The sequence below is a fragment of the Pelecanus crispus genome, chromosome 1 (assembly GCF_030463565.1).
Source record: "Pelecanus crispus isolate bPelCri1 chromosome 1, bPelCri1.pri, whole genome shotgun sequence".
Lineage (NCBI taxonomy): Eukaryota > Metazoa > Chordata > Aves > Pelecaniformes > Pelecanidae > Pelecanus > Pelecanus crispus.
Genome location: NC_134643.1, coordinates 214,497,252 through 214,641,430, shown reverse-complemented (window position 1 = coordinate 214,641,430; position 144,179 = coordinate 214,497,252). Strand labels below are relative to the sequence as shown.

The 144,179-nt window shown below is 43.2% G+C and overlaps 3 protein-coding genes across 3 annotated transcripts; 1 reads left to right on the top strand and 2 right to left on the bottom strand.

The window, feature by feature from the left end:
* Positions 1-68,263: 68,263 nt before the first annotated feature.
* Positions 68,264-79,183, bottom strand: FAM76B (family with sequence similarity 76 member B). The gene is made up of 10 exons (XM_075727988.1): positions 79,079-79,183; positions 78,725-78,789; positions 78,329-78,383; positions 76,663-76,818; positions 75,493-75,689; positions 73,448-73,495; positions 73,170-73,250; positions 72,350-72,485; positions 69,708-69,809; positions 68,264-69,055 (listed from the first exon to the last, which is right to left on the bottom strand). Exons 1-10 carry the CDS (start codon positions 79,181-79,183, stop codon positions 68,966-68,968), a joined length of 1,035 nt encoding a protein of 344 aa, XP_075584103.1. The 3' UTR covers positions 68,264-68,965.
* Positions 79,184-79,983: 800 nt separating this feature from the next.
* CEP57 (centrosomal protein 57) lies at positions 79,984-101,694 on the top strand. The gene is made up of 11 exons (XM_075727916.1): positions 79,984-80,059; positions 86,496-86,652; positions 89,755-89,934; positions 90,244-90,365; positions 91,249-91,365; positions 93,708-93,785; positions 94,898-95,002; positions 95,162-95,242; positions 95,602-95,846; positions 96,531-96,675; positions 98,705-101,694. The coding sequence occupies exons 1-11, from the start codon at positions 80,030-80,032 to the stop codon at positions 98,939-98,941; spliced, it is 1,497 nt and encodes a 498-aa protein (XP_075584031.1). The 5' UTR covers positions 79,984-80,029; the 3' UTR covers positions 98,942-101,694.
* Positions 101,695-102,495: 801 nt separating this feature from the next.
* On the bottom strand, positions 102,496-142,939 carry MTMR2 (myotubularin related protein 2). Its single transcript, XM_075727917.1, has 14 exons — positions 142,902-142,939; positions 126,501-126,576; positions 123,086-123,180; positions 122,798-122,908; positions 120,625-120,726; positions 119,834-119,917; positions 112,040-112,189; positions 111,053-111,241; positions 109,902-110,087; positions 108,822-109,028; positions 107,154-107,246; positions 105,451-105,564; positions 103,781-103,957; positions 102,496-102,745 (listed from the first exon to the last, which is right to left on the bottom strand). Exons 2-14 carry the CDS (start codon positions 126,544-126,546, stop codon positions 102,584-102,586), a joined length of 1,716 nt encoding a protein of 571 aa, XP_075584032.1. The 5' UTR covers positions 126,547-126,576; positions 142,902-142,939; the 3' UTR covers positions 102,496-102,583.
* Between the last annotated feature and the right edge of the window lie 1,240 nt (positions 142,940-144,179).

The window sequence follows — 144,179 nt, the reverse complement described above, 5'->3', positions numbered from 1 at the left end:
CAGGTTAGGCAATTGGGATGAATCTTGCCTATTCCCAGTAAAAGGAAATAAAAATAAAAATGTACTCTGTTTAGTGCCAGTGTGCATGAAATGCTTTTGGTGGTAAAACCAAACCCTGCCTGCCTGACCTGGGCATCCTCGCACTGGCAGTGGGAGAATTTTTATGGAGCAGCTCCCAATTTCACATACGAGCTGTAGGGTGAGAGGAGGGAAGTATTTGGCCCTCCATCCTTATACAGAGCCCAAGATGATTCAAGGTCCCCTGGGTTCGCAGTGCTGGTGTGCCATGTCTGCGATGATACCCACTCTGACTGCAGCAGCTGGTACCTTCCTAATGCAGCGCCAGATTTCCGCCTGCTTAAAGAAAATGGTCTTCTTTCTGTGCTGCACCTCAGCACTTCTGCCCTTATTATTTCCAGATTGCTTTTATTTTAGGTACTTCTCCTATTCTGTCCCTACTTCCCCAGTGTGTCACACTTCTTTCTTTATGTTTACTCCACTTTGTATTTTTAGCCTGGTTTCCTAAGGAAGTGATGCACAAGCCATCATGCCACCTGTGGCTCCATCTATGTCCTATTCCTCACCAGCACCAAAAAAACCCAGAATATTGGTCCACCCTAACTGCATCTGATGGAGGAGGAAAGATTTCCAAGATATTTCAGCAGACAGGGTCCCTGAGCCGCTGGAGGAGAGTGTGGTGCCCTTCGCCGTCTCTCCCCTCTTCCCTGTCAAAGCACCGCTCAGCTGTGGCTGCAGGTGGAGAAAGCGGGGAGAAGACCTTGCTCCTGGACCTGGATCTACCCCTTTCTCCAGCCAGCATCAACCACACAAGATCCATGTCAAGGGCCAGATTTAGTTGCCTCCCGGTTTCTCGGGGGTGACTCGAATGGGCTGGGGTTGTGGCAGCTCAGGATTCCCATCCTGCCAGCCTCGGAGACACAGGCAGAAACCAAAAGGCTTGTGTCCTTGTAGACAGCCCCTAGGCATGGAGAAAGGAAAGAGAGCGTTTAGGAAGAAGCGCTTGTGGGGCCGGAGTGGCGGCAGCCGCTGTTTTCCTGGGGGTGGCCGGTGGGTGGAGGAGCAGAAAGGAACAAACAAGGCTTCCAGATGAGTTCATCCCCTCTCAAATCGTGCTCATTGAAACACATCTGTGTTTGCAGGGCTGTGTGCAGCAAAAACCGCCTTAGTCAGCTCTTGTTTTCGTTTTTGTGCGTTGGCTATTTGTATGGTTCCTTTTTTTCTCCCTTCAGATCAGATCCTCTGGTGTATAAGGGCTCAGTTCAGCCAGAGCTTTATCCAGAAAGCTGCTCCCAACACTTCCTAATCTCATAAACAAGATTGAAATGACTTAATACTCCAGAACAGAAACTGCTTTGTTCTTCAAAGAGACACCTCACCCGCGCGGGTGCCTATCGAGGGGGGCTGCTGACGACTGACAGCAGAATGGTGTTTTCTAATCCAGGTAAATTATATTTTATTGCAAAATGGTGCACAGCAGTAATTACTGTATTTGTGTAGTACCACAGGACGCCAAGCCAGCATTTGGCAGGGAGCTGATTAAATCACCGAGGTGTAATTGAATGGTTTGATCGCATTCCACCTACAGCCATCAGCATCTGCGCATTTGTGTTGTCAGCTGCTTTAAAAGCTGGCACATCCCTGCAGTCCAAGCAGCCCAGGGTGATGCTGCCCACAGGTCATTGCACGAGGCAGGCCTGGCTGTAGCAGCCTCCATCTTGTCAGCCTGGAGGTGCCCAGGCTGAGGAACACCTCATTGCCTACATACCACGGCTACAGGTTTCATGGCAAGACTCACGATAGCAGATGCTGATCTCAAGGGTAGGGCTACAAGAGCCAAGTCCATGTATGAGGACGTCAGGTTTTGCTTACCAAACCCTGTAGTTTCCAACTTGTCAAGGAAAGATCCAAAATGTCCTGCACTGTAAAAGCTCACAGTCCCAAGAACAAATACAGGAATGACATTTTCCACATTAAGTTCATGTATTTTTATCTCCAGAGCTTTCAGCTGATCATATAAATTTTTGAAATATTTCACTCACAGTAAGAATGCTAATGCTTTTCCAGGGACTGCCAATGCAATGCTTCAAAATTAAGAGCACCAGCCCAGTGCTGCCTTCGCTAAACTGATCAACTTCACCCAGGCTGGTCCCCGAAGCTATTTAGGTACCAGATTCCTACAGCAATCAATTTTCCCTGTGATTTCTCTATGCTGTCAGGGAAGTTCAGTGCCCTTGGTGGTGGCCCTCAGGGCAAGCTGGCATCCTGGAGGTGCTGCTCATGATAGCAACCAGGGAAAGGAGAACTCCTTCAGCAGAGCAGGACCTGCAGAGCACAAAGCAGTAGCATTGCCCCACAGACGTTCATTAACATTCAAAAAACAAATGTTGACTCAGTTGTGTTTGTGAGCTTCTCTTTTTACCGTCTCCAAACATCCCAGCTGTACAGCAGAGTGTGTGTGAATACTTGAGGAAAATTATCTCTAACCGCAACTACCCCCCCTAAATAAGATGTATTCTGGTGTTACTCAATGTTGGAAAGCTTGCATCCCCATCCAGCAAAGGAACTGAAGCAACAGCATGCATGTGGGGCAGAAACAGCTGCCTACAGTGAGCACGGGCATCTGGACTCCCCACCCTCCCACCGGACTGCCCGCGGACTGTCCTTTCAGGTGTAGCCATCTGTGATGAGAAACAGTCCTGGTCCACATACATTTAGCACCATGTTGGTTGCATCCAGAGAACAGCAAATATGGTGACCGTGAGCAATCTGCAGAACATCACTTCAGCTACATGGAAAAACAAAAAAGTGAAGAAATAATAGAAAATTCTCCAGTATCACCTGATTTTGAGAGTTCCATGCTGTACCCAGTCACTGGGAGTGAATTCAACAAATACAAAGCAGTTATAAATGATTTACCCCAGTCACCAGTGTTTTTGCAGTGCCGGGCAACTTTCTGTTGTGCTACCAGTCTATTACCTAATTCTAGAAATAACAGTTCATCTCATTGGGGATTTCAGATTTTAAAAATTTGTACCCTGGGAGTCTGATCTACATACTCAACTAATTTAAAAATGCATATTAAAAAATACACCACTCAGCACACTGCTGGAGAGACCTGCCCCAAAAGAGAAAGCCTTTCAGCATCCACAGACCTTCCAGCATGCCCTGAGAGCTCTCCAGTCGGGCTGTACAATAAAATAATAAAAAGCAGGGCTGGAACAGACCTTGGGAATTTGGCTACTGCATTGCCTTGCCCGTGGGTGGGATCCTCTCCCAAGCCATCCCTGATAGGGGTTTGCCCAACCTGTTCACAAAGCCTCTAAGGATGGAAATTCCTCAGCCTCCCCAGGCAATCTATTACCAGACTTATCTTCACTGTTAGAAAGTTTTTTTTCCCTTAATGCCTAAACTAAAACTTCTCTGTAATTTCATACGATCACTGTGTGTCTTGTCCACTGTGAATATGGTAAAGACTTCGGTACAACCCCCGCTGCAGTGTGAGGCTGCGATCCCTCCTGTGATCCCTCCAGATTTCTCTTTTATAGACTAAACAAACTCAGAGGTAGCATTTTTGGGGTGATCTTGAGGGACGCTCTTATGGAGAGATGCAGCTCAGCCTGAGGATAAGGAAGCCCAGGGTACATCTCCAACAAGGTCTTCTAGAAGACAAAAAATAATTCTCCTGTAGAGGAAGGAAAAAAAAACCAAAATATTCTTTTGCCACTCAGAAAAAATGCTGCATCCAGGAACAAGTTAACAAACATTCCTCTGCTTGTTAACTGCACATATATATTCTGAACAAATATGAATGAATGTGATGGGAGCTTCAAAAAAAAAAAGTAGTTATTTGTTACCTTTTTTAAGGTATTTGCAAAGCTAAGGTACAATCAAATCCAACAGGGCTATCCTACCAGGAGACTGAAAAATCCCTCGAGGACAACACTGAAATCATGTAATTATAGAATCACAAAATGGTTTAGGTTGGAAGAGACCTTTTAAGGATCATATAGTCCAACGCCCCTGCCATGGGCAGGGACACCTTCCACTAGATCAGGTTGCTCAAAACATTGTCCAACCTGGCCTTGAACACTCCCAATAATCAGGCATCCACAAATGACATACTGAATATTATCAGCAATGGAGTGTCCTGATGGTCAGCCTGGGCATATACTCGGCGTGGCAGGAACTAAAGGAAAAACAGTAAACATAATGTTGTTGAGAGAAAGGGGAAGGTCTTTGCAACATGTGTTTTAGTATTAGCAGCAATAAAAGTTGTCTGGTGGGATGCTTTTGAGATAGAATTTAGGAGCTCAATAAGAAGAAAATAAAGAAAGAGCAATCGAAAGAAAGCAAAGCAGATAATTTTTTTTTTTTCCTATAGTACAAAGGATTATACAGCTCAGAGATACACAGTGCATTAGCTTGGTTCATAATAAGAGGGGCTTCCCTGGAAAGAGATGGAGGGAAACTTCACTGAGCCCCTGTCTAAAAATGAAATGGACATCGTATAAAGAAGAAAATCAAGATAACTTGACTATGGGTCCACAGACCTGGGTCTCAGTTACAGTAGTGGCCTGGCAGCAGCTCCACTCACTGGGTCAGTGAACTTCCCTTGACTCTGGTGGGTGTTTTCCATGACTAAGGACAGTTGGCATTGACCCAGGCTGTCAAGCCCCTGGGAGGTGGTCCTGCCAGCCCTGTCCCAAGTGCACCTTATGGCTCACGCGTTTCTGTTCCCAGCACCAATGCTCTGACCCCAGGAGGGGAAGGACCCCAGGAGGGGAAGGACCCATTGCACTTACCGCATCCCAGGGAACCCCTCCCAGCTCTGCTCCTCTGGCAGCCTGGGAGCTCCAGGCTCGCTCTGCCAAATGCACTGGCCTTGGGAGGAGGAGGAGTTGGGATGCTGTGCTGGTCTGCATATTTGGAGAAGGGTGGGAGTCCCCGGCAGGATCAGACGATGGGTTGGCTGCTGTCCCACACACACTGGGAACGAAACAATGGCAGAGTCTGCCACAGCACCCGCATCAGCCTCGTCAGAGACACAGTTTGGGCCAGAAGTCCCCATCGCAGCCTGCGAACCCTGCCTGGAGCGGACGAAACTGCGAGCAGACTGTTTGTGGATCAGCGCCCTCCTTCCCACACAGACATATGCTGGAGGAGAAAAACAAGTTGTCTCTCTCCAAGTCCACATACAGCCTCCGACTCTCTTGCCATTGAACTGTCATATGAAAGCCAAGATCTTAAAGGTGATCTGTGCTGTCCCTCTGCAGGATGGCTTTACTCCAAGTGCAGAAGAGACCATATTTTGCAAAAGGGTGTTGGGGGGGCGGTGCTACTGAGCTGAGGAATGAGGTGAGTGGAAAAGGCAAAAGAGGTGTGGAAGGTGAATGATAGAGGCAGAAGGAACTTCTAGGAGAGAAAACATGCAGAAAAGAGGGAAAAGGCTCAAAGAGAACTCACAGCAGCTAACAGAGCTCTGCAGTGGGGACTCCTTTGCATTGGGCAGGGTGAGGGCATCTCCTCCACAGGGTCATTACGTCCTCACCCACTTCTTCAGGGATTCACAGTCCCATGCCTTGGCAGTAGCAAAATACATTGATTGAATTTTTTTCTGTCTTGTGTAACAGCTGGGTGTGCTACCTGTTAGGTAATGGGATTTTCACTGTCCTCCTGTAGTTCCTTCCAGGCAAGACTTCCGATTCCCCAAAAGAAATAACAATAATAAGAAAATCTCTCTGACAAGTTGTGTTTGAGCCTGACTTCATCCCTACACCTACCACTATAAAACTGGAGTGGAGTGTGAACACAAGGCAGGGGGAAGGCCTGGAAGGAGTGCAGAGGCAAAAAGAAATGGGCCCATTGCTACCCCTTCCCTAGGTCAGCAGGAATCTTGCAACTGGAGTCAGCAGGAGACTTGTGTTTGACAGACCTCTCCAACATGAAACAGACCATAGCTTTGCCCAATGCCAGACTGTCTCTGGGGACTTACGCAGCCCTTGTGCCAAGTTGAGCACCATTTTTAATTCCTAGCAGTAGAATTATCCCTGGAGAAGAGCAACAAATGAAACACAGAGGGGCTAAATGGTGCTAGAAGGGACTGAAATTAGCTCTCCCAAAGCCAAAGTTAGCACTTGCCCCATCAAACTACCCTTCTTCTCTTGGTTATCCTGCAGAGGTGCTTTAAATTCTCTCCAAGTTCTCCCCCAGTCCCACGACTGGAGAAAACACTGGAGAAATGGTAACTGAGCAGGTCTTCCAGCCAGCCTGACCTCAGTCCTTCTCCAGGCCAGCTCATCTGCTTCTGGAGGGGCTGCCAGCTGGCGAGCACGAGGCTCCCTCACACGAGCTGGCGCAACCCAAGGGGTGAATCAGCCTGCTGAGGAGCTCACAGCAAGGATAAACAGCTCTGGGGCTGGAGAAAATGAAATAGTTGGAAATTAATGGGAAAGGAATTGCAGGAGAAAAGTCTTGCAGCTCTACTGTACATCTGTTAAGCCTCAGACATGTACTGCAGTGATCGCTGCAAACACTCTGGCTGATAATAATGTTATTGCAGACGATAAAGGCCAGATAAGATAGAAGAGGATAGAGGAGAAATGTTTGAAAACAGTATTTTAACAGAGCTAAGGGACTGTCAGAGGAGGATGGGCTAAAGACCGAGTCCTTCTCCATCACTGGTTTATATCTGAGTAGCTCGCTGGGCAAGATAAAATGGTGTAAGACCACTGAAACATACACAAGCAACAAAGCAGTTCCTTGTTCTCAGGCAGTTGGAGGTCAGGGGCTTAAATCAAACCAATTTTTAGTTTTCAGTGTTTTTTATTGTCTTTCCCTCTGGGAATGGTAAGATCAAAGAAGGTATCCTGGGCTTGTATGGGACAAACATTTATTTGTGCATGACCAAGGAAAAAAAAAAGAATGCAAACCAAATCAACTGAAAAAAAGAAAGGATGGTGGGGAGAAGGGAGCTGGTCTCAGCTGCCACTCAATCCTACCTTCTGGTCTCATTTCCAATGTGTTGCACATCTGCCACAGCCACCAGCACCAGCAGGCACTGGGAGACCAGACCTGTGCATTTTCACCAGCCACATGTGAGGAGCTAAAAGAGCAAGGACAGTGTCAACAGCTACAGCTCAGCCTGGACACCATTCTCCAGTGTGTGCTGCAAACCTGCTTCCCTTCTGCAGCTCACTGTCTGGATGGTGGGAGAGATCGTTGAAGGACATCTCTCATGCAAGCCACCAAGCCCAGCCCCAGCTGGACTTGGACTGGGTGCTGTGCACCAGATACCCAAAATGGGGACAACTCAGCACAGCCACAGCAGTCCCTGAAGAAGCCTCTACTGCTGGGTTTATGCTCCTCAGAGAGCACATACAAAGCAAATGCAAGAAAAGCAAGCCCCATTTCCCTCACTTCCCGAACACATCAGCAGCTGTGCTTCCTCTTTGCTCCACAGTTTTATACAGCTCCCCCCAAGAAGAGCAAACCAAAACACCAGCAGACCGAAATGAAAGGGAAGCCTGAGAGGAGATGCAAACAGCTGATGGTTGGGTATCTCCCCTCAGGGACACTCCTCACGCTTCCGTGGCAGGGACGGGTCTCATGGCACCTCACAAGCTGTCTTGCTGAGAGCACCGGCTCACGGAGGGATGGACAGGGCTGCCCCCGGCGCCCTCCACCTCTGCAGGAGGTGGGAAACAGGCACCCAGACAAAGACCACTTGCAGGCAGAAGCACGGGGCACATGGGCGGGAGCAGAGTGGGGTCGATGGTGTGTCCCAGGGCTCTGACACAAGCAACCCATTTGTGCAATGCTTCCACCATCTTCTTGGTGGCTTTGCTTGACATCTGTGAGGCTGCAGACTTGGCAAATGTTAAGGTCTTTTCTAACCTGAGAAGCTTCAAGAAATCAATGGGGGCTTTTTTCCTCCTCTTAAATGCAGCAAGCTCAGCATTTCGCTCTGTGACAGTGCGAATGAGTTGGGGGACAAGGAGATGCGGCTTTAACCAGGAGTATTGCACCACTGAATCATCTTTGTTTTTCAAACGTGTAAGTGCATCTACTCCAGTATTCAGCAAGTCCAGTCGAGAATCAGATATAAGGGAGGGAAGGAGAGAAAAGGGGCTGAATTTACAGTCTCAGAAACAGATTTGTCTGGGCCATGCAGTGGCATCCTAACATAACGTGTTTCTACATCCTCCCCCTTGCTATAATTAATTTTTAATCATTCATGCAAGTTCCCACATATCCTGTAAATCTCTTTTCACAAATTTTGCTTTTAATGAAACCCTCTCTTGCTTTCAAAAGAAAGTTGGTTTAGGGTGTGTCGGAGTTTGTTCATAATGCATTTTGTTCACAGTAAACAGCATTTCCTTTTATTCCCATCCAGGCATGGTATTCAGACATCTGCACTCCACAGAAAATAGTGACTCTGGATTTACTGCTGAGTTGCAATGAAGTCACTGACTAAGTTTGCTTTTATCCCAGTGGTGCAGGTTTCAGCCCTTTAAAAGCATTAACTCCTTCTCATTCTGAATTTTATCCTCCCTCCAGTCTCCATCTTAGTGAAAGTAAACTGAGAACTGCATCCAATAAGTGATTTTATTTAAATAGATATATTGCAAAAGCATTGCGTCGGTACCAGCACCTTTCTACCTCTTTCTGGATGGCATCTGCTGTAAGGTAATGAGGGCAATGCTCGCTCCCCTGTCCGTCCTTGCTGTGCCCTGTGCTGGTCCTGCACCCTGGAGACTCATCACCTGCCTCAAATCAATCTGGCTATCCGCATCTCAACTTTGTGGCAGAAACCCACAAAAATATTTTTCTTGTTGTTACTTCTTGGCACAAACTTTTGTGTTTTTTTCAGGCCAGGACAGTGAAGTGAAGCACTGCAAAATCCGAGTCCCATATTCTCCTTTCCAGAAATTAACCACATCAAAAGCTCTGGAGGCAGAGACAGTCTCATAGCTGATACTTTTTCTCGTACAACAGCAAAAGATTTAATTAGTATTAAAGGCAAACTTGAACTTTGCTGCAAAGCTAAAACAGAACTCCCCAGTCCCATATTTTGCTGGAGCTCTGGCCTTGTTTTTATTTTAATTTAGAAAAAAAAAATAAACCCACATTTCCCAGCTGTGATCACATTTCATGGCCATAGATCATGCCTGCGAAATATTAACTTCTCCCTGTCTTCCCTTCTGTGCTCGGTTCGTACTGACTTCTGCTGGTAACTTGGACTTTTCTTTGAAAACCTCGCTGGAGGGCTTGAATCGCCTGAATAAGGTTTTTTAGTGGCACCTCCACAGCTTAGGGAGACTGCAATGACTGCGACTCTTCCCTGCGTAGGTAGTTAAATTGGTGCAAAGTTGACTCTCAGCAACCTGAGCCTGATGGGGTTCAGCAAAGGGATGATGAGGATGACGCCGGTGTTAGTCACGTACCCAGTGCTTCTCTTCTGCAAATCTTAACGCGTTTGGCAAAGGCAGATAAGCATGGTTATCTCCAGCACGCAGAGAGGGGAAATTAAGAGAGAAAGGCCAAAGGTCATATTTTCCCAAGGGCTTCAGACACTCAGGTGGTTTTATCTCTGTCAAGGTGAACTCCCCTAATTTAACACCCACCATGAATGTGTGATGAAGTCCCTACAAAGAGTATGAGCCTGTTTCAGGAGGAGCACGTCCACCCTCCCCCCCCGCCTCCACCCCCCACCCCCCCCCCCCGCCCCCCCGAAGACGACCTGAGCAAGTCCCTCTCATTGTAACTGCCGTGCTGGCAGGAGCTGCCTGGAGATGATTTGCTGCAGATTTACGTACAAGACTTTTTCTCTCTGTTCCGGTCCGAGCTGCTCAACGCCAAAGGAAGCGCTTGGTGCAGAGCTCCCTCCGCAGTACCCTGGGCCAGCTGACAGCACCCCTCTCACCCCAGGAGAGTGGTCCCAGACTGCAGATCCAAAGCTGGTGGTTGCATCTCCCCCAGAATTGCCCTGTGCAACAGATCTGACCCCCACACCAGCAGCCGAACTACCCCAGGCTCTGAGAATGAAGGATGGAGGCTGTCTGGGATCATGTCACACTACCACAACAGAAACCTCTTCTGAAGGTGAATGCAAAATCCTACTTCTCTGTAGTGATTTTCAAAATTTCACCCCAGAATGACTTACCCTGTTTTTTCTGCCAATTCAACCCATCCGTATGAGGCTTCAGTGGAAGGGAGAGGGTTTCTCAGAGGGGTAATGGCCATCTGGTTACAACCCAACAGCAAAGCCAAGAGTAAAACCTGCCACCTCTTCACCCCTGCTCCGAATGATGCTATCCCCAAGTCACAGGCCAAATTTCTTTTCCTTGTACACAAATCTGTGCCAGTGAAGCCTCATGGCAGCTGACTGGGATCACCGGTTGAGCCTAGAGTTATGATGGGAACAAGAACTACTGTCTTGTCTGTCTGGGGCAACCAAGCAGGAGCAAGAACACAGCAGGTCCAGATCAAACTGCTTTATAGGCACAGGAGATGCTTCATCCCTTGCCTGGGCCGTGGGAATAAGGGAGATTGGTCACTGCATTTCTCATTGGTATTTCTCATATCCAAATTTACATACAACCCAGCACTCAGAGAGACTCATATAGGTCTGAGCATGCCGCAGGAATTGACTGGATTTCAGACAAATTTTTTCTCCATGTCCTTCTTCTCTTTCATTGCCATTTCTCATCTCCAGAGTGACTCGAAGAGAGTCCCACTACTACCATCTATCCTTCTCTATCACCTCTTTCTCCCCACATCCCCTGCCTCAGAGAATGGCGTGGAGCCCAAGGTGCTAGAAATAAAGCATATTTCCCCCCACCTACAGCCAGCAGAAGGAATTTCTGCATTTGGAAATGCGGAGACTGGTTCTGGGGTAGAAGAAAAGACACAAATATATGAAAGACCAGCAGAGACTGTTCCTGCAAGCAGAAGTGTGGGTTGTTTGAATTTTTGTGTACCATTGCTCACATGCTAATCTTCTCCAGGAGTTTGCAATATCCCTTTTTGCTCCTGCAGTCCTTCCTATTTTCTCTTCAATATCATGTTTCTATGCATTTTTTGTTCCCTGATCCCTGCTCTGCTTGCCTGTCCTGCCTACACTGGTGTTTATTTTATTACCTTCTTCTGCCATATGACTTCCAGCATGGTCTTTCCACTGCTAGTAGGGGCACGCAGAAGGGAGGAGAGCAGCTAGGAGCAACATGAGCCGCACACCAGGGTTTAGAGGCAGGACTAAAACTATCCTGAGCTGTTGTCCTTTCCCGTGGGGCTGCTCACATTTTGCTCAGTATCTCATACCCTGTGCTCCAAAATGAGTTTTTTCTGCATCTTTCTCTAGAAGAGGGTCTGGAGTGGGTCCTGCATGGCCCTCTATCTGTTGGAGGCACAGCCTCAGGACTCACCTGCAGATGAGTTGCTCACATCCACTTGCTCTGGGGAAAGTGCCTGTCTCAGGGCTGTTATCCCCAGTATGATGAACTGAAGTAGAATTAAGTTATCTATCTCACATGTGTGTGTGAGCTGTAGATGGGAGGTAACCTGCCGGCATGTCAGAGGTGCTGAGCTCCTTGCTCAAGGGGTAAGATCCTTGACTCATCCTTTCTCTTCTCTCTCAGCCCTATTCTGGAAATGGTCCAGCACTTTGGCCCTCCATAATCTGTCCACACTTTACCACTTTTCCACCTCACATCTCAGACTCTGGACTCAGAAACAGGGCATATCTGTTTCCCCCAGCCCTTCTCTATTCCAGGACCTCCCACATCCTCTTCCTCTAATACAGACCATAGCAAGAATTGCAATATGGTCACAGCTCTGTGCTCCTTGCCAGAAATTTTTGCCAAAAATGAAAAAAAAAAAAAACAAACCACCCAACCAAACCACTAAGTTTGATAAGTCTAATTTATTTAAAACCCTGAGAAGCTTGACTGAAATATTTCCACCATCTCTTCCAGACTCCTTCTGGAAGCCTCTTCCTCTTCTGTCTGTTGGACCATAAGCAAGGAAAAGAGATGCTATTGCTGCTCCGTGGTGCAGGCAGTCCAGCACAGACACCCGGGTGCATGGTCCTGTCCTCCTTAAGCTGGGAGGACACCATGATCCTGAGCCCCATGTTTCCTCCACTGGAGCTTGCCTGGGAATTTTAAAGCCACTAACGGATGACTTGCAGGCTCTGATCTGATATCCATGAAGCTGGAAGGGAACTGGGAAGAGATCCCCCGAGGTGACCTCTGACGCAGCTCAGCTCCAGCATGGTGGCCAAGTCACTGCCGCTGGAGCACAGCCAGGGCTTTGCATCTCAGGCAGCAGCAGGTTGCATTTGCAATCAGTTTCAAATGCAGCTCTGTCGCTTTAGTCTGCCTTGTACCAGAGACGGTCCAGCTCCCTGGCAGCTCCTGTGGGCTGCTTTCAGGCCCCTGCTGTCGGTGCATACTCTGTAAGATCAGTCTCTCGACAGGTCCTGCAGGTAAGTGGGTTTTAAGGTCCTGGGAGGGAACAGGGCTTGGTTGCTCCTCTCCTGCTCAGCCTTGTAAAGTCTGCAGGACCTGTTGTGCCTTTACTGTACCATACTGATGCTGACATTTGGGCCTTTTAAAAGTGATCAGCCCTAAGGAAGCTCTGGCTAAACCTCTAAACACCAAACATTAGGAGGACTTTTGGGACACCAGTGGCTGGTCCGTGTGGCTGCATGCTCACTAGTGAACTGAAACAGTCCCAGAGGTCTGTCCCAGTGCTACCACAGCATGGGCAGAGACTACCAGGTGACTGGTTTGGTTGATCACATTTATTGTTTTTTAAACATTGAGAACTGTATATGAATCCCACTGGACTGTCCCACCCAGCTGCTCCATCACCATCCACTGCAGCAGCTCACCACCGCGGTGAAGCCTGGCTCTCTGGCCACAGCAGCAAAGGTGTGGGGACATTCCTCTAGGACCCCTACGAGAAAGTGGCATCGAGCTGCCACTTTGGGAGTGGGGGCTTTCTCCTGAGGTCCGTGGGGACCTGTGTCCAAGCAGCAGAAGGTCCCACCAAGGTGCAGATCAGGAGTACTGGCTTTAGCAGACTGCCCTGTTAATGTGAGTCTTTAAAACCTGGTCTCTTGTGCTCGGTGTGAATCAAATTTGCAACAGCTTCTTAAATACGTCACCGACGGGAGGCCTTTAGAGTAAGCATATTGCAGTTTCCTGACATTTTCGTTCCTCTATCTTGACATTTCTGAAGGGCATAAGAGGCCGAAAAAAAGAAACAGCCACTCCCAGGGCACCATATGTTTTCAATTCCATCCTGCACTGGTGTAATAGATGGTCTTATTATAAATATGCAGCGGTTCTCCAGCTGAGCCTCCCCCTCCCCCTTAAAATGACCTGGTACAACTGCGTGGAGCAGAGATGGCTGGGAGAAGGGAGAAGGAAGAAGAAAGAGCACAGGCAGGAAGAGCCCTGGGAGCTTTCAGGCACCCATTTAGAAGGTGCTGATGTACTACATTAATATTCAAATTACCAACCCAGGCCCTGATGCTGCAAATATTTAACGAAAAACCACTTGACTCAGGCAAGCAGTTGCACAGCAATGCTTGGCAGAAGTTTCCAGCCTCCGTACACCATTTCCCCCACTCTTCCATCCCTCCTGCTGCTTTTTCTGAGGCACTCTCCTGATTTCTTAAAATCTTTCTGTGGATGATCATTTCTGTCAAGGCAGCACGTGGGTTGAGCAATTGCTCTCAGCAACTGTTATTTATCAGGAGATTTTCATATGGCGTTCTCTGCAAGGGACCAAAGCTCTTGTGAGACTTTGTTCTTCTTTTAAACAACCAAATGATCCCTAATAGAATTAATATAATATAATAAAATATAATGTAATATAATAAAATGCCCTCATTGGTTAGAATAACTGCAGTCTATAAACCAGTGCAGCTGTAGCAAGCTGCAGAGTTGTTCTAGCATTTCAGAGGTTACTGGGCTCCTGCCTATCATCTGGCTGTTCTGGGCATTGTTATTATAACGATTACCTTACATGTCCCTGGTTTTAGTTATTTATACAATGGTCCAAGTTTAACTGTTTGGACTTTCTGTTCCGCATGTTGGCCAAATTGTGCCTTTTGAATTGCAGCTTGCACGTACACAGGAGAGATGTGCTGGAGCACAGCTGAAATCCCCATGGGCTTTCTCTGTGTTGGCCAAGCTGCCACCTCCTGCAGCAGTTACAGCAACCGGCTGGGCCAGCCCTGGACTCCAGAGCTGGGAGAGGCAGGACCAGTTTCACTCCAACACAGAGGGCAAGGAGTCAGATGAAGCAATGGAGAGGTTGAAGACAGGCAGAAAAGCAGCTTTTAATTTGATGGACCTTCACCCTGAGTACAGCTACAAAAATCACAGCAGGTTTCCTCTTTCCAGCAGAAGTTTTTCGGAGGGTAATTTTTTGGTCAGTTATGTCACCATGTGCAGTTCCTTGAGGGTGGCAATCTGCACCTGAGTGTGTATGGCGTGGAGTTGAAAACCTCATCCACACACACAAAAAAAAGAATCTACATCTTTGCCAGCTCTCAGTTCTGACTTGTGCAGCAGAATTCACATTATAGTACCTGCAAGGAGACTAGCTGTGAGATGGGTGGAATAAAACATGGAAAAAAAAGAAATCCCATGAAGAGGGCCATGGAGCCATAACTGGCTCAGCAAGGCAGCAGTCCCTAACGAACAAGGAGATCCGTGGAGAGATTTGCACGTTTTGCACTTGCATACCAAGGGCTGAAAATGCCTGTTGGTATTTGGTAGAATGAAGCACAGAGAGATTATAACAGTCTCCCACAGTGCCCTGAGTGTGTCAGTGACAGCACTAGGGAAAGGCCCCAAAACTCCTTCCAGCCCACCATTCAGACAAACTCTTTAGGTTGTCTTACACATGAGGACCCAGCCACAACCAGCAAGCATCCAGAGGGTGCACCAGCTGGCTGAGCGCAATGCTCCGCAGGTGTATGTCGGTGCATCACATTGTTGGGACTGGTCACTGGTCCCTCCAGGAGCTGCTGAGACTCAGCACTGATAAATGGGTACTTCTGGTGTGTAAGTCATCTCACCCTTGTGTCTGACATAGGGCAGATGTGTCTCACCCTGAAAGCGTGCATTTCTCTTAAAAAATTGTATCAGTAACAGATTTGTTCTCTTAGCAATTCCGGCACCTGTTAACATGGCAATCTTTACCATGGCCAAAGATCTAACATGTTAGGATTATACATGTCAAATGCTTCTGGTGCTTGACCAAAAGTTATGATGGAGAAAAGGGAAGAACAAGGGCAAGGGCAAGGGCACAGGCAAGGAAATTTTCTGCAGGTGAAACATCTGGTATGAAATTATTTAGGGGGAGGAGGTGGAGGAGCAGGATGCAGATGAACCACATACACCAGTATGGTGGTGAGTGCATCTCTGCAGTACAGAACTTCAACATGTAATGGTCATCACATTATGAGATCAGAAGAGACTACTTCCATGGCTTAGATCACTTGCTTAGCACTTGCTTCTCAGAGAGCATCTGCTCCAGGTCCAGAATCTGTGCTTAACCTAGAGGATATCCCATTTTGAAATATTAGTGTTGATTTTAAAGACTAGTAGCTAGTGGATTTTCCATCAGAAGCCTCAGTAAGCAATTTCAGTGGCTAATATCTCTCAGCATTGACATATCATGACTTATTTCAAATACAGATTTCCTTACCTGCAACTTCCATGCTTTAGATCTGGTTATACCTACATCTATGAGGGCATAAAACCTCTCTGTTGTCAAATTATAGTTCCTTATGAAAACTCTTATGAAGAGTGACAAAAGTCTCTCCTTGAACTCAAGGTAAATAGACCAACAACTTTGAATCCCACTGTAAGGCATGCTTTCCAGACCTTTGATCATGCTTGTGGTTCTTTGAGTTCTCTCCAACTTTTAATGTTACAAGATGAAAGAAGGACCCCAGACCTGACACACTATTCCAGGAATAGTCAGATGTCTGCAGATACAGAAGGAGCATAACCTCCCTAATCTTAGCTGAGACACCTTCATTTCTTCAGCCAAGCACTAATGAGGGCTGGCTAGCCATCTCATGGAAGCAGGATATCAGCTGTTTGCACACATCTTGGTTTCTCAGAAAGGCAACCACATATTCTAAGTATGACTGAACTGCTGGCCACCTAAAGACATGACCTTACCTTCAGATGTCTTGGATGTACCATTTGTTTATGCCCAGTGTGGTGGGCTGACCCTGGCTGGATGCCAAGTGCCCACCAAAGCCACTCTGTCATTCCCCTTCTCAACTGGACAGGGGAGAGAATATATAACGGAAGGCTCATGGGTTGAGATAAGGACAGGGAAAGATCACTCAGCACTTGCCGTCATGGGCAAAATAGACTTCACTTGGGGAAAATCAGTTTAATTTATTACCAATTACCAATCAAAACTGAGTAGGAGAGAGGAGTGAGAACATGTGTAGGGTAATGAGAAATAAAACCAAATCTTAAAACACCTTCCCCCCACCCTTCCCTTCTTCCCAGGCTCAACTTCACTCCCAATTTTCTCTACCTCCTCCCCCCTGAGCAGCACAAGGGGACAGGGGATGGGGGTTGCGGTCATTTCATCACTTGTCGTCTCTGCCGCTCCTTCCTCCTCAGGGAAGGACTCCTCACGCTCTTCCCCTGCTCCAGTGTGGGGTCCCTCCCATGGGAGACAGTCCTCCATGAACTTCTCCAACGTGGGTCCTTCCCACGGCTGCAGTTCTTCACAAACTGCTCCAGCGTGGGTCCCTTCCATGGGGTGCAGCCCTTCAGGAGCAGACTGCTCCAGCGTGGGTCCCCACAGGGTCACAAGTCCTGCCAGCAAACCTGCTCCAGCGTGGGCTCCTCTCTCCCCACGGGGCCACAGCTCCTGCCAGGAGCCTGCTCCAGCGTGGGCTTCCCACGGGGTCCCAGCCTCCTTGGGGCACATCCCCCTGCTCCGGCGTGGGCTCCTCCCCGGGTGCAGGTGGATCTCTGCTCCCCCGTGGGCCCCCATGGGTGCAGGGGCACAGCTGCCTCCCCATGGGCTGCACCAGGGGCTGCAGGGGAATCTCTGCTCCGGTGCCTGGAGCACCTCCTGCCCTCCTTCTTCACTGACCTTGGTGTCTGCAGAGTCGCTCCTCTCACATATTCTCACTCCTCTCTCCGGCTGCAGTCATTGTCCTGTTGTTTCTTCCCCACTTCTTAAATATGTTATCCCAGAGGCACTACCACTGTTGCTGATGGGCTTGGCCTTGGCCAGCAGTGGGTCCATCTTGGAGCCAGCTGGCATTGGCTCTATCGGTCATAGGGGAAGCTTCCAGCAGCTTCTCACAGAAGCCACCCCTGTAGCCCCCCCGCTACCAAAACCTTGCCACACAAACCCAAGACACACAGCTTACATATGGTTTGGGTTACTATCGATCATCTTTATCCAGATTGTCCCACCTCATTTCTCACCTCTCCCATCGTTTTTGTGTCACCTGGAAATGTTATCAGCAGTCATCTGATTTATTCTAGACCAGTGACAAAAATGTCCCTGAGGACTGGACAAGAGCAAGACTTCTTCAGAAAAGCACCCATTCAACAATGAGTCTCTATTTATCTTCCATTATATTTTGAGATGTAACACTTCACTGGTTTTTATCCTTTCAATGTGTATCTGAAGAGTTTTCTATCCCTGTAGCTACTTGGTTAAGAAGTGTATGGTAAATCAAGTATTTTACGGAAGTGGAAGTATATGCTATATTTATGCAGCTATCCTTGTCAAACACCTTTGTAAATTCCTAAAAATATCACACTGGGTACTCCAGGCCTATTTTTCATAAATAATTGATTGACATAATTTGTATTAAACTTCTTTAATTCTTCATCGTAAAGTCCTATAGCAGTAGTCCTCTATTTCCCTTCAGTCAAAGTCAGGGCAGCTGACTCAGTCTTCACCAGGTCATTCCATTTATCCCTTTCAGAGTTAAATAAATATAAATTGAGTATTTCAGGAACTTTATCACTCCAAAGATCTCAAAAGAGTTAAAACTGCATATGCTATAACAGAAAATAAAGCAGCAGAATATTATTTGTCCAGCTTAATTCTGGGTGAATTAATTTTGTGCATAAGTTATTATCTAAACAAACACATTTCTAGAAGGGTGCTAAAAGAATGTGCATTAGCTTTTCAGCTTAGCCACAGTGTTTCCAGTTTTGTCAGTGTATTATCTTTTCACCTATTTAATTATGTTTTGTGACAGTTTGTGTGTGTAGTCATTCAGTCCAGTTGAAAACTAAGTAGCCTTAGAGAAATTTAAGAAATAGCAGCATGGATCATTGAAAGGACAAAGAGCAAGTACCTGCGATGGACAGACAGGAATGGCGCAACCAAATAGCAATCCATGAAAGCAAATAAGGGGAACATCTTTCAAAAAGGGGAGCGTGCCAGTTAAAACAAACCTCCATCAAGGTCTATCTTATACAACTGGAACTTCTGCAACCAGTAACTCCAGCTTTCCTTGGTCTTGGCACTAGAAGGAGGAAATACCTTCACAAGGATGGACTTTTCCTGGACAATGAATCCAGTATGTTGGACTGCCATATGCTTGCTTTCCAACACCAGCCGTTGCATAGTGGTCTCCCCCACTTGCACTTTCTCCCTTTCAAGACTTGTTTACAACTCTCTACATGGTTTCTTCTGCTTTTTTGGTGCTCATCTTCCAATGTAACTCAACACTGTAAGAATATTTTTTCAAATGAGTCCAACCAAGAAAACCTTTGACTTGTCTAGTCCATGTGTAAGAATTCACTGTGTGAATACAAAGCAGACTGTATCTTACCCCATTGTGTAACCTGCAGATTTAGCTGGTTTTCTCCATCATCACAGGCAAGCAAACTTTTTGCTGATGTAGCCTATGATGTCTTTACGAAAATGGATCTTGCAATATCAGTGTCAACTTCCCTTTAGGAGAGGGACTTCTCACTTGGCACTGAACAGTAGGCTTCACTTATTTATCTCCTAGAAGTTCACAGATGAATCTTGTGCTAGATGTAAAGTCCAAAGAGCTTATATTTTGAACAAGAAAAATGTGGGAAAGGGAAAAAAAACACACACCCAGATAAAGCAGATTTCTCCAGGCCACCCAGCAAGTGAGGGATGAAGCTGTCAAAAATGCATGTCATCGATCCTCACTTGCAAGCTAAGAGGGGATCCTTTGAGGACCAGCCCTTCCTGACTGCACAACAAGGCCTGTAGACCTAGTCTACCGAATTTAACTGGTCCTGAACTGTGTGATAGCTATTAAGCATCATTGTTTCAGGAACAATGCATACCTCTCGACTGGGAGGGAGTTGCCAAGCATGTCCCATGTGTCAAGTGGCAAGACATTTCTTACTTTCTCCAGTGGCAAAGAGAAGTTGGTCGCAGTCACCACTAATAAATTACACTGTATTTCTCTTGTCACCAGACATGCTCACAAACACACACATTTCTAATATCTAAGCCTGGGTAGCATTTATTAGCAAGTGCTGATGTGTTAAGTACCACGCCTCCTTCTTGGGTGTATGTGTAATTTTTTCCTTCTCTTATCCTGTGAAGAACCAGGACATAACCAATCTTGACTCCCTTTTCTCTACTAATGCCTTCAGGCAGAAGCTTTTATGCCTGCAAAACTAGAAGCATCAGCACAAAACTGCCTGGGATTAGACCCTTTGCCTTTTATGGCAAAACAAACAGGTCTTCTTGAGGTCATATTCAAAATGACTGTGAAAAATGTGATGGGGGAAAGTTCTGGCCACTTGCCAGTAGCTGTTCACATGTCTTTGTTCCTGTTGATGAAAACCATACTGATTGCGAGGCTGACATCCTTGTGGACTAGCCGCATATGCACACAGAAACCGTGCAGATATAAGCTGTTTGGGGCAGCAGAGCTGAGCAGATTTTGCATGCAGCTTCTCACCAGCGCTTTCCTGGGTGAGGAAAGGTGGCACCGGTAGCTCAGTCCCTTGCTTGGATCATTTTGCCACCACATCTGGGACACCTACGGAGTCCCCCTTGCACAGCTGCTCTGTTTTCCCTCACCTAATTTATCACAGATCCCCAAAATTTGAAGGTGCAGCTCTGATTTCTAATGCATTAACAAGACATGCTGAGGCAATATTAGTTCAGTGGGAAGTAATTAACAGATGTGTGGGGCTTAGAAATGTGTTATTAAGGTACTCTGCTGGCTCGCAATTCATTCCTCTGGACTGAAAGAGCCTGCCCCTCTGCTTTGTGTAGCTCTTTTTGATCTTCTCTCCGTGACTCTGATAATGGTCCCTCCTCCCCTCAGGAAGAAAAATCCTTTTAATCCTCTTTTTTCCCTCTGGGTGTTTGGCTCTGTTCTCTGCTTCAGAGGGGTGAAGGGGAATAAAGCTAAAAGATTCCTCCAAAAATAGTTCTGATGATTAGGACTCTTCCTGCCCTTGGAGGGCCTGGGTGTATTATCTTCTGCCTAGCTCTGGCTTCACTCCTGCTTCATGAAAGGATGGGCAGAGCCCAGGGAGGCTGGCACTGAGGTCCAGCTTAACCAGAGTGAAAGACCCCTCTTCCCTCTGCCAAAGATGGATGCTGCTGCGAAGTCAACAGGAAATTGTACCAGTGGCAAGGAAAGAGCCACATTCAAAGGTCCCTGCGACATGGGCAGTGTCCAAATGTGGCCCCTCCCTGTCTTTGCTGCCAGATGCAGAGGGATGGGGTGGTTGTCGTTTGTCTAGGAAGGGGGTTGTCTGTACCCTCCCGTAAGACCCAGGCACTTGCTCCCTTCCAGCATTGCTCTCCTCACAGGGAGCAGAGACTGGAGCAGCTGCCTGCCTGCCTCCTTTCCTAAGTAAGGGAGTGGGGACGGATGCCAGATGCCCCACTCTTTGGGGTGGTGCCTGGATCTCACGTGCTCAGAGCTGACCCCTGCATCCTCGCCATCCTTACCTCCTAAAGGCAGTTTCCAAAACTGTGCCAAAGGAGGGCGGTTCTCAGAACAACTTCAGCCTGATGGAGACACGAGGACAAACCATGTCCTGCCGTCAAGCTCCTCTGCGAAGACATAGGCAGGGTGAAGACAGCCCTTACCTTGCACCCTTGGAGTCCTCCAGAGGTTTTACGCTCCGTGGAGCTGCAAGGCCAACGAGCACTGCAGGTTGCTCAGCAGGGCCATCAGGGTTGGGATAAGTCCCCCAGAAGAGAAACCTGATATGTTCACGGGTGTTACACAGAACTGAATTATTCATTGGAAATGTGTAAGCAAAACTTAGGGTTTTTTTCTCAGCAGAAGCTTGGTAGCTGGGAGGTCCAGGGAAAAGTGCTTTCTACTGTGCACACACTTTTAAGCAAGTCTGCAGTGATGATGGTGTAGAAGCTGAGAGCTGCCGCAGTGCTTCAGGACCTGGGTCTGCAGGCAAAGAAATGAGCACTTGGGGGGGGGGTTTGTTTGTTTGTTTGGTTTTTTGTTGTGGTTTTTTTTGTTTCAGCTTCTAGCTCCAAAGTGTGAGGAGCAGAGCTCACATCTGTGAGAGTCATGGGAAAAAAAGCTTCATGCTGTGTAAGTAGTGTGCTAGCTAGAAGAAAAAAAAGCAGTGAACTGAAAGTTTGATGTGATCAAATAAAAACATATCATTGTGCCACTCAGACTGTGAATGAGGTAAAATAATTAAAAGTTCGAACAAAGTGGTTTCCAGCTCCCTTTGGCTCTTTTCCCTTAGGCATTTGATACACTGCCTCATCTTAACAAGGAAAACCATACTTAATTTGAGCCTGGATTCAAATCACCTGAGCCCTGATCGAAAAGTAAATGCAAAGTCAAATCAATTTCATGTAAAGCTGAGTACAGACAGCTACTGGGAATTACAGCCACTGCCAGCAATTATCACAGTTGTGATGGTTATTTCCAGAGACACTTTATATTTTGGTTTTGCAGGCTGCACTTCCTAACACACAAACTTGCAAATTACCTTTTATGCTTCACCACTGAAATGTTTTTAATTCACTCAAAATTAAAGAATCAATCAATATCTCAGAAGCTTAGAACTTGCCAAATATCCTTCATTTACATTAAAAATATTTCTACGTGAAAGGTGCCTCCAATTTAATTGAATTTTCAGAAATGTCTTAGAGGCCTCTTCTCGTTGTCTCCAGACAACACAAGTCAGTAGTTCTCTCTTTCACTTCTGTAGCCACTGCCTCTCTTTTAGAGGACAAGGTCTGGGGCAGAAACTCTTCCCGCACTGATGATACGACTTTGCTGAGTGGCTCATGACTCACTGGGAAGGTTTTGCATAAACCGCCTGTGAAATCCATCCCAGTTTGCCCAACCTCCTCTTTAACATTCTGAGGCCCCTATCCAGCAAACATCTGCCCTTCAGAGAAGTATTTATAGCTGAAGAGACTCATCAAAAAGTCCACAACCCGGTGCTGGTGGAGAAAAGGCAAATCTTGTTTTTAGTGGGCTCACAGCTGCTCGCTTGCCTGCAGAAGGGATGGCCAGCCCAGCCACGCTGACACCTCTTCAGATGGAGCTGCATCTCCATCCGTGTTAGAGGGCTGGTTCCATCTCTGCGGGCTGACTCTGTGCCAAGGGTATGAGGCTGTGAGAGGGATTCGGGTTTGATCTCCCCTGAGCAAAGCGAGCAGGAAACACTTCACCCATTCCTAGTCCATAAAAATGAGCATCTCTGAGAAGAAGCCAACTACCTGCCTTGCATCAAATTTCTATTTGCATATTAATGAAGATACTTTGCACAGAAACCAGAATATTTAATATAACATTTCAGACTTATGAAACGTGTGAGGCTGAGAATCAGGGAAGAGAAGCAACAACTTGTGAGCGGGGTGACCTGTCATATGCTGGGAGAAGCAAACAGCTGAGCTGAAATGTCTGCAAACAACCTTGTGGCTCAGTTTGTGCATAGTTCAGCAAAAAAAAAAAAAAAAAAAAAAAAAAGACTATTCAATGCTAAATATGAGCCTTTTGCAATAATCAAGATCAGGTTGAAGAATCTGTGGTCCAAGAAACAGCTTGATGTATCAGATCATGTATTCATGCTGAATATTTCAAGCAGCTCTAACTGCAACTGTACATTTGCCATTCTAAATATAATTTTTCTAGTGAGTGGCAATGAAGAAATGCTAACAGCTTGCTTGGAAAGAGGCTGTGCTTTGGTTTACAGTGGAGTTGTAGCTACAGACAACTGTTTACATCTAGCTACATTATGCAGGTACGTTTCTGAGATAGGCGACTTTGTAATAAATGGCACCCTGAGTTTTCTTAACTGGGGATACTGTCTTGAAAATAACAGCTTCTGATTTTATTCAAATTACTTACTGCAGCAGCACAAAATTTGGCCCAAGCTGTTTATGGATTGGGGCAGATCCAGGACTACAGAGGTCAGGAAGAGTTCAAGTTCATACATAATGTATGGTGTGCTTTAATAAGGCTCCTTTCATACTTCAGTTTGTCTGCCTGCCTTTGCATGAAGCTGTAAAGCCACAGGCAGCACTGTTTAAAGTTAAAAAGGCACAACTAAAACCCTCACCCTCTGCACTTTTAAAGTCAGGTCTATTTTCCAGGTCACTCCATCGATCCCCATCACAGCTGTGCGAGGCATTACCCTGCGCAGCGCGGGAACGCCTTCCCTCCAAGCTAATTATCCAGCTCTTTGTTTCAGCTCCTCTGTTTGCTCAGGGCATGTCAACCGTGGGAAATTCCTGCCTTTGCTGAGAAGTTGCTGATGGTGGAGTGAAAACATTTTTACATAGATTAGGCCTTTAAAAGTGGTTACTAATACCCACTAATATGGATGGACACTTTCTGCTATACATTGCTTTGCTCTCTTTCCCAGCTATTAAGGAATGCAGCATCATGAGAGCCAGTTCTGCAAGATGCTGAGCCTTTGGCTGTCATCCAGCAAAAACTTAAATATAGGGATAGACCCACTGACTTCAGCTGGTTGGAATGAGCCCTTAGGCCCATATCCTCAAAGGCATCTGGGCAACTGTCTCCCGAGGTCTGGACTTAGGGTCTGTTTGCACATGTGATATATTTGGTGCTTACGACAGGGGTTGTTTAATCAAACAGCTCTTCCCTTTGGTTGTACTGTGTTTTTGCAAGATATGGATTCACAGTTTTCATAGTCAGGATTGGGGACTACAGGACTGGATGTGCTGATCTGAGTTTCTTGCTCATACAAAAGTGTCCTAAAATCCTATTTATGAATGTATCGAGCAATATACCGAGCATGAGCCTGTGTTTCAGCAGAAGATCCAGCTTCACAGCCCTCTCCCCATGTACCAGTTAGCTATTGTCATCCTATTTTTTGAAGTGAGAGAATGAGTGCTGGAGCACCTATATAGGTCACCAAAGGTTACACAGTGGGTCAGGAGTTATGCCAGAAAGGGAAAAATCAGGTTTCCTGAGCCATTAGACAGCAGAGCTCCTCCTGCAGGTGAAAAGAGGGGGATGAGTACTGGCCCATTTTGCATCCAGTCTCAAAAATTTTGTGCAGGTGCACTTTTCTGGAGAAACTGAAACTAAAGTTGAAGATGGGAATGCTCTTAAACTCCTGAATCTGGGTCCCTGCCCTGGTTTTGTTCTGAAATCATACAAAGGTGTGAATCTGCCTTCTCTCCCCACTTATTTTCACCAAAGAAAACCTGATTTTTCAGGCTGTCGTAGAGAAACGTGCTGTGGTCAGGCTCAGACCCTGCAGTCCAGGACTCCAGCACGTGTCACAGTTCATGTTGCAGAGCAGCTTAAACACGGCCTTCCTCTGCCATCCACTCGGAAAGGAAATATTGCAGAAGAATGAGTGTCTGGCTGCACTGTCGGATTCAGTGCTGGGTAAACACAGAGGCTGCGGTAGACAGGCATGTATTTGTTTCACTTCCTTAAGATGCAACTGCACGCCAAATATATGTAGTTACATCAATATACCAGAAGTATGCCAAATTCAAACACTTTGAATTTCTTCTGCGCTAATTACGCAATTTCTTTTACACCAGAGAATATTCCAATCTTGTTTGGCAGAAGGCGCTTCCAGCATGCAGCAGTAGGTGTCTGTACAAATATCAGAGGCAGGTTATGGATAAGGTCCTAAACACGTTTATGACATTTAGGCTGGGATTCAGCTTACCTTCAGGCACTTCAAGCCTCTACCGTATAGCTGTTTATTTGCAATCTGGATATCGAGGCTCCCATTCTAGTTGCTGGAGATCAGGGACTCCTTTGCCTAAACATAGGCTTCTAAACCTATTTGAGATGCCCTAGGGCATCCCCGCCTCACCTTTAGCTGCTGCTCCAAAAGGACACGGGTGTCCCTTAGCTCCTGTGCTATATCTGCCGGCCTTTTGGGGTTGTCCCAGACAGCCCTACTTGCCCGCATGTGGATAATCTTGTATCTTCATTCAGGCTCATTTTATGTTTGCTCTCCTTACAGATCCTGTCATTGCACATCCCTCATGAACCTGCTGTTTTCACACTGCACAGCTTCTTCCACGCCTGCTTGGCCAGCAAATGCACTTTAGGGCCAGATTCAACATAGCTGGGCATTACACACAAAGATGCGAGAGAGATAAAAAATGGAAATTATACTCCATCTTTTCAGTTTTGACAGCAAAGCCAGGAAACAAAAATGTTAAGTCTTCACAAGGGAGATCCGTAGGCAATTCATTGCATACCAAGAGCCTTCCTGAAACACTTTTCCATCTGGAGGATCTTACCAATGCTGGACTGCCAGCTCCTTGGGAGGTCGCAGATGAAGAGCACAAAGCCAGAGACAGCCTACTTGCCCCAGCAAGTGACCGCAGGGAGGCTCAGGGCGCGCTGCAGCCGGGAGGGCAGGGGGAGCAGGGGCACAGCCCCTCTCTCACCACCCTTGCTGGAGCCCGCTGGTGCGTTCCCCTGCCTCCGGAGTCAGGCGCCTCCCCACACCACCCCGCCGGAGGAGCTGCTCGGCAATGCTCTCAGAGGCAGCACCTCTCTGTCTGTCTGCCCTCAGCAGGCAGCTGCAAGGCTTCAGTGAAGCCTGGGGTACCAGTGGCCTGGCCACCAACCACTCAGAGGGGAGCAAAAGGGGTGCAAGGCTTCGCTTCCCACCACGTGCACGGGGCAGGGAGCCATGCTGACATGTCCCCGGTGCAAGCCCACAGTGACATTTTCAGCCTGGTCCCAGGAACATGCAACAGCCCTGGCCAGGAGGTGCTTGTGCCGAGGTGCTCCTGAGGCATGAAAAGAGCTGGAGATGTTTGACCCAGTAAATGAAGCCTGGTGGATAGGCTTGCTGTGTACGAGGTCACCAGGACAAAAACCTGGGAAGGAGAAAAACTGTTTAAGCTGGAGATAATATTAGCCCAACAACAAGTGGATATAAACCAGCAGTGAGTTTGGACTGTTTACCAATACAGGAGGAGTCTCTCAGCAGGAGCAGGACAATGTAGCTGCTTAAAACCTGATGCTCATCAGGGTAGGCAGCGTTTGACGTTTTGGCTGTAGTAAGGATCCAGGCTCCCTGAACCAGCAGGTCCCTCACAGCCTTCATGTCTGGAGCTTTAACGTCAGGGAGGCAGCTCAAGACACACAACATACATCTTTAAAGTAAACTCCTCAGATTGCATTAGATAGCGGCTCCCCACACGATGTGACCAGAGCGAGACCTCACACTGCCAGTCTTCGTAGCCAGAGATATTGAACACTAAATTTCCTGGAGCCCAAAGCTCAGTCAACTCTCTCTACCAGACCATATGATTTAATGACACTTTTCCATTTCTGTTTTCTAATGCCAAAAAATCAGCATAGCACAGACACTGGCTTGCTTAATGTATTGTAAAGAATATGCCTTTAGTCCCTAGTGATGATTCAACAAATACCGACACCGAATCTTCCTTGCTTAGAAGAGCTGAGCCCTTCCAGCTGAGCATCATGTTTGTTAAAAGCTATGGATGTTTTAACTACTTCCCTAAGCAAAAATCAGCTTCATTTAGGCTTCCAATTAAAGAGAAAAGAAAAAAAAATGAAATGCTACACAACAGTGTTTTCATACCTTTATTTAGTTACTGCTTCACCACCGCCCATCCCTGTGTTGGCTTGTTCCTGACAGCCTGGTGGAGAAGAGGGTGTGGGACCAGGAAAGGGAGAAGCCAGAGGCAGGTTATTGGTGACTTTCTGAAATCTGTGCTGATTTGAGAGAGGTGAGACTACAACCTGAGATGGCTGTTAAGTGTCAGTGTGAGTGTGACAGGGAGTTGCAGACACCTCAGGCAACACTGGGCTGATGCTTCATGGCTTTCCTTTACTGAACCAGCCCCAAATGAACACAATCAGCAGGCGGGGAGGAGCAGAACAGCATAAGGAAGATTTCCTCTTGCAGCTTCTGAGTGCTTGAAAGCACTCAGACTCTGAATCCTGTTTATTCACATGATAAGTTTTAACTCATCCCCTTTAATTTCCTTGCATGTGTCTGCAAAATCTCCTCTGCAGGACACTGGATGCATGGCAAATTGTGCTAATTGCAAATCCAAAATTTGCAGCAGGTGCCTGATTTTGGCTCTAGGTTTCCCCTTTAGATAGTCCTGAAATGAAAACCTGACTGTGACCTTTGTGTAACCCTCCTTGGAGGAATGAAGCACCAGCACAGATGAAGGAAGTACTGAAATTTTGAGGAAAGTATGTTATGAGCTTCCCTTTGTGCCAATGCTTGAATAGCTGGGCACCCTCTGAAATCCCTTCTCACAAACTCATGCTTCTTGAAACGGGTCAGTGCTCGGTACTGAAAACCAGCCTGTTTGTTCCTGCCACACTGATGAAATTCTACAAGACAACTTGAGGACAGAGGGTTCATCTGTGTGAGGGTGCACTTCCTTTCAAACTGTAAGCATCAGCAAGTGAAAACAGCCAGTTCTGGTTCTGGTCATACACATTGCAGTTCATTGGGGGCCGCTTCTATGTTAAAGAATGAATTTCCCCTCTTGCTGGGAAAGGCTTGTCCCTGTGCAGAGCTGGTCCTGATTATCCCCATATGCAGATCCTCTTATTCCAGGAGAAGTACTACCTTAGCTGGCTTACAAAGGAGCAAGGCTCTCCTCTCTGGAGCCTGAGTGTATCTCCATATACCGCTATATTCATTAAGCAGGCCAGGAAAGCATCAGGATACTCAGGCCAGCTGGCAGGGGACAGTCTGTATCTGAGCTACCAGAGTGGACTAGCAACCTCCAAAACAAGGCAACTGCTTCTAGGGAATGGTGGGAAGAAGGATGAAATGCTGAAATTGCCTGTGCATGGAGGGGCCGTGCATTAGCACAGGGTTCTGGATGCACGCTGGGACCACTCTGTAGGAACGGTCTCATCCTTGCCTCTGCAGCTCTCAGTGCTGATGGAGGATGTGGGTTGTTTGCCTGGGTCCATCCCAGCAGGGTCCCAGCTGCTTTCCTGACTTACTGTCTTTCCAGCTTGGGCATATGACACCTTCCCACGTGCCTGTCACCCAACCGAGAGCCAGGTGGCGAACCATGCAAAAACACCATGCTTTCACTGCAGCCCCATTCCATGAGCAAGTGGTGCTTGGGGAAGGGCTATTTATCAGGTGAGGGGAAGGGTGGGGACCATGGTGAAGAAGCCCTGCTCCCACATCAACCCTGACAAGATGCCAGCAAGTGATGCGACACAGCTCCCCAGCAAGATCTAATTGCAGAGTTACATCCCTCCCGTACCATTTTCCAGCATGATCCTCGCCATAAAACATTCCTATGGAGCAGACTTCCACCAGGGCTTCTTCAATGTTTTGAAAACACAAGGCACTTCTTTGGCACAGCTGTCTTGGTGTGAGCCCCTAGATGGCCTAAGGACTTGGGAGAATTTTGTAAGCTCGACATGCTTATGGTCTTTCTAATGTTCTGCAAACCTCTACAGGCTTTCTGGCGACCTTCAAGACAGCTGTGACTGACACTGTGTGGGCAAGACTTGTCTAGATTATAATGCATAAGGCCCTGAATGGGAATGGGGAGAGCAAGGAAAGGCTAAACCCAACCCCTCATGTAACATATGCATCTCTGTAAAAGCCCCCTAGTGCAGAATTCTCAAAAACACTTGTGTGACCCAAGGACATGTGTCCCAGTGAAACAGGGGAACCTCTGCTGCTATAACTTTTAAGTGCATTTGCAAATCCCACTCTTCATCTCCTTGAGTGTCTGCCTTGTAGATTATAAACTATAGGGTAACTGTATGCACTTCTGCTCAATGCCTAGACGAGGCCCCTAGAACCATTGGACACTGCTGTTATAAATAATGTTAAAAAAATAATAATCCCAGTCTTATCTCTGCTATGTTGTTTTGTTTTGAATTTTTCTCTGTTTCATCTGAAAAGAGCATGTTTCAGAGGTGTTTCTACCTGCAGTGTGTCATATTGATCAATTCCTGCAATTAGATAATTTGCCCAGTGATCTTCCCCATTCTCTCTTCCCACCACCCTCCACCCTCACAGTGGGTGTCCTTGGTCAGGGTGGATTGGAGTCTCTCAAGAAACACCTGGTTGCTCCTGAAAGCAGTGAAGTCATGCAGTAGGATGTAATCTCCTTTCTGAGTCAGCTTTCATCTCGTGTCCAAGCCAGCGAGCATTATAAATTTGTTGAAGCTGCAGTCTAAGAGGGTTGTTTTTTTCTCCACACATTGAATGAGATTTTTCAAGGTCACTTTGTGACAGTTGAGCATCCACATTTCCTCAAAGCTTGGTGTAAATTGGGAACCAGACTGCCATGGACACCTTCAAATACCCAACTCATAACTGACATGTAAGATAGGTGTAAATCATAAGGAAGATTTGACACTGCTGTTACCTGCTGAGTAGAGAAAAGGCAAGCAGCACCCTCCCTCTCCAAAGACATCCTGCTCCCACTTTCCCCCTATTTATTTTTATTATTCCCCCTGAATGTTTACTTGGTTGAGTCTGCCCTTTCTTGTGCTCCAAACAGTCATGTCACATCCAGATCCTGCTTGCTTTCATAGCACATGCAGATTCTGCATTGCCTTCAGCCAGCACAGCCAAAACCCAGCCAGGCTCTCTCCAGCTCATGCTTTCACTGCTACTGGCTCTTCCTTGCTGGCTTGCCTGATGACCCCTTTGGTTTTTCTCAGATGTCTTTCAAAATTCAACTGTTGGCGCCACTTTCTGGCACCCACTCATTCTGAGCAAAATAACTCCCACACCCCATTTGCGAAAACATCTTTAAAGCAAACAGAGAAATATGTGCAGTTGGGTTTTTTTCCCCCCCCCTCCCACATTGCTGAGGATTTGAGTGCTAAAACTTGAACAGCAGCATTGTAACATTATACCTGGAAATGTCACATTGACGACCGAGGATTCTGAGTGATGATGCCCTAAGCAAAACCAGTCCGGTTCTGCAGAGCCTTGAAAGATGATCTGCTGGGCATGGGAGCAGAGGGAGCAGCAGGACGATATAACCATCCTCTTCTGAAAGAGGGAAAGAAAAATACAGAAACACTCGGGGGACATACAGAAACAGTGTGAATGTCCATCCTCCAGCCACCTGGTGCCATCTGAGGCTGCTCTTTTTTCTCTCTTCTTTGCCAAGGGACTCGGAGAAAAAGCACGGAATGGCTCATGGAAGAGGGTGTCACTTCTGGTTTGAGGAACAGCATCATGACAGGCAAAGCTTGGGATGTGGGGAGGAACGGCCTGATAGAGGAATGTAGAAATACGAGGACGAGGAAAATCAAAACATACCCTGTAAAGGCACAGCCCTATCAGTCCTAATATACAATCCAGGTACCATTTTCCTGCACTTCTGAGGCTTTCTGTGCTTAGTACCCAAAGACTTACACTTACATGGGGGTGGGAGCTGAGCCAGCTTCTACTTCCCCTTCCTGATGCTGAGGTGGCACTCCTGGGCCTTTAGTAAACCTACCTCCCTATGAGAAGGGGATCATCATGATGGAGGTACAGTGAGGCAATGAGCAGTCACGTCTTCACAGCCTGATGATCAGAGCACTCTGAAGTTCAATAAACACTTTTAATTTTAAGTGTTTTGCTTTGCATTCTGCTTTTGGCTCAGCTATTGTGCTGGTAAAGCAATTACTGTATTACCTCACTCTTAGCTCCCAGCCTTGTGTTATCATGCTGAGCAAGTCTTTGGGAACGTCTTTAGCAGGCTAACTGTTTATAGCTTTGCTAGAGTCACCAGCTGGAGCAGTCTATGAAAGCTCATTTCTCTACTCTGAGACCATCTCTTACTCTATGCTTGTTGCTGTAGAGCCAGAAAGCTCTTATGGAGACTTCTTTGGAGGCAGGGGGAAGAAGGTGCACACTGGCTAGAAACTGAAGAGAAAGAAGTATGAGAAGAATGGATGCAAAGTAGCACCCGGTTGCACATAGGAACATGGGAGCCGTGCAGTTACAGTCTGACCAGAAGGAAAGTAGCATGTACATATATGAAAATCATTAAATCATTTTAATGATGTTTACTGCTTTTTAGGACACACTGTACTGGTTTGCAAAACTTGGCTTTCCTGTTTCAGATCTCTCACTATCTCTTTGTACAAAAACAACTCTACAGCCCGCCTCCTTGCACTCATTCAAGGAACGCTGCCAGGCTGCCCATTTGCTTTGCCCACTGCTGCCTGTAGGGACCACAGTACTGGCTCATTGCTCAGTGCAATGTTGGAAGTGCACCTCTGGTAGATGGTAGGGTCCCACGAGCTTGGCAGAGAGGATTTTGCAATGGAGAATAACTCCTGGCTCTCAATCGCTTCATATTCTATCATAGTTTTCCTGCTTACCAGCAGTATAACATAACAGTCATCTTTCACTTAAACAGCAATGAGATCATGCTGTCAAAAACAGACAGGCATCTGTAATCAGTACAAAACGCAGCACTTGCTCGTAAATCAGAGTTGCATACTGACCACACATGAAAGCATGCTCCAGGCTCTTGACTGGCTGCCCGGCTCACGAGAGGATGGTATTTCAAGGTGTGGTTGTTAATCTATAAATCTTGAAATGGCTGGAGAGATGGCATCTCCCCATGCTGTCCTGCTGCAACTTTGACAAAGGTACATGAGCAAGAGCTACCTTACTACATACACGTGCGAGTTCCTGGCAGATGTTTCCCAGGGAGGAGCCAGGGTGAGTTAAGTTTGGTGCTGACTCTATCCCTTCTCTGACACAGCCCACAGCTGGGATGTATAGGGCACTTTGCAAAACATGTTTCTTTTTCAAGCTTTTGCGTGTGCTGCAGATTCCCTAACCGTTGTGATGGCTATTTTTTTTTCTGCAGGATTTGATTACAAATAGCTAAAAAATAAAGAAAAGAAAATGGTGGGGTTTTTATTGTATGTCAGATAGCCAGAAAACCCAGTTGATTCTTTCCAAATATACTCGCATATCCAGAATAACTCCATGGCAATTAATACTTGAGTGGAATTTGGGCATTTCCTTATCAGTTGTGCCTTTGTAACTTTATTATCAGTGATAATACTGATATCCTCCTACATAGCAGGATTTGTCTGACAGTGCTCTCAGGGGTTTTGTAACAATAAGGTATTACGTGCAACTTAAAAAAAGTTGGATCCTAATCTCAGAAGCACAGATGAACTTTTCTCTGGGCTTTGCTGTGACATTACAGTGCAGGTCACAGTCTGTCCCCCGCATCATTTCTGCAAATATACACAGCCCTGCAGACTAGCTCGGCATGGTGTCTCTGAAACATGGTAGACCGTATGTAGATAGTGGGGGTATTTTCAGGACATTAGAGTAAATAAAGCCAAGTGAAACTTACCCTACCAATGAAAACCAAGTAGGTAAGCAGAAAAGGTTTATGTGAGCGCTAATAGGACAACGGTTGGGCAAGTGATGAAACATGCTGACAGATATAGAGAATTTATCTGAAACATCTGTGACGAGAGCATCCCCATCCTAGGGCAAGCTGGGTCACCCTTCATGTTATACTTACTTTTAATGAGCTGTTACAGGGCTTTTTTACAAAGACTAACAGATCAATAGGTTACCTACAGTAATGGCTTGCATCTATCTATAATACTATCTATAATATGTATAAGACAATTAACATATTTATAAGAGACATTAATCATCAGATAAGTCTCTATAAACTACCTGTGCACAGAGCCTTAATATAAAGCATGACGGCAAACTGTTCAAGCACAGCCTAACTTGGAATGCCGTGATCAATTTAAGTCATGTTCACACTTCTCACATGTTTCATCCATATTAGGGATCAGGTCTTCAGGGCTGCAGTCCTCATGAGGCAAAAGAAGTGTCTAATTTTTTTGAGGTTTTAAGATTATATAAAGAGTCACCTTGGCTTCTCTGCAGAGACTGTATCCCATTATTCCTGAGTCTGTTTTGAAATACCTTTTTTGTACTGTAGGGAGGATCTCACACAAAGAAAAACAGATTTTTATAAAATGGCTATGCAGTGCAGTACAGGCGCATTTATTGATAATGTTGTTGTAGCCTTGACAGTTTAAGGACATAGACAAGACATGTTTTATAGGTAGAATCAATATTTTTTATTGGGTCAGCTTCTTGGTCTTTACAACATTTTCTGTAGTTGGAAAAGTGGATTAGTTCACAGGCACACGGGCCTTTCTCCAGGTCCCTGTTTGCATTGTTCCTCTGGGGCAGGGCATGTGCTGCCAGGTGCCTGGCCATACGCTGCAGTTGTGTCTGAGTGTGCTGCGGTGCAGCATTGCTTTTCATCCACACCTGCTCAGCAATCCCGCAAGGAACTCTCCTTGCTTTTTCAAAAAGGATATGGTAGAGTGTGCCCACCAAACTGCACCTCGACAGGTGAGGGCAGGTGAGTTGGGGGCCACGGGGAACAGCAAAGGACAAGGCAGTGCCTTCCCCGACATGGAGCCATCCTGCAGCACCCAGCCAGAAGAGCAGAGCAGGGATGGGGATGGTGACCAGCATCTGGCACAGCCCCACAATGTGTGTCCCCAGTTGCCTGACTCCTGTTCCTGGTACCTCAGCAGCCCTGAGAGCATTGGCCCATGCTGGACTGGACCCGCAGCAGCTCTGCAGGCTCAGCACAACCTGGCAGGATCCAGCACTGCCCAGAGCCCAGGAGAAGGGCCTTGTGTTAATGTTACTCTGCAACACAGTAGCAGTAAGTGGTTCATCTATATATGTGAGTTACCACACACTAATAGCAGCATTTCACTTAGGTGTATGAAAAGACATGGTCTGCACTGAACCTTGCAAATGCTGTTCCACTTCTGGGCTTTACCACCCTGGAGAGAATGGGCAAGTCAAAAATACGTGTCAAGTGGTGCTTGAAGCACCACCACTGTGCATGTGGTGTGGTCAGAGTGGCCTCAGCCCAGACCGGGTGTTTTTGCAGCAGAGACCTGAGCACCCTCCCCGACATCCCACACAGCAGCCCCAGCCAGCATCTCCCCGCCGGGGCGGAGGGGCTGTGCTGGGCACATCTTGTCCCTGTAGGCCACAGTTTCCACATAGCCCAGATCATGGTTGTCATTGTGCAGAGATCAAAGCTGAAAAGGCTCCAGAAGCGCTTCTGATGTTTACAGATAAGCCATTCTCAGACAGGACTCAGGGAGACAATTGTGACTTGTATTATACAAGCCAGGAGCTGACTTGGTTTGAAAAAGTTTGTCAGTGGATAACTTCCCACCATAGACTGCTGTCAGCTCGTGTAATGCTGAGTCTTATCATGCAGAGGTGCCTTGACAGGTCTGTGCAATGTTATTTTTCAACTCATTACTCAACGCTGCAGCTGAATCCATCAAACCAAAGGTGATTTTACTGCCTTTTGGATAAGCAAGTCAGTGTTTATTCAAAAGGCAGGCTTTTCAGTATGGCTGCTATCAACCTTTTCACTGAGTCAGACTCAAAAATGAAATGTTTCTTCTCAGCAAATTGAAAAGAGCAGAGTCAGTATTTCCCCTGAGGGCCTAGAGATCAGCTCCAGGAGGTTGCTTCATTATGGTATTGCAAGCAACTTCCAAGGTACGCGTGTCCGTGTGTGTGTGCATGCATGCCTGTATGCCCCCACACACAGAGCAAATTTTGCTTTTATCCTTCCAACGTGCTTGATAAACAAAATGACTACTTAGGGAACAATTCTTCTATACTTTTTGAAAATTTCAGCCTGGATATACAAAGCAACCAGCAAGTCAAAATACCTACCTGTTCTCACCTTTTCATTATATTAAGTGTTAAGGGTTCTCTTTGCCAGGTTGTCAGAAGTAGCACTAATAATAATCTGCTGCCTTGTGGTCTGAGCTGAGCACAGGCTTTTGTTATATTAGTTTGTAAGAAAATGCCTTGAACAGTTGATGATCTAAAGAGACAACAGAGGAATGAAAGGTCTCCTATTTTCCAGATGATCAGCTGTGGTTTAGGTACATAGAAAGTGAAATCCTACCTGTGCTGAAGTCAATGACGAAGCCTCAATAGGACTGCAGGTTTTATCCCAGTTGCATTACAAATGAAACATTAGAAAATCTTAAGGACCTTTAAACTTATCTCCTGCAAAAAGCTTGAAGAAAGTCTGCACAGGGGCAGACACTGAACATGTTTCTCAGGTCCCACATTTGTATCTTAAACCCCTGAGTACCTTTTAGTTGTTAACTCCAAATGCTAAGAAATAAGGGGAACAAAAAGACTGGCTGTGATAATGGGCTGAGCAGTAAAATGAAAAAAGCTCAGTTGCTGGTTCTTTGATAAACTCTTCTAAGCAAGTGACAAATGCATGGTCTTTATGAAGGAGAGTAGTACCTCATGCTGTGCTCTGATGAAATGTTTGCAAGCCCTGTGCTGTTCCACTGCTTTAAATACTCCTTTCTATGAATCCATTGCTTTCAGAGTGATGAGGCTGGTGCCATCTCCCTCCTGTCTCCAGATGGCTGCAGGATAGATGTTTGCATAGGAGTCAGTTGTTTCAGCTCCCTTGAGAGTTGCTGCAGAATGATAGGCACTTCTGAGGCACAGCACGTCTCATCCTAAGGTTGACAGCTAAAGTGAAGTGATTGTATGACAGCAAGCAGGAAGAACACAGGGCTGACAGCTTGAAATGAAATAGAAGTAAAGGAGGGACAGGATGAGGATAAAGGGGAAGGACTCAACTGAGCCATGACAAGGCGCACAAGGCACCAACTGGACCTCTTCCAGCTCCTGTTCTCTACTCATGAAGAGAGCTATATAAACTACCTCACACATGCTTAATGAATGCTCCTTCATGTAAGCCAGCTGCAAATTTCTTGCTTGCGTTTGGATTATTTTTTTGAGGGCTGTTTTAAAGGAAGGCTGTATGTGAAAGAGGATGATTGGAAATGGTTTGACCACTCACCAGAGTTCAGCCCCAACACAGTCTGAAAGGGCTGCCATTTGATGGCTGTCTAATTGTTTTCAGGAGATACAATGAGACAAAACATGTCAGCAGTAAAAAAAGACAAAAGCAGAGGTGAAGGTGCTTGCCAGCTGGACTAGGGAGAGGCAGCTGTTGATCATAAAATGGCTGCTTTTGGTCTGGAAATGTTTCGTCCTGCCAAACTTACAGAGAAATCGAAGGGCATGCAGGAAAATAGTCTCATACTTTGCACAATGAAGTAGAAAGTACTCACAGGTTATGATCTCCTTTAAAGTGTGTTTTCTGAAATTTTACAGCCCAGGTATGCTACTTAGAAGTGGAAAGGTGTGGTGAGTTGACCCTAGCTGGATGCCCAGGGTCATGGGTGGGCTGGATGCTCACCAAAGCCGCTCTGTCACTCCCCTTCTCAACTGGACAGGGGAGAGAATATATAACGGAAGGCTCATGGGTTGAGATAAGGACAGGGAGAGATCACTCAGCAATTACCGTCATGGGCAAAATAGACTTCACTTGGGGAAAATCAGTTTAATTTATTACCAATCAAATCAGAGTAGAGTAATGAGAAACAAAACAAAATCTTAAAACACCTTCCCCCCACCCCTCCCTTCTTCCTGGGCTCAATTTCTCTCCCAATTTCTCTACCTCCTTCCCCTGAGTGGCACAGGGGGACATAGAATGGGGGCTGCGGTCAGTTCATCACACGTTGTCTCTGCCGCTCCTTCCTCCTCAGGGGAGGACTCCTCACGCTCTTCCCCTGCTCCAGTGTGGGGTCCCTCCCATGGGAGACAGTCCTCCATCAACTTCTCCAACGTGGGTCCTTCCCATGGCTGCAGTTCTTCACAAACTGCTCCAGCGTGGGTCCCTTCCATGGGGTGCAGCCCTTCAGGAGCAGACTGCTCCAGCGTGGGTCCCCCACAGGGTCACAAGTCCTGCCAGCAAACCTGCTCCAGCGTGGGCTCCTCTCTCTCCATGGAGCCACAGCTCCTGCCAGGAGCCTGCTCCAGCGTGGGCTTCCCACGGGGTCACAGCCTCCTTGGGGCACATCCCCCTGCTCCGGCGTGGGCTCCTCCCCGGGTGCAGGTGGATCTCTGCTCCCCCGTGGGCCCCCATGGGTGCAGGGGCACAGCTGCCTCCCCATGGGCTGCACCAGGGGCTGCAGGGGAATCTCTGCTCCGGTGCCTGGAGCACCTCCTGCCCTCCTTCACCGACCTTGGTGTCAGCAGGGTTGTTCCTCTTACATGTTCTCACTCCTCACTCCAGCTGCAGTTGGTGTCCCTGTGGGTTTGTTTTTTGGTTTTTTTTTCCCTTCTTATATATGTTATCGCAGAGGTGCTATCACCATTGCTGATTGGCTTGGCCTCGGCCAGCGGTGGGTCCCTCTTGGAGCCGGCTGGCCTTGGCTCTATCAGCCATCAGGGAAGCTTCCAGCAGCTTCTCACAGAAGCCACCCCTGTATCTCCCCCACTACAAAAACCTTGCCACGCAAACCCAATATAAAAGGTAAATTAAAGCTTTCTCCAAAATGATTCATGGTTGCTGATTTTTTGGTTGCATTAGCTTCAACACTGATGCTACATGGTGGGTTGATACAGATAAATCTATCACAGTCCATCAGGAAGATTATTCTTTACCTCAGATAGGCCTACTCTCAATCAATCTCTTCAGTTTCCCAAACATGAGACTGGACTCCCAGTTTTAACATCCGTTACAGACTGATACCCTACCTCCTGCAAGTTTCTAGTTTAATAAAGTTCCAGATGACTCCAGCAGATACAGCAACATTCTCCATTCAAACTTCAAGATAAATCCAAAAGTCCCACTAAAAACCCAACCTGCAAAAAAAATCTCAAAAATCCAGTTCAATTCCTACTGTAGAACTCATCAAAGCCCCAAATAATATCCTGTTCCCAAAATTCAAACAACAAAAAAATGATCAAGCAGGACAATTTCATTTTTTCATGCGATGCTCACTGCTGGAAAAGATTTTTATCAGCAAATCTGTAGTATCCTAAATTCATTTTCACCACTCATGTCCATAGTTTTTTATTGCATATGACATGCTGACTCGAGACATCTCACTGTTCAACATAAAGCTTGCTCTGTCTTATTAGCTACCCAGCCCATAGGGAAAGCATTCAGCATGATGGACACCATGTGGCACAGAAATGTCTCGAATGAACAAAAACATCAGGAGGTGCATTCTTCGGCTCAGAATGAGTCTTAACAACAGCTGTTCACAGTTTCATTATAAACTTCTTCCAGTTTTGGGCAGTTATAGCACCCCTTCCATCCATGCACACACACTGTTGTTGTCCTGTTATCCATTGCTGTCTACTCAGAAGCTGAGAGTAGTGATCTTAACACAGTTCATCTTTAGAATATATATTTGGTGGGATCATGTATCGAATTAAAAACAATGTGACCTAGTTATTGATTTTGGGGGGAAAAAGAAAAGAAAAAAGAAGCACTCAGCTTAAATATGTCTTCTTATCAGCAGTTCAACAATGGTCAACCAAATGAAAATTTGACAGAAGTCAGAATGCATTCACATCAGGGTTATAAAAGAAAACAGTACCAGAAACATGGGTAATTTCTTTTGATCTTGGACAGAAAAAAAGTTTAAAGTTTCTGTGCCATGAAATCTGCATTAGAGCTTTTGAATGCCCTGTATTTCAGGAGGAAAGAGTACTTTGCAACAAAGTCTTAGTGAAAGACAACTCAGCCTCTGCCACCATCAGCTCTTGGACTCTCTATTAACACATTCAGATAAGGTAGCAGTGGTGAAGGCACTTTTGCTCTGGGGGCTGCTACCTATTACCTCATTATAAACAGGCCAAAGTACACTTGTTGACTCTGTCAGTGTAGACTTTAGCGAGAAATGCACTGTTCATTTTTGTGACTCTCTACGATGTTATTAATTCTTCTGTCCTTGCATCAGTTCAGTAATACGCATATGGATTTAAGATATGTGCATTGAATGTGAAAGCAATATTATTTTCACATGAAGTACAGTAGTGGGGATATTTAAACAAGAACAGGCTGCTCTAAACAGAAAACATACTGAAAGAATCAGCTCTAAAACCAATATGAGACAGCAAACTGTATCTTAATGTAAAGCGACATTGTTTATAATTTGTATGGCTAAGAAGAGAATGCAGAGCAACATCTGTGTCTTCTTTGCTAATTTTCTTTTACAAATGCACTCCAGCAGCACACACCACAAAAGGGTCTTATGGAATAAGAACTGGTGCAGATTAAATAAAGAATAAACAAACACCGTTCTATAATTGCAAGGTATAAGGAAGGCGAATGGGTAAATTCTTCCCTATAATTATCCCCAAAGCTTTCTGTCATTTCAACAATGCTATTTGTTGTTGATGTACAATATCCTGCTATTTACACAGAAAAAAACCATCCTATGACATCAGATATATTTTACAAGAGACAGTAAAGGCTGACTTGGATCTTACTAACACTGCTTCAGAGCAGCAGTACCTCCATTTAAATGTGTGGACCTGCATGGCAGGGTTCAGGAGCTGTCCCTAGGATGGGCAAGGATCAGGATGATGGCATGGGGCCACCCTGCTAGGGAAGATCAGGTAGCCTGATGGTAGGGACCTAAGCTGCTCAGTGTTAGTTGGCATCAGACTGTGCTTACGTCATGGTTTAACAACAGCCAGCAACTAAGCACCACACAGCCGCTCGCTCACTCCCCCTGCCCCGGTAGGATGGGGGAGAGAATCGAAAGAGGAAAAGGAAGAAAACTCATGGGTTGAGATAACAGTTTAATAATTGAAATGAAGTAAAATAGTAGTAGTAGTAGTAATAATAATAATAGTAATAATAATAATAATAATATACAAAGCAAGTGATGCATGATGCAATTTCTCACCACCTACTGACTGATACCCAGCCAGTTCCCAAGCAGTGATCGCTGCCTCCTGGCCAACCCCCCCCCCCCAGTTTATGTACTGAGCATGACATCATATGGTATGGAATAGCCCTTTGGTCAGTTTGGGTCAACTACGCTGGCTGTGCCCCCTCCCAGCTTCTTTCTGGCAGGGTGTGTCAGTACTATTTAGCAACAACTAAACCATCAGTGTGTTATCAACATTATTCTCATCCTAAATCCAAAACACAGCACTATACCAGCTACTAGGAAGAAAATTAACTCTATCCCAGCTGAAACCAGGACAGCTTAATATACTAATAAATACATATTCCTGAAGAGTACTGGTGGAGTAGATGGGAGGCTTGTCTAGTGGAGCTTCCTGCCCTTGAGAGTGCTCAGCAGCAAACAGTAAGGGATGAATGTAAGACACTGAAAGAGTAAAGGTGGCCACTGCCTCGACCAGGACCTCCCCACTCCCAGCACTCAAACCAGGTATGGCCATGGCAAGAAGGGCTCAGGATTATCTTACTTTCCCGAATGGGAAAGCATCACAAAACAAGCAAGGTGTAAGCTTCAGGTGAGGGTGCACTGCTGGAAACTAGAAAATCTCCCATGGCCCATTTTTTGGTGCTGAGCAGCCCCCACAGAGCCACTCACATGGGCAGCCAGTGGCAGAGCCAGTATTATACTGGGGACTTCAGTTCCCTGTTGGGGTTACCCTGGCTGATCACCCTCCTTCATGATGATGGCTTGGCATGTCAGCAAGGGATAGAGAGAAAGGGAAAATTCAGATGAAATGGGGTGACGGCAGAGTCAAGCTGCCCAGCCCTGAGATCCAATCACCTAATCCTAAACAGACACGCCTACCCCACAATTAAACAAAAGATGATTCAATGTCTGACACCAGCCTTCAATTCAGTGCTGTGATGTTGCATGGTTCAACAATAAAGCTAAACATGGAGCCCCACATTGTCCCCGATCCTATCCTTTTCTCCCTGTGTTAACTCCAGTCTTCCTTACAGTCAGTCTTAATGATCTTCCAAACCTGGAATGATTACCTGCCAGCCTCTACTTTTTCCTTGTGGATCTTGTAAAAGTAGATAGTAAACATACTTTTTTGCCCCTTTGTCCCAAACCTTCACCTTAACCCAGTACAGAGGACCAGATCTCAACCACAACAGCCAGAAGCAGGTTTTATTTACCAGCACAAGCTCCACCTTAGCCCTTTGAGCCTTGGGGAATCCCACTATACAGGTGGATCTCCACCCTTCCTCTCCCAAACCCTAGTCCTTCTCCCCACCTCAGCCACAACACCACCGCACCTCAGCAGGACCCTGCAGCCATCGTGGACCCCAATAAACCCACCTCTTAGCTCTGCCGGTGCCATACCTTTACCCTCCCCTGCTGACATACTCCAGAAACAAACATCTCCAACCACCCTAGTCCAGCAACTCATCTAACCTTCAAGCTGCAGCCACCAGCCAGAGACCTAGCCCAGCACAAAGCCTGAGCCAACAACTCTGCTGCTGACTCTGCTCGGTGACCTCGGCTGTGCTGTCCTCCTGAGCCAGGTGATGGACGGGTGTTGCAGTCTGCAGAGAGAAATCTCCTATGCTCTGCATTGTAGGGAAGTTGAGTGCCATGTCTGCATGTGTGTGCAAGCTCCGTGAGCACAGAATGGAGATTTGAATACCATGACCCCTTGATTGACTTCTCTTTATACTTAAGACATGTTAGTAACGCGCTTAACTAGAAGGCAAAGAACTTCTCCCTCCCTTCTCCCCAATATCAACAAAAAGCTCATGGCATTGAAGTTAAACAAAAGCTTTGCATTTGCTTTCTCTATTATTGCAGTAAATCATGCTGTCATGTTGCCATAGAAACAGCAGCTATCACAAACATCACTACATCATGGCATTGGACCAGCTCCAACAGCCAGGTCTTCTGTTTTCATTCTGGGGCCAGTCGTCCTTTCCCTCACCCAGCCCCATGTTTCCAACTCTTCTACAACACACTGCAATTTTGATGAAAAAATAGAAATTAAAGTTGTATTCTTGTGAGTGGAAAGTTTTATCAAAGATGATTAATTGTAAAAACAACACTTTTGTTAGCTCTGAAATACTCAGACACAGTTGGACAACTTACTATGGAGAGTCAATACTTCAGTGATATAAATTGTTAAGTTTACTCACATTTGAAAAAGACAGTGAAGAGCAAACAAGTTAATCACAGGCTGGTTTGAAATAATCTGTAAACAGTTTTGGCAGAGAGGATAGAGTTTTTTTCCTCAAATATTTATGAACCTAAAGATACAGATGGGTAGTGGGTGAGATTTTTAAGAGCCATGCTATGCTAATTTACATTCAACAAGGACTTTGTTTGGAATTTTCTATAGCAGAACTGGAAAGCATTAAAACCTTCCCCTCCAATTCTACAGCTCTCCCTTGGACAAATATCCATTAATTTCATTGAAAACCTGATAAAACATCAGTATTGTCCAAATAAAGGGCATAGGATCAGTGGTTTAACTAAAATGAGCAGACTGCTCTGCTTTAATGTAATGATGAATATCTGATGGGATGGGCTTGAAATCTTACCAGTTTTCACTTACAAGAAAGCTTTGCAGCCACATCAGCATACGTTTCATGCAGTGAGTAGGAAAGATAATTTTAATTTTTTTTTCAGGGGCCAGTAACATGAGTTTTCAAAGACACTGAGTTTTTTTATTGTTAAAGTGCCTGTCTTTTTTTTTTTCATTTATTCTGCTTTTGCTAGCCACATGGTTAAAGTTAGGAAAACAAACAGCAGATACTTTCCAGTGAGTGTTTACATTAGGTCTAGCTTATCTGTGTAAAGAATAATCCATGAACTCTCTCTGGCCTTTTGGATAAGCAAACGTAAACCTCATTTCCCTTTATTGTCCACTCCATGTAATAACTAGCCTTTGCAAAGGTCTTCATAGAGGTTATTCAGTCCAGGATGGCTCCTGGGAATTTTCTTTAATGACAAAGGGATCACTGTACGCATTATTGAGTAGTAATATTGGAGCTGTGATGGTCTAAGGACAAAGCAAGCAAGTTTGTAGGGAGAGGTATCAGCTTGTATCGGACTAATCGATATAGCTGGAAAAAGAGAAGCCTTCAAGCACGAGTCCTTTCTCACATCTCTGAAGGTAAACTGATATGCTCCATAAGTTCATGCATGCAACCACACAGTCCCATCTCTTTCTCGTGAGCATTTGTACAAACCCTCTGTGAGCTAATCCAGCTCAGTAAACTAGTACAGGACTAATCCAGAAAAAAACAGTGGATTTTTTTAGGGTGGGTCAACAAACTGATTTGGTGCCTTGCAGAGTCATACTCAGTGCCACAGATGGCAGGAGCAAGAGAGAAGAAGAAGAAGAGAGCCAGCTGCTCTTTTTGGTGACTGTAAAATGTAATCTTGGTGCAGTTGTCTCATCTCATGGTGGTTAGGCTCTGGTTTGGAGATTTCAAAGGGCTGCTTTAACTCTGCTCACATGAAATGCTGCAAGAAAACAGCAATTAGCCTAACTATCATAAGAGTACACTTCAGTTTTCAACAGCAATCAAGAGGTGGATGATGCTGTTAACAAGGGCTTTCATTAGAGGGCTTTGCAGCACTTCCTGGAGACAGGCACTGAGACTGCAACTTTCTCAAGCCACTCATGTAGCTGGTGCCACTACTAGGTTGAGTAAGATTCCTTGTTACTGATCATGCCCTTATCTCTATAAAGACACAGAAGATGAAATAGCCTGAGCAACATATGCTTCCCTAGCACGTTGAAGTTATTGAAATTGGACAAGCTGATTTCAGTGAGATTTGGATCTAATCTCACACAGCTTGACAATTCAAAGCAGGCTGAGGAATCTTGTCCTGCTGTAGAGAATACAGCATTTAAAAGGCAAGGTAAAGCTACCAAGTCTGAGCTGCAGGCTAACACACAGCAAAGGGCTTTATCTATATAGGTTGTCATATAAATCTTCATTGGAGTAATTAGGTAATTTCTTTTAAGGAGATATGCAATTCTGACGCAAAAATACAAGGATGAAGAATCTGCCACACTTCTTCATATTCAGTTAGTGACCCAAACTGCAAAAAATGCAATACATTTTTTGCTTATATTTGTGCAGACTAGTAATACATGCTTTGACAAAGCCAGTTAATAACTGTATGCTTTTAAGAAGAAATATCTTTGAAGAAAAGATTAAATGATGAGCTGAGAGACTTAGAGACCATGTGTAGTTCTAAAGGCTCCTGTTTTTTTCAGTCCATAAAACCCCACCATATTTTACGGTCTCCCACGTGAACGCAATATGTGCATGAGCTGACTGGACTGAAGTTGCTGACTGGGTTATGAACATGAAATGCCTCACCCTTATCTCATTTTTTGGCTGCTTTCACCTGCTGCAAACTTCATGGTGATTCCTTTGAAATCAACTCTTCCAGTGACTCACTTGGAAATTATGGGTTTTCGTGCCTAAGTGTTCTGTTACGAAAGAGAAAAAAATAAAGATGCTTCACTGTTGTCTCATTCAAGTAGATTTACACAGTTACTATCAGCAGTCAAGATTGTTTTTCAGTAAAGGCATGACTCCAGGGCTTTACCTTCATCTTTCTCCTTCAGAAATCTTCCAGAGAAATCTCTTCCCTAGGAAATCTTTTTTTTTGTTCACTCAGGTTTTCCATGTAAGCATTGTACTGCAGAGATTGTGCAAGGCATGCAAGGCTACTGTCTTTCTGGGCAAGCAGAAGCTATTGAGGAGTTTAGGAATAAGTGGCAGCAGCCTGAGTTTCTCTCATAGCCTGTGAATGGATAAGCCACGCAAACAGTTACTAATCTCAGCCCTGTGTGACAGCTCTTGCATCAGTGTAATCACACTGAGACCCGACAGACCCATCAATCATGTATGCTGCGTGCTCCCATGCTGCAAACCATAGGACACTTCTAACAAACTTCAGTCCTAGTGGAAGATCAAAAGCTGCCACTACAATGGCCATAGAGAGGCAGCAGGAGAAATGAATGGCATGATCAATATGCTATGTCCCTCCAAAACCAGGGGTTTGTTACATAAAAATCAGGCCAGCCCTACAAAGTGAACCATGCCCCATATTATAGAGGAGGGCAACTCTTCTCCACCAAGCCATTGCCAATCTGAGGCGAGAGAAAATTCCTGATTCCAAATCATAATATTGGGCAATTAGCTAAATGAGCAGAACCAGTCATCTGGGATACAGCAAAAAAACTGCATTGAAACACTGCATCAAACTGTCACCAATCTTCAAGGGAGGAAAACCCTGCTCCCTACTCCTCCTGCAGTATTTTTTGTAGTAGAAAAGTGAAAATATTCTCCTTGATCCTGCAAATGATAAAGCAGAGGGTGTATATGAATTGTTGGGACTTGAGAACACATCGCTGATCAAATCAAAGGATGGAAAAAGAGTAGTCCTGCCTGTGAAGACAACACTTGAAGCATCTTCTTCACTTGGTGCTAATGGGCACTTAACGTCAATAAAGTTTTTCTCAAGGTTTGAGCAACTGGGCCATGAAAGTCAGATTTCGATTGTCTTCAGTGGGCTTGTTTTATCTCTTGACCTTATTCTTCCTGCTACCACATAGTTATGCTCATGAGCACAGACGTTTTCTCTCCCAAGACAATTTTTCTTTGGAAGAAAGCTCATGTGTTTCTCATGATAATGCTTCCACCTTGGGGAACCACAGCAGAATCATAGAATGGTTTGGGTTGGAAGGGACCTTTAAAGGTCATCTAGTCTGACCCCGCCACCATGAGCAGGGGCATCTTCAACTAGATCAGGTTGCTCAGAGCCCTGTCCAACCTGACCTTGAATGTTGCCAGGGATGGGGCCTCCACTGCCTCTCTGGGCAACCTGTTCCAGTGTATTACCACCCTCATTGTAAAAAATTTCTTCCTTATATCTAGTCTGAATCTGCCCTCTTTTAGTTTAAAACCATCACCCCTTGTCCTGTCACAACAGGCGTTGCTAAAAATTCTGTCCCCATCTTTCTTATAAGCCCCTTTGAAGTATTGAAAGGCTGCAATAAGGTCTCCCTGGAGCCTTCTCTTCTCCAGGATGAACAACCCCAACTCTCTCAGCCTTTCCTCTCAAGAGAGGTATTCCATCCCTCTGATCATTTTTGTGGCCCTCCTCTGGACCCGCTCTAACAGGTCCATGTCTTTCCTGTGCTGAGGGCTCCAGAGCTGGACGCAGCACTGCAGGTGAGGTCTCATCAGAGCAGCGTAGAAGGGCAGAATCACCTCCCTCCACCTGCTGGCCACGCTGCTTTTGATGCAGGCCAGTCTTGTTTCTGCCAGCATTCATCCTGCCACTCAGATTTCTATCTCATTTATTGAGCAAACTGCTGAGAAACCTAGGTTAGCTTCCAGGGCTCATATCTCAGATTCAAGACTTGTAGGCCACCTGCAGGAAACCTGATATCCCAAAAAGCCTGGCTTATGCCAGATCCTTGCAGTGCAGCAAAGTTGCTCAGTCTTGAACACCTCACTTAGAAGAGGGCTTTCATGCTTTCCACTCTTCAATGAGAAACAGCTTCTAGTATTCCCTGGGTCTTCTACTATTGCCCTCCACATTAGCAGGTGCCTTGAACAGGCCCTTCAGAAAAAGGTCAGAGGCACATTGATCACTAGCAAGAGAAAAGATGTTCTCTGGAGGCCTTGCTCTACATGAAGGCCAATCTTCACCATAAACGGCAACAACTGAGATGAAGCCTTGCAGAAGCCCAGAGTCAAACCAAGTTAATCAGGGATGCAAACTGGTTAGCTTGCCTTGGCTCCAACTCATTATCATACTCAGCTTTTCAGACCTCTCAGATTTCTTCTGATCCAACCTGGCAGACTGAACCATGTCATGTCTTGGGGAAGGTCTGTGTTGGGTCAATGTTTTGGAGAGAGATCATAGCACTAGGGTGCTGTGTGCCTTCTAATGAAAAGCGTGCACTTTTCTAACTTCAGTGAATCACCACACCAATCTTTGATCTAGGCCTCCACAACACGCCTAAGTCTGAACAACATGGAGGAGGTCAAATCTCACCTCAGAAGACCTCACAGAATTAGTGCTTTTGTCTTAGAAAATTAAAAAATCTAATTTTCCTAGATTTAATGCTAAATCCTGTACCTTTGCTGAATTTTACCATTTAACCTTCCTTTGTGGAAGTGGAAGTCAACTCATCTTTTTCACCATTTCTGAGACTGTAAGATGCTTAGTTACCTCTGTTGCAAGACCTTTTGCATCTGATTTCCTCAAATTTTCTAAAAAAAAGTAATTTAAAGAACTTCAGGGGTCAGCGATGATTTCTAGGTAATAGGATATAGAAATCCAGTGGTTTATTTTTTGCCCACAGATTCCTGTTAGGATCTGCAGGCATTCATAATATGAAGAGACTTATCGCATTGTCTTTCATAAATCTGTTACCAAGTACTGCTACCACTCCTATCACACCACTACATATTGCTCTAGGTAACCACCACCATGGAAAATTCTCCCTGGAAAAGTATCTGCTGGGATTTGGAGACTGTTTCATGATGACATAGTTTCTTCTTTTTTTTCTCCTGCATTTAAGGTTTGCTTTTGCTTGCCTTAGTTTGTATGCCCAGGAGATTCCTACTTCAATCTGTTATTCTGGGGGAAATGAATATTCTCAGTGACACTGCACTACTTTTCTTCTACTGATTTCTTGCCCATACACTGGGGAGAACATAATCTTCGGATGAGCATTTTGCATATGCTATTCATTTAGAGCACTGGTTGTTGGAGCAAAGATCAGTGGTGGACAAAAATAACTGTGTTCCTCTGCAGGGCACTGAAACCTGTAGTCTGAGCTACAAGGAATGGTCCTGGGAACAGCTGTGGCACGAGGCTCTTTACAGGGCCACAATTAATTCTTGCTACTCCCCTGTCCCACGACGGCAGCAAGTAGCAGCCAGTCCAGACTGAAAGCAATTAGAGACTCATTCATTATCATAGCTTTGTTCTGTGGGCTGATTCACAGGAGCAAGGAAGGAAGCATTGCCAAGGTTGCTCACACAGAGGTGAATTTAGCAGGAGCAGGGCCTAAGCTGGGATCCAGCTTCTCATCGAGAGCATGATACTCCCATCAGCTTAGCCCCATAGGTAACCCATGCAAAGGAAAAAAGGAAAATCTTATCACACTTTCTTCCCCTCTGTAAGCAAGCAGATAAATTTCATTTCTCTTTCCCTGCAGTCTCACAGGCTCTCTTCTGATTGAAATACTGGCATTCTAAAAATCTTTGCTGGAACAAAATCTTTACCTTCATTCAGCTTGGACTGCAAACTTCTAAATAATTTTAGTTGGATTTTCCTCAGTTACACTGGTTTGGCACTAGCTATACTGGAGTGATGTCCATCAAAGAGGAAAAGTCTTCTCACTTACTACATTATTGCTCCATACTTGATTCTTTTTCTCTCCAGTTTATCCATTTGCAATAGAAATCTTTCACATGATTACTAGCTAGCATAACTAAGCTGCATAGCTATTCATCACTTAAATGTCCCTGCTATGAAATTCCATGCACAAAAGAGAAGGCATAGCAAAAGCTTATTTGGAAAAGCAAATATTCCATGTCAGTGTATTCATCAATGACTGTCTCATAGTCAAATTCTTGGCATATTATCGTTGTATTTTTTCCCAGCAAGACACAGAAATTGCTTGGCAAAGCATTCATCAAAGCACATAAGCATATGTCTTAAATAGATGCTCTAAGTTAGTCATATGGTCAAGTACTTTGCTAAACTGGGACCTGTACGTTACACAGTGGCTGCTTCCAGAGACCTGGCCCACTAAAAAGTGCAGACAGACAGACAAGGAAGTGTAGGGTTGACAAAAGGAAAAGCAAACTTGAAATTATATGACGACTACCTCTGTTCCATAAAATACACAGTCTTAGTGACATAATGAAGTGTGAATTTAAATAAAAAATAAAATTGTTTTACCAGTCATGACTTACCCACAGCCTTGTCATCATCAGCCCATAAGCATGGAAGGACATCCATGAAAAATAGGCAGAGGACATGTGGATAGGAGTGGTGGAGGGAAAGGCAAAGGTGATTTTTGGGAGATGAGGACAAATGACGTATCAAAGCTGATGCCACTGGCAAACCATAAAGGACAGTTGCAGTAAGAAGATGAGAGGCATAGTTGAAGTAGAAGAACAATCCTGGAAGAAGGAGAAGCTTTAAGTGACACAGAATGAAATAGTAAAGACCTAAGAATTAACCACATGCAACACTTCTGAGTTGACCTGCCATAAGCATGGCTTGACATAAATATGCTGTCATACTAGCAGTGAATGAGAGAAATCTGTCTCCAGCCCATTTCACAGGCCATCACCTCAACATAATTATGTCTACATTGTTTCTGAGTATCTATGGATAGGCATTTTGCTCCATTTCCATACACATATATATTTTTAAATTCTGTTCTTCCATCCACTGTTCAAAATTGATTCTTTAGACTACCAGCCTAGCCTGAAATGCTATTATCACAACAGTTTTTGAAGTGTTTTCCAAATAAAAGATAGCCACGGGCATCTAAAACCACTTTAAGAACTGTAGTTCCATGAAACCTGAAGTGTCAGGATAACAGAGAGATAAGGAACTGATGGGAAGATTCTTCTGCACCCTCTGATAGGGAGTTACAGAAAGAAAGTAATTAACTGTAAATTAGCTTTTAATGTCAATGTACTTTTCCAAGGAAACAAACATTGTCTTCCACACAAAGTTCAGGGTGTGCAGGTTTGTAGTGGAAGTCAACATGCAAACAAAGTGCTCAGTAAATATCAGCATCTAATCATGCTATTTTACAGTAACAAAGTTCCTGCTATTATGGCTTCCCTGACAGAGATGTGTTATGAGAAAGAAATAAATTTGAGACAAATTATCGCCTTTAAAAAACATAATAGCAAGAGCAAGGACTGCTTTTGTTCAAATGTGTTTTCTGTTTTGGGATGCATGAGTTATTAATCATCACTGTACAGGGAAGTGACTTCTTCCACTCCAAGAAATGAAGATTAAAGTCAAAACAAGGTGGGCCCAGATTCTTATCCTAAACACATGAACTTAACAGGAGGGTGTATCCTCTGCCTTCAGCATAGTCTTTCTGGATTTAAATAGGTAAAAATGAGATCAGCATATGATAACCTTTCAGATACCTACAAGGAAAATACTCAAATAGCAAAACATAATTTCCAGACAGTTCCAGTAAGTGCATTATGTTAGTAATTTAATGACTAATTACAAAATCTATTATCTTGGAGATGAAAAGATTTTGGAAGATTTAAGATCAGATTTCAAGTTCAAGAAAAGCAGGAAACAAAAAAGAACAATAAACTAAATACTGGAAAACACATGCATGACTCAAAGTCCTGCAGTAGAAACTGCTGTAAGCTTTCATACACAGTAATATGATTAAAAACAATTACAAGATATGTGGGAAAAGTTGAGCTCTGTATCGAATGCAAATTAGAAACTTTCAGAGAACCACTGAAAATGAAGAGGAAAGGACAAAGAAGCATGAACGTTGCTTTGCCAAAACTGAACAGCAAATGACTGAGAGGCCAAAGCAGTAACACTTACCAGGCAAGACAGCAACATCTGGATAAGGCTTAGGAGGCCACCATCTTCAAAGGCCAACCATTATGACTGCCAGTTGTACGAAGTGTCTGAGGCACTGAAATGTCTAAGGCAGTTTATTCAGCAGCATACAGCTAATGGAGCAGGGGGAACAACAACCCAGGAGAACTTGAAGAGCAAACTATTATGTTAGATGTGAAAGAGCTTATAAATATTGTTACAGAGACCTGGCTGTGTGAGAGAGACCGATGGTTACACAGTCACACAAAACACTAGCTCTCACTGGGTAAAATTCACCCCTGTAGAAAAGGCTAGTTTTGAAGACTCAAGTGGGACATAAATAATGCAAAAGCCTTACAATGGTTCCTCTCAATGGACTGAATTTAGCCTACTGTGCTTACCCTAATGACTAGAAGGAGGAAGAGAATATTGGGTGCAAGAAAAACAGGGCTGAGATAATCAAGGGTTGCTATGATTTTTCAAATAAGCTCCTGGGCCAGAGGTTTCATGCACATTTTGGTAGGTTTCGGATTATTTTCCCTATGTTTTATCACAGTCTCTGAAGTGAAAATAATCTTCAATTTTCCAGACTGTACATAAGAGTTTCAAGTGCCCAGGAGGCACAGAAATATGCAAATCCTTGGCTTATCTGGGAAAAAGAGAGTCCTGAGACTAGTCACTGAAATGCTGGAAACTATGGTGTTGGAGTAGATACAGATAATGTAAACTGATAGCACACACTCAAAATATTAATACACAAGAAAAATGAACTCTGCATACTTGTACGTGCAATGAAATGTCAAGTAACTGCTTTGCAAAGAATGGTAAAAATGGTGCAAAGGAGAAAAGCAAATGATAAACCCTTTAAATGAAAGAAAAGTTGTGAGATGAACCTGTGGTGCCTCCATTTTCTTCTGACCTTGTTAACAGGCTTCTAGCGACTTACGATTGTAAGACAAAAAAACACAGCTTATCCCCTGCACTATATAGCTGTGTTAGCTTAAATAATGCCAGTGCTCTGGAATCAGGAAAACAAGGATGATACCACTATCATCAGTTATGCAATAATGATAGGCAAATGAAGGTTACATACCAGCTAATTCAAGAAGATCACAGAGGACTGGCACAAAGAAAGTACATCTGATTTGAAATGAAGTTAGAATACTCTTCTCCACCTGGACATGAACAAGATTCCCGAACTACTCTTATTTACATCACCACTAGAGGGTGACAAATTTCAAGTAATACCAAGATTGACACATACACAGATAATTAGAACAGGAAGGACCTTCTGCACATGCAAATCTTAACTTGATATAATAGACTCCACGGTATGATGTTACCCATCCCTGTAGTAAACTCTAATCACCCAGGGCTCTAGACAAGCAGACAAAGGTGGGCCAACTATGCCTTTTAAGAAAATCAAACTGGGAAAAAGAACCGTGGACCCAATCTCTCAACCATTCAGGTCAACTGCAGCCAGCGTGGGAGGCAGTGTGAAGGCCAGGAGTGAGGCTGTAGGACAGAGGTGCACTGAGAAATCTGTGTGCAGAAAGAGAGAATGGGGGAACCTTCAATACCCCTCACTCCTATGAAGTTACTGACACATGCTGAAAAGCACAAGATTTCTTCTGCTTCATCTCTTCTACCCCAGATGTTTCATAACCATGTGATGCCTCCCTCAGCCATGATCCCACCTCCATAGGACCCTTCAACCTACACCCATTACCCTGCTCACAGAAACTTCTTGGAAACGCCTCCTGCCACATCCAGCCTGGGCAAGGAGGGGACAGACATCCTCCTGTTACTCTCCACAATGAATAGAAGAACAGAAGGAAAAGGAGAACATGAAAAAAGTGCAAGCATCTCTAGTCTAAATAGGCAAGGAAGACAAAGGGAGCACAGGAGAAGGTAATCTGAATTCCATCTGTAGAAGGGAAACTAAAAGGAGAGGTGAAGTCCAGAGAAGGTTGGCAGAGGAACCAGAAAAGCAATCCAGCTCTCCTACAACTATTGCAGTATCAGCTTAAATCGTCCTTCCATTACTTTAGATTTAATACAACAGAAAATAAGTATGTCTAGTATCTAGCATTCAGCAGGTAGTTCAGCTAAGTTATAAGGTAACAAAAATGTCTAAAAGCCCCTCTAATTTCCTACCTTTATCAGCAACAATTAAGACTAATCAGTACACTCATCTGATTTAATCTGAGCTTTGAAAATCCTTTTTTTATCCAAATACATGCAGGTGTTAAATGTCAAAGTTGTAGGTTTTCCTCCTGCTTTGTTGAATGGTTTTCCCTGACTGTAAAGAAAAGAGAGTAATGTCAGATATTTACTGAGATCTTTTTCTTCCCCTTTCTATGCTTCTCAGTCCATGTATCTATCAAGTCTAAAGACTTGTATTTTACTAAAATAGCTGTATTTAGTCATTTTTCCCCAATATCTTGTGTTCTCTCTACCTTATCAATGTACTTTTCTAGTCTCACTATGTGACAGTAAAAACAAAATTAGTGTCCACAGAAAAATTGTGGTGCAATTCATGAATACAAACCTAGAGAAGGGTAACCAGAAACTCCCTCTGGTGTTGTCTTGCATGGCATTCATTCCTCCGTCAATGCCTCTTATTCCCTTATGATTGCTTTGTCCATTGATAATTTCTCCAAACAGCTCATTATTTTAGCCAGCTGATTATATTGTTGCTTTATAAAAAGTATTTATTCTTCATCATCTTAAGAATTATTTCCACAGCCTCAGTGTAGAGACAAGACGTTTTGCTCTTGTTCTTTCTGAAAGGCTTATATTTTAATCAAGTCACAACATAATTAGTGTTTTACATAAATATCAATGTAAAACCTGGATCTTGACTACAACATTCTCTATTTAGCCATTTAAGTACTTCTGTGTTCCCCATTATATTTGTGTTTGACCATCTCACGTTACTTAATGTATTTTCATAGGGCAGAGCTATTTGCCTGGATAGAGAACAGAAGCAAGGACAAAGAGTTTGGAATACGGCTTCATCAAAAGAATAAACGGATCCAGATTTGCACTACTCATGGAGAGGCTGAGCTCGTCTCCCCACATGCCCAGCCGTGCATGCTCTCAGGTTCCCTTGTGCAGGCACCAGCTCTGACACAGCGGTGCAGTCAGCTGGGCTCACCAGCCACAGAATTACACAGCTGTGCTGTCTCTGGGCATCAGGACCACGTACTTCTGCCTGATAAAACCTTTTGTTGCATAAAATGCCTTCTAAAATACCTCTTATGAAGTGGTTGTAATTTGATAGGGAGTCATTTTTTCCATAGAATTTAATTCAACCTCAGGATGTAGCACGCAGTAATATTCCTCCTCTAGAAGTCTGCAGGGTGCTCCTGAGGAAGCCTGCCAACTCTTTTTGGGTATTGGCAACAAGCTGAACCCTTCTCACAAAGCCAGGACGTGGATCAAACAGGAGCAGCAAGCAGCAACAGACTTCCTCTTTGTCATGAACGGGTACTATAAATCCTTAATCAAGCTACTAAACCTTTTTGCACTATTTGACATAACCGATTGTGGACTTTCTTTTTCTTTTGCCAGAAGGGGGAAAGAAGAGTAAGATTACACAGCAGTGATTTCATGGAGTTCTCTCAGGATACCCCAGGACAGCAGTTCTGCCTGTGTAGCTGGCACGTCAGTCCTCTGCAAGCTCAACCCTACAGGAACATGCTGGAAGAGTTTATGAGCAGCATAGACTGAAATGCCAATAGTAGTTTGACTACACATAATTCCAAAGGCTTTTCTTAGACCACTATTAAATGGCATAGATTGGAATAATATGGAAGTGATAAAGAAGTAATATAGGGGGAAAGGAAGTTCTTTTAAAAAGCTTCATGCTATCAAACTGTGAGGGAGAAAAGATCCTTAAATCCTCAAGATGGTCTGCAGCCTGATATTCTTAACTACTCTGAGATTTCCAAATGGCTGTCTTCATGGAAAGGATACCATGGCTATCAGTATCTGGTTCCTCTTCTGGGATTCTATCTTGGCTAGAAGTGAGCCAAGTTTCCCAAACATGTTCTCCCTCCCCAAATACAACTAATTTTTGTTAGAAGTCTAACACCATCCCCATTTCATCCCCGTTTCAGGATGAAACTGCATTCCAAAGCACATCAACCTGGCATTTAGCTCCATCCCACCATGTCCTGAAGGCTGGTATTTGGAGAAGTAGACCAGGGGGAGTGTGTTTCCTCAGCTTCAAGGCCCTGGAGATCACTGACCCAAACAACTTCTCCCTAAGTTAACAGTGACTGCCAAAGAGAGCTATGTTCTGGCTAAATGACCGAATGTTGGGGTAGGTAGAGGCAGACTTCTTTGGACAGTAGGCTTGCCAATAAACCTGAAACACCACCACCAGCAGAAATCTGGGTAGTCATGAGCCTCATGCCTTCAAAGGCCAGCAAACCCTCCCCCCAAACATCCAATTTGGAAGAAACGGACTCATAGACAAGATAACAACAGACAACCAATTTGGGCTGCAGCTGGTGACTGGAGGGGAAAGGTAAGTACACCTTTGAGTACTCCATCATTTTGAGAAGTATTAACCTAGAAATAGCATGAAGGACCATATAAGACCTATATTAAAAATACAGGGGAAGTAAAAGAGTTATTAAATTGTGTTGTTTTAGAGTATTCCTGTGATGTTATTTTGGCTCTACCAACAATAAATTTGTTATTTTTTTTCATACTAGCATGTTTTCATTTACTTGGCAACACTGATAACAACAACAAAACTTATATCAAAATGTCACTGGATCACATGAGAAAGAAAGTACTTATAATAATTGTTTGGTTAAATTATCTCCTCTGGCCTCTGTGGAGGTAAATCTGAATTACTGGGCCCTAATGTTGTCAAAAGAGGCTTTTAGAATACCATATGGCTAAAAACATAATGAGCTTTACTAGAGGGGAGCACAATTCTAAAGTTCAGCAGAAGGTGTACGTTTGTATGCAGTGACTAAGCATATGCAAGTAGGAGGCAATTACAGATGGCTGCAAATATGCTACTACTGCAAAACACATATGATGTTTTGTATCCCAGAGCAGAAAGCAGAAATGCTCTAAAGTACACAAGCTCGGCTACTAACTGATACAGTGATGCTGAATTTGTGTTATGTAGAACCACAGCATCACACTCAGCAGCTGCAGATCAACAACAAAAGGTTGCTCACTTCTTTTTTTTAAATTGAAAAACGTTAATACGATCATGGAGAATTTGCAGAGATAAGAGGAATGTACCAAGTGGAAAACAGTTCACCAAGTCACATCCAGTAACAGCTACATTAAACACAAAGGTATGAGTTAACTATGAGACAGCAGGCTTGGAGCACATAGAAAATGAAATCTCTTAACTACATTTGCCAGCGTGGCTAGCCTGCCTTCTCTGCTCCACAGTTGTGAGATTGGTTTGGGCTTAATAAATACTGCTGCTGGTTGTAAAATATTAATTTGAGGTGTATTGATTCTCTTAGATATACTTTACACTTGTATTTTTCACTTTTCTCTAGGCAGTTGCTGGTGCCATGAGAGATCAGCCCTCACGGCACTTACCAATCTGCATCTTAACTGGGGAGGTGTCCTGGGGAGGCTTATCAAGGAGATTGTTTTGGAAGTGTTGAGTGGCAACTGTCATCAATGTGAGGTTTGTTGGAGAGGACAGGGAAATAAACAGGTCCCAGTCCCTCCCCACCTATGGGGAGGAACAGAGACCTTGCACTGGATGGCAGGTTTGTATTTGGAAAAGAGGTATTTACAAAAAAGCCCAACCTCAAAACCAAACCACTCTCTACTCCCTGTTCCCCCCATTTAGGTTTCAAACCAAAGAACAATCCTACTGGTATCCACAGACTGATGAGAGGTGAGATGAATGGAAAGAGCCACCCTGATTTTAAGAGAAAACAAGTCTATAACGGAGAGAATATAGGACTAGGACCCACACTACTGTGGATGAGAGGAAAGACAGGTAACCCAACATTTTATATAGATACTAAAAGAATGTATTATATATTACAAAGAATATATAATTCTATATTATATAATATTATAGTATATTATATATAATTATATATGGATATGATTTTATATAAATTTTATATATAAATTTTATATAATTTTTAATATAGAATTTATATAAATTAGAGCTACTCAATTACTTTTTTTTTTTTTTTTTTTTTTTTTGCTAAGGTCTGTTCAACAGCCTTATTGTAGGGTCAGCAGGACACAGAATTCTGCCTTTAAGCCTGGAGATTGCATCAAAGAGTGCAATTGCATCTTGAAAGACTGGAAAAATGAAAAGAAATGAGGATTTCCTGCAGGAATACAGGAGGTAATATACATTAGCATACTTTGGCCAGAATTTCATGTGCAGCAAAACTCTAAGAAATAAGTCAAACTGATGCTGCTTTTGGAAAAGATACTCTAAGAGCATTCACACTTCCTCTGTTAGGAAATTAAGACCCATATACAATGATGCAAAATAGGCTCACCCAGAGGACAAATGTGAAAATTCATTTTTTTACTCTAAAGATTGCTCGCTAGAATCTGGTAACTTGATAGGAAGCCTAGACTGACTGTCCTCCTAATCTGGGCAGTATGAATGGCCTTAAGAATGTGCTAGAGATGTTTAGTCTGTTTTGGTAGAACTGGTCATTGAAAACATCTCAACTTGATCTTAAACAAGCTAATGAAGACATAATTTGAACAAAGTCTGCTCTCCCCCTCAGGGGTCTACCATCTGCACTGCCAGCCTCTTCTCCAGTGAGCCTCATATATTTACTCTGTCAAAGCTTCCATCTTCTGGAAGAAGATGGAGAAGTGGGCCTGTGTGAACCTCATGAGGTTCAACAAGGCCAAGTACAAGGTCCTGCACCTGGGACAGGGCAACCCCCGATATCAATACAGGCTGGGGGATGAAGGGATTGAGAGCAGCCCTGCAGAGAAGGACTTGGGGGTACCGGTGGATGAAAAGCTGGACATGAGCCGGCAATGTGCGCTTGCAGCCCAGAAAGCCAACCAGATCCTGGGCTGCATCCAAAGCAGCGTGGCCAGCAGGTCAAGGGAGGGGATCCTGCCCCTCTGCTCTGCTCTGGTGAGACCTCACCTGCAGTGCTGCGTCCAGCTCTGGGGCCCTCAGCACAGGAAGGACATGGACCTGCTGGAGCGGGTCCAGAGGAGGGCCACCAAAATGATCTGAGGGCTGGAGCACCTCTCCTACGAGGACAGGCTGAGAGAGTTGGGGTTGTTCAGCCTGGAGAAGAGAAGGCTGCGAGGAGACCTTATTGCAGCCTTTCGGTACTTAAAGGGGGCCTACAGGAAGGATGGGGAGCATCTTTTTAGCAAGGCCTGTTGTGACAGGACAAAGAGTAATGGTTTTGAACTAAAGGAGGGTAGATTTAGACTGGATATAAGGAAGAAATTTTTTACAATGAGGGTGGTGAAGCACTGGCACAGGTTGCCCAGAGAGGTGGTGGAGGCCCCATCCCTGGCAACATTCAAGGTCAGGTTGGACGGGGCTCTGAGCAACCTGATCTGGTTAAAGCTGTCCCTGCTCACGGCAGGGGTGTTGGGCTAGATGACCTCTAAAGGTCCCTTCCAACCCAAAGCATTCTATGATTCTGACTGTCCATCAGTATAGTGGTTGTTGTTAGGTTGACAGCACACCTTTTAACACCCTTTCAAGGGACAAAGGGACCAAGAGAGAAGATCCTCACCAGGATGAGTGCCCAGCAGTTCCAACTCCCTATCCCATGCTTAAGAAAACAGAGCTCTTTCTGAAGCAGTACTTCCAAATTTTCTGTATTTTGCAGTGCTGTCAATCATTAAGACTTTGTACACTCCACTACATGCACTCACTAACAAATGCATAACCAGAAACATGGCAAAGGCACTATACTTTCACAGATTAGCTCCAAACTACTTATGACCATGGAGCTCTAGACCTTACGTCAAGAACAACTGCTGTACAGTGTCTTCTCACCACCAAGTAAGCATGGGGACACCGATCTGTTCACCCCTCCTTCATTACAGCAGGATCCCTATTCACCCTCTTTCTCTCATGCTCCACCATGAAGTAACATGTGGTGGCTTGACGTGTACAACCTCTGCCGGTCTCTTGGAGAATGACTGGGGGTGGACATGGGCTGGACCTCAGCCAGCCCAGTGAGTGGGATGAAGAACTGGAGTCACTCCACAGCGGCCCAGAACACCTCTTTCACTAGCTCCAGCACCCAAAACTGGGCATTTTTACTGTTGGTAAAAAATAGCACCAGAACAAGAGTCAAGAAGATGGAAGTGTATTTTACATTAAGGAGCTGATGGTCCTTTTTTTGTCATATGCATGGTGACTAACCTATTGACTCCTGGAAGAAAAGAGGAAAAGTCAATGGTGCTAATTAGCAACAAAGTAGTTTAACTGAACAAAAATGCTAGGAGAATCTCTGAATATGCTGATCCTGGAAGGCAGAGTTACAGCCTTTCAATTCTAAGCCAATAAACGTATTAACTAAGAAATAACCATCACAGAAACTGTGATAAAATTAATTTACGGAACTTTTTGCTACAAAATGCAACTGAGATTACAATGTTAATAAGATTTAAGAAACAGAAATTAGGCTACAGAAAATCTTCAAATGGGGTTAAGAAGAAAACTTATCTGTCAAGAGGTTGTTTTGTATCAACTACCAAAAATATCTTTCATGTTCTACTGAAGTAGCAAAGATATTTTTGGACTAGATAAATTACTGTTTTTATAAGCTCCGATACTATTCTGGTAAACAATGTATCAATATCTGTGTTCCTAACTACAATCCAAGAATGAAAAACATGTTGTTTTGCTGTTTTGTAGAACAGTTTTTTGATTTTACGAGATAAAACGTGTTTATCAACCTGATAGCAATCTTGACAGTAGAACGAAGTTTATGAGTGCACTCTGAATCACCATAAAATTTCTATTTACTGCTTTTCAAAATGATCTTAATTCTCTTTTTTTTCCACTACCACCTAGTTTACTCAACTTAAAATGTTAAGTATGACAGCATTATAAATGGATTAAGATGCTATCTGATTTTTGCTATGATTTCTGTTTGCCTGTATTTTCACTCAGGAGTAATGTTCTGTGAGTTGTTGCAAAGATCTTTTCAGGAAAAAAAATGCATCTGTTCATGTCACAGCAATAAAATACAGGGAAAATTATATTCCTCATTCAACTGCAGGACTCCATTCTCCCAACACAAGTAAAGAAGTGAGGAACTACTCCATACTTTTGAGTTTGTTTTTTTAACTGCATGCATAGACTAAAAATACATAATAATATAAATATTGTGTATAAATACATAATAAACCCCAACAGTGCCAAAATACTGTTTTTCTGACTCACATGACTTATGATTTTGATGCACATGCAAAGTAAGTTTAAATTAATATGCAATAATTATGTGGCCTGATCCAAAACCTTTTTTAAGAAAAAAGAAGTTGTTTTAAAAGTGCAGTGCTTGGGGCTTTGCTGAAAACAGGGGATACATACTGAATGTGATATACAACTGTACTTCAACCACACACATTTAATACAAGGTAGGACATATGCCTAGGGATAAAGGCAAAACACCACAAAAATATACATATTCTTGATGTCCCACACACTTCATACCAAACTTATTTAGAATGCTGTTACTAAACATAAAAAATTAATGCAAAAGGGCTTTAAAGATTTGGACAGCAAGATAAGCATTCTTGGGAACTTTACTATTTTCAAACAGACTTCTTCTGATTGTGCATAGTATAAGAATTATACCACGCTGGCAACACATTAACAGGAAAGAAATAGATGGGAAGTTACTGCTCCCTGCTCTGTTTACTTGAAATTTGCTACCAAAAATAGCTTATAGAAATGCTTCTTCATGCAAAAGTATTTATTTTACAAGCTCAGCAAACTATCTTGATAATGTAACAATCATCCACTTAATTTAAAACGTTTCACTACTGCAGCACTCTGCCCAACAGGTGAACTGCTGTTACAAAGACTGGTGGGGTTTCTTCTGTTCTATGCAAATGAACTGAACACGGTGAGGGAAAACCTGAAAATATCGAAACATTGCTTACCTTTTTTTTTATAACAAAATAGTGTATTTTAATAGATGAAGGAAAAGTCTAGTCTAGTCTACCCTTGATTGGCTTAGAGTAGACTTGGTAGTGTAGGTTAATGGTTGGACTGGATGATCTTAAAGGTCTTTTCCAACCTAAACGATTCTATGATTCTATGTTTGTTCTGTTTAGGTTTCAGAGTCACGGGACAGTTGAGGTTGGAAGGGGCCTCTGGAGGTTGTCTGGTCCAACCCCCATGCTACAGCAGGGCCACCTAGAGCCAGTTGCCCAGGCCCACGTCCAGAGAGCTTTTGAGCTCCAAGGATGGAGACTCCACAACCTCCCCGGGGCAACCTGTGCCGGTGCTCGGTCACCCTCACAGTGAAAAAGTGTCTCCTGATGTTCAGAGGGAACCTCCTGTGTTTCAGGTTGTGCCCGTTGCTTCTGGTCCTGTCCCTGGCCACCACTGAGGAGAGCCTGGCTCCGTCCTTTTTCCACCCTTCCTTCAGGTATTTATAGACATTGATGACATCTCCTGAGCCTTCTCTTCAGGCTGAACAGTCCCAGCTCTCTCAGCCTTTCCTTACAGGAGAGGTGCTCCAGTCCCTTTCATCATCCTTGTGGCCCTTCGCTGGACTCTGTCCAGTACGTCCATGTATCTCTTGTACTGAGGAGCTGACCAGTCTGTAGTTCCCTGGGTCTTCCTCCTTAAGATTGCTCACAGAATACATAAATACAATACAAAAAGTGGCTATAGAGTATACAAATGAAAACATTTTTCCTACAGCTACATCTCTGTGAATTCAAGCATTGTTAAAAACAGCCTGATTTTTTTAAATGGTGATGAGAACTCTTTCAGTAGAAAGTCACAAGATTTCAAATACATCTACTAACATAATCAGACTGAGAAAAATCTTTATCAGAAGTGCATCAAACTCAAAGAAAGAGGAAAACAGTAAGTCTTAAACCATATTGTTCCAAGTCAAAAGTACATTCTTCTCACCTTTGTATTGCTACCCATACTATGAATAAATCAGTTACATTTAATAATGGTTTCTAAGGTTCAGATGCTAAGTCAGCTAATGCTACAGATTTATTACACATCTATGGTTGACTAAATCAGACTTTAACTTATCTGTAGGAGCTCCTTTGAAGGAAAAAGATACTCAATCTCCACATTACTTGGGGAGTCCTGGAGTCTGTTTTCAATTCTAACAATGCCTTTTGTGTGACAGCAGTCAAGCTGCATTATTCCATAGATCAGCCTCCTGACCTAGAAAATGGGGATTTTTCTTTCTTAAGGTAAAGCAATCAGAGAAAACTCAATATAGTTCCAAATATTTTTTTTTAATATTTAGCGATACTAAACATGCTTAATTTTCCAAAATATATTTCAAATTTTCTAAAATATATTCCAAAGTACAACTATTTCAGCACCTAGGATATTCTCATTTTAGCATCAGTATTGTATCTGAAGAGGTACAGCTATCCACTGTGGATGCCGGATGGTGCGCAGAAAGCTCTTACAACCATATGCTTCTGAGAAACTCTGTGGTTTAAGCAGCATCTAGTGGCTAAACTTATGTAGACAGCCACTCCTATTTAGCTCTATTTTCTTTTACTAAATATAGCATTTAGGAAGTAAGAGAGGAGTTTTATTCCATCAGTTTTGGTAAACAAGATCCAAAGGTGTGTTTGCTTTAAAAAAAATCCTTACGAATCATTACCTTTAATGCAAAACAAGAGGAAAAAGCACTATGGACTACTAATCACACCCTAAAAACTGGAACAGATTTATTACAGGAGAAAGACTGAAGTATCTTCAACTAAGGAATGCAGGAATTAAGTTTCAACTGCATCTTGCAAGGCAATTTGGGATTTTTACGCAAGATCATCTCATGCCGTTCCAGTAAGAGGAAGAATTGAGTGCTCACTCTACTTCTGTGGATGTTATTGTTTTAAGATACAAAGGTATCTTGCATCTACGATAACTTTAATGAATGCTGCACCCCGAGTCAGGTTAAGTGACCAGCAAGCAACTTCTTGTAGATCCTGAAGGAATGATTGAAATTACTGCTCCCGGCTGCATTTGGTAACATGCTGTGCAACTACGGCACTGCAACACGTTGTATGAGCGGTACTAGACCGCTTCAGTGCAGCCAGCTAGACTAACGTATTAGCCTTTCAGCAGTGATTTAAGTTACTCCAGCGAAGACGGCCTTACAACTCTTCCCCTTTTTGGAAGGCTTTTTATGTTCTAATACATCATACCTGTAAACACACTAATTTAAGTGGTAAAGTTCCCCTCCTTAAATGAAGGAAAATGCCTCACTTTACATTCACATCCAACAAAAGGAATAATCTCTATCTGAAAAAGACACTTTTCTGTTAGTAAATTGGTTCAATACATTTTTATTAATTAATAATGCATTTTTGTAAGTGGAATTATCATCAATATAGGCACAAAATATTTTCAAGAGCAGACCACAGCTGGACAAAAACATTCCAGGAAACAATTCTATCATTTATGCTGCAGTGGAATTTTGAGCATACAAATCTAAGGGGAAATTAACATGTGTGATTCTGCAAAAAGTAAACCACTATGCAAAGAGTTGTCTCAGAAAGTTTAAAAAGGTTCCCAAGGAACATCTATAAATACAACTGACCTTCAAGATTTCCATAAAACAAAAAGACATGAGTTGATGTACCTGAGGAAGGATAAATTGTGAATGCGCTACATCTTTTATTGAAACAAAGCAAAACACATTTATCTGTTGATTCAAATAAGGGCAAACAAGTTCTAAGCATTCATTTCAAAATAAATTGCTGTAAGTAACTAAAAAAGGAAGGGGTTACAACTGGAGGTAAAAATCAACTTAGGCTGTAAATTCTAAAACCTGCAGAAGCCATAGTAGGAATATATCATGTTCCTGTAACCCAGCCTGTAGTAAGATCACTGTGGTCCAAAGCAACGCTGACCTATTTGTCCAACTTATTTTTGTTTGTCCACAAGCCTTCTAAAATCAAAACAAGTCACTATAAAAGCAGTCTTCTGCTTGTGCCTCTAAGACTGAACTTTTGTATGCAAAGATGATGCAGGTTTAGCTGCAACTTCAGCCTCTAGTATTCTTCAGAAATAAGCTGGAATGCTTATTTTCCAACTGACAATTAAAAATAAATTAACTTATCCAAGTACTCCAAGAGTCAGAAAGTCTTAGCAGAAGGAAAATCTACACTCTTCAAATAAATCTCTACTTTCACCTGGCTTGTTTAGCACATCATCATCTGTGGTACTTAAACCCCCTCCAGTCAAAATGCAAAATTGCCTTTACCCACCAGAAGGAGAGATACTGAAGAGAAATTGCCAGGAGCGAGGTCAGTTAGAAAACTGCCAGCGGACTGTAATGAACATTTTTAAAGGTAAATGGGCAAATGCAGACTTGTTTTCTGTTTGGATTAAAGCAAGGGAAGATATCAATGATTCATGTACTGGTGAGTGACATATCTTCAAGGACAATTTCTGTAGAATGTGTAAGAACAGACAGACAGAAAGTTCAAGTCATATGTTGAAACTTGCACCATTACCCAGCTGTGGCAATGGTATACAGTACTCTCTTATAGTTTTACCTATTTTTTCTGGGCCTAAACAGCATGACTAACTGCTTATAAGATGGATTTTACATTGTACGTCTTTATATTTCAATTTAACCAAGCTGTTTATTCTGTTCATTTCTCAAACTTGGACTCTAATATCATTAAAAGAAAAACAAACAAAAAACTCCTTAAGCAATGCAGCATCTTACCTTAAAGAGTTGCCATTTTTGAACATACACAGATAATATGTGTCTTGAAAAAAAACCAACCGTGTGATTCAGTACATCACTTAAATGAGTAACATGGTATCTCAGAGCTTCCTCTTCCCCAATAGCCCTTACACCTCCATTACCCTCCTTCTTTCCCCAGGAGCACCTCAAACATCTCCTCTTTCCACCCCAATAATCCTCTTGACTGATTCCCTCTACTTCTTCTGTGGTATTCAACAGAAGTCATTTTATATATCAATGCCTTTTCCATGAGGAAAGCTAGAGGAATTGCACATATGAGAAAATGTATCTTCTATTGCAGTATTTTCAAGTGAACCAACGTTCTAGTAACTCGTTTGAAGGAACAGAAATGACACGAACAGCTTTTACTCCATTTTAAAAAGTTAGTTAAGATTATAGCTTGCAATCATAAACTTCGGTGTTTTAAAAAAAATCAGTGTGGATTCAGAGCTTTTGAAGCTACTGAAGACCATTAAGAACTGCCTAAGTGCCTACACACAGGTTGTATCAATCTAAATATTCCTTAAGGAAATTTCCTTCAAATGATGCAAATCACTTTTAGGGACTCCATCTGTTACATGGCCAGTTAGACAACTTCTGCATGTGTCACATGGAAGCCATATATCTAAACTAGGTACCGCACATGGTTTTGACTTGCTCTCAGCTTTAAAAATAAATGGCTTCAACAAAGCAAATTTGCACTAAAATGAGGCTAAGAACAATTCAATATTAGAATAGCATAATATTAATTACTACACCTAATATAAAATACACACTGTTCTAAGAGCAGGGCTCTGAAACTCAAAGATTCCCCCCCTTCTAGATAATTGCCTTGACCAGAAAGCTACAGAACCTTACTCTCTTGTTGTTTTGGGGGTTTTTTTGGTTGGTTGTTTTGTTGTTTTGGGTTGGTTTTTTTTGGTTTTTTTTTTTTTACCACTCTGAACTTTAATTCTTAAATGAGAAGTATTCTGCTGGACTGTGGAAGATGAAGATTGATTGCTGAGAAAAATATAAAATGAGATCTACAAATGGCAGCAGAAGTGCTCTAAACACTAGGAGCCACTGTGCCCAACAGCATGTTGGTGTGGGCACCTAACTCCTCCTGACACAAGAAAGGGAACGGACGTAGAAATTATCAATGTCACTTTGAATCTCACAATCACCTAACTTGTACACAATGTATGTAAAGGAAGAACAACCTTATGGTTAACAGACTAAGACTGAAATTCAGGTACTTTTAAAACACGAGTGCTGATGTTAATCAGAAAATTAAAAAGTCTGTTGAAGGCTTTATTAAATGTCACTAGATTTCAGTTAAACCTTAAGTTTTTTTTTCTTCTCTACAAGAAAATATTTCTATGTTATAATCCTGTTGTAGAAACCCAAAATATTTTCTTGAAGGAAATTAATCTGAAGCTCTAATTTGTAGACAGCCTAAGGTGTCTGATCTTCCCAGAAATCTAAATACTAAATGCAAATATTAAATTCTGCCTTTTTTCAGCCACAGTGACATAGTGTGAAGGATTAACATGAAATACGAATTTCTGAATAATTTTAGAAGGACAGATTGATGTTTTGACAAGATTTTATTGTGAAACATTGGATTTAGAAAAGGTACAAAATGTCAACGGTCAGATGTGTGCCAGTACAGTATTTCAATAGTCTATACATGTGGACAGCTGAATAGCTTCACTGCAGAACGCGTATTTAGACATACTATCTAAAAGGGGGCCGCAATATTCACAGGCTTAAAATACATAAATAACTTGAGCCAAAATGGCCATTACTGATCAATGCTAATCAACATCTGGAAACAGGCTAAAAAGCACAATACGGTACAACAATCTCCTCGCAGATCCACGTTTAAAGAACATCAGTTTATTATGTCAATAATCTACAGCTCCAGGACACTATTTTCAGGACTGGGATTCAGTTGGCTAGTTTACAACTTTAAAAAGTTCATGTTAAAAATGAGATTATGGAAGAAAACCCGCAGACATTTAATTAGAACTAAACACTGTGAAGCCCCTAAAAAATTTTTCAGATTGGGATTTATAAAGTCAAATACTTCTAATACAGAACTTCAGTTTGTTCCTTTAAAATGTCCTTACTGCAGCTTCAACAGATACCATTAAGTGATCTTAATTCAAACATTTCAATTTGCTATGCATTTCTGTATTTTGAAACCAATTTCACCAAACACGGGTCGCCATTCAACTGGAAAACAAACATTATCAAAATACTAACTCTGAATTAATGAAAGTCATAAATTTGTATATTAAAAAAAATAGTAACATCCCCAAAGGAGAGCAGCATTCTCTACCCTAGTTTAACAAGTTTAAAGATGCCCATTTATAAACATACAAAGTTGATTTTAGGGTATAAAAATACACGTATACCATATGAAACAAGATAACTCGATTTTTTCAAATTATTCCGTAGTCTGTCACTGCTGGAACTTGTTTCAACTACTGAAAAGGTGTTCATAGTTCAGTACATGGGTGGACAGCCAAGGAACTTTAGATTCTAGTTCTTCAATTAAAAGGTGTGTAGCTTATTCTACACTATTACGTTTACCGAAATACAGGCAGTTACCCTGTTACCAATCAGTACCCAGAGCTGAACTAAACCTTTACTTACATAAGTCTACTTCACTTCATGCTGATTCGTAACTCACCTTCCTGAACAGAGCCCTTGGGTTATACTAAATAACGTTTAATAGAAATTTCTGAATATGACTAATGTCCATTAGGAGCAGAGTTAAACTTAAACTGATGTAATTTAGAATCAAAATCTACCCAAAACATTAAAACAACCCACCCTTTGACACCACATACACTCCCTTAATTAATTTCAAGACCATTAGTTTTGACTACTCTTTTCTCATTGTGTATATTTACTGGGGGATGAGAATCTTGCAATTCATTAAGAAGAATCGCCGTAAGTTATAACTAAGTACATTAAATCAGACAATGGGGAATAATCTTTTTTAAAACTTTGAGCGTGTATCACTAATTAAGGATGTAACATTAGGAGTACAATGTCTGCTACGGAATTAAAATTAGCACTGTGCCAAATGAGGAAAAATATATAAACAAATCACTAAACTCCAGTGTGGCAAAAAACATTTTGTTTTTTGTTCAGGAAGTGTTTGGCATGAGCAGCACTAACAAAATTCTACACCTCACAGACACAAGCTACAAAGGTTATCTAAAGCCAGTACTCACTGTCCATCAATTAGCTAGCTCTTAATGCTGCTTCAAGCACTGCACTAGCCACTTTGATCTTTGTTTCAGATTCCTCTGTACACACATTTATATTTACATAAAACATTTATTAAACATGATTTTAAAACATAAAAACCTTATGTACAAAATACCAACATTCCTATAAATAAACAGTTGGAGAAAGGCACTTGCAAGAAAAATCTACAGTAAATCTTACAAAAACCACACTGCCTCTGTTACTGTACAATAGATAATCTTTCAGTAAATCCCTATCACAAGAATGTAAAACACTAATTACTTGTTATAACTAAGAATATAACCGTTACAGTTTTATTTACACATACATATATGCCTTTTTTTAGTTTCACTTGAGAGCACCATGATTTCCATTCTAAATTTATATTTTGATACAAAGTAAAAGAACAGTTGCCAGAAATCAGTGTTCGGTGTCACTGCAGATTCATAAACTTTTGGCTGACATCAGTGTCATTTAAAAGACTCAGTTGCTGCTTTGTAAAAAGTATACCTAGTTTGTTATTGCATGTTGTCCTTTCAGAGAGAGCACTGCTATGTTCTCTATGCAATTGTTTAATACTATTGCTGGCAAAAAGTTTCCAATATCAAAAAAATAAAAACATTCTTCAAGCCAGTTGAAGTATTTCATCTGAACAGTAACTAAAAAAAGCTGCATATTAATTATAAAAACGTGTAGGAAACATGCCAACTAATCTGGTGTGCAAAAATATTTTTTTCACTACACAGGATTTTAAGGGCTTCCCAGAATTACTGAAATTTACATTGAGTAGCAAACCCCATGAATAACCAGTTCCTCAAGGAGATGTTAGTATACCCCCACTTTTATCAAACTTTTTACCCTTTGACAATGCTGCAACCTGTTTGAGCAGTTCTCTGTTTTTGGCCTGCAATACAGATAAAAAAGTTTTATGAATTACTGCAATGTCTCAGTAGTGTCATGCACTAATTTCCCATTGCATTTATGAAACAAATTCTCAAAATGTACATGCTGAGAATATTCAAAGGAGATAACGGTCACTTTTCAAAGATTTGTATATGCTTTTTGATATGCATATTCCATCTTTAACAGAAAAGGTAACCACATTTCCTGTATTGCAAAATTTAGCATCTGAGGTATTGCACTGAGTATTCAGTCTGTGATTTACAAGGCAACTAATTCAGGCCTTCTTCCTGATAAAGTATGCTTTAACAAGAGACATTTAACTGTCAATTGTTTTAATGCCGAGCCCTTAAATCAGATCAATAGCACACTGACAACTAATTAAATATCAGAGAACAGACACAAAAAATAACATAATCTTTGAGAAAGCATATGAGGTAAGCCTCTATCTCTTAAAGTTAGAAAGCAATTCTTACAGTGAGTTTAATTCATTTGGAGATTGTCTGTTGACTGCAGAACTGCTGTACAATGCATCTGAAGTTAAATGTGGTAATGACTATGCAAGAACTTAGTGCTACTTCATTGCTGTGAGTGAACAGCCTGAATACATAATGCCATCTGAAGTACTTCTCAAGTATTGATAAACAATTACTCACCTGCAACTGTTCCACAGTTTCCTTGTGAGCTTTCTCCATACTGTTCATCTTTGTCCTCAAGTTAGACTCCTGGTACTGGAAGTCTGCCTTCAGTTCTGTCAACTGAAAACACAAATTCTATGAAGATTCCTTGGACTGCTACAGTCTATCTCTTCTAATCGATCCGTGAAATCTTTATGGAAGCCTCAGGAATCTCAGGAAACTGTATTTGTGAACTACTAACAGTTTGTTGTATATGGACCCAGAAGTTTTAGCAACCACTTCTTTAAAAAGCTCAGCTCCTTAAAGCATCCCAGATTCACCCGGCTATTTTGGACCTCTCTGGTCGATTTGGATTTATCAGGAAATGAAGCCTCTTTGCTAGCAAAGAAGCCTGAGATAACAAACCTGAGCATACATTCCTAAAATGACTACGAAGACTGCTGTTACCAACCTTAGCATGTGTCAAATCACATGTAGTGAAACAAGGTATTCAATAGAATTGTCAATCAAATGGTCCTAAACAAAGTGCAGGCATCTTGATACAAGTATATATACACCTCACTGTACACAGACTGCTGCTCAAGGTATGTACTTACAGCTGAGGTAAATTCCAGGGGAGCCAGTACAAAACCACATACCACAAAGTAAGTATCAAAAAAACTAGTGGTAGTACTGCACCATAGTAAAGTATGCAACTAGGCGAGCAAACACACTACCTGTGAACATTCAGCAAATTGTGGTCCCTTCCTAAAGATCAAGTCTCAGGGCCCCACAGTAATGTCTTGGTGTCTCACCAAGATTTTTGTCCAGAAAGCAAAACAAGGCGAGTACTACAAACAATATACACTGGTAACGACATGGCTGAGACCTTCACTCATAACAAAAAATGATGAACGAGGATTGTCTGTAAAGCCAGTGTACTGAGGTGTTTTCATTGCCATACATTACACATTTCAGAGGTTTTTCTTTTGGAGCGCTCCAAACTGTTCAAATGCTGTCCCTACACAAATCTTGGGACAAGATCTTAACATGAGTCTCCCACAGGTTTGGCTCAGGCTTTTATCCCAGTACATGTGTTTACATTTACTATCTCACAGTCGGAAAAAAACTGCCGTGCATTCATTTGTTGAAAATTTTTCAGCTATGCAAACATCGTACGATGTGTTCAGCTTTCCTCCCTCCCACAGCAGCTGAAGAAAGCAAGTGACATTCCGAAAGTGAGTATATCATGCCTGAAGGGGTCTTTAAGTTCAAGCTTAACTCTGAGGTGAAATAAATTGTTTTATCAGTGGGGATATTAAAATTATTAGATGCTCGCCCTATGGAAACAGCACAAAACAGGTTACTGTGGTGGTTACGCAGAAGTAGGCGACACTTCCTTACCGAACCCTTTTGTTAGCTTTGCCCAGTAGATCAAATATAAAAAGAGGTAAGAGAATTTCATACTGACTCATGATCTTCTACTGGCTTTATAAGAGAGAGATCAGGGCCTTAATGTCTGTCCTTTGAAGAAAATACCTAAAGAGAATCCATGACAGACTGTTCAGCTCTTTCACATTAACCGCTTAAAGGCTTGAAATAGCAAGTACTTCCAACATCAGGTGTATTATAACAGTGATATAAATGAAAAAAAGGTTCAATATCCTTTCCACAACACATTTAAGTGTAGAAATGAAGATACTGAACTATGGTTTAAAAGTGGAAGCATTTTCCTTTCAAGCTCAATAAGCCTTTCTTAACCATCAATGTTTTGATAGGCCACCATGCATCTATAATAAAAATTTTACTTGAATATACAGTGAATTTATTCTTAATACAATTCCATAACCTACTCAATCCTGAACAGACATTCCAGAGCCACTGTTACAGACAGTGTCTTAAAAGCATCTAGTTAATCAGATGGCAGAGAAATAAGCTCTAATAAAGGCAGAGCAAAGTATGTATTTGTAATTCTCTTTTCTTGTTAGCCATTAGGTTGTTTGAAGGCTGAATCTCTTGTACGAGTTTCATTGCAGTCATTTGGGCTTGACAATTTCGCTTAACTTTCATTGATTGCCAGACATCTAATCCAAGCTTTTCTTCTAGTCTCTGACTACCCACAAAGACTTGATAACCTACACTACACATGCGCTACCAATCTTTTAAAATCAAAACGCTTACTTTGCATACACTGTACATGTGAATTTGGACACCAACTCATTAATTCTGGCTACAGTTGCTTTAGTTTAAAACTAAACAAAAACTACGCTAAGATCAGAACGGTTACTACTCTTAATCCTTCTCTTATCTTGTGTACATCAGCCTATGTAGGTATCTGGGATCTTTGCCATGACTCAGTTTAGAATATGTAGAACATACAAAACACTGTCTGGCATTTTATCCCTCACCTGTGGCATGCAGCCTGTATATCAGTGAACCAGATGGCTAGCTTCTAGATGGCTGAAGTGAGGTAAGATTAATTCCTCTTTGACTTAGAGCCAAAATACATTCACGATACAGAAGTCCCAAACTTGTCCTTTAAATGGTAAGATCTGATTAGTTGCTGTATTAAAAAAAATGGTATCTGATTTTTGTTTTATCTCACCATTCTGACCTTGTTAGGAGTCTACAAAATAGAAAACAAAATTATGAAGTTCTTATTAAGCAGGTGCAACTTTTACCTTTTTATCTTTTTCTAAAATAGTCTGGTCTCTTTGCTGCAGAAGACGTTTAAGTGACATTACTTCTTCTTTCAGCTGACTTATGAGGACAAAGTTGTCAGTTCCTCCACTGTCTGCTGACTGATTTATAGAGCTACTAAAAATAAAAAACAATAGTTACTTACGACATCAATAGAAAAAAACAGTACTTTTTAAAAATTTCAAATTGGATAATTAATAATTCCACAAACATCCTTAAGGACTAATGCAAAAAAAGTATGTACCTGACAGAAATGGATGCAACTGGCAAATTACCTTACTAATGGCACACATTACATACACCTGCAGAAATATAATTAAATATTAGCTTTGAGGGGGACAAATACCTTTTGACTGAAGCAGCCACTTTTACTTTTATTCCAACTGTTTGGCCAGAGACAGAATAAAGATTCAGTCTCACACATTAAGGTCCAAAAGACTTCTCTAGGTACTACATCAGCTTAAAGCAGCAGGTCCAACCCTGCATCTAATCCACAAAACACTGATGTCAGGGAATAGCCTTTCGTTGAGAACTGTTGCCTTGTACATAAACTTTATTTAATTTTACCCCAAACAGCTCAGAAGCAGGAAAACAGTGCCAGTTTTCTGCTAATAAAGTCATTTAGTTGACTGACAGCACTCAGATGCCACCCAATAATCTGTCTGTCTGCACAACAGTTTCACCTCCCTCATTCTTCAGACAAAAAAAACCAACCAACCAACCAAAAAAAAGCATCAACTGGCCACAAATCAGTGCTCTATTTGATTGAAATGGCTCAGCTTTACAAAAATGTAACTTTACCTATCTCCATTTGATGGCTTGGATTCCAGTTTGGGTTTTTTCTTTGGAGTTTCATTCTGAATAGCTGCAGAGGATTTATGGCTGAAATCAAACAAAATGTAAACCTAAAGCCTCATACTATATAACTCTCTAATATCACCATTTGGTACATGTAAAATAACTAACTCATGCTCCTAGCTGGAATGCTAGAGACTAGCCAAAAATGCAAGGAAAAGAAGTCCTTTAAATGAAAACTGCAAGATAAATTAAAAGAAATTAATAAATAATATCATATTTACCTCTGTTTCCATAGTCCCTGATCTTGTTCTGGACTCAGACTGCTGATTCTGAAATATGTGAAATGTACTTGGTAACTGACCAAACATGCCATTATTTCTAAGTTTAGGTAAATGGTATCTGTACTTGAGAAAAATTCCCTCCCCCCTTTTTTTTAAAAATAAAGTTAACAATTATGAAGTTTCAGCTGGACAGTTGTATGACCTGTCATATTCCTGACCACTCTTTACTGTGTCAGGATGCTATAAAAGTATTTCTTGGCTAAATGTTTACACTGTTGTAAGACACAGGGGTAGACTTCAAGACTGATGGCTAAACCTTTTTGCTGGTACCTCCCAGTTTTTGTGAACTTTATATTGCTAATCTTGTACTCAGCAAGCTGGTCTAAAGGAGCATTCCTAGGATTCCCATACTGCCATGTGAACATTGTCTGAAGTGGTGCTTATGTAGTGGCATAAGAGCAAAGTTAAGTTTTGGATCCCTGAAAATAACTGCTTCACAGGTCTGAACATTTGTTTTCAATAATTTCAAAAGCAACTAATAAACACCTTTGATATAGGAACAGTAGAACGTAGAAGACTGCACTGAGTGAAATAGTTGAATGAATCTGTATTTCTACCTCATTGTCTCTATTGTCTCATCTTAGCAATAACTGAAATGGACAGGGAAAGAGTCGTATTTATTGGACCAGAAGCAATGGACCCATGGCAGCCTATAGAAAAAAATGCCAAACCAGGAACATTGTGATATGTATAGAGATATGCTTACTTTCATAACTCTTGAGTATATTAGAAGCTCTATTCTGTAGGAAAGAGCTAACTTTTTTGTATTTAATCCTTATTATATCTCTGCCACATATATTAAAATAGATTTAGCTTGTTGTAACTTGATTTTCAGCAGAGATTTGAGAGAACAGGCACAGTACAATGACTCTCTGCATGACAAGAATGATTTTCTTCTTCAAATTCCTAAAAAAACCCAAATCTTTTTTAAAGTGAAAGTATGTATGGAGTATTCTCCTCATTCCCAGTATCATTCCAGCTTATTTTATTTCTATCTTTAAGTCACACTTAGGCAAGTTTCAGTCAAAATGGAAAATTGTAAGCACTGGAGAAACGAAGCTTAGTATGAAAGTGTTTGTGTGTCTGGGCTCAGGGTCATTACCATTGTAGCACTATCCAACACAAAAATAAAAATAATGTAAGTAGTGCGAATGTTACGCTGCCATAAGCCTACCGATGAAAATAAGAATTACAACTACTATTACACTAGCATAAAAACCAAATCAGTCCCAGGATTTATAACTAGATAAACTAGTATGTACATTAAAGTTGGTATCCTGCTTAATCCATGGCCAGAGATGGCATGCTGAGAAAAGTTGCAGAAGACAGGACAAAACTGTGTGAAATGTTATCAGACTGCCAGTACCTGAACTGACAGTGTTATTTTCCTACGTCTGTATGACAGCCACTCACAAACTGCGTATTCCATCAGGACTGGAGTATAAAAAACTAGCGAAGAGATACAAACTGGTTCTAGAGAGCAATCCCACACTGTTGCTTCCGCTTCTCCACTTAACTGCAAGTATGTGCACACAAACAACTCAGGATGAAGTAAGTTAGGGTGAGGATTCTGAGCGAAGTAGCTGTTCTGTGCTCACTGCTAATAAACACCTTTTAACCCATGGTAAATGCAGGTAAAATAACAGTTATTACACAGCAGTTACTGCTTAAAAAGCCAAATTCAAGTTTATCCCTAAGCAACTTGTTCTGTAGCTGTTCTGTGGGTTTCTTTTCCAGACTTACTACCAATTTTAACATCAACTAGTTTGATGATCACCAAGAACAACTGCTTTTTGCCAACCTCCCTTCATCCCAACTGTAAGAACACAAGGATTTTGACAGACCGTGGAAGAACAACATTCTGCTACCGCTTTGATGCCATATTTTAAATGGCATTTCTTATTTCCTTTGATTTTATCTCAGTACTAACAGAATACAGAAGAGTTAGAAGTACCAACAGCTACTTCAATTTTTGACATACTTACTTATGATGACTGCTGCTGTGACGATGATGATGGTGGTGATGGTGGTGGTGTTTTGAATGATGCTGGTCTTTCTCAGCAAGAGATGAAGATGAGGAGTTAGAATGTGAAGATCCCAGGCTCTTCCTCTGTTCTTTTGTCTTCTGTAGCACTCTCTTGTAGGACAGTGTGCAGAGCCAACACAACAACTTTCCATCAACCTTTTGGGAAATAATTCATAGCAGGATTTTTTTTCCAAGTATACTTGCACTAGAAAGATGTATTTCAATATTTGCAAGAAAAATCTGTTTCACTTCATCTGTTATCTTTGGGAAAAATCCAAACATCTCTTTGGTATGAAAGAGCACTACTGTATCTCTAACGTATGCATGTTATTCTTTTAGTAAAGCCAATCTTATTCCATTTCTTTTGTCATTTAAAGTTACGCTAGAAAGTGGTCTTAGCAAATGTTGGATTCGCTCTATATCACAGAAGTGACAATGACTTTTTAAAGGGACAAATCATTTTTAGTTTAGACACCATGTACCCTCTCTCAACCCATTGTATTCCAGGCAGAATCAAGATGTCCAGCCAATGTGTTACTTGTACCCAGTAAATTCTTCTGTAAAAACAGCATTATTCTTGGGTTCAGGCAAGAAGCTTTTGAGGTAATTTCCTCAGCACCTTCTGGAATGAGAAAGTGGCACTCACCAAAGCTATTTAAGAAAACAGAACACAAAGGGCTGCTCAGAGCAGTCTACCTCTCTGGTGCTGTATTTTAAGGCAAGGCAGGCAAATGAGAAGAGGTAAAGTGACAGATTCAACTTACGGACATACATAAGATCCAATGGATGGGAAAATAAAAATTAAAAAATAAAAAAAAAATAAAAAATAAATAAAAATCAAAGCACCAGGAACTATTCAGCTGCTTAACCTCTGTTCCCCAGCTATGGCTGTCAGTTTATGCTTAAGCTTATTTTGAAAAAGAGTGACTTAATTTAAAGTAAGTTAGCTCAGCAGCTAATGTAACAATTGCAAGTTGCGAAATTTAATTCAAATATTGTAAAGTACAGCACAGCAACTTTAACCTAACATTAGTGAACTTAAAATACATTCCTGTTAATCTTTCCCTTACGAAGGAGGAACGCTGTCTGTTGTCAGCCTAAGCCATGACAGCTGTGGAACAAACCCTACCTTCCTTCTTCCCTCCTCTTTTCGATCAAAAGCACACTGCTGTTTGCACTGTTCACATGTCTGAGGTGGGCCGTACTTCTTCTCCGAGTTGGTGCAACGCTGACATTTTGTGCCAATAAATGCTGCAATAATGTTACAATACTGACAAGGCTTGGGCTGAAAAACAGGTAAGTTGGACTGAAGTTAATACATTTACAGTTTCTGTGATGAACGTGGGTATCTCAAATCACACAATGATGCTTCTAAACTACTTCAGGCTTCATATAACCTAACTTAAAGAATCTTTTTCCTACCACTTCTACCTTCAGTACTAAACTTTTCCCCAAAAATGATGCTCCTTCAATGGTCAAAAACAGTCTGGACTTCCCATGAAAACCCAGGTACATATTCAACGAAAGAAACACACACAGTGTGACACAAATGTAGAGGTGTCTGAAACACACCTGTACCCTGCCTCTTTTTTATTTTTTTAAATATGATGACATTTTCTCTCTGTTTTACTACATTACTAAAGAAATTACTTAAAAAAACTTCAGAAGAAGAGTAATCAAGTAATTTTTCAGACTGGAAGTTTCTGAAAACATCCCTCTCCCTTGCACTACTCAGGAATTTGATAACCCTACAGCTCCAAGATTAGTATCCTGATCCCTGCAATTCTGCAGGAAACTTAAAAAACCCAACCAAACAGACAACAACTTCAGTTACCATCAGGTCAGGTTATCAACTTTGATATCATACACTCAACTAGAATAATATGCTGCTGGAAGATAAAATTGCTGTCAATTTTCATAGGTAAGAAATGGCTGATGGTCTTCACTGCAAGTTCCTTTTTTGATGAACTACTGATAAAAAACATTATTGGATCTGTCTTGCACTTAATTTTGCTACATTTTAAGGTTTTGAAAGAATGTTCTTGGTTCAGTTTACATTTACGTTCACAAAATGCCTGACTACATACCAACAGCTGTTCCGTTTCTCAAATAAGCTGAATTTCATCTAATATGGTTTATGTTAAGTATACTGAAGTTATGCACTTTTGTTTCATAACAAGATTATCTTGATACCTTCTATAAACTAGTATCTGCAGGGCACTCAGATACAGTGTGTGTATTCATACGTTAAAAAAATAATTTTTCTAATAGAATGGAAGCTGAAATTCAAGATGAGAAAACGCAAAGTAACATGCATACAGCTAATACTCATAATATCACTTCTACTTAATAGCTTAACACAATTAACATGCATTTAAAAATTTTAAGACTTCCATGATATAAAGTATGTAGTATTACTAGATTTTTACATTTACCACACATTAAAAACACAAACAGCTAACGGTCTTTCTGGCATCAAGTCTGCATTTATGAGAATATGCAAAGGATTACTTTACATGCATAAAGTGAAATAACATTGTTTTTACTATGAATAGCTATATTGCAGTTATTCGTAACCGTGAAGCTACTTATAACCACAATGGATTTCAATTTGAAAAAAGAAACCGTAAGCCACAAAGGAAATCAAGAGCTGGCAGTAATTTTCATTACCTTTCTGAAAGATAATCTTCCACCGCCCCCGCCCCAAAAGAAAATAGGAAGTTTAGTTGCAAGAGAACTTCCTTTAAAACGTGAATGAACTTAACGCCAATATTTAGAACTAAGAGCCTACTCACCGTTCCAAACTGCTTCACGTTTTGGGCACATTTCTTGCATATCGTATTAGTTTTGCTAAAGACAAAATTGCATAATGTTGAATTCAGCAACAAGCACACACCTTGAAACTCTTTCCCATGCAATTACTGGAAAACACACATGCAAACACACGCTGTAGTAAGCAGCCAGCGGTAAGCGAACAAATCTAACGCTGTGCTGCGTTTATGCGACAGACTCGTGTCGCTAGCGCAGGCAGGCAGGTTACTTTACTGCGGTTCTGCCCTCGCTAGCATCGCCACCGGTGCGAATTTCTGCCCTTACAGACGGTCATGCCGGTGGAGCAGCTGTTCCTTCTGCAGGTCCACCGACCGCCTGCGGCAGGACTTCGCTCAGCTGGTCACGAAACCCTCCCGTACCTCTCCTGCTGGAACTCCGACCGGCAGTAAGTGCATTTCACGATGGGGTGGGCGATCCGGCACTCCTGAGGAGAGAAGAGAGGCGTTACTCCCCGCCGCCACAGCCACGAAACCCTCGAACCGGCCCCGGCGCGGCCGGCACCCCGCCGGGCGCCGCCTGAGGGGCGTCCCGCCGGGCTGGCGGCTGCCTCCCCGCGCCGGGGCCGGCGCCGCCACCCTCCTCCTCCTCCTCCTCCTCCTCCGCGGGAAGGCAGGGCTGCCGCAGCCCCGGCCCCGGCCCCGGCCCCGGCGCGGGGGGCCCGTCCTGGCGAGCGCTGCCCCGCGCCTCCGCCCGCCGCCTCCGCGCCGTCGCACCTTGCACAGCTGCTGGCCCTGGGAGAGCTCCTCGAAGGGGTAGCGCTGGTTGCACTTGGTGCAGGCATAAAGAGCCGGGGCGGCCGCCGCGGCCGCCGCCGCCATCCGCGCCGCGGCCGGCGGGGCGGACACGGGCGGCCGAGGGAGGGGAAGAGGGAGGTGCCGGGGCGAGGGCCGGAGCGGCCGCCTGGGCCGCCGCCGAGGAGCCGCCCCCCCCCCTGCGGCCGCCGCCGCCGCCCTAGGCCCCGCGCAGAGCCCGCGCCGCCCAGCCGCGTCCCCCTTGTGTCGGTGTCGGCATCGGCGTCACCCCGCGCCCCCCGCCCTTCCCTCCGCCCCGGGCTCGGGCTCCGGCGGCAGCCAATCACCGCCTCGCGCCAAACCTGCCTTCAAAACTCGCCGCCCAATCGCCGCCCCCGCCGCCCCCGCCGCCGCCAATCCCGCCGCGGGTGCCCTGCCCGGCCCTGGGCGCCGATTGGGTGGCCTCGCGGCCGCGGCGCCGATTGGGCCGCCCCGGGCGACTTCTGCTTCCCGATTGGTTGAAGTGCGGGGGCTCACTTTGACAAAGACCATCCTCTTCCGCCGTCCGCTCTCCGCGCGTGCGCGGCAGGCGCCGTGAGCCGCACACGAATCCCGCGGCCGCTCGCTCCTCCCGCGCGCCTCCTCCCCGCTCAGGCGATTGGCCGCAGGAAGCCGCACCGCCTCTGGTGCCTCGTCCTCTTCGATTGGCTGAGAGGCGCCGTTCTTATTATTTATTGGGTAGCTCACGTGTCACTCAAACCTGAGTCTGTGACGGGCCCTCGTACTCCTCCGGGGCGGGGCTTAACCCCCTCTCCTCCCTTTTCATTGGTCAGCTGGGACATCAGTCAAGTGGCCCTCGATCGGCGCGGAGGGTGCCGCCGCACGGGTGTCGCGCCTTAAAGGGCCACGCACTAGTACGTGCGTCCGGCAGATATGGCGGCGGCGCGCAGTCAGCAGCGCACGGTGAGGCTCGGCGGCCGCCTCTGAGGGAGCGGCGGCTCGGCGGGAGCCTGCCCGGACCCCGCTGCGCGGCGCCGGGGCTGAGGGCCGGCGGAGCCCGCTCAGGCGTGCGGCGCCGAGGTCCCTGCGGCCGGGAAGGGGGAGGCGGGCCCGGGGCCTTCGCCCGCGCCGGAGCCGCGGCGAGGGGAAGGGCGGGCGATGCGGGGGCGGGAGCGGGCCGCGGCGGGCTCCGGGAGCGGCGGCCGGGCAGTGCGGGGCCGGCGGCCTGCCCGCCCCGGCGGCCGGGAGCAACGCGGGCCGTGCAAGCTGTCTTGTCTTTTAAATGCAGTGTATATATATGGAAACCCGTCACTTACGCGCGCGTATTTTATATAAACGACAGAAACGGAGAAGGATACTCCGCTATTTAAACAGCCCTCCTGCCGTGCCGGTGTCCGCAGAGCGTATTTGTAAGCGAACGGGAATAAAATGTTGTAATTCGCTTTATTTTCGGAGATAAATTTGGGGCCACGCTTTTGAGAACGCCTATTCCCGAGGCCGGAGGCTCGCCTAAACATCGGGCCGTGCGGTTGCGGGGCTGGGGCTGGGGCTGCTCCCTCCCGTTTGTGAGGCGACAATGTCGCCCCGAGCCTCGGCGTGACTCGGGCCTGTGCCCCGGTCCGTGGCGTGTGCGTGGGCAGCGAGCGGGCTGCTGTGGCGGTGACCCGCAGGTGGCTGAGCGGGGAGCTGGAATTCCCTCGCCCGCCTTCCTCGCAAGGCGCCGGGCGTGGAGAAGCAACGGGACCCGCGTCTCGATCGTGACAGGCGACATGGAGAAACGGGGGCTCGGCCAGAGCCAGCGCAGCGGGCTGGGCTGGGCTGGGAGGGTGCAGGCTGCTCACCTCCACCAGCTCCTCACCTCCGGCGCAGCTTTCCAGTTGGGTTTCTTGTTTGACTTTTTGGTTTGACCTTTGCGGCTTCCCGAAGGAAGGATGAGAAGAAACGGGCTCAAGCTGCGCCAGGGGAGGTTTAGGTTGGAAATCATGAAAAATTTCTTCACGGAAAGGGCAGTCAAGCATTGGAACAGACTGCCCAGAGAGGTGGTGGAGTCCCCATCCCTGGAAGTGTTCAAAAAACGGGTAAACGTGGCACTTCGGGACACGGTTTAGTCTAGTCTACCCTTGATTGGCTTAGAGTAGACTTGGTAGTGTGGGTTAATGGTTGGACTGGATGATCTTAAAGGTCTTTTCCAACCTAAACGATTCTATGATTCTGTGATTCTATGATCTTAAAGGTCTTTTCCAACCTAAACGATTCTATGATTCTATGAAGCCAAGTGGGTTTTTTGGTTGCTTTTTTTTCTTTGTAAGCGGCCGTGTCCTATGTAATACTTTGGAGGTGTGGAGATAGGGGAGAGAAGGCAGAATGATGGTGTGCAGGGTGTGTCTTGTGAGGATTCATGGTTTGGCGTCTCAACAGCTGCTTGGTGAGCACCCAGCTTGGTGTTCTCTCTTGTCTGTCTCTTATTCCTCTGCAGCGTGGCCCCGTATTTGCACCTGCACCAGCAAGAGTGATGACAGAGTGATTTGAGGACTCCCGTGCCCTTCCTGACTGGTATTTTTTCTAGCATGCATAGAGAACAATGTCAGAAAACTAGTTTTAGTCTTAAGTGGATGAATGTAGGCTGTTTAATTAGTTTAGTTAGTAAAACAAAACTTGCAGGAAAAAAGCTGCCCACTGAAGACTTCTTTATTTGTGGAAAAAAAGGAAGAAAGCAAACTTTATGCTGTCTGAACTTTGAAAATAGTTGCTTTTAATACATCTAGAACACTACAGCAGAAACGTACCAAAAAAAATACTGTATCGTGCCAGCATTTTTTCTCCCTTATTTGATGTAATGGCTTGACTAAGTTAACTTTTTAATGTCTGCTCTTAACTAGGGATGTTATTTAAATTTAGAGCATTCCTGACTCAGTTCTGTATCAGGCAAGCACAGACAGCACTTAGGTTGGCCTCTGGGTGATAGGGGTGTTCTTCCTTCCCCGCTCTCCAGTAATGCAGTCAGTACTGAGGGATGAGGGCAGGCTGCTAATTGAGATTGTCCCTCCAGAAAGGCTATTTTGAAAGTTTCACTAACTGGGTAGTTGGATATTTTGTGCTCCGTGAACTCAATACCTGGTTATTCTGGTTTTTTCCTAGTCTTGAGATAATTTCCCCTATTTCAGCTTCTGGGGTTTTGGTGGGTTGGTTTTTTTGGTGGGTTGGTTTTTTGTTTTTTTGAGGACTACTGGGTGTCATTTAAAGCATTACCAAGCTTCAGGTTTTTTTTCTCCTGTTCTTAGCACCCATATAAGAACTTGCAATACACCCGCTCTAATTTAGTCCCTTTTCCCAGTGCCAAAGTGCTAGTACCAAAGGCTCTGGCTTCGTGCCCTCATGCTTTTTTGTTGCAGTTATTGCCTGAGAAATTTTCTGCATTTTTCTGCCTCTCTGGTTCTACAGTTTGTTTATAAATCATTGTTATTTTTACTGTCCAGGGATCTAGCCAAATTCTGTATGGTAGTGACAAAAACATAGAGCTTTTTTTTTCTTTTTTTTTTTTTCCTTTGGTATAGCAGTGAGATTAATACCCATCTGGAAAGTTTTCCACAGTGTGCTGTATTTCTTTACTGCACCGGAGAAGTAACAATGTTATGGTCATTGTTGTCATCTACACAAGCTGCTTGGTTTGAAAAGTGTTGCTGATTCTTATTTTAAAACTTTCCATATGAGGTTATGTTTGTTGTTTTTTGGGGTGTGTCCCCCCCCACACACACACTGTGTTTAGTCTTTGGGAGCTTCAGGATGTTGCTGCTTGTTACTGGTGTGTTAAGCTGTTGCTGCTCTGTGTTTTTAATGTTCCCTTTTGCATGCTTGAGGAGGCAGGTGATAGGCAGTGGTAGCAGCAATGGATTTTGGAAGGCAATGTCCTCAGACCAGCGAAGGTTAAATGTGCTCAGCTCTCTACCGCTACGTAACGCTGGTGCGCTTGGCTCCTGGTGGGACTGCTGAGCTGCTTTCTTTACGATTATGAGGCTTTAGTGTGGCTTAAGGAAAGACCACAGGGAGTACCCAGAGTGAGGGGAGAAGATGTAGTTAGCAAATAGAATCATAGAATGTTTTGGGTTGGAAGGGACCTTTAGAGGTCACCTAGCCCAACCCCCCTGCAGTGAGCAGGGACAGCTTTAACCAGATCAGGTTGCTCAGAGCCCCGTCCAACCTGACCTTGAATGCCACCAGGGATGGGGCCTCCACCACCTCTCTGGGCAACCTGTTCCAGTGTATTACCACCCTCATTGTAAAAAATTTCTTCCTTATATCCAGTCTAAATCTATTCTTCTTTAGTTTAAACCCATTACCCCTTGTCCTGTCACAACAGCCCTTGCTCAAAAGATTGTCCCCATCCTTCCTGTAGGCCCCCTTTAAGTACTGGAAGGCTGCACTAAGGTCTCCCCGCAGCCTTCTCTTCTCCAGGATGAACAACCCCAACTCTCTCAGCCTGGCCTCGTAGGAGAGGTGCTCCAGCCCTCGGATCATTTTTGTGGCCCTCCTCTGGACCCGCTCCAGCAGGTCCATGTCCTTCCTGTGCTGAGGGCCCCAGAGCTGGACGCAGCACTGCAGGTGGGGTCTCACCAGAGCAGAGCAGAGGGGCAGAAATCACCTCCCTCAACCTGCTGGCCATGCTGCCACATTGGTGGCCTAGCTCTGAGATTCAGAACAAAACATGGAGTTCCCTGATTTTCAGATGGATTTGTTTATGTTTCAGGATTTTCCTGAGCATTGCAGCATGATGCTCCCCGTGAGAATTTCCAAGAGCAGAAACAGACTTAAATAATTTTTAATGACTTGAGAGCAATCGAGGAGAGGAGCAGAGAACTGGTGTGATAATTGAGTCTGAGATTTGTGATGGGAAATTCCTTGGTGCTGTTTCATAAAGTTTCTCACGTTTTTCACTCCGGTTATTTAGAAGTCGCTATTTGTGAAACAGAATATAAACTAGTCTTTTGCTCAAACATATAAGAAAACTATACTTAGTAGCAAGTGATTATTTAGACAGAAGCAAAGAATGATTGCCTATACTATGGACAATATTTCAGCACAATTTTTTCAGTATTTATGTCAAACGGATATCTGTACTGACTATTACACTACTCAAATTAGTGCTTGTACCTTGCATCTAGGTGAAATTCAGAAGACATGCAACCAGTCAAAAGCCTGTTTTTGTTTTGCTTTGTGTAACTTGGTGTTCAAGCCTTGGAGTATGCTAACTTTTACTTTCAGTTAGTCTGCTGTTGGCTAGAAAAGTGTTACTTATGTCAGTAAAAACAAGGAAAAGTCCTGTAGTTGAGTTTTTTACTGAGTCATTTTTAAATCACAGACATGTTTCACTTGTAAAATCTTAAAGACATCTAGGAAAGTGGTGATGCTGGCAGCCCTACTTTGAGTGAAAACCGATTCCCCTTTTTTTTTTGACTGTTTCATGGGATACCTTTGATTTGAATCAATAGCAGATAGTGTGTTGATATTTGAATCAATAATTACTGTCGTTTGAGTTGCTGAGGCTTACGTTGCTGCTGTTATTCTATTGCCTGCCGCATAAAGTACTGTGTTTTGCTTGGTACATTTTTACTTCATTATTTGGTCATCTTATTCTGTGTTCATCAGTTCAGCACCCTGTAACGCTGATGGTATTTTTGCAGGAGTGAGGTTTAGGTCTTGATGTTGGCATCTGACAGGCTTTCATTCTGTTTTAAATTCACATGTTCTAGTTAGACCAGTATGGCTGCTGCACATAAAAGCAGTGTGTATATGCATGCATACAAAAACGTGTTCAAAATGTTTTTATTACTATATTCTTTATTAGGGATTAGTGTTTTAATTGGCTTTCTGTGGTAGCAAAAGTTCTTGTGCAAATGTGGTTATTCCAAGAAAAGCAGTTATGTCGTGTAGGAAAATGTTATAAACACAAACTGCAAAGCATTCATAAAACTGTGCTTAGAAACACTGATTGATACATTCAGAATACTTAGGGTCTTAATTTTCTTGTCCACAATGAATCACTTCATTTTAAGAGGAAATTGGCTGTATATAGGCTTTAAATAACTTAAAATTTTCTTAAATTTTTCCCTGTATTATTTATCTTCCTTATAATGTGTTTTGGGCCGTTGTCTAATACGCTATGAGATACTTACATAAATACTTTCTGTATTTTAATTTAGGTCACAATATGCTCCCAATGGTTGGTATTTGCAGAAGCCTAAAAAAACCCTACTAAGATCAGCAATTGCTCAGTTGACATATTAGTGAGGTAAATGCTCTGTGGAAAGCTGTAGGAGCATTGCATCTGCCTGCAGCCCACTTCTCCCTTAGGTTACCTTCAAATCCCGTTATTGAAATGTTTAGTGGTGGGTATAGTAGAGACAAATTACTCTTGCACGCTAAAAATAAGCATTCATATTTTTTTAATTAATATGCACAAATTGGAAAGCTTAGGCCAGGTGGTCAGTTTTTGAGTCAAAACTATAAACACGGTATACTCAGTGCCGTGGCCCTTTTGCTTAGAAGAATCTAGAAAGCACATGGTTTAATGGTATCCTGAGTGCTTAGCATGTTCAGAGCTAGGTGGTCCCCTTTGGTCATTGCAACATCCAAAACCCAGCAAACATTTGAAAGTTGATGTAGACTGCTGGGAAATCCGTGGTCTCTGTGGCTGTGTTTTCGAGAACAGTCTCAAGCTGATCTGCGTTGCTGCTCAGAGGCAGAGGTACCTTCCCGGCCGTCATCTGCTGCTGCTTTTCTTGTGCTGATACCACTAATGCGGTGTAGCATGAAGTCACCTAGGTATCTCTGCTGGTGAGGCGCAATCTGTGCGTGGAAGGATAGGAAAGATGACTTGAAGCCAGTGGAAAAGAGGGGTTGGGACTGCGTAGCTGGGAGGGTGAGGAGAGAGCGTGTCCTCTGCCCCATCTGCAGTCGGTGAGCCATTTTGTTAGATGAGTGGATGTAGAACTGCGGTCCTGGGTGTGTTTTTATCAGGCTTGGCCACCTTAGTACAGTATCTTGCATGCAGTAAGGGTAATCAGTAGTTCAGAAGGCAGCTATTTTCCAACTGACTGGTGTATTATCTTCTCACAATAAGCAAGAGGCAGTATGAAGCAAGTAGAAAACAAAAGTGGAATCAGAAACTAGTATGGAAAAGATATTTTCTTTCTGATACTGTTTTTAGTGTAGGGGAGTTGGATGTGAAAGTGACACAGCCTAAGGCTGTAAGGAAGGAAATACAGCTTTTGAGGTATTAACAGTGTCATGCAGCGATATTTCTCCACACCATCTAATTGGATTCTTCTTTTTTTTTTTTTTTTTTTTTGTTGTTGTGACAGAGAAACCAATGTGCTGAATAATAGATTTGTTTTGTTTTCAGGGTGATCTACACAAAACTCGCAACTCTGCGTCAGCCACAGATGGACTCTCTGCAACTTCATTTATAGAATACCCAAAGTACAAGCCATTTATTAATTCAGATTTGCTGCGGTCCCCACGGAAACCAGTAATTCCATATCCTGAAAGCAACAGCAGAGGTAATAGTTCAGCAAAGTTGTTTTCTTAGCTGTTTCCAAACCATGTGGCGAAGTACTGTATGTCCACATCTACAAAGGTTGTAGTATTTTTATTCTTTTATCACTTCCTAGTCATGTGCAGGTCACTTGTTTTGTCAGTCCTTTGCACTTCCTTTTCTGAAGAATACCTAATGAAAAAGGTCGTCTTACAGCTGAAGAAAGATGCTCCTCTTCAGTAGTAGAGAGCTGTAAAATTGGCCAAACACTTTGTGAAATTGTCCCAACATGTTTTCTTTGCCTCTTCTCCAGTCCTCTTCTCCCTCAGTCTTTCTTCTGAGTTCACAGCTGTGTTTGAAATAAGGATACTTTAGTCCCCAAAACGGTTTGGAGCTAAGGAAGAGGTTTAGTGCTGTTGCAATGGGAAAGCTTGTCATGGACAAAGGGTGTGGTGAGACTATTTATTATATCAGTGAGGACTTAGAGCATACAAAAAAAGTATTATGCAGCATAGGGCTGAACAGAGAGATCACCACACAAAAAAGGGATGCGATTTTACTCCCATTTATTCTTCCTTGTTTCTAGGCTATTCCTTCTCCCTGCTTTCCCACTCTGGTCCTAGTGTTCATCTCCAGATAAATAGATTTGTCTTGCTTGACCTGACATGAACAAAAACATTCTTGGTTAGTTTTCTGTTGTTTTCGTGAATTGGCTTGTCATGCAATGAAACATACTCCAGAGCTGCCTTGGGGTAAGTACGGGAGGCAGCAAGGGGAGTTGGGAGGCTAGAGCAGCACTGATCCTTTGATGTGAGCTGTTTGGCTCAGGGTCATTGCAAAAATACATCCTTTAAGACTGGAGTTGCATGGAGGCTTAAGGGTATGAAAAACTTGATTTTTTTTTTTTTTTTTCCCCCCTTATAGGGAGAACAGTGATGAAGATTTAGGATGAATCCTAGTATTACCCAAACTAAGTAAAAAAACCTCAGCATGATAGGCTCGAGTCCCTGTTCCAATACCGTAATTCATGTCTGAATTACTAGAGACCAATATGTTAATGACCTAGTAGGTGAAATCTGAATTCTTGAAGTGCTATTTAAAATGCAGTATATGCTCAATGCCATCAGTTTTAAGAGTGCCGTTGACACAAAACTAAAGGAACCTTGTGACAGATAAAAAATCGGATGTGCAGGAAAGAGCTTCCTTATGAATTACTGATGTAGGCGTATTTTTGTAGATTGTGTTGCACGTTGCATTAGTGACATCTTTTGACTTCCAAACTTTCGCTTGGCAACTTTTTTCAAGCAGGGAATCTGCCAACTCTGAAATTTAAGTGCAGAGACAATATGATAAATTATATCCCATTTTAAAAATTATGAAGTGTCTTTGTTTTCAAAAAATGTTTAAATATGAATACATACTGAAAATTAAATCCAACAGCAATGATCCAATATCTTACTCTTTTTGCATAGGTTTTAAAAATGCAAAAATGTTCCAGAGTGTATATTTTAGTAAGGTTAAGGATATGGGAATTAACTTCAGATGAGAAGGTAGATTTGATTATTCTTGGGGGTCCTTGCTGCTCCTTCTACCCCCTAATTTAAAAAAAAAAAATCAAATTGAGTGTAGTAAATTCTGCGTATTTTGGTTTGAATTTCTTTGTGTTGTGTATGTGTGTGTCTTGGCATACATAGTTGGCTTTAATACTCTAATAAGGGTGACTGAATGATACTTGTCATTGTGTTTGGTTTCATCTTTATTTGTTTCCTGAATTGCTTCATTCCTGTGTTTTGTTAGTCATTTTTGTAAACGTACAGAGGTTTCAATTTAGCTGTAAGGATAACAGTAACGAAGCTGTTCATGGTTCCAGCTGTGCCCATTTCAACTGAATCCTGGTAACAGAAACATAAGGAAAGAGAAGAGGGTGCAGTTGGTGACTCTGATGCTGCAAACAGGGCCAAGCTATCTATAGCTTCTCCTTAACTGTGACTGCTGTCACCCACGTCTTATTTACTTAACAGTTATCTTAAAGGAGGAAGTTTTTACTGCTGTGATACTCTAATGTGCTATTCTGAATTTCAAGATTTGATGAGTTTTTACTCTGGAACAAATTAATTCTGACAAGGATTTTTCCTTTTTTTGTTGTCTGATGCTCAAACAAATACACATTCCCAACTTTTCTGTGCTCATGCATTTGGTAATAAAGGTGGTGTGTTCTTTTTCTAGAGTGGGTTTAAGCACAAAGGAGTGGGTTAATGTGACCTTGCAGATTAGGCTGCTATATGAGCTGTCTGTACACATGTTCCTGTGTTTTACTTTAACAGGATTGTATAGGGGAAAGGGTTTATCGTTATGGGTCCCTTTGCAAAAAACAATACAGCCAAGAGACGTAATACATCAGATTACCAGCAGATGGTCTAATTGCAAGGTGATGCGAGTTGCATTACAACTGCTTTTCTTTTTGTGGTGATGAATAGATAAAGGTTTTGTTCAGTAATTGTTAAAGCAGGGAATGGAACAGAAAAAGGGAAAGCTGTTCAGCTCAAAGGAGATGCATGTCTTGGGTGGCGAGGAGGGGAACACAAGTGCAAAAACAGAAGAATCAAAAAAGAGCTGTCACTTAGAGAAAGAAACATTTTTATAGCCTTTCTAATAGCTAACCTTTTTTCTGCTCTACGACCATTCATAGGAACATTGTGTTTGTGTATTTGTTGTGCTAGCATGCACTTGTAGAGGAATAATAGTGTAGAGAACTGCCAGTGTTGTAACTATCTAGTTGTGACCTTTGATTTCCTTCTGATAAAGAGTCAGAAGATGCACTGTTTGCACTTAATCTCCACTTAATCTCCAGAATATTTATGTGCCTTGTTCTGGGAAATGGATGCATCTTTCCCAAATGTTTCAGATGAAGGTGTGCACCAAGGGCATCTACTTGTTTGAGACTAGTTGCAGAATCAGTTATGGTTTAAAAGGAAGCAGGTTTTAATTCCTGGAAGGAGTCTTGGATGCTGGTAAGGAACGCTCTGACTTCCTTACATAACATGCTTTTATAAAAACGTTTCAAGTTCAATGTATCTTGAAGTGGTGATTTAATGGTATCTAACAGAAGGTACTTGTTCAATTACAGCAATATTTTCTGCTCTGAAGAATCTCCAGGAAAAAATTCATCGACTGGAGTTGGAGCGGCTTCAGGCAGAGGAGAATGTGAAACACCTCAGCAGAGAAACAGCAGACTATAAAAAAGTACTAAGTGAACAAATGCAACACAAAGAGCATGACAAGACTGAAGTGTCAAAGAAAAATCAAGGTTGTTTGCAAACTTTATATAGATACTACAGAACACTGATGTGGATGAAACTTGAGTTTTATCAATGCATTAAACTATTTTAATTTACTTTGTTCAGCATCTTCTACTTTGCAGTGACGCGTGGAGTTACGAGGAAATAATTTTAAAAGCATACTTTCTTTTAGGGATTTGCATGCATACAGAATACACTTAATCAGTGGGTTTCTTTAGATGATCCTTTTCTTGTTTGTTTTGGAACTGTCCTGGAAACATCAAATCCCAGGAACAAGCAGTGCACGATTTCACTTTTATGCCTTCTATTATTTTCAGAACTGGCTTCTCAGCTGGCAGCTGCTGAGTCTCGGTGCAGCCTTTTAGAGAAACAGCTGGACTACATGAGGAAAATGATCCAGCATGCAGAAAATGAGAAGTCGCATCTCTTGGAGAAACAGGTGTGTTCTCAAGATTATCTCAGGATTAAATGGTAAAATCATGAACTATGTCATGATTTTTCATAGTTACTGTAATTTTAATATCTTTAAGGGTGGATGTCTATTTCAGCTGGCCTTTGTGTACTTAGGTGTGGATAATTTCCCTGCTTAAATTTCCCAGTCTTAACCAGGATCCTGGTATTTTCTGCCTTTGTGCACCTGTCTCTAAGCCAGTATCAGGCTCTAGTATTAATAAGAATTGTTTGCTTTTGCATGATTGGCTTACTGCAGTAGCTCGTTCTTATTCCTCAGTGTTATACCCATGTGCCACTGGAAAAAAACTCCCTTTTGTGTTTACACTCTTCAGGTCTTTGAGGATTTTCTTCACTAGTACTACTTTTGCTAAACTGGGGTTGAAAAACTGATTCTGTAGAAATAATAATAAAATTTCTGTTTCCCACCATCAGTGACTGTGGGATTTGGCCTGTATCTAAAATGAGCTTGAATTTTGTTTTATAGGAGTATGGATCACCTAGAGCTCTCTGTTCATTGGTCTCTGTGGCTGTCCTATTTCAGTCTATTAAGTATTTACTGAAGAAAAAAATTAAGCAAGCTATTTCTAATAGCTGAGTAATGAGGGGTTTTTACCACGTTGGGTTCGGAGGGAGGAAAGACTGCAGAATTCTCTTTCATCTGAATCTGGCTGATGTGAGATTCCCAACACTGGTGGACCAGTGGTGCAGTTTGCTCCCTAATTGTAGGACCATCTAAAATTGTGCAGCGGAAGCAGTAGTTCTTTTGGACTGTTTATGGGCCTGCTTTGTGCTGCAGACACAAGAGTTACTACAGATGGTCTTGTTTTATTGTCCTTATAATTGTTTTGCTTTTTGCTTCTCCTTTCAAGGGTTCGTTGGAGAGGGATCGGCTTCTTGATCAATCACATGTTCAGTCTAAGTTGGAAAAGCTGGATATGCTGGAAAAAGAGTACAGCAGACTTACTATGATGCAGTCGATAGCAGAGGTCTGTCATTTGTACTGGATACTGTTACCAGATTTATCTTGTTTATTGTAATCAGCACTTTATAGCTATATGTCAATAATAGAGCTGAGCAAAACTTTATGCTGTAGAGAAACACAGCAACTAAACATCTTTTTAAAGTTGAAGTGGTGGAAAAACTTGCAGTTACTGCTGGAACTCTACACGGCCAGGCAGGCTTTAGGTCAGTACACTTTGTTTAGCCTTAATGGTATCTGTTGGTGTTCCTCTTTTGTGGTTAGTTGGTGCCTAGGCATGTAGGATTGCGGGTGTTCCTGAGCTCCCAGCTTCTGACTTGCCTTGCATGCTACTCGATGCTAGCAGTTATATTCTGTTATGACACAGATCTGACTTGACTTGTAGGGGTTTGGTGTGGTTTTTTTTCTAGCCACTCACACTCCTCCTTAAGAAATGCAGTTACTATTGATTATTTTGCGTGCAGAATTATGGCGCCTGACATTGCTAGGCCTCTAGCACTGGCTGGCTGTCAGTGGGTTTGAACCAGTCTGCCTCTTCAGGATTCATTTCGAATCGGTAGTTTTTAAAAGTTCAGCATGACTGTGTTTGATCATATTCTTTCTGTATACCATCTGTGGTGTTGGCTTCTGAAATCCGGTCCCCATTCTACCTCCTTCTGCTGCTGCAGAGAGACCACAAGACTCCCAACACTCTGACTGAGCAGAGGGTTTTAGGCAGCCCAGTGCTGACCTGCAGGGCATTTTCTGTAGGCAGCCCAGTGCTGACCTGCAGGGCATTTTCTGTAGGCAGCCCAGTGCTGACCTGCAGGGCATTTTCTGTGCCGTGCTACCTTACGTGACGGGCAGCGTGGGCTGGGAAGGGTCTGTGTTCATCGTTAGCTGGCCCTCTGGCCTCTCCCTCTCAGTGATGGACCAATAATCCGCATAATACTTTTTTCTATAAGCAAGAAAAAAAATTTCTTTTGGGAATATACTTGGATAGCTAATTTGTAACAGGGTCTGTCACTGATGACACAGTAAGATACACTCTTGCTGTGCAGTTTGAGCTGCACACTGCAGCTGAGCAGCTGGTTGAGCGAATACTCATTTGTTTCAGTATAAAAGCATTGGCCCAGTTTCATGTCAGTCTTCAGCTCAAACAGAAGATTTGCTTCAGCATTTTCATATTAAAAATTCTGTTATACTTAGGTTAAACAAAGATCTTTGTGAGACTGACCACATGGAAATCCAGAATTGTGCCGCATGCTGTAAAGGGCAGAAGATGATTTTAAGTGACCTGGAATGTACCTGAATGGGGGTGGTGGTGTCAAAAGGGATCTTCTATTCAACAGAAAAAGTTGGTTCCTTTTATATAGTGCCTTTGTCCTCAATGTTTATCCAGGGTTTTGCCTTGAACGCCTTTGTATAACAGCTGGTTACATTAATCTTGCAGTTAATGCTTAAGTAAAGCAGAATTGAAATACTACTTCAGTGTAGTGGGTTTATAAACAGAAGTATACAAATGTAGCTGTTACTTTGAATTGCATGCTTTTCTGCCTTAAGTTTGATTAGTGGCTCTGTGAATAATCAGTCTTTGGGGGAAGAGGAGGGAAGTTGTTTTGCGTCCTGGAGCTCTGGATCATTTTTTTCACCCTGCTGTATAAAACCAGAAAGTTATCAAATAACTTTCACATTGGGAGTTTAAGTAAGTCTATCCTGCTTAAACAAGGTTTTCATCTTGTTGCAGGGTTTACAAAGAAATGTGTGCCTTTCCCCTTAACCCTTTTCTTTGAGAAGGGTTTTTGAAAGAGTTCTTACATGTCTTTAACCATAAAAAGATGAAATCACTTCAGTTTTGCTTAAAGATATCTCTGAGGCATCATATAAACTTTCCTCTCTCTTCTTTATTAAGAAGGTGGCTAGATGTTAAAAAATGCCTCTCTTCTAAGAGTTTAAGTTATAGATACTAGCAAAATTAGTGGTCTAAATAAAGCAAGTCTTCAAGCCCTTTTCTGGTACAGAGTCCTTCAGGATAATGTACACAAAACAACCTACTTTCTGGGGTTTTTTACAACTGAAGAGAAAGACAGCATTGTGTATTACTCTCCCTGTAGGCTGCAAGTTAAATACAGATACCAGTTGTGGAAGTAAAAATAGAAAAATCAATTGAGTTTTAAGCATAAGCACTTGACTGCTGTATTTATGCCTATACAGACAAAATGTCAGCAATACTTCTAATGCTGAAGTCTTCACTTAGCTTTAAGTTGTAAGTTGAACTGATACACTTTTGCTCAAGCTCTTAGTATTGCAGGCTTCAGGAAGAAAATAATTGTTTCATTAGTAATGCTATTTTTATTCAACTTTGACTAGAAAAAAATGAAAGAGCTGGAACAGAAGCTTCAGGAGGAAGAACACGCGAGGAAGCTTGTTCAGGAAAAAGCAGCTGAGGTAACCAACAGGAAATTTCTTTTGTACTGGTATGCACTGTAATTAGCTCTTCCTTTCCATCAACTTTTCAACTAAACTTGCTGAAAGTGCCTCCTATATACAGAATAATGAAAAGCTTGTGTTAGCCTTCCTCCCCCTGCCCCGCCCCATCTGAGGTTCTGAAGTTCTCTGAGCTTTTTGGAAACCTTTTACTAACAGCACCTGTGCACTGAAGCTTTATTTCTTCAGTAAGAGAAGCCAGTTGGAAAAGAGGAATAGAAATTCAGACTAATTCATAGCTGAGGATGTATGAGGATCTCTGCTTTAAATAGATCAAAGTCAACAAGTGTGCTCCCTGGTTCATAACTCTAACTAGAAATATTGTAGGAGGCAAAAAAGAGGCAACATACTATTGGTTATGAGCCCATAAGGACACTGGTCTTCTCCTAACCTTGAAGTGTTGTCTTCATTAAATATTCATTGTATGCTGAAGAAGTATGTAGGTACGTGTTAGGCTCTAGCATTAACCTTTGCCATGGGGGGGGGGGGGCGGGGAGGGGAGTGGTGTCTCAAATTAATCATGAGTAATTCTTCTGTGAATGCTTCTAGTTGAGATTGGTTAGGAGATGATTTCTAAAGCCATGCTGTAGCTTCCTGTTGGAAGGAACAGTGAAGCATATAGAGCTCACTGTTGACAGTGAGAATCCTGACCTTAACTCTTCCAACAGGTGGTTTGGGGTTTTTTTACTGTCACATTTAATAGAACAGAAGGAATAGTTGTCTGTTAACTATATGCCACAGGATCTATTGAGCAGGGGTGGGTGGCTCGAGTTCCCTAACATTTTGTCAAGTGTAAAGCACAGCTGATGTTTTGGCACTTGCCTGCATGGGAGTAATGCAGTAAGATTAATCTTCTAACTTACTAGGATTAGTGATGAGTAGCGCTACCAGAGGAAGTATTCTTGTTTAATGTTTAAATTGATCTTGGACTGCCGAAGCATCCTAAAAACTTGCAGCCCTTGCTTTCAGAGAGCCTGTATTTTAAAAATTCTTGTTTTGCAATTCTCAGCTATTCTGTCTCTGACTCCCTATTAATATAATTCCAGTAACTCCCCTTATTCCCTCAATTAAAGCTTCAGACAGGCCTGGAGACCAACAGACTACTGATTCAAGCAGCATCACCATTGCTTTCTCCAAAAGCAAGAAAACCCAGGAAAAAAACTAAGCAGCCAGAGAAGGTAACATGGGGGCAAGAGAAGGGTAATTACTGAGGAGTTAAATAAGAGTGTGTGCATGCAGTCAGGAAGGTAGGCTGCCTCTTTTATTACAAAGCAAAGGGAAAACGGGTTTGCTGTAGTGTCATCTTTCATAAACATTTCTCTCTTCTTTCTTTGCAGAAATGCTCTCTTACAAGCCATCTCACTACGCAGCCCCATTACAGACTGTGTCTGGGTGATGTACCCTTTGTAGCTGGGAAGGTGAGCTGCTTAATTCCAAAGCTTAATGCTCAGTAGCTGCAGCTCCTTAAGTGGCTTTGGCTTGGTGCACTCCTGACACCCAGTGGCCAGATCATTTCATTTTCTTTGACTCTTTTCTGCCAGTTTGTCTTCAAAAGGCTTGTTGAGTATCGATAACTTGCTGAAGTGGCATTTCCAAAAAAATGGGTCCTCTCTATGCTGCTAGTCAAGCTGTTCTTGGTAGTGCATATTCATTCAAACAAAAAATGCATTCTTGGCAGCAAATAAGAAATGTTACTGTTTTTAAATGTTCTCCATTAGTACCAAGTAGGTTGTTGACAATGCCATTTAAAAGAAGTCTCTTTTACTTTTCCTTTCAGTCTACCAGTCCCAGTCATTCAGTTGGTGCCAATGTCCAACATGTCCTACACCTGATGAAGCAACACTCGAAAGCTTTGTGTAACAGTCGTGTGGTAAATGATACTCCACTAGCAAAACCCATCAGTACCGGTCATCCTGCCAGCAAAAGCAGAAGGACATCGCTGCCAAAGGAATCTTCTTCATCTCAGGAAGAGCTCTCAGAAGTGCTGCTGACTTTACAAGATGAATTTGGGCAGATGAGTTTGTGAGTTCGGCATATTCTCCACTGCAGATCACGAATGTAGATGCTTTATATTTTTGCCTTTTGCTTTAAAGTTGGAAGGTTTTTCCTGAGAAAGGATTTAGTTTTGGGAAGTCTCTGGGATGTAATCTCTCTGTTCTACTGGCTGCGGAGGCTGTCATTTATTTTTGCAGTTAAAAATAAATTCTGATAAACAATCTGGACTGCATACCTGCTTTTATATGCAGCAGCATCAAATTTGTGAGGGGTCAGGGAGAAGTGTGGTAACGTCTGATGCAGTGGACAAATACTGCATTAAAGGACAGCTTTACTAGGCATTTTGCTTGTCCTGGTTAACAGAACATGAATTGTTGTCCTGCTGCACAACTGCAGTAGGTGCAGATACACAAAATAGTAACTCAATGAGTGCTGAGATCATGCCCTCAAAGGATTATTTGGTCATTTTGAATGTGTGAAGCTACTTATGTTACTGAGACTTAATGTTGCAGCGGCCTGCCACCAGGATGTGCTACTGTAATAATGCTGCTAACCAGTAAAACTGTTCTTACTAGTTTGTTGTGGCATGTTGAACATGTCTGGCTGCTGGTGCTATGGTTTCCTAGAAGTGTTATTTCTGAACTGGGTGTACGAGCATTAGAAGCCAAGGGAGTCTGATGTAAGCTTTGTTTTGTCTGAATTCCATGCTAGTGATCACCAGCAGCTGTCAAAGCTTGTCCAGGATGCCCCAACCATTGCAGTGAGGGAAGATCTGGAGAGGGAACTTGAGGCGCTGGTGGGAAAAATGGAAGCAAAGGCAGACCAGATCAGCAAAGTCCGGAGGCATCGGTTGCAGGTGAGTTACTTCTGACTATGTTCATGCTTCTGTAGAGCTGCTATCTTAAGGTTTTGGGGTTTTTGTTTGGCTTTTGTTTCGGGTTTTTTTCATTCTATCCTAATATAGCACTAACTGAATGAAGCAGAAATAACTACTGTAGAGCAGTAGTGCCTAGCTTTAGCTTTGATGTCCCAAAGTTAGTCTGCATACCTCCATCTCTATATCCCAGTATTTCTGCAGGAGTATCCTTTCTGTCTTAACATGTCACCCTGTCCTGGGCAGAGCTTTCACATCTGTTCTTGCATTGCATTTTACACTCCTCTCATCCCCAAAACAGGGAAAAGATAGTCTACTGTACGATAGCAAATCCCACAGCTGTTGAATTCTGTAAACACAGCATAAGCTGGTTGGACAATACACAAGCTGAGAAACAGCATACAGGGCTGGAAGGTGTGAGTCCACTTCCTGGGTGCCCAGCAGTTGGCCTGGGAGACATTTCTGGTCGGATATCTGATGTGTCGGGAGATACCTGTGTGCTGATCAGTCACTCTCACTCCTGGCTTGTGTCAAACAGCTGTGCGGAACCAAAGCAACCGCTTTGCCTGAGGCCCCTAGTGACAGCCAGCTACACAGATAGTGGGGGAAAGCCCTCGTGAAATGCTGTTCTTCACACTGAACTTCTTGTAACGTAACTGTATCTAAAGAGATACCTGGGTTCCCAGGGACTTTCACTGTTCTAACCCTTAAGAAATGCTGCTGTACCAGTTGGGACTTTTCCAAGTGATCATAGAATCATAGAATGCTTTGGGTTGGAAGGGACCTTGAGAGATCATCTAGCCCAACCCCCCTGCAGTGAGCAGGGATTGAACCCATGACCTTCTGTTGAGCTGAATCTTTTGATGGTTCTGCTTTGCTTGGAGCAAACGACCTAATTATGTTTTAATTTGCATTTTATACAACCTGAAATATCCATTTCAGTTTAACACAATTTTCAAAATGTTTTGAATAGTGTAGCCTATTCATTCAAAGCTATAAAACCTATTGATTCCCTATTTTCTCATAAGCTTCATTCATTTTAGTGAAACTCTTTCAAAGAGCTTAACCCAGTGTGTTTAATCTGGTTCAGTTCATATGAACCAAGAAGGTTCACCCTCGTCGGATGTAACTTACACAGAAAAGTACTGAGAGCACTGCTGCTGACATCCAGAATGGACATGTGAAATGTGTTCAAACAGCAGCATTACTCACCTTTGATCTCTTACAATCTTTAGAGGAGCTGTTGCAGAGAAACAGATGTGTAGTAGTTCCCAGTAGTAACGGTTCTGCATATTCTGAGGCTCCTGCCTAGCTATTGACAGAAGTTTTAGGAGTCAGCATTTAGGGAAATTGCTGCATGCTATGAACTAGGAGGAGGGAGCACCACTACCTGAAGTGAGGGGAACCGTGGAATCCAGCTGTTCTGCAGTTTGAGAATATGAACGTGTCTGCACCTCAGACTCTGTCCAGTTCCCCCCGAAGCTTATGCCAGCTCAGTCCTTGTGGCTGAGTGCTGAGTCTTACAGGCTGTGCTTTATAGTGCTGTGTGTGGATACCAGCCTTCACCTCAGCAGAACTTTGGTATTCTTTTTAAAGCTACATCTCTGATGGTGACTAGCTATTAAAATGATTAGTATGTGTGTAGAAAAATTTGTCCTCTGCTTTCTTAATCACTGGATGGTAACAGTGACAAATCAACTATCAACTTTTTGTCATATATAACTTTTTCTATTATGTTCATGGTGGAGACATTCCCCCATAATTAACTTGATGTTTTTTAAAGAGATAACCTAGTAGTTCAGACTACAAGCTGAACACAGTTCTAAAGATGTGAATACAGCAGTGCTGTGCAAGGAAAACAAAATATTTATTATTCAGGGTGACTTGGGAGCATCCATTTGCTTGGCTGGGTGAGGGGAGTGGTGGGATATTTCAGCTGTCTGGAGGAATTGCACAACGTAAACTGAAACAAGGTCACTGCTTAATGTTTTTCTTTGTGTTTCTCTTTCAGCTAGAGAGACTCAAGAGAGAATGCAAGTCCAAAAAGAATTCTGCTAAACAAATAAAAGACAGCAGGTCCCCTGTTAGTGAGGTTAAAGTAACAACTACAGTAACCACAAAAGGAAAGAATGCTGGTCCCATCAAAGTGAAACCTGGAGAGAAGAGTCGAAAAAATCTTCAGTTGTTGAGAGACATGCAGACCATACAGACTTCACTACAGAAGGATGATATCAGCTGGGACTACTGACTGTTCTACAGGAGATGTTCTTGACACCATCCCAGTCAAACTTCCTCCCATTCTGGATATAAAGCAGCTGCCTCCCTTGCTGTGTGAAAGAGACTACTGTATGCTAAGTGCACTTTTGAAATATGGGCCCTGAATTCTCCATCCCTGGGTCTGATTGTGTATATTATGGTCTAATTTAAAACACATTCCACTTTTAAGGTACCCAGCCACTGAATCTGAACATAGGTCTCCACCAGTTCCTTTTGTGTTACGGTTCCAGCAGTCCCTCCATTTTCTTTCCACGTTCATGTAGGTTGGCATGTGTGAAATGCCAGTGTGATTTCACACTTGTGGAACTGTGCATTGGGAGGCTTCACAAGATGCATCTTGTGGAAAGTGATGCTGCGGCCCAAAGTCTTAAGGGCTTTTGTCAGTTCTGTTCTGCGTGCAGCTGCAATTGCTCAAACTCTGAGAGTGTCTGAGGGAGAGCAGGTAGACCTGTTAAAGGTGTTCTGTGGAGCTCCCCTCAAAAAGCCTTCCTAGTTCTTGTTCAGTTACATGGCATTAGTCAGCGTTAATGGCAACGGATGTCTGAGTACTCAAAAAAGGAGCAAAATAACTTTTCCAAATTGTTTTGCTTAATGATGGATTGAATTCTTTTCAAGTCTGAAGACTGAAATTTTTCTACAGAAATCTTACTTTACGAAAAAGCTATAGATAGGGGATAATATCCTGTCTCTTAGTCCACAGCTTTGGGTGGTAAAGGAGCGAGATAAACCACAAGTGTTTTAAACTGCAAGTGCCTCAATCATGCCATTCAGTCCTGGCATCTTGCTTTTAACTTGAAATATGTGCTTTGAGCTATCTACTTGGGTAGTGGTGCAATTCATTTTGCACTCTGACTTGCACAGCTGAGTAAATGTTATTTATTATGTTAATAACGTAAAGACTTTCCTATTAATGGAATGTATAGAAGACCCAGATTACCCATTTTTACAGCTGAAAAATAATAAAGCCAGCTTGCCTGTTGAATGAATTGTGGGAAAGCTGCACTTCCTCTAAATTAACTTGATGTTTGCAGCACTGTGCCCCATCCAGTGAGCTTTTTGTGGTGAAGTAACATGTCCCTGGTCAGGGTGATGCATATGAGCTGCTAGCAAGCTGCAGGTGAGGTGAGGCTGAGAGCTGCCCACCCACAGGCAAAGGGCAGGGAAGGGTGGGGTCAACACAGGGAGAAGGGATTTGAGCTTTACTTACCTGTAGGTGATCCGCCCTGCTTGCCTCCGAGGCACAGAAGGTTTTAGCTGTGAAGGGAGAACTCAGAAGCTGTTAACCAGGCCTGGAGCCATCCTGCTTAACTTCATTTATGTTAGACATGGGCTCCAGGTAGCTGGAGTAACCGCTTGGAGAGCAGCTCATCCCAGAGGTTCCTAGAGATAGCAGCTGAAACGACCCTCAGTAATTCTGCCTGGGAAGGACCTCTGGGATCAGCTTGCTCAAAGATGAGTTAACTTCAGCATTACCTCAGGCTGTCCTCAGGCAGCTCCTTACTGATGGAGGGCTTAGGAGTATTTTAGGCTCTGTATGCGCTGCATACAGCTATTGAGGTGCCTGAGTTGGAGTTAAGCCCACTGGGGTGAGAGCAACAAGGAGCAGGCATTCAGTTGATCCCAAATCATCCCAGTGAATTTGCGCTTAACAAGAGTTACACAGAAAAATGTGAATCCTCCTTTTACACAGAAGTTACTATGCTAAAGCACTGTTAAAGTGCAGAAATTGTTTTGGTTTGGGGATTTTTTTTTTTTTTGTGAAAGCATTTTTGTAATACTGAGCAGCTAAGCACTGTATTTGTATTAATACTGGTTTGTATAGGATAAGAGAAACTTGTCCAAAGATTAATTTTGCTTTCTTGTCATTCTAAATTTCAGAGTGTAAACATTAGCATCTTGCAAGACCATCTGCAGAAGAATGAGAGATTTGGATTTGACATACTAAATTTTCAGTGCTATTTTATTAATGTTTTCACGTCCTACAAGTCCTTTGGAGAACCACATAGCTGCAAATAAGAGCACAGGAACTTTACCCATTTATCAATTTTTATTAGTGTTAAGGAAACCAAACAGCCTTCATCAAGAAACAAAATATACACAGTCAATTTGCTAATACGGAATAATGCTATGAACCATCTTACATAGTGATTGTACATAAGAGCAGATCCGGATTCTTTGCACTATAGAATTGTATGTCTCAGGCCACCCTCTAACAAATGCAGTGCTGCTGTAGAGCCTGTTACTCACTCTGTCAGAAGGTGGCTGTGGATTGCTGTGTAAGTACTGAGACACGGATTGGAGCAGAGCAGGAAGAGATGGAGACTGCAGGGGGAAATTGTTACTGCCTCAGAGGGAATGTGGCTTTTGAAAGTACTTAGCTGTTTGGAAGAGCAATGGGGCGGTCATGGTTTCATCAAGTATGTTTTTTATCTCCACTTCTACAGCAAAATTTGTATTAAAATTGAATTTGGACTTTAGTCAGGTGACACTAATTCTTGAAGTACGCCATGAGGAAAAAGACCTAAACATAACAGGGCTCAGAAACTGGCTAAGCTGTTTAGTCTACCAGAATAACCTTAAGCAGCAGTTGCAATGCAGGCAGAAAGGCTTCTTTGGTTGATAGACAGTTGCTTCCATTAGTTAACAGAAAACGGAAATATCTTAAGTACGCCACTATGATCCTGCACTAAAGAAGCATTAAAGTCACTAATTACGCTTACCCGAGCGACGCGAGAGGACTGATCCCAGCAGTTCACACGTGCCCCTTGGTGCTCCACTACCCTTCCCCTGAGGAGTACGAGGCACTGGAGGCCAGGGGCGCTGCAGGAAGCCCAGGGGAGCCATGCTCTGCTTCCCCCCTCAGACATAAAGGTGCTGAAGTTGCATCCTGGCACACCCAATGTAAACCATAAGTGAGACTCTAAAGTTGCAGAGATGGAAGTAAACTTTGTCCTACAATGTTACAGGTCATGTAGGTTGCTCCTCTACCACCATGTTTTACTGGTAGAAGCTGCCCTTTCTTTAAATAAGGCATCATTTGCATGGCTTCCTATGATCTAGATCAAAGTGAAGGGAAAAGCGAGAACAGTGATATGTTTCAGATGCTATCACTGTGTGTCTCTAAGATGGCAAATGCTCTTATTAACGCTGCTATGCAGATGTTAATAGCGGAGGGTTTCATGACTTTACGCCTCTATTCTAGGCTCCAATACAAAGCCACAGTCAGTATTTCCTTTTAGCAAAGGGAAGATTTTTCAAACTTCTGAGTAGACGTTTTTCCTCCACAATACTTCATTCTAGTGCACAGTCTGTCTTTAAAGCCAAGTGATTTCCAGCACATCAGTGAACAAAGAGCGAGCTCTAGGTTTCTTTCGGGTGGCAAGTGCAATTGGCTTGTATTAGAATCTAGACACTGAGAAGGTTAATTGCATAGGGGGCCTTGTTTGTTTGTTTTTGCTTAAGCTTCCTCTAGTGCTACAGTACTAATAAATTACCCTGGAGAGAAATAAATAAATAGGTTGGCATCTCCCAGACACCACGCTGGAAATCCAGAGGGTTTCAGAAAAGCTGCCCCTGTGGTCCTGGGAAGGTACTCGGCAAAAAAAAGTCTGTATTATACAACTGTCTGTACAGGAGCGACACACTGTGCGGGAGAGCCAGCTCTCTCCGAGGATGAGGTGGAACGGTTGGTGATTTCTCTCTGCAGTTCCTCCACTTTCTTCTGCAGCTCAGCCCGCTTGGCAAGAAGCTCCTTGTAGCGATTGTGGACAGGTTCCTGCAAGAAAACCTGCAGCTGAGTGCTGGGAGGGAAGAATCGAAGTGGAAGCCTGAACCACAAAACGTTGCCGCTGACCTGGCACACAGTGATGAGGGAAGGAGGGCAGTACGTGGGTTATATCACTGTCTCCAGCCCAGGGGCGAGTAGTTGCTCTGGCTTTGGGATACTCATTTTATCCAACACGCATAGTGCAATGGTGGCTAAACAAAACACTGTATATTTTGAAAGATGACAATTACAAAACTCTAATCTCTGACGTTTCTGGGGGACACCGGCCTTGGCATCTCAGTCTGGACATAATTTCAGGACTTTGAGGGCGGACAATACAGATTTATTGAAATATTTTCACATAGTTCTGACTGTTAAACAGTTAGTACTAGAAAGCATTTGTTGGGTTCCTGTATTTCATGCCCCAGATTTGCAAAGCTCTGTTAACTGCAGTTGGACATTGAGGCAATCCAGGAATTTTTGTCCCTTCCTATTAAAAAGTCATTTCAGCATTTAGGGCCGCATTCAGGCTGCTTGTCTCAGGCACCTGCCCTGGGCACGCCCGTTGCCCTGCTGTCAGGGTTCAAGAGCATAACAAGGGCTGCAGTCAGAGCCCCATGCCTTGGGCAGGCAAAGCATGCAGCAGGTTCCTGTTGCCAATAATCTAAATACAGCCCCAAAGCTCGGATCTAGAATCCCACATCCAAAGAAGTCTTAGGGTTTTAGGGTCTGTTGTAAAGAAGAGAAAATCCAGATGATTTTCCCCATATTTTAAGTGAGAAATTTTCTAAACTGCTCAGTATCTTCAGCCCCTGCAGATTTCACGAGGCAGCGACCCCCAGCTGAGCACCTGCACGAGCCAGCTGTAGGTGCTGCTCTCTCATGCACTTGCATTCAAATTCAGGCTTTTGTTTTTAGATTTAAGCAGTAACAGTGTAAGTTTGTACATTACTTCTTGTGTTTCCAAGGTCTCGGAGCTCCAAAATGACAGTATCGGTACTAGCAGAGAGGGAAACAGAAGCAGGATCCTTGGAAGAGACGTACCTGCGGTTTCATCCTGGGGTTCCAGCGGATGTAGTAGCCGACCCACAGCTCGAGGTGGCGCATGCTGGCCACGGGATAGAGGACGTGGTTGGTGTAGCTCACGTACAGGGGGTTAGTGAAGTCTTCCAGTTGGCTGTTGATGTAAGACCAAAGCGACACGGTCTTTTTTGGAAGGCTCTGCAACGGAAGGGGGTGGAGGAGGCTTTATTTCCCATACGAATTCCAGCATTTATCTACAAAGTATATATAACAGCATATACGTATATCTGTCATTAATACAGAGCTGGTTGCCTTTTTGTAACTTAAAAAAAAAAAAAAAAATTCTTTTGATGTGGTTACTGTAATCGGAGCACACAGATGCAGGCAGGCACACACGCACTGTGGCACGGAAACATCCCCTCTTACCCACCCAGCTGCCAACACAGACCAGGAATCACCATTGGCACAGCAAGGGGACGCTGGCATGCGAACTCTCAATGCTTTAGTTAAATTTCACCTCTTTAAAGTGCTCCTGGAGGACTTGCTGGAGTATTTAATTGCGGGGAGGGGGGAGGAGAAAGAAAGAAAGAAAGAAAACATTTGACTTAGCCCTGATCTAGCAGAATAATTAGGCCTGTGAATAGTCCCAGTGAAACCAGTGTTGAAGTGCTTTCTAGATTGAATACTTCACAAGGCCTTAAAAAAAAAAAAACCCAAAAAACAAAAAAACCCCAATACCCACATGCAAACAGCACGCAGGTTTTATTCTCTGGAAATTACAATTATTCAATCATTGTGGACTCTAGAGAAACAGGGACCCTGATTTCACTACAGTACAATGCTATCACTTCTGCATTACAGCAATTTTTTTTTTCATTTAACTGATGTGCTGTCAAATACAATCACATCAGATCCACACAGCACTGTCCTCAACATAAGTCTGTGATGTTAGGCTGCAACCTCTTGGTGACAAAGTGCTTCAGGTTTAGGTAGGTGAGACAGAATGAGTGTCACTGCTTTTCCTTCTGATTCCAGACCGGGTCTGAATAGGGTAGTGTTTGAGTGGCCTGAATGTACATATCTATACGCTCCACCCTTGGCAAACAAACCTCAACCAGACTGCAGGGCAGAGCTGGCTGGTGGCAGGACCTAGAGGCATGTCCTTCCTCATACTAGCAGCTCTGTCCTCTCCCAGAAAAATGCAAGCACAGCAAGAACACACACTGAGACCAGTTACTTGCTGAAACCTGTGTGTGTGCAGAATGACAATATACACTTGGTAGTTAAAATCAACCTAATGGGACCACTGCAAGGAAAAGGGAGGGCAAAAAGGTACCAGTTTCCACAGAGAAGGTTACATTAAACTGGAGTTCAAAGAAAAATTGCATTTCCACCTACTTGGGAGACACCAGGAGCTATTCAGCCACCAGAGAGTAGCTGAGAGCCATGCTGAAAGCAGTGGGACTATCCAGAAGGAAATGGTATAGCTCTGAAATGTGAAGTCTCCAACAGAGAGCAGTTTGCACAAGGAAGAAAATACCCCGTCCCCCAGCTGTTAAGAAGAGGGCTTGGCATTACCCAGACCAGCATCCACCACTACCTTTGAGTGCTGAAACAACTTCACTAGCATTATCTGGCCAGCTAAAGCAATCACAGTACCATGCCTTCACCTTGGAGAGAAGCTGTCTTACCTCCTTCACTCTCTGCTGCTCACTGCTGCACAGGAAGGTCCCAAACAAACAGCTGTACAGGTGATCCAGGATGGTTATCAGGAAGTACTCGTTGAACTCAAATGCTGTAGGAAACTTCAGACAGAATCAGAAAATTAGGTTGGGATTTTAGAACAGTTTTTAAACTTTCTCCCACTTTGTGGTCTTGGTAAGGAGTTGGCTTCTCTCCTTTATTTCTAAACCAGGATTTGTCTCTGTTCTTTGCCTGGCGGAATATTCAGGATCATATTTGCTCCTGCCAGGAGCAAGAGTTTCTCTCTTGGAAAGCTGCTTTACATGCGCAGAGAGGAATTTTGAGCAAAAGCCAGAGGTCTGAAGGTTTTGACCACTGTGTTTATAGACACTCAGTGCTGCTCCAAGTTGAAGCTTGCTCTGCTATGCCTGCCCCTAATGACAGACGGTGCAACAAGACTGTGAACAAAAGGCTGAAGCATATGTGAAACAATGCATAAAAAGAAATGGAAATTTCCCAGGGCCAAATGGAAATAACCTGTGTGTGCAACAGAGCACTTCCACGAGGGAACAGCGAGGCAGCGGGAGGAACACGTACATGGGTAGGGGCTGTGTTTGCTGTTGACGTTCCATGCAGAAACGATCAGGCCCAAGACAGGCAGAGCTGAAGCTCCACAAAGGGTCAGTAAGAATACACGCAGTGAACTGCAAAGACACACTGGAAAGGAGAGCAGGAGGCCTTCCTCCCTCACAAACCACCCTCCTCTTCCCAGGCTGCTCTAGTTGCAACACCCTGACCTCACCAGCAGGTCAGCATGCCTGCTCTTAGGAGCAATCCAAGGATAGCACGATGAAAGTGACTTTTGATGATGGTAAAGCCTCCTTCTTTCTCTGTTTGGACACAATACAGCTTCCTATATAGTGGCATCCTTTCCCATTTCACCTATTTTAGTCCACGACAAGCCTAATTTTTTCAAAGGCCTACCTGACCATGGCTGACATTTGCTTAAAATGCAGCACAAAGGTCACAGCAGACACGAAAAGCATTCCAGGTCCTACATACCCGGGGGAAAAACCTCCCAGGCATAAGGTACCTCTCCTGAACTGTGCCTCTGCCGTGCTTGGTCTGAAACAAGGACCTCAGCTCCTGGCTGCAACAGCTCTGTACATCAAGTATGAATCAGGAGCAGTATGTTTGCTTCAGAAGAAGCTAAAATGGAGCAAATGCAGGTCCTCCCTGCAGGTTTGGTTACAGGATCAGTGTGAGCAGAGGCAACAGGGATCTGCATGCACCCAGCACGCTAGAGACTTACATTAGCAGCTCAAGTCACTTATGCTTCTGAAGGCACAGTGGGCTAGTGAGGGTGGCTGGGGTGTCTGTTCATGCCCATGATAAATGTGAGGCAGCTGTCCCGTTTCAGGGTGAGGCAAGCTTCTTCTCACAAGCTCACATTTATTATAGCAGCATGTATGTAAGCAGCACCCACTAACTAGCTAACCTGATGCAAGCCAACATCGTGGCCTTCCTGTGCACTTGTGCATTCAGGCTCTTTGCTAAACAGACTCCCAAGAAACTTGTTGCCAGAGTCAAGAAGAGAGTAGAAGTCCAGGAAGCCTGTGCAGGTCAGCTTGGAAATTACTCCTGTGGCCAGACACTGTGCCACATCTTGGTACAGTGGCTTTGTGGACACGTGTGCCACCCAGCAATTTACCTGTCTTGTCATTTGCCAGACACAGTCAATGAACTGGAGGAAGACAGGAGAGCGATCCGCATCTGCATGATTCTTATCTCCGTGGCCAACTCTCTGAAACAAAGAACATGAGTCACATGGGGCTTCATGGGGAAACGGCTGGGGTCTCATCTCAGTCACCCAAGCCTTTACCAACAGCTTTAAGAAGGTTCAAATGAGTCCTGATTTTCCTTTGTCCATATCAGTGGGTAAAGGAGTAAAGGACAGCTACTCCCTTTGTCTTTGAAGTGAAATTTCTTTATGGGGATATTTTCATGCTAAATTAAAACAAGAGTTGTTTCAGTAGAGGCTCCAGATGCTATGCTGGCACTGATTTCAGCTAATAGCTGAAGTTCAGAAGGAAAAAAAAATGAGAATGCTTTTTGCTCCAGTTGCAGCTGTCATCCTGGCTACTTCAGTAGTACAGTGTGCTAGATCTAAACACTACCTACAGGCACGGCATGTGGTGATAACCATCACACAACACCTCGCAGCTTCCAAGTGCTGTACAAACACTAACCCAGCCCATCTCCTGCCACCTCAGGAGAGGCAGTGATGAAAGTATCCCCAGAAGTAGGCCTCCAACCCTGACCGTGCTGTGTGGCCTTGGATAAGACATGTGAGGCCTGTTTCCTTATAACTAGTATAGTATGTAACTGGTTATATATTACCCAGGAGTCCTAAGTACTGTACAAAGACAGAATAAGAACATGTAAGTAACAGAGATCCCTTCCTTTTCTGTAATACTGTTCTCCCCTCACCAAAGGAAATCAGTATCATTATCTTCTTTGTATAGACAGAGAAACTAAAACACTCACAGTTCAAACACCAGATAAATTTTGCTGCAGCAAAACCTCAGTTGCTCAGAGCCTCAGTTTCCCCACCTTCATCAGAGCGTTTGACTATGCAACCCACCATCACGTGTGCTGTAAGCAGACCTTGTTCTAGCCCTTGCCAAAATTCAATGACCACAAGAGAACAGCTACAAGCAAAACACAATAGGATCAAAGACTGAAAGGATACTACTGAAAGGCTCTCTCAATTCCCATCAGTGCAAACCGTAACAAACTGCTGTGTCACAGGTCCACAAGTTGCCTCTCTGCCGACTCTAAGGACACAACCACAAGCTACTCTTGGTCCAGTCTCAAACTGCTGATCCTTTACCTAAACAATTAAAAGCCTCCCCAAAAATAAAATGTGACTGAAGAAAATGTGAGGTCAAGGCCATAACCAAATTCCCCAGCCTCTTCAATACCAAGGCATTTTTTAGATGATGGTGTCCAAGCAGTCTCACAAAATGGACTGAACTGGAAAGACAGACAAAAAAACCCACCCCAGTGGTCCCTGCCAACTCCCAGCAGAAATGCCTATCCTGAACCCAACACACACTCTTAGTTTAAGCCTAAGCATGGGAACATGACATATCAGTCAGGCACCTGAGACATTTAATACCACCTGTTCCTCCTATCTAACCTCTAAGGAGGTTGAGAGATGACTGGAATTATAGGCAGAAAACAATAACAGCAGCATTCACCTTTCTTCTGCGATTTCAGCTGGGAGACTTCTCACAGGAAAGGCTAAACTCCTTTGAAATCCTTCAAGGTGGACAATAACTTTCTGTTCAGTGCCTTCCAAGGGCTAGTGACTCACCAGCTGAAATCTGTGGCCGAAGCTCAGCCACTCCTTCTCCACTAGCACTTCAAAGCCCCTGATAGTTCGGTAGTAGCCATCTAACATGAGCAGAGAGAGAGAGGTGAGCTGGGCTGTCCGATCCCAGCCATCACTGCAGTGTACAACCACAGACGTCTTCCCTGACTCCACCTTGTCAGCAATCCGAAGAGCTCCAGCGAGAATGAGCTAGGACAAGGAAAAAAAAAGTTACAAAATCTCTTTGGAACAGAAACTATAAATGAAAAATGGTTAGTGACAACACAGGACAAACCAAGGGCTCTGTCTGCCTCAAGGAGAATGGTAAATCAGTTCCAACTACTTTATAACTAGGACAGCAAATTGGTGAACACATTTTTTGTTCCAGCAAGATGACAACACATCTAAACTGTAGTGTAGGCACAACTCTAGAAGAGCCCTTGCATTAAGGGCTTAGTCCTTGGACAGGTCAGGGTTTAAATACAGGAGCATTCTGTGTCTGAACACAAGCACAAAATGGCCATCGCCTTGCAACTGCCCCAGGAGCAGATTTGCCCCTGCCTGCATCAGCAGGTCGACAATGTAAGCTGAACATTTTTAGGAGAGAAACAGCTTAATTTGAAAACCAACATCTGTAGAAGCATTTTGTCCCACTCATTCTGACTCTGCTTGGATTCCTGAAAGGCTGACAGGGCACGAACTCCCCAACATTTGCTGGTCTGGACCAGGCAGTAACACCAGGATGTTGAGGATCCCTGAGTCAAGAGCTTGGAAACTCTGGAACTCCTGTGCTCTAACCAGGGCTTCCACAGTTCCACATTACCCAAGAACACACTTCACTTCCAAAACACCATGTTGCAGTACTTCAGCACCCTCTCTTGTCCCTCTTCTCATCTCCTCAAAATTCCCCATTCCATGAAACTGTGGGTTTAGTTTTTAAATTGAAAACAAATTGTAAGTCTTTAAATTTCTCATTAATTGAAAATCCAGCACTGGAATTAGCTCTGGATACATTTCCCAGTGAACAGACTGGTACGGACTTGTGGTTACTCAGCCACATCCAGCGGATGCAGACATGCATACCTTGATATGCTCTAGCCAGTGAGTTGACTCTAAATTAGACAGCCAGTGAGTCTCCTCGATATTGGGATACACAATTTCTTTCAGTTTTCTCAGGGACTCTCTCATAACATGAATATTGTGAATGTCCAGGAACACCAATTCTGCATTCTGATAGGCATCCTCGCTCTCATAGCCCCCTCCTTTAGCCTGAAGAACAAAATACACATAAAAATCATTAAGCAAAAACATATTTTATATTTTATCCCAATCGTTTGTCCTGAGCAAATATCAGCTGACAAAATACCACAGTGATTGTACTATCTAAAGCAGGCAGAAAACATTGGATTTATCTTACAACTGGGAACAAACATGTACACACATACACACTTTGCGTCTCTTTCCTGCAATAGTAATGAATGCTATAATTTTTACCAAAGAATATCGCATTACAAGCCCTCTTTTTCTCTGTAATTATCATTTATCCCGATTCAAGCCGCTAGCTCATTAGATTCACTATTCTGTCATTTACAAATTCACCATACTATTATAGAGGAGTATATCCCACACACTAATTGCCTTTCCTAAGTAGTGGGAAAGACAGATTAAAAAAAAGAAAAAAAAAATCAGCTTTAGTGCAACAAAGCAGTTCTACCGTTAAAACAGGTCTTAGAGTGATGGCATAAGACATAACAGCAGGAGGAACAGCAACATTCCTAGACATTAAAGATCCCCAGCTTATATTTTGAAATTAAAGATCATGACGCCTGATTTTCAGAAGTGCCGAGTAACCCGTGCTCCCATCTGGGCTAACAGGGACAGAGTTCTGGTGCTGTTAGAGGAAGCAGTCTTTCAAAGATGTGAGGAAAAAGTGGTGATACACAAAATCCAGACTGCTACAGTTTGACGTCAGTACTACTTTCATTTTTTTCCCCCTGTTCCAATCTCATTTCCTACTGTAGATTAATCCAAATGGACCTTTACTAGTCACACTGATACCTTGCAGATACCAGTGCAGGTGTTAACAGTCTGTCTAGAGAATCAGATCGTTGCATATGATTCCCTTTCATAGTGGGAAAACCTTTGTGATCCTCAGGAATAATTTCAAATGGTGGTAGGAAATGTGCTCTAAATTATTACATTCCCAGCTTTAGACAGAGGAAAAAGCACCTGACCTTATTGGCTACAGCATTCACACTAGGCCTTGCATCAAATATGAAGATTTTATGGGACTGAGCATTAGAATCCATGATGGCTTGAAGGTACTTTTCATCTTCCTTGCTTCTCTTGCCACTCACTCCCACCATTGGCTGGCTACAGCGAGTGATCGTTGCTTGACTTTCTGGGTGAATCCATGACAACACCTTTGGAAAAAAAACAAGAAAGAAATGAAAGAAAAATGGGATTCATTAAACCAGTGAAGTGTTTTACCTGTAATAGCTTGCTCTGGGATCCTGCCACATATTAGCTGCTTCGAGAAGGCTGGATTCTATTAAATCACAATTGAATGAAAGAAAGAACACTTCCGTCCTTACTCATTCATTCTCATGGCATTCCCAAAGTTTGAACAAACAAGAGGTGACTGAATAGGTTTAAATCTGACTTTTAAATATGATGCAGACTGTTTTCTTGCTGTTGTGTGAGTCAAACACACTTCGCTCTGCAATCATTGGGCTATGTCTTACTCTACATTACACCATGTAAAAGTTAAGAACAGATTTCATTTTCTATTGACTTGAGAAGTAACCCAGTACATTTTCAGTTACCACTGAAATAATCATCATAACGATGTGTTTTGTCTCCATTTCAATAATAAGCATTTTCATCAAGACTGTCACTAAGTATTCCTCTACCCTGAAAGTCAGAGTAGGCCAGACAATTGTAAACAATGAAATAGAGTGGCTTTGCATTTCCCAGGAACTGAACTGAGATTAGGTCTGGGCTGTGCTAAGTTATCTTCTCATTTTGGTTTAGTTTACATCTCTTTCACAACAGTAGTTCCAGCAGATGATGTTGCTTTCTAACTCCTCAAACATGTTGCTGTCACTTTTATTGACCATTTATTTGCTCCCTGGAATCCACTCAGCCTGATCTTGGTATTATTTATGGCCCAAAGGTATGTAACAACACCACATCAAAGTGGCTTCTTTTGTCACACTCACTGGTATGCGTCCTCTTGATCTGAAAGACGCTACTCTCTTTAATTCTTCATCAGGAATGTTTACAGGCACAGCTAGAATGGCAGGGTATGTATCACACAGCTCATAGCGCTCATTAATCTTGGTCAACCTCCAGCTTTCATTGGGAATTCCCTAAAGAGGAAACAACAGCAGGTTAGCAAATGAGTTGCTCTGAGACCTCAGCACAGTCAAATCCCCAGACCTGAAATTCAAGGCAACTTCTGTTAATGAAGGACATTTAGGGCTGGAGCCTGGGACTGCATTATCCTGGTAACTTGCATTTCATGCCTCTTTCCAGAGAGGTAGATGTTTTGCTCAGGTCACTGAAGAACAGGAAAACTAGAAGACTGCAAGCAGGCTCACCTAAGGCAAAGGAACTGTTGAGGCTACAGATGTCGCAACACAGGTGATGCCCTGAGAGCATCTTTAACATACCTCCTGGTCTCATCACGGTGCTTACAGGAGAGCCAGGAGCAGCACAGAACAGGTGACCAACAGTCCTCACTCGTCTCTCAGCACTTAGCTCAAATATAGTGCGTGGAAACTGGGGATGGAAAGTGGAGTAACTAGACAGGATGGAGGAGAAGACAGAAGGGAGAACAGGCAGTAAAACACCCCCAAAAAAATCAATCTGTTTTGGGCCTTGTTCAGCATTTGTGGCACGGCTGTGCAATCTCCTTAAAACACCAGAAACCTAATAATTGTACGTCTGGCTGCGTGACTGTATGTGATCTGGACAGTGATATGCAACTCCCATGTTCCTCTCAGACTAAGCTCTCTGGTTGTACTAGTCTGACTTGGGCTGGGAGAGCAGGGAACCTACACACGCACACACGTCACCAAGCTCAGCATGCCCTGCTGGGGAAGCAACTTAACATCTTCCCAGATGATAACCTCCAGGTAACACCCGAAGCACAATGGGGACAGATCCTGACAACCTGCAGACTTAGTTTGGTGGATGCTGGGAGTTAACGGTGTGGTTGCTATTGCATGTCTGCAAGGAGAGATTTAAACAAGACATGTGCTGCAGCAGGGGTGAGCGCTGACAAAAAGCATCTCTGTGGGGAAGACAGATCTACGACAGTGAACATGGCCAGACTGTTAAGCAAAGAGTCTGATTTAGAGGAACATCAGTTCTTAATACATGCTTCTGTTCTCATAAACAGTACTTCATTTTATGGAGGGTGGTGGGACACTGATTACCACTGTCGCAGCTCCCACAGGAAATAAATGACAAATCTAACACAAGTCAGACGAGCTGTGGTAATTATGGTTGACCCACACAGACTGCAGCCGGTCCCCCGTCAGCGCAGTGAGTCATGCTGTCAAAACAGGTCATGGTTAGAAATACAAGGAGAGGACAGACCTTCTGTCTAATATTGGTCACACCCTGCTTGTGAACCACCCCTGGTCCTGGGGCCCTCCCTGGGAAGGAAACGTTACTACAAGGAATCAACAGAGGTGCCAGGATCACAGGTACCCCAAAACCCTAAAGGAAAGCTATTTTTGGCGCTGCCTGAAGCCAAAAAAGTGGCAGAAACAGCCATCAAATAGTGTGTATACACAGTCCAAGCTTACTGATGAGTAAAACATGCTCACATGTCTACCAGCTTTACACAGCAAGGATGGAATCTCCTGGGTCCACCAGGTCTGTTGTCAACCAGGGAACAGCAAGACTCTTGCTCTTAGCTGTCCATCAGCTGTGATCAAACTGGTTACTATCTGGAAGTGAACTAATCGCAAATGACTAAATTGTTCTCAGTCCTGTCCTAGTAAGTACACGACTGCAATGGATCCATCAGCAACGCTTGGAGATTTCGCGTCCTCCAAATCTGAATTAAAACTACGCTGGTGGCACACTCTTGGCAAGGAAAATGGGAGCTGACAAGCAGTTAGGTGGAAGAAAAGCTCCTTTTTGTTCTACCCTGCAACTCTACCAGTGCTCACTGAGACGATCAAGCAGTTACCGGCACTATAAAGCACCCTCTTCACAGTGCTGGGCAGAACGGCTTCAGCACACACTGCTCAATCCAGAACTGACACCTCCAAAGCTCTAAGTCTTTCAGCTGCCACCCTGACAAATCTGAAGGAAGTCTTTCCTTTGCAATAGCCCAGACCAGGAAAATCCATGACAAGCCCTCAGAGAAAGAAAAGATGCTGTGCGTCGGCATTCAGATTTCCTTTGAATCACAACAAATGTCTGCTTTCCACTGGCACAGGAGCCTTGAATCACAGCACCACCCCAAGAGGGCTTTGGATTCAGATCGTGACTTTCTCTATGGACTCGAAACAAGCAGAAATAAGCAAAGTAGGCTAGAGGAGGAGCTGAATTTACATCTTCCCAGGATGTCTGCCATGATGCAGTGTAGCTTGTGCTACATGCTCCTTCAGATTTGCACTTTCTCCAGCTGGAATCAATAGAAAAAGCTAAACATGATATAAAGCACATTGGTATTTCCTCATATAAGATGCATTTCACTGCTTCCTGGAAAGCTGTAAGCACCCAAAAGCCTACTATCAAACCAACCCAAGCTGTTACAGATGTAACTCAAGAAGCCTCTGCAGGCTCAGGACCAGCTCTGGGAGCCGCCTGCCTGTGCACCTGCAGGAGGAACCCAGGCATGCCGTGCTGACAGCAGGTGTGATGGTCCACAAGCTGCACGGGAACATGGCTGCTGGGTGTCCACATTAGTGACCAGAGCATGCTGCCCTGACTCGTGCACAAAGTCTGTCTTCTCCACGTAAACTAACACTGCTAGTAGACCCTGATTTCAGGAGAACTCACATATTTGGTTGCTCCAAGAGGGCAAAGTGAGAAAGGCAACATGACCACATCTGTAGTCATAAATTAAATGTGCCCGTGACCGTTCCCACTGAGACCAGCTGGCACAGCACGCCTCACATCCACACTATTGAACTCGTTTATTCTCAAAAGAGGGCGGTTTGTCTGAACTGCCTACTGGTCATGCTTGGCTTGCACCAACCTCTGAACTGTGCCCAGGTTTGGCAGGAGGCAGGCTGGCCAGCAGCCCTCCCCCTTCTCTACTCCACAAGGGCCCAACTGCCTCTTCAGGTCCCAGCTCTGACATGGCCCAGCTGCACAACCACGGCTCAGACCGCCATGGACACTGCAAAGTGATGCGAGAGAACTCTGTGAAAATCTATAGAAAGGCAAGAAATGTAAAACTGCAGACAGAGGAAGAGGATTGTTGAGACGGGGATCACTGGTAGCTCAAGGTTGAAAGGGAAAACAACATCATGAAATCGTATAAAATCCAAAAGGAAAAACTGCGAGTCTAGTAGGTAGTCACTGGGTGAGGGCCAACAGCTGGCTCATCTGTGTAGTGGTGTTGACATTACTGGTGGAAGATGGCAACAACAACCCAACTGAGGGAGGTGTAGACGCTAATCCTTCTCCTTTCACCAGTGCCTGCCTGGCCAGGAATGTCTCTTCAGATGCGTTCTCTGAGGTAGTGAGTACTAATGCTCAGTCTAGTAACCAGTTAAGTCCCTGCTATCTTTTTTGTGTGTCAGCCAGTAAATAACTGCTTTATACTTTCAACCTGCATACAACCTGCTGGCAGAGTGTCTTCGTACATGGCTAAAGATGCTCAAACACACTCACTCAAAAGAGGGACAGTAACAGCCTGGACTGAAGCTATGCCTGGAACCTGCGATGAAGGTGCTTGGGAACACTCCTTACGAGTGTATCATCTAACTGTAGAGACGCAGCCTTTGTTGTCATCTCCACATGCAAACCAGACTTGTTTTCCCTCTGGACAGCCATTCATGCCTTACTTTAACGACCTGTGCTCAGTTACCACTTGACCTACGCACATTGTAGAAGATGGGAGTTTCTTCGTTTGCAGGGAAAAACTGTTGAAGATGCACCAGCATGGCACTGAAACCACAACCTTGGAAAGCACATGTTTAAGCTTAAGCACATGAGGATCTTTCACTGACAGGGAAAAAATAACTTCCTTGCTGGAACTACACACAGTCACATCTCTCTATGGGATCCAGTAGACCAACTCTGAGCTTAGCCACGCAGGTACGCCCTGAGCTGCAGCAGGCAAGGCAGAGAAGGTCCTGAGTACACACCAGCAGTGCCTCTCTCAAACTTGATTTGAGCTGTGAGTTACCAAGAGGCTGAGCACATTAGCTCAGGTGCATCCCTACACCAACCCAGGATACAAGCTGCCACAGCCAAGCTGGTCCCTCTGAAGTGCACTCAGCCCAAGTTGTGTCCACTTACTGCAAGAGAGCTGTGATCCGTTTTGCAGTAGAGACATACCCAGCATAAGCAGGTAAACCATGGGACATTTAACAGTTCAATTCTCATTTTACTCCCCTAAGTCACACCCAACAATCCTCTGCAGGATGCTGTTCTCATGCTCTACCTTTCCCATGCTGGCTGTATACTAATGCTGGGCACTTCTTTTATCCTCAAAACAGGTCAGCTCCTCTTCTGAATTATTAATTTCTATATGATTTCTCTGAAAGCAGCAACCACAGCCCTACACTGTGGCTCCCTGGTACATACAACCAGAGCATAGGATTAGACGAGCATGACTTCTGTAGGGAAACATCATACATTTCCAGCTTCACAACATCTTGTAATATTTTCCAAGTGCTCCCCACCTTGTTAAGCAAAATGAAAGCTTTAAGTTACTCCAAAGGCATCTCAAGGCCTTTTGGTTTCAACTGAGTCTTATTCACTTCGCAATTCTGTTTTATACTCTGCCAGCCCGCGTGTAATAAAAATCAGGGAGCAATTCAGTTTTAAATTTCATTTGCCACATGTGATTCCATTTACCGACTAAATCCCAAACCTCTCTGAGTTCCTTTTGTTCTCTACAGGTTGTTTATTACTCCCCATAGTTTTACACAATCACAGATTTTTAATAAGTTACATATTTCCATCTTTCCCGAGAATGCTAGCAGAGAAGTCAGGGGTTTACTGAATATCTTTCCTAATTGCTACAATCTCTATCATACCAACATACTTATATTAATCTGAAAAAAATTATAATAAATAAAACATACTACCACATGCAAACTTGCCATGTCTACCAGCACATAGATCTTACCATGGATCCTACTCTAAAATCTTTTCTGGATGCCTGGTAGTTGGCTTCTATTTTTGCACTGCTCCCCTCTCTCTGTGTCCCTGGTCCCACAGGGAGACGACTGACCTGGCCTAAGATACACCAAGTTAATGCCTGGCCGTACTGCTGGGCTGCTTATGCCCTAGGCCAGCTCTTCTCTAATAGTTTTTAAACCAATTCCAAAAGATCCTGCAGATAGCGCATATGTCCTGCTTTTCTATTTCTGATCACAATTCATACAGTCAGAGACAGGTAATCCCATTATCTGATTTGATGATGCCAGTTTTGTTTCACTGTTAACGAATCCCTGGTGCCATTTCAGGACATAACGCTGATTTACTGTAGTACTTGTTATTGCTTTAATAGAACCTGGTTGGATTAAGAAAAAAGGCTAAGACATTCACACAGATAAATTGAACATCCATAGTTATAAATGCTGAAATTAAATAAACAGACTGAAATACCTAAAAGTTTTGGAGGGGACATGAAGCTTCATGCTGCAGGACCTAAATCAACTCTAATGAAAGGGATAAAATTCTCCTCCTGGCCAGATCACAACGTAAACATCTACTGCCATACAGTTTGCCTCTTCAGCAGCTGGTGTTGGTCACTTCTGGAGATAAGCTACTGGAACAGATGGATTGCGTGGTCTGGAATGGGAATGACTGTGACCCATCATGGGTAAAATTCAGATAGGTTGTGGCTGCAAAAAATCCTGGTTTGGATTCATTTTTGCAGTTACCAGTGTAAGCAAATGATGGAGGGCTTCTGCACACGGACATCAGTTAGGTTTCTTGGCATAAAAGCAGTCAGGCTAAGTTTTTCCTGTCCGCTCAAAAATGATACAAAAGCAGGTCATAACAAAAGAAGTGCATGCTGCAGCAATGTCTCGATCGTGACATGCTTTACACACAACAGTGCTACCTCATGTGAGCAGAAACAAAGACACCACAGCCCAGAGTCCCATTTTCTTTACAGAAAGGCCATGGAGAACTGCAAATCACATGCAGGTAAATACATGTATCCTTTCACTGTGTAACCAAGCTCCTGCCAAATCTAAGGTATGCAATCACAATATAAAAATTAACATGGATAGAAAAGCTTGTATTCTAAAAACAGACGTGCCAGGATTAAGAAATCGGGATAATTTACCTTGAAATTCTCAAGGGTCACCCTTCCTTCTTTCCACATACTGCAAGAAGGTCTTTTGTACTTCATCTGTTTTAACTGAAGCTTGGCTAAGTGAATGCTGTGCTTTTCAACAGAGATTATTTTGATAGCACAGGTATTCTTTAGTCTTTACTCCAGAGTTCTCAGTCCTGTAAAGAAGCATCTTTCCCATACAGCTTGGGCTGCAGATCCTTCTTTATAAATAGATCTTTCCTTAAAATAACTACCAAGAAAGAGGCAAATTCTAAACAAAGCAATAATCGCTGCATTACCTGGTCTTATTAGTCAAAGTTGACCTTAGATACTATGCATATCATTGATTACAAATGATTGGAGTTTGTCTCTACTACGATTTTAGATTGTGGTATCTCATTGCAAAACATACACTTTTTTGCAATGAAGACAGCAGAGGTAAGATATATCTCACTTTCAATTAGCAGCCTAGAAGCCAGCGATCTATCTTAGGCAGCTATTTTAGGAGGGAACAAATCACCCCCAACAGTGAAGCTCTCTCTCCCCATCTGTTAATGACAGGCCTACATAACCAATTTAGAAGGCGTGCCCAGCTTTTAGAAGACTAAAGCTAGGAAAATTAATCCCTTCCTTAGGTTTTGGATGTCAGGAATCAGACGAACAACTAGGCTAGGACAGATGTCTTGTTTTGGTTTGCTTTATGGGAAAAACCCAAATAAATCTTTAAATTACATGGCTGTAAATGTCTTAATTTTACAAAGGAAAATTGGTTTTATCCTGGCAGGTCTGGATGAGACAGAAGTTTACTGCGTCCAGGGCAAAACTTACCAAATTTGCTGCTTCCTCAACTTGAGAATTTTATGACAAGAGTGATTTCATTATAAACCCCAAAATTCTCCCATCTTTTCCCCCAGGGAAGACCACTCAAGTTTTTATTGCAGTATTCCTAATTGACAGCCTACCACTTCACGATCATTAACACCTTTGACCAGTCTACTCTGGACACACTACAACTGTCTGTTCCAAGCTATGGTTAATCACAAGACTCTCTATGTTGATCCTACGCTGATTCCCAGGAAAAGGAAGGCATTCTACATTTAATTTTTTTTTCCTTCCAAGTTCCTGTTTGTAATATCTTACAGAAAAATGGAAAGAATTAAAACTGATACAAGCAAGAACTGAGGTGTGAAACTCAACAATGGGATGTCTGCACCCACAAAACGCATCCTCCGTTCCTCACTGCCAGCAGTGGCTGATGACTAAGACAGAGCAGTAGTTTTTTCTACCAAAGCCTAAAGTCAGCTCTCTGCAGCCTAAGTAATCTCCATCAGCGGGTGCTACTATCTCTAAAGCTGTACTGCTGTCATCAATCACTGCAGTGTGGAGAACAATGTCCTAACCCAGCCTGCACAACATTTGTCAGCAGGACCATTCTCTACTCCATGCGACCTGTAATTACATTACTGCACCGAGCCTCCCTTCTGAAGAGTAGAGAGGATGAGGAAGGACATGGCACAGTACCCACCTGTCTTCTGTACTCCCAAATGGGGTCATACACCTTCCATCCATTTTCTGGGAAAACCTCTTTGTACTCAAATGCAAAAAGTGGCTGAAAGATAGAAAATTTACCATTAAGAGCCCACTCAGAGCCCATTTCCAGGATGTTTGATATCTCAAATAACAACTTATGACTGGTGCTTCTTTTTCTCCCCACTGCATGACTTTTCCTCTAGGGGTTTATGAAAAATATCAACATGCTTACTGTAGCAGGTAATTAGTACACCAATGTACTTTCCTCTATACCCTTGATCTTGCTTGTCTATTACCTAGTACTTCATGGACAAAAGGAGTTTATTATTAAGTAGAAAGAAAAGACTACTTGGGCAAGAATGCTTTTACATATTAAGAACTAGATCCTTTCAACCTGTATTTGAAGAAACAATTGCAGTGTTGTAACACAACAGAACAGATGAACTGTGTTCCAGAACTGGGAGCAGTGCAGTCACCATTAGCTGTAAACCTCTGATGGATGTCACTGTGCTTTGAATATTTTCCCTCTGGTATGAGGATGTGAGTATCAATAAGTTATTTGCCATGCATGAAGTAATACAGCCCCACAGTAGTAGACTTCTTCTGTTTCTATACCATCTATATTCCTACAGAATTAATTCTAAGACAGATTTAAAAAAACAGCATTTCTCTTCCTTCACCAAATGCACCCCATGTGAACATTGTACCAGGTAGATGGGACTGAACAAAACAGCTTACTGCCACTCTCTGTCTTTTCATAACAACTGAAAAAAAAAAAATACTTACCAGATTATTTGAAACTGGGAAAGCATATTTCATTAGGTTCTCAAATATGGATCGTCTGGTTCTCCCTTCAGGCTTATGAGCAAATCGCAAGTTTCGAATATCCTAGGAAAAGAGAGGGAAATTGGATTGCAGATTTCCAAACCACTTCAACATCCAAAGAAACTCTGAAAGCCAGTATTCAAAACAGAGTCACATGACAATGCTCTTTCTAGTACTGACTTAGCATCCTACTTTGAACACTGTTGTACTGCAACTCTGGGCTTGGTTCAGTGGTCATCTGCAGCCTCCAGCAAAGCCTGCCACAACTGCAGAGGAGCAGAGGCAGTGCACAGGCATGCCTGACCAGTGGCATCTTGCCACTACATGAAGCTTTCTACCTGCTGAAAGTCTAGGGGAGAGCCCTGCTCAGGGACAAGCTATCTCTGACCAGCAAGACTTTGTGAGACAGACCTCCTAGCTCTTACTGGGCTCTCAGGCTGAACTGTGTCAGAAGACTGGCAGGGTCTGCCTCACAAAGTACCTCGATAGAGCTACTGCACATAGGGAGCCCAAGTCCAGACAGTTTGGTGCAAAGCAACTAATGCCATATCCCTTTAAAGCTTCCGTCTCTCAGAGCACTAGAGAGGATGACTGAAACTGACAGCTCCTCCACTTTGCACCGCAGCACAGTTTCCACAAAGAGTGGTAACCCAAGACCTCCTTTCCATACTCATCTACAAAATCAAATTCAGAAACTAAATAAAGCATCTCTAAGATGCCAAGATTTTCCAGCCAAGCCTACAACTCAAACACTTGTAGTAAACAGTTTAAAAGCCACCAGCAGGAAATGAGCTATCAAGTTCAAGCATATGAAGATGGTACAGCAAGTCAGAGAATGAGATAAACAGCTAAAGGCTTAGCTATCTCACAAGACTGAGATTAGGTAATTAGTCTCAGACAGAGAACATTTCAGGATGTGTAAGCTGTATCTGTACTACTCTGTTATTGTGCTAAAGTGCTCTCCATATCCTCAGCCAAGCAGGCTGGCATACATATATATGCTGTATAGGGCCGAGATACCTATCGTATAGTTTGTGCCTGGGTTTCCCACCCGGGGAAACAATGCAGTCCACTTCAAACCTGACCATGTGTGCAAATTTGCATATAGGCAAAACGGCTGAGGACTAGGAATCCAGATCAAAACAGGGAATAAATTGGCCTGCCAGTACAAGCACCCCTATGTTAGCCAGGGAAGATCGTGACTGCAATAGGATGAGGGAGCAGCTGAGTGATTTGGTACAGATTACATCAACTGCTCTTGACTCAGCACGCCCACAGCTTGTGAGTCTGCTTAGCTTCCTGGTGCCTCAAGATCACAGCAGTGACCAGAGCTGCTGGGGGCTCATTTTCATTCCTCCATCTGCCCTTATTCAGCAAGTGGCATCCTTGCAGCCTTGAGGGGGCTCTGACAAGAGCTCTAAGCAGCCTGAGACCTACCAGGTTCAGAATCCAGCTCTTCCCACATTGCCACTGAGGGAAGCAGAGGGGCCATGCCCTCCTGAGCAGCAGAGGTTATGAATTTAGGACTGGGGCTGGTGGCTTTATCTACTCTGTGGCTCTATAGTAAGTAGACGCGAGGAGGTGAATGGTTAATGTTTACTGAAGTTTGCATTTCCAATGATTCCAAGGGCTCTTGAGAGGCACACGTGAAATATCTACTGCCTTGAAAGAAATGAAAGAACAGCCTGGAGGAGGACTGAAGGCTACCTGCCAGTCCCTCACCACAAAGCACAGCAGCAGGTGGACATAAGCTAATGATTTATGGGGAAACGTGCCCCTTTCTTGCTCTTGAAATGCAAGTGAGTGAAAGGCATCCTGTACCCCACAACAACTAGAGTCTTCCTGGGATAGGCTGGTGGGCAACCCTGAGAACTGCATTAGTGTGGTGAAGGCCTAGGTTTTCACTATGAAGAAAAGACATTACCTAGCACAAAGCCTTAATAAAGGTTTGGGTCTTGCCTTGAATGAGTGGAGCTGGAGAATCCTGAAAATTATTTTTAAAATCAGCTACTTTTTGAACGTGTGAAGTTATACTGACTGAAGTGTTGCGCCGAACTTCCTAGAGTACTACAGAGAGAACCTTTTAAAATATACGTTCCCCTTCCCCTATTGTAAAACACAGATAAAAGTTTACCTTGCATACAATCTCCAGCCCGTATGAATTCTCACCGCGACTGGAAGCACCTCCAATTTTCTCCACTCTGTTGATTACACCTAAAGATGCATCTAGGACAAAAGGAGGGTCCTGTAGACAGTTGAAATTTGTGAGTTTAAAAAGGGGAGGGGGAAAATTCCCCAGCTCCTGCTCCCTTATGCCTATACTCCCAAACATATAGCTATGATTCACACAGAATTACTCTCAGAGAACACCTAGGTCTAAAGATTGAACAGCCAACAAAGGCAGATGGTTTCAAAAGCTTACCCGTTCCATGCTTTTAAAATATAGTCTATAATTGGTAACAGTAAGGGTTCCTCTGATTGCTCCAGTGAATGGGCAGATGTAAGTAACATCCTTAGCTTAAAAAAAGAAAAAAAAAGTTGTTAATTTCACGGTTAATTTATGGGAGTAAAATTAGGACAGCAACAATATTTGGGGGCTCTACTTTTTACATCACAAAATGAAAACAAGCTTAGGCTGGGCTTCTAGCCTACAGCTAACATGCAAGTTTCAGTTCTGTGGAGAAGGTAAGAGTTTGGGTAAAAACTGAACTCCAGGTTAAGAGTTTGGGTAAAAACTGAACTGAACAGGTAAGTACCATCACCTAGAATCCTACATTTGCACAGAACTATTACCCCTGTAAAAAAGCCAGTGTTCGGCTGCAAACTGTTTACTGTTACTGAGCAATGCATTGCCAGATGCTGAGAACACCATGCACGAAAAGAGGAGACAATTCCTGCCTGGATGCATACATTTGAAGCTGACAACAATCTGCATAAAAGCTAAGGATTGCCCGCAAGCTGGTCTGTGCCACCAAGGACAGGAGAAGGCAGTTCTCCTGCATGTGGCTTTTAGGAAGCTTGGGTCCTTCCGCACACCCTTGCACGCAGAGTCAGCCCTGGGATGAAGGCCCTCATGCTAAAAGCCAGCAGAGCTAGGGAAATTTCCAGCAGCCACAAGTCTGTGTAACACCCAACTGCCAGTGATTTTAAGTCTGAAGTCAGCGATCAAGTTACTCTGCAACAATTCAATTATTTTTGAGCCTGAGTGATGGTGACTCAAAACAGTCCCCTTCTTAAAAGGCCTCAAACGTTTCTCACTTGTTCCAGCAAAAGGCAAGAGATGCTGCTGGTTTTCCACAGCAAACACCTCCCCTAACTGCCCTTCTGTTTTACATCAATTAAAAATGCCAACATCTAAGTCGTTCTCTCCCCACCCCCTGCCGCCCAGCAGTGACCCATCACACCTTCTGCCACTGAAGCAGCTGGCTGGCTGTGCTGTGGCAATGGTTTACACTACCACTGACAAGTGACAACACCCTTCAAACACACAGAGATCATTTCAGAAGGAGGCCCACTGACCAGAGCCGCCACATCCGTAAAAGAACTCCCTGGACCATCTTAATAACCTCAAGCCTCCAAAACCTACGGGATCTATTTCACAAGGGCTGTGTGAAGTCAGGAGGACAGCTCGCCTCCCATCCAGGTGAGGGCCACCACACAGAACAGGCGTGAGGCTACTGGGGTGTCAGGATGGGGACCTGAATTTCTTCTACCTTTATCCCATGAGATTTAGCCTTGAGAAAAGGAGTAACAGAGAATGCCTTACTCCAGGGCACTAGCAACTCATATAACTAAATCACCCTCATGTTGGCTCTGCTTCTGCATAGTCTTCACTGACTTTTGAAATTTGGACATGGAGAAGGATCCTTAAAATACCAGGAATGAATAACTGAGAGCAAAATACGTAGCACAGAACATTTGGTTAAAAATAAATAAAATAAAAAATATATATAACAAAAATGCGGTAGCAACTTCATTATTTATTTATTTATTTTAATTTACATGCATTTGTTTGAAGGACAATTAAACACAGTGTGCTTCTAGCCAGTTCTAATTAAACCAAGTGTTTCATTATTGGCCGATTATTAATCACGTCTTTTCAAAGACCAGTTTGGCAGAGGTTTGAAAGCACACTCATGAAGCATAATAAGGGTGAGGGCAGCCTGCCTGGTTTTTCCACTACAGTTCCCATTATTCAAAATGTAATTTCAAAATGTTTAAAAGACATAAAACAAAATCTACTAATAAGAGAAGTGTGCATTTACATCTGAAAAGGAACAGGATTTGGTAAAGATGAAAGGTGCGAGAAAAATGTTTTCCAGGTAAGGAAACCCAGGCACGATCTCAGACACTGGCCTTGCCAGCTTGTAAGCCACATCACCTTTCACATTTGCATTTTATTAGCTTGGTTTCCTAAGGAAACAATTTTACTTAATTACACTGCACATATACACATGTACCTACACACATGGCTTGTCTGACCTTAAGCCTAACATGGCTGTATGATTTCAGCAGTCTCTGTCTGATAAACAGGGATCTCCAAGGCATTAAAATGCTTCACTGTTTGTGAGAACGGATGCCAGGTATAACAGAGAGGTTGTACTAGTGCTACTACCAAGGGAAAGTCTAATAAGCTCAATCTTTGGTAGATATAAGAGAATCCATATGGGAGAAAGATACTGGAAACCAGGATTTACTAATTCCCCTGCTGATGGAATTCCCATCTTTTATAGGGCCAATCTTACCCTAGATTATTGGGTTGGCTGAAAAAATTTTTCTTCCCTTCCCTGTAAAATCCAAAGAGTGCCTTTCTTGACACTTGTAACAGGAAATAATTATTGCTGATGAATAATAAAGATTTCCTTTTTGCTACCTTTAACTTCTGGCTGGACCACGCAGCTGCTGTCTGGCCTACTCCAAAAGCCACCCAGTCTTACAGACTTACATGGCTGATCACATCATTTGCCAACAGATAAAACACTGGTAACTGATCTCTTAAACCATTCCCCAGGAACCCTTCAAAATACAGTCTTGCTCTCAGAGTTAACTGTGCCTCTGGAGTGAGTTAGACATCAGTCTGCACTGCATGGTTGGAGTATGAGTTCCAAGTCCTTAGGAAAGGAGTGGAGAAAAGGATCGAGCATTAAGGTGGGGGTTTTTTTTTGTTTGTCTTTAATTTTTTTGTTGTTGGGAGGGGTTTCTTGGTGAGGTATTTTCAGGTTTGGTTTTTGTTTTTTTTATTCTTAGGACTGAAGTTGCACTCTTCCATATTATTTTAAGAGGAAGGCAACATGTTAAACTAGTGAATGCAAAATCTTTCAAAGAAAATTAATCAAGAGGCTTACTCAAACTTTCAGACTGGAGTGCATCAGCAAACCTGATACATGTCACAATGTCTGGATGAAAAAAAAGAAAAAAAGCCCTATCCCCATATCACAACAAGTTCTCTGCAACAGCACTGTATCCTCTCCTGCAGTCTGTGACAGACATTTGACACCCAATTGTGCTGTGTCAACCTAAGAAGTTACCCTGTAGCAAGCACAACTTGAAACAGTCGATCCATATCCTCTCAGAAGGCAGCAAACGCAAAGCTGTACAACCTACCTCATCACTCATGCTAAGATACGTTGAATTGCCTTGTATTTGCTATGTGCTAAGAGGAGACATACAGTTACCTTGGCTCATGTGATACACAATAACTTGATTAATGAAACAACCTCATCATTGTTCTCAAAACATCAGCAATTTGCTGCTGTTGGTCAATAACAGCCAAGATATTTTGCTCTATGGATATTCTATTTGGTCAGCAAAAAATAAGGAATTTCCTCTTCACATACCCATGTCTTTAATGGTTTCTCCTGGTAGCAAAGGTGGCTCTTCCATTTCAGCCAATTTATTAGTCTCCCTCAGGACCTAGGCAAAAGATAGAGGTAGAAAAAGAAATTATTTATGTTTTCATAAACCAAGAAGTTTACACTTACCTGTAATGGGTCAACAATATCAGGGACAACAAATATTCAAAGATCTTGAGCCCTGCCTAGTGTCTCAGCCTCTGAAGGGTCAACACAAAGCATGTGAAAGACCTCCACGCAGTCCTTGAGCATACCATTGGGTCATGCACAAGTGTTTAAGCAAGGTTGGCTGTGATGGAGAAGCTGTTCAAAGCAGTCTCTGCGCTTTGGCAGCACACTTCCCAGGTGGCTGCCTTTCATGCTCCAACCTTCTCCTCCCCAACTCATCATCATGAGTCAAACTCTCTGTCCACACAGCTACACACAGAACCAAAGGGATTGGTTCCTTTCCTGGTTGAAGTGATCAACTGTTACCATGATGCTATAAAGTAGAGCAATTTCTAGTTTACACTGAGGAAAGTTAAAAGGGACACCTTGTCACACCACTGTCTTCAGTGAGGGCCCGACAACTGCAAAGATTCTGATGTGGCTCAGTAGTAGTGACTTGTTACAAAGGTTGTATTTTGATAGGCATGTATAGGAGGTACAGTTTCCATTTTTTTTGGCTGCCAAATGACCCTTCCTCCACCCTTCCCTCAGGATAAAGTTATACCACAGGGCATTACTTTTCACAGATATGATTGCATTTACACAAGGGTTTTCACAACAGCAACTGCTATCACGAGCAGAGAGACATTTTAGGAAAGCACGGCTGTAACTATGAAAGTGTAACCTGAGGTCTAAACCTATGGTAAGAACTAGGGGAGAAGAGCACATCTTAAGTGACCAAGGTTAAGGCTAAGTCTATGTGGCCAAACACAGACAGATTTAATCCTCGAATTGGCCAAATGACCACAACCACAGCAGCACACCAGTTGCTCAACCTAATAACACAGACAGAGAGCAGGTAAGTTAGTCTGGACTCTGCCTCATGCTGTAGCAACAACAAGACTTTGGGTTTAAAGTTGGCGTGCATCCACCTGGTGGAGATATGCACAGAGAGCTCATGTCCGCTCACAACTGAATATGCAGACTCGCCCAAAATGCTTTCTTTATCTTAATGTGAGGAAAGAGAAAGAATTGTTTTAATTTGGTATCAGGAAATTCCTGCAAAGAAAATTCCAAGACATGGCCAAAAGTGGCACTGTAGAACCTGACACGTCTGTTGTCAACTTTCACGTAGGATCAAGCCAGAGGGAGAGCCTCGGGGAAGAAAAATTCTCTAAACTGTGCAAAAAATGAAAACAAAACTCAAAGAAACCCCACACCACAATAAAAGCACGTTCCAGCATTTTCACACAACAGATTGATGTATAGATGAAAAGATTAACAAGATCAAAGCCTTCTTGAGAACAAGATGTACGTTTTTAAAAATGCATTCAAAAGACTCTTTAAAAAGAAAAAAATAAAAGCAAGCACAGTCCTGGCTTCCTAACAGGAACCTCACAACCGCACCCACTTAGGCCAGCTCTTACCACAGAGGCTGCCAGGGCAGCCAGACTGGGGTCTACAGGATGGGTAAAGGGAGGACACCACTGACAGAGCTCACACTGGCAGCACTGAGCTTGCAGGAAAGCTTCTCCTCCCCCACATCAGCAATACCAGCAAAAACAAGGTTTTGCTGGTATAACTAGCAGAAGTCTATGCTGAAGACTTCTTGTCAGCACAGCTGTGTTGGCCAAAGATCACACATCCCATCAAAGCCCTGACTGACTGCCTCCCCGACAAAAGCCTGTGATGTAGACCAGCTCTGAACTCCTGTGTGTGGATTTTTGGGCTTGAGTAACAGCCTTGAAATTAGCAGGATAACATCTGGATTATGCCAAATGAGACGGAGGCTTCTGGCTAATTAGTCCGTAAGTGGTGGTCATCTTTGTAGCCTTTTATCTTGGAAGGAACATTAGTAAAAATACACTCTGTGTTCAGGACACGATCACAACTTCTTTGAGGAGGTGTGTACCCTGAATGGGCAGCAGCTGCTGCTAGGACCACTTTGGTCAACAGCTGGACTTGCTGCTCTCCTGCAGTTGTCAGCGGGAGCACATCCAGTGGTAAACATTTGGAGGACTGGGCTGTATCTTAAGCCAAAACAAATATGAGGTAAGCTACACAGAAAGCATTTGGTATGACAAACAGCTGCCATGATCACTCGGTGGGCAGTGCTCAGGTGGATTTTAAACACTGTACTGCAGGTGGTGGAGAGAAGGAGGGAAGAGGCAAGCAGTACGAAAGACAAAGACCTCCATGTCAACACCATTCTGCTAAAGACAAGGTTGAAAGCTTTTTCAGTTTAAAAACTGGCTCTTCTAAGTCTAATAAAATACATCTGCTTACTTGCACTCTCTGAAATGTGGAATCCCCCGGGTCAGAGGAAAGGATTAGCAATCCAAACCTGCGCTCACTTCAACACAGGGCAGCGGATGGATAGCCTCCTGGAAGCATAGCACTTCAAGGTCAAGGTCACTGCCTCCTCCTCCCCCTTTTTTTTTTTTTTTTTTTTTACAGAGTTGAGGACTGAAATGTCATTTTCCCCATCCCCCAACTGACCTCAGCCACACGACCTACCTCAGGTAACGCAGCACTGACCGCCTTCATGATGTTTTCAAAGTTGGTGCAAGCATATCACCCCTGGATAACAGTCACCCTTCCCCAAGAGGCTGAGACAGACATGGTCAGAAAGCCCAGGACAAACACTTCTCTGGTGTGCCGGTCTTTGCAGCACCTGCCCAGCTTTAGACCTTGAACTAGCCTCCTAGTTGGAGCATGAACACTTGAAACCCATCCTGGCAGAAACTGAGAAAGGAATGGTAGGCATTTTCCTGAAATCCACCTCCATTAGTGGCTCCTTAAAATTCATTCGGGGAAATGCAATCTGCCTGCAGCTGACAATGCAGGCAGCAGGCGCAGGAGAAGACATCTGGGGCAGTGCTAAAGGACAGGGGGTGGCAGGAGGGAGGAGAAGTGGGTGGATAAGGAAAGAGGAGTTTTGGAAACAGATCGTGGGGAAGAATGGGACAGGTCAATGCACATGGAGTTCTGGGAGGATGCTAATGCCATAGATCTGCCTCTTATATGACTAAGAAGATGACATGAAAAGCTCCTCCATCTTACTGCCATCCTCCCCTCCCCCCAAAATCCAAAAATGGTTCATTAAACTGTCAGAAAAATCTTTTTTTGTACATTAGCCGATTTTCAAGACTCTAAAAATAACACTCCTGGGCCCAGATTTAGACCTCTGCAAATCTTGCAAAACAAAATTAAGTACTCGAGTGAGGCAAGGAAGCAAGTAGGGGAGCCAGGGACACGACTGCGGCAGCTCAGCTGCAGGAGAGTGACGGCTGGCTACTGATGCATTAACGCTACTGAGGCAAGTGCCATATACCTGTATAACTGAAATGTTTCACCTCTGTGTGCCTCAGGTTTTTAAATTGTTCGGTAGGAACAAAACCAAAGAGAGCTTTGAGATCTGCAATGAAGGTCACAGCCAGAGCTGGGCAGAATCGGCATTACTTAGGAATAGGACTTGTGTTGATGTAGAGCCACACACTGGCTGTATCTGTCACAAACATCCATTTCTGTACGAAACAATACAACCACCAAAAATCAGTAGACTACTTTGCCTTGCCTCTAAGCCAAACAAGGTCTTTGTTATCTTTCCCCCACAAAAATGCTATGCTTGGTAACTGAATCTCCAGGGGAATGAAGAGTTTAGTTACACACCAGAAAAACCTTTATTTCTGTTGTCTTTTACTGAGTAACATAATCTACCCTTTCCACCTAGCAGCAGCTCTCCCTCTAGATAAAACACCTCTCTGGGATGCTGAACATGGGAGTACCTTAGCACCTAAACACAAGTCCTGCCTCAGCTTAGAGAGGGTGTGAGGACTTCATGCCACCACCTACCTTTGTTCTCTGCTCAAGCAGCGACTTGGCAGAACAAACCCACACTTGCTACATTTAACAACCCCTTCTCTTACTCCAGGATCCCACCTTGTGTTAACTCCAGCCCACATACCCATGGCTGAAAGTGCAGAGGTCTCTCATGGCCTCCCACCTCTATCACCCAAGGCAGGAAAACCCCAATGCAGTGTTGTTGACACAACCTCCAGGTTTCAGCAACAAAGCAATTACCTCCTTTGCTTGCATGTCTGGGGTCAGGGAAAGAGATTTACATCCTGCTAAAAAGGTAAGACTGCTCCCTGCCTCATCCCTTACCTCTTCATACTGCGATTCAGGACACTGCAGTTCTGCCAAGCCTCTCCAACTATGTGTTCACACTGCCTCCCAACACAGCAGCCAGCATGCTGCTCCAAAAATCCCTGTCCTGACTGATGTCCCTGCACGACTCAGGCATGCAGCTCATTCCGAGCAGCTACAGCCAGCTCAGGGTGGTAGAGATACGTTGCACTATAACTCTTAACTACAGGGTCTCAGAGGTCTGCGCATCACCGAACACTGCTCCAGAAGGACCCGAGAGGGTGCATGAAACTCTATATTCAGGGTTTGGTTTTGCCTGTGAACAAACAACTAACACATTTTCCTCTTGTATTGCCTGAGAGGCCTTAATGCCTACCAGCAGAGCTGTACAGCTGGGATGACAACGCACATCCTGCGCTGGCCGAGGCCAAGCCAGGCTTGCCTCCTCCTACCTAATCTGCCAGCGTTGTAATTGCTCCCATATCTAGTTCAGTCAAGATGCCTGGGTTAGCTTAATGGCTTTTTTAATGGTTGTTTTTTCATAACCTGGATCATTTTGCCAGGACTGGGTTGGGGCGTGACCACACAAGCAACTCAAGGGCTGTAAACCCAGGGCGAGGGAGGGAGAGCAGCCGGACTGACCAGGGACAGTAACTCTGTCCCTGGATATTGACACCTGCAGCACAAGCCTCCAAATAACAAAGATGCACAAAGAGAGCACCTGAGGTCCCTCCCAGCTATTTTCCAGTTATTCTACTTTTTTCTCCTGAATATTTGAGTCCTGAAACCCACATACGAAGGTCAGGTTTTTATGGCTTCATGCAACTTAAGGGGAGGCTACAGGTTTGCGTTACCGAATTGCTGTGTAACAGTTTTCCCAAGTCTGCATAGATTTTTCTATCCTGAATCACAATCAGAACGAACAAAAAGAACCTTTTGGGGTTTAGATAAAATTAAAATGTACACTTTTTGTCATTTTTTTCCCCTCAGAGTTCATCTCTCCTTGCTTACCTCCTACACACTTGTTGTGGTATAACCCCAGCCAGCAACTAAGCACCACACAGCCACTCGCTCACTCCCGCCTCGTGGGAACCGGAAGTATAAAAATGAGAAAACTCGTGGGTTGAGATAAGAACAGTTTAATAATTGAAATAAAGTAAAACAGTAATAATGATAAGAAGAAGAATATACAAAGCAAGTGATGCACAATGCAATTGCTCACCACTCGCTGACCAATGCCCAGCCTGTCCCCAAGCGGTGATCGCTGCTCCCCGGCCAACCCCCCCCAGTTTCTATACTGAGCATGACGTCATATGGTATGGAATAGCCCTTTGGCCAGTTTGGATCAACTCTTCTGGCTGTGCCCCCTCCCAGCTTCTTGTGCACCTGGCAGAGCATGGGAAGCTGAAAAGTCCTTGACTAGTGTAAGCACTACTTAGCAACAACCAAAAACATCAGTGTGTTATCAACATTATTCTCATACTGAATCCAAAACACAGCACTATGCCAGCTACAAGGAAGAAAATTAACTCTATCCCAGCCAAAACCAGGACAACACTCCAAATCATTTTGCACATTTTGAACAGATTTGTTATGCATAAAGGCACAGCGTTGGTGCAACATGTCTGGCCTGACACCGTGACCACCTTGCTTCTGCATTATTCCTTTCCCCAAAACCATGTCTGCCCCATCTATTGAAAAGACAAGCTCTCCAGGCTCGGAGCTGCTTTTGTTCCAGCTGCACACAGTCCTGTTCTGTGTTTCCTACAGCAGGAAGCCGGTCGCTTAACTGGTCCCTTGACATAAACATATATAACCTGTCTGTACAGACAAACATTATACACAGACACACACACACACAATCCCTTTGCAACTGCAGCCCCTGCACTCACAGGTTTGGCACGTCTAGCCTCATATGCATGCCCTGGTCAGCAGCAACATGCAGGATACACACTGCGGAGACAAGAACGTGCGTGTTGTACATGTGCATGTGCAAGAATATATACATAGAACTAGCAGATTTTAAAAATATGTAGCTTTTCAAATTAAGGGTGAAATATGGATTTGAAACTCAACAGCCAAGTGAAAGGTTTTATCTCCTACGGGAAAGTATTTGTCTGATACTTCACATTTTAATGGACTACCAGGGAATATTCTGCTTGTAGTTAACACACCTAAGCTTTCCTCTCCCCCCTGCCTTTTTTTTTTTGGTTTTTTTTTAAATGCCTTTCTTTCAAGGACTGGCACATGATTAAATGCCTTCCTGAATCAGCAGTCTTGCCACTCTGCAGGCAGGGTAGTCAGTAAACTGCAGGAATATCCATTTCATCTAAAACTGAAGATTCACATTGGAGCTCGTCACCCTAGGCGCTCTGTTCACTCAGTGGAAAGCAGGAGACCTAGGAGATTCACCTTTAGGATGAGTGCCTTTCTTCCCACCGAAGGCTGAGAACCAGGGTAAGTAACTCCAGTGCAGATCTGGTAGGGTGAATCCCATCTCTGACGCTTCACTACAGCCAGTGCAGCAGTGCCTAATCTCCTGGACATCCCAATACAACTCTGTAGTCACAACTACTTTGCAGAGAGGTCCAAACTTACTCTGTGCAAAGAGGCAGCAGGAGATGAGCCAGGTCAGATCCAAAAACTGCATGAACTTCATTAAAACAGGCATGCCTCCAAAGCTTGTAGGATAGGTCTTACTAGCTGAGATACCAGAGAAAGCTTTGGGGTCAGAGCTGGCTCCTTGCTGCTGTCTCAGAGAACAACATGAGGGCAGTCAGCCTTTCTGCAAGGGCTTAGCCATAGGATTATTTTTACAAACTTGATTTTTTTTTTTAAATTTATTTTCTTTGTAAATCAAGAGTAAAACATATACACTGCTGTAACCAATGCTTTTCTCCTTTCAAATGCCTTTTGGTGGTCTCAGACCATGTTCACCTATTCCTTCCCTTGAATTGCCCTCCCACTTCATCCCTTTCCTCTTTCATGATGCTGCCATAAAAGTCAATCAACAAAGGACAGTGCCACTATGGCAGGTTAACAAGATTTATCATTACCCCAATGATGGTGTAAAAACCTCTGAAACAAAACAGATACAGAAGCTCTTTCCCTTCACCTCAGAAAAAAACCCACAAAGGTCTAATTCTGTCCAGCTGACATTGACAGAAGCTGCAGAACTGACACAAATATGTGCAGAATCAAGACCCGTATGCTTATTTAGGATATTTTTCATAGGTCCATTGGTTTCTTTCCTAAATGAAACACTTCTTAAAAGAGGAAAAAGGGCACATTTTGCTGCTTAGATGCTTCTGTCTTCTCAATGCTCAATTAGAAGGACCGCAAAACAGTAGCTGCACTTACTTGAAAAATCCTCCTGTAGACTGCAAACACGGTACTACTTTGGAGAGATTTTAATCTGCCATTTATGGCTATTTCAAGTGTACTTTGAGAAGATTTATGTGCTATGTATCCTACTGGAAATGTAATAAAACATAAATCGAGTAAGTAAATGGACTTTGTTGATTATTTTTGAATCATTAAGAATACCACAGCAGAATGACTACAGGAAAGAACAGCAGTATCTCTGCATGACTGAGGCATGGGGACTTTTCTGAGGATTATGTCCAGATGGGTTGAAAAACTAAGTTAGAGACATTCAGACCAGCAAGATATTATTTGCAGAGAAATGCTTTGTGTCTTATTCTTTTGGGATATCAGAAGTTCAAAGGGGAAAAGACAAAACACCACAGACACATGGATCATTTAAGAATAGTACACACAGAATCAAATATATTGTCCAAAGACCACATCAAGCCCATTCAGCTCCTAAGAGAGCACTCAGCCAAATAAGGCTTCCTAGCTTGGTTAAAAAACAACACAAGAGGCATTTAAGTTATCAATAAAATGTTCTGACAACAGACCATCTATTACACTACTCTAAAGACAATAATCACATACAACATACACTGCAAATGCCTTTTAACTATGTTTTCCTAGTCTCAAAAAAAACACTGACACAACTGAAAAAAAACAAATCACAAACTGTGATCTCTACCTACTGTGTATATTTTGAGAAAGTATAAAAAGGCTTGAGAAATCACTTGCTTATCACTGTCTTGAAAATCTTTACAAAGAAGCTGAAGATTAGTGTATTTAAGAAAGTAGTAATACAGTCACCTGGGTAATGTAAAGGGACTCCTCTGGAGGAGGAAGTAGCCACCATGCAGTGTTTCCCTGGGGTTTTCTGCTTTGTTTTTTTTCCACGATGTACTTCTCCACTCAGACCTGAGTGTCCAGTGATGAAGAACAACCTCTCTGGGCTAGTGAATCTCCCAAGCCCTCGCTGTACAAGTACAAGGCAAGGCTTAGAAGCTCAAAGGAACACATTGTTGAGGGCCACTCGTTCAACCACGGCTGGCTTGTCTCTTCAAGTTTGTATGGCTTGGTGCCTCAAGACAATTCTCTCATTAGGCTCCAATAGAAAGTCGTCATTGATTCAACACAGCAATGCTCCCTGGCACACAAGGTTGCAGATATTATCTATTCAGACAAGTCCAACATTTTTTAATACAGAACCTTCTTCAGCGCCAAGGGTTCCACATACGTCTCGAACGACAACGACCCTGTTCTCCACTAGCTGCTCAAAAACTTTGTACAGCACATTAGCCTGACTCTATCCTTTCTTTATTTTTACTGCATTTTGTTTAGTAAACAAATAGATTAAAATTTTCAAGGAAAGCATTAACTAGTTCAGTGAAGTTCATACCAGTCTTAAGTAACAGAAAAATACTCTGACCAAAGAGTGTTATAAATTCTACCAACTGAAGTCAGTCACAGGAAAGTGATTCTGTTACCTAGAATTTCACTTTGGAGTTTCGTGATATGTAAGATAAGGATTCAAGATACAAGTAATTACAATGAGTAAACAATCCTATAGAGGGGAATGAAGATGTTTCATTCAGTGCAAAAACATCTACAGAAAATCAAATCTTGGCAAGTACTGCATGCAGTCACAAATCTGTGTGCTCCTTTTAAATACCATGCTTGTTCATTCCTGCCTGATTTGTGCTTCAATCTACAAAACTGTAAGGGGCGGGGGGGGGGGGGGGGGGAAAGCCACCTCTTACCCAGTTTTACTCAGCAAAAGGAGAATTCTTGCACTTCGCAGCTAGGAGAAATACGGCAGTCGATTAGGAAGAGCTGAAAATATTTTTGAGGAACATCTGAAGGCCATTTGCTTATTCTCCTTAGTTTTCCATTCCTAATAGACGGCAATCATAAACGCTTCCAGAGATTTCCTTCACTATGCATTACTTCATATTCAAACATTCAGGTACCTCTATATAAGAAAAATTAGCAATGCTTGCTGTCTTTGCTCTCTTCTAACTAGATGAGCACTTAGGGAGTATTATTTCCATGTAAAGGAGACAGAAAACTGACTGCATCTGGCTTTTCCCTCCCATCTAATTTGCATGAAATCAATATTTTCAACCCAGAGGTTGGCTACTCTGTGTTTGCATTTCCTGGAAAGGGGGAGGTGCAGAAAAGGACTTACTAGGGAGGGCTACAGGGAGGGCACCCAGATTTTCCATCTCTCAGGACAGTTCAAAAGAAAAAGATTGTAATTGTCATGAAATACATAGCATTTGCAGTCCTTGAAACTGGAGTCCTAGAAAAACATGGCAACAGCAGGGGCTAAATTCCAGTCACTCATGGGGCTGTCCTGGAATGACCACGCTTATGGACAAGAGCATCATTCATTCTCCAGAACCGGTCCTTTGTGCCTTGTTCATCAACAGCTTAATGTTCCAAAGAAGGAAAACAGTTTCTCACAGACACACATAAACAACTCGTACGGCCAAAGTCAGAATTTCGAGATAGTGAAAATATTTTTCTCCATAAGATTTTCTTACTACTTCTCTGCTGCTCTTGAAGTCTCTCTACTTGATACCTTTGATAACATAAAGCATGACCCATTCTTGGATTTGGTCTTGATTTCAGCCCTGTGTGCAAAGGGACCTGTGAAAACACTACACATAGACCAGGTAAGGTCTACTACTGCCTGCATAGCTTCTACTCCTGTACACCTGCAAAAATGTGAGGTGCACCTCCCTGTGAGAATATGACTGAGCCCAAAGCGATGTCACAGAGAAACACATATGGTCATGTCTTCACACAGTGACAGTAAAAAGATGAACTGTTTATTTAATTTCATTGCTGCATCCCCAGTTCACATCTAGCCAAGTCTTTTGTGACCGCAGGTCAATTATTTTCACCATCTGGTGGCTTGTGCAATATGGTCTGTAATTTAATAGCAGCCATAGTCCAGTGCACCGGGAAGGAAAGCTCAACATCACAGAAGACATCTTTGCATTTGCTATGAACTAGTCTTCTTAAGGGCAGTCCCATGCCAAGAGTCAAGGGCCAGTCTGAAACAGGAATACTTATCCCCATTCATCGCTAAGTGAGGATGGAGCTGACTGGCAGGGCAGAGAGTCTTCAACTACCCTGGAGGTGCTTAGGCAGAGGTTTTTTCGTGATTTAGTGCTTCCAAACTAGCATCACTCACTAACCGAAAAGTCCCTTAAAAGCAACAGCAAAAATCATTGCTTAAATGAGTGCTCAAAGTTTAAAAAGTTATGCCGTTCTCTAAACCCAGCTCTTGTTGAACATGTGTTACACATAACCGAAGCCTGACACACTTCCTGCATTGGCAGGGAGATAGCAATGGAAAAGCTCACTGAGGCTAGTTTTAGTGATTTACAGCAAAGGATGGGGGTGGGGGTGGGGAATCACATCTTTCTTCAATATGTTTTTCTACTATCAATATACATGTTCTACATAAAACTAGTCTAAGCCACTTTGCACTAAAGCTAGACTGAAGTAACACAAAGGTGGCAAAGTCAGTGACTGGCATTTCAGTTAAACCTGCCCAACATCACCTGAGGGACAGGATTTACCTCAATTTTAGAGGTCTACATCTGGAGAAATTACCCTGAACTCTCTTCATAGTCAGAGGAGAAATACGGTAGGTTTTCAAATGAGACAAAACTACACCTTTACTGGAGCACAGCTAAAGCTGGGATCCACTCTGAGAAATCAGCTGCTGCCCCTCAAATAATGTTCACAGCATCCCGCAGCAAGGCCTTCTCTAGCTCAGCTATATGACGTTCTCACCTAGCGTGGGCATTTCCTTAAAGCAGAGATAAATCAATCATAAATGACCTATTTCTTTCCATCGACTACAAAGGAATTGTGGTTGGCTAGCTTGAATGCAGACTTGCTCAAACAGATTTCATCCAGAAAACCTAGGGAGACAGCGATGGCATACATTTACTGTCTTGGAAGGAGAAGGCTCCTTCATACACCTTTTGTCATGCATCAGTTATGTACCTTACAAAATAAACCACATGGGCTTGTCTACAGTCTCCAACCATACACACAATGGATAACAAATTAAGGTTACTTACACAAGCAACTCTGTTTCTTCTCTCTTCTAACCTTTGAGTCCTGGTCATGCTACAATAATGCTCTTGCATCTCATATATAAACCCATCGCAAATCCACCAATTCTGCGTGTATTAAAGGAGAAAACTATTACGGCAGGAGCAAACAATCACAGAGGATGGGACACTTGCTTGTACAATATTTTGCTGGACCTCAGAGGAATACCAGGAATTGTGGATCCCACTGTTGCCCTCAAAGGGGAGAATGGTTTAGTGGTCACAAACAGCAACGCCAAGAACAAAGATTTGAATCACTTTTTCTGAAGGCTGCACAACTAAGCAGGTGACATACAGGTCTGCTGTACTGGTTTCCTCTGTCCACAGAATGGACTAGAAGCAAGAAGCAACACAAGAAAGCCAACATACGAGTTTCCATCCTCTGGTTCAGATTTTCACTGTATATAATCCAAAACCAAACACAATGGACCTTAACAAATTTTCAGGCAAAGGTACTGTTCTTAAGGGAAGTGGCAGCAGGCTCCGCTGGCCACATCCACTGCTTCCCAACTGCAGATGGAAGGGATCCAACCTCTTCATGACAGCTGCTCCAAAGCTTTGAACGTGGTAAACTTCAGGCATTATCCTATAAATCAACAGCTAACTCAAAATGAAAGTGCCCACTCATAAAAGCTAGAGCATTAGCAAGAAGACTTAAGAGAAGTACTATAAACTGCACAGACATATCTGCCCATAGGCACAGGAGAAAATACCACCTGTGGGACTTAGGAGCAAGCATCTATCCCACTGTACTTTAATAACCACTAAGTTCCCAGATCTGTAAGACATATTTATGCACCTCGATCCCTTTGGCAAAGTTGGCTCTAAGGTGTTCTTAAAATCTCATCCCAAATTACAAAGTATCTCTGAACTTCCAGCTCATTTTCACTTCCAACTACCTCGATTCGATTCTGTTCTTGCCTGATCTATAACTTATGTTAAAACACATGGCAGTGTATTTGCTAAAAATTCCCTCAAAAAGTGCATTCCCTAAATCAATTCTAAACAGTTTCAGATTTGAGATCAGGAAGGGGGCGGAGGGAAGAACCTAATAGTGCTTTGTTGTTTTTCTGTTGGGGTTTGGGGTTTTTTTCCTCATTTTTTTCCTATGAATCTAACTGAAGCAGCCAAAAGTTATTTAGAGTTAGTTTATGAAGTGAAAATTCTATAAATTGTAGTGGAAAAGCAATTTAATCTTAGTTCCAGATATTGAAATGCTCAATATACATTATAAAAAAAAAAAAAAACCCTTCATAAAGGTTATTATTAAATACTTTGGAGAAAGATTTAGGAAAAATACTGCACATGCATTCAGTAGGAATCCCCAGTGGTTGTCTCATTTACCTCATTACACACGTGTGCACACACACAGAGTGTTAATTGCACTCCAAAAGAAAACTGCAGGCACAGACTGCAAGAAATTATGTGGGTCCTTCCCCTGGTTCCCTCCTCCCGATGGACGCCTACTATTCTTCTAAAAATTCCCCACAGAAAAAGAAAGTGCTAATTGTAGCTATCACAAAGTGTTTTTCCATCATCATAGAAATTTAATTCCTAAATTCGAGTCAATGCACACACAGAGGCAGAGACCAAGTAGAGGTAGGAGTGATGATGGATCCATGTAGCAATTCATTCTAGCAAGGAAAATTTAAATACATATCAAGAGCATAATCCCATAATTGGCAGATTGACTTCAAAATCTTGAAAAGCTTATTTTCAGCCTCTTAAAGCTAACTGATGCAACACCTTCCTGTGAGAACACGATGTAGCCCAGGCACTTCTCTCCCATACCACAGAGTTACCACAAAATACATTAGTTTCTACTTCAGGGCTTATTCTCTTACATTTTTCCAGGAACAATGTGGGACTTCTTTTTGTCCTCAGAAGAAATGAGGTGCTTAGCTCAAATCTGAGTACCTGTAAGACTTGGAAGTTCATGATGTCTTGTGCCAATCAAAGCTGCAAAAGACACTCAGGCGTGTAAGGAAAGGGCTAGAACACTCTCATGCCACTGTATCAGTTAATGGTATGACCTCATCTGCAGTATCAAAGGCAAGGCCACATCTCAAAGATAAAAGAAAATAGTAAGAACAATCAAGAACTTCAAAAATCTCTCACAGAACTGACTTAAAAAGAAAAAACTTGCAGAACTGTCACATGATGGAGATGTAAATTTGAAGAAAACGGGACAAAGAATGATAAGCCCAGAGAGAGGACGTCTGTTCTCCTTGACTCAAGACTGGAAAGAAATCAGTGTTAGCTGATCGCCACTTATGATAAAACCTCCATTTAGGAGCTAGCTCTAGGCTCCAAGAGCCAGCCCAGGGAGCAAAGAGAAACGCACTAGCACCAACAGCGACTGATCTGAGGACAGGCTGTGGGACTGCAGTCGCACTGGCAAAACCAACACAAGAGGCTGTCCACACGTAGAGGACAGATCTCCACCTCACCTCCCAGGCTTGTTCTCCAGCATCAAACACTCAGGAATGAAGAGAGAAATGGTTAATGCATTAATTCCTCTAGGAGAGCTAAAGTCAACCTGTACTAGTGAAAACTGCCCATTTTTCCCTGTACCTTAATACAAGTAGGACCATGGGAATGCATTTTCTGTACGTCTGCTTACCATTGACAAGCAGTCACTCAAATGTAAAGGCAAGAACCAGCTTTATGCCTACACACAACTGCATTGCAGCCATTCGCATCACCTCTGTCAGCAGAGGCACATGCTCACACTTGGCCTGCAATGCCTTTATTCTAAATGAGTAATTCTCTGCTTTACCATCTCTACTTAAACATGATTCTAAAATGAAAGGGGAGCAGCATTTGTTCTAATCACAGCAGAACTTTAGTTTGCTTAGAAATAAAAAAAGACAAAGAGGGCAGGCTGTGAAGAAATCACTCTGCAAATTACAGGAACTGTGGCACGGGAAGGAAGTATGGGCTTCTAATGGCCTCCAGTAAACAATACATACGCATCTTCTGCCTGAAAAATGTATCATGCAGCTAAGTGAACATTCCTCTCTGGACATTATTTTTGATTGGGGTACAGAGGCCCTGTTGGATGGGGAACCAGACAAATCCAGAAGAGCAGGAATCCCTGCCCAAACAGCTTACATTTCATACAGACAAGGTGACAAAAGGAGGGAAAGAGTCACGAGATGCAGTCACGGTTACAAGGAAAACATGTGGAGCCAACTTAACCAGGGGGAAGGAAAGACAACCTCGATTCTAGAAAAGAAATGTTGCTTCGTTCTCTACTTGTAAAGGTAATTCTCAAGTGTTGAAAAACTGTGACAAGGCAGTTGAGTTCTGCATCAGAACTGGAAAAAGAAACCCACTTATGCAAACTTCAGTAAAAAAATTAAATAAGGAAAGCATTTTGTGTAAAATTAATTTTTTTATAATATTATACAGTTACAGCTGTAGCAGTATTTGCAATCTTATGCATATTCTTATCAATGAATCAGCCTCAGTCTAAAATCTGTGTTTTCTGTATGTTGGAGTAACTTAACATCCCAACTTCACAGGGCAAAAACATCAGACCTATTACATATTTCTTTACCCAGACATGTTCTGAACATTATTTTTTGTATCCATAGGTAAAACGTGTAAACTATCATTAGATTACACATAAACTATTGATTCGTTTTCCAATCTTAGCTTAATATTAGCTAATAAGCTGCCTTTAGCAAGAAACATTCATGTTCTTGCCACTTACGAACAGGTGGACTTTCTGTTATTAATTATGGACTACTCAAACAACACTCACGGGACAAAAAAATTATCATGGTTGTCAAAGGAATTAGTTTTGCATTTAGAGGTTTTTATGCAATTTTACCATGTTTAGATTTTACAAAGATGCTCAACCAAAGCTGAGAAATGCTAGAAGTCATTACTAGAACGTACCAATACCAACAGTTTTATACTCCGGGACGTTTCTTTAAAGCAAAGGTATAGCAGCATACCCCTTGGTTTCATAAGAGCAACTTACAGATAGCTTTCAAAACTCCTGCGACACTGAACTAGAACTTTGAATTTATAATTAACTAATCTAATAACAGACTTAAAAGAGCCTTGTTTGGACCTTTTTATGACAGAGCAATTTATTGTGACAGAAGATTATTTTTATCAGCTTGGAGATAGCAATCTTTCTCTGAAAGAAGATACTTCCAAGGACTCAGTGTTTACAAACAAGCAGGAGTTCTCAAGAGAGAACATCTCTCATATATACACACACAACAGAAAAAAAAAGGATATACAACTGGCAGGTTGAGGATTTCACTTACTTAAAGCACTTAAAAGAAAATGGAGTTCCTTTGAAAATTCCTCTCCAAGTGTGGGTTGCAGAGTTGGCTTTTTGAAGATTAAACAACTTTCTTTATAAAGAAGGAAATAATATGGTAGAGATTAAACTTCAATTTCACCTGTTTGACTTTGGGTCCTTTCATGCTTTGGCTACATAAAATTTGGCATTAACCTGAAAGCTGACATCATTTTACCATATCCAAACTCACAGGAGCAAGAAACGTCCTCTGAAAGAGGCCACAATATATATACACATTTCTTTTTTAAGACAAAACATACATACCCTTAAATCTGGAGAGAAGTTTTCTGCCGAGGTGGAGACTGAGTCAGACGATATAGCGGAAGCAGATTTGGTGGGAGCAGAATGGTCCGAGTGAGAAGTGGAAGCGCTATAAAGAGAAACACCACAGTGTATCAAAACCGTGCTCAAGAATGCCCAAAAGCCAACAAGTACAGCCACTCGCTAACAGTCATATCGGGCATTTCTCACTATTTCCACCCTTTCCATTCTCAGTTATTCAGCCCTCAGCGTGGTTTAAGAGAACCTGTTTTACTCACCGTTGCCATGGATTACCAAAGTGCACACAATTCATGACCAAATCTCAGCTCAGACTCAGCCAACGTTATCATGAGCACACACTTGATCAAATCCTGAATCACAGAAACCAAGGGCCTCCATTTCAGGCTTTCAGATGGGAGATATTAGTGCGCTGCAAGGGGATGGAAACAGACAGACTCCTGAACGCACGCCAGCACAACTCCAACCGCAGCTTTACAACGGTGGAAGAAACTCAGAATAAAAACTGTTTCCATCACACATAACTTTCCTCCTTCAGGTATATGTACAACCCTCAGGAGAATTAAAAAGACTCTCTCAGCATACCTCTCTGGTGATACAAAGTGTGATTTGCTAAGTAGCAAAGCAAAACAGTTATTTTCTTTTTCTATGCAGTTTTTCCTAATACAGCTGTAAGCAATTAAAATAAGCTTATTTTATAGCATTTTTATACAGCGACCTCTCCTACAACCATAATTGCTTAAAATTAGCATTTGATAATAGTGCTCTTAAAACCCCAGATGACTATAAAAAAAGTTCCTCCGTGGTACAACGTTACTCCCTGAAGCCACAGTACAACAGTGAATGCTACCTGCATCAATTAATTCCCACTCTCTTACCGATCCCAGGAAGGTTTTACCTGGGTATAAAGACACTCTTAAGGATCAGCTATCACGCTTGCAAGCCTAGCCTTGGCTGAAGCAGAATACCAGCAGGAGTATTAGCGTTACTACTTGTATTAATTAGACACGTGACAACCTAGAAACAGCTAAATTTGAGCTTCCAAAGGACCTGGAGATCTGTTAATTGTCTGAAAATTGTTTTGCTGCTGGTAAACAGCCACTGAAAGGCCAAAATGTTCCATTTTTATTTCTGTTCAATTGGAGTTTGGCAAAGTATTGCACAGGCAGTGTTAAAGACATGAAGGACTACAGCAAAATTGGGCTCTTGCTGGGAGCCAGTCCTTTCTCTCCAAGGATTAAAGAGTACTGGCAACTCACTCAT

Bases quoted from the DNA above. Each gene is read 5' to 3' on its own strand.
- FAM76B (XM_075727988.1), bottom strand. From the start codon at position 79,183: ATGGCGGCGGCGGCCGCGGCGGCCGCCCCGGCTCTTTATGCCTGCACC. The intron at 75,690-76,662 runs GTAGGGTTTGTT...ATTTCCCAAAAG, and splicing joins AAGAGGAGGGAAGAAGGAAG to GTTGATGGAAAGTTGTTGTG. The intron at 73,496-75,492 runs GTAAGTATGTCA...CACATATTTCAG, and splicing joins CACAGCAGCAGTCATCATAA to AATCAGCAGTCTGAGTCCAG.
- CEP57 (XM_075727916.1), top strand. From the start codon at position 80,030: ATGGCGGCGGCGCGCAGTCAGCAGCGCACG. The intron at 89,935-90,243 runs GTTGTTTGCAAA...TATTATTTTCAG, and splicing joins AGTGTCAAAGAAAAATCAAG to AACTGGCTTCTCAGCTGGCA. The intron at 90,366-91,248 runs GTGTGTTCTCAA...TCTCCTTTCAAG, and splicing joins CGCATCTCTTGGAGAAACAG to GGTTCGTTGGAGAGGGATCG.
- MTMR2 (XM_075727917.1), bottom strand. From the start codon at position 126,546: ATGGAAGAGCCACCTTTGCTACCAGGAGAAACCATTAAAGACATGG. The intron at 119,918-120,624 runs GTAAGTATTTTT...TCTATCTTTCAG, and splicing joins TCCCAGTTTCAAATAATCTG to CCACTTTTTGCATTTGAGTA. The intron at 110,088-111,052 runs GTCAGGTGCTTT...TTTGTTCTTCAG, and splicing joins TGAATGCTGTAGCCAATAAG to GCTAAAGGAGGGGGCTATGA.